The sequence below is a fragment of the Rhinopithecus roxellana genome, chromosome 15 (genome assembly GCF_007565055.1).
Source record: "Rhinopithecus roxellana isolate Shanxi Qingling chromosome 15, ASM756505v1, whole genome shotgun sequence".
In the NCBI taxonomy this organism is placed as follows: Eukaryota; Metazoa; Chordata; class Mammalia; order Primates; family Cercopithecidae; genus Rhinopithecus; species Rhinopithecus roxellana.
The window spans coordinates 35190071-35334249 of NC_044563.1; positions in this window are offsets into that span (position 1 = coordinate 35190071).

Below are 144179 nucleotides of genomic sequence, written 5' to 3' on the forward strand. Positions count from 1 at the left end.
TTGGTGGTGTCTCTTATATACCCAGGTGGAGATGTTTAATAGGCAGATGTGTGAATCTGCATTCAGGCAAGTAGACTGAGCTGGAAATAAAGCTTTAGGAATTTTTAGCTTCAGATGACATTTAAAGTCAGAAGATTGAATGAGATCCTCTCAAGAGCAAGTGCAGATAGATAGGAAAAGAGGTGTAAGAACTAACTCCAGCTTCAAGAGGTGAGGAACGGGATCAGACAATACGAGAAAGACTAACTGTGAATGAAGCAGATGAAGTATGGAAACCAAACCAGTGTTTCAAAGTGGAGGGAGTAGCCAGCTGTGTCAAGTGTGAGGTCAATCAAGAGAAAAATCTAAATTTGACATTAACAATAGTGAACGTCTTTATAATACCTTCTTTTGGGGTTGTACTGTCAAAGCAATAACAGAGCTGGATAGTAGTTAAAATGGTAAAAACAGATTTTATTTAGGACTATTGCAGTAGAGAAAAGTGACCTCAGCATAGAACTGGACTCAATTCTGATACAGGATGGGCAAGTGAGAATTTACAACCAAGGAACAGAGTGGGTATCAGTGCATGGAAAATTACTAGGAGGAAACATTGGGATTCTGGCTAATCCTGACCTAGCGGGATTGTTACTGAAAACAGAACAGGATGATCAGACATTACTTAGGAGATTGTGGAGAATAAGGAACCTGATCAAATATCCAGGGTGGGGAATTCTTGCTAACCTAACTTAGCAGGATTCTCTGTGAAACAGGATTTTACAACGAAGTATGCAGATGGTCCTAGGAGAAAATTCAGGAGCCTGACTGAAGTTTGGTCAAGCAAAGAATCTTAGTACATTACCTTACAGTTCATTACAATAGTGTTCTTCTCACTTTGAGCACACTGGGCTGTTCAAGTCTTGAGGTAGTTATAACTGCTCATATATCCATCACACATTTTATGTGTGCACCAGTTCATTACAGTACATTACAGTTCACAAATCATTTTAAAACAACTTTTCCCTGTTTTATTTTCACAGTAATCCTACACAAAATATATTCTGAACTTTTTATGCTTTAGCTGAAGAAACTGACAGGAAAGTAAAATTCTTTTTCAAACATTTTTCTGCTCTCAAATGGCATAGTCTAGGCTTAAACAATTTTAAATGATTTTAAATATAGTGAGATAACATCTTTTCTAAGATATTTTATGCCACTTAGTTGGTACTCAATAAATTATTCTTTTTTTCTATTTCTTTTTCTTTTAAAGATTATCATCCTTCTATAAATATCTATACCAAATGGTGTTAATACAGAAACTATTTAATTGTTATGTTCATTTTGTATTAGTCAACTTTTATATGATAGTCATTAGGCTTGGTACAAGGAAAACAAAACTAGGTAAGATATAATCCAACCCTTTGAAGAGATCACACTGTAGCAAGTGAGACAGACATTCATAACATACTGTGCTAAGGATTTTAATAGGAGTAGCTGAAAAGGGCTAAGGGAACACCAAGAATAACTAATTCAGCTTGAGTGGTTAGACTAAAGTGACACTTTGTAGGAGAAAGTCAAGATGATTGAAAGCAGAAGGAGAAAATATACTGTTCTTCTCACTTGGAGTACACTGGGCTGTTCAAGCCTTGAGGTAGTTATAACTGCTCACATATCCATCAAAGGTTTTATCTGTGCACCAGACACACACCAAGGTCAGGACAACAAGAAAACATCACAATCCATGCAAGCATTAACTTTGATGGATGACTTAATTATCTTGGTTCCCTGATGAATAAATAGTGTAACCATTCCCAGAAGATATTTTTTAGTCTCCTGGTTGACAATGACTTAGTTAAGTGGGATATTAAAACCATGATCTGATAAGATAAAAACATTTCAAAAACTACAGAGCTTTTGTGGTTTGCCTATAGCTAGTTATACTGTGGACTTGACAATGTACTCGTGACATAACAAGATACCCAGCTTATGAATGGATGCCACTGGTATCTGTTTTGGTGTACTTTGAAAGAAAGACATATTTATCATCTGCTACAGCACTGTTTTGTTAGACAAATTCAGCCGAGAGGACTAAATACTTCCTTTAAAATATACACACATAAATATACACATCATATTCAAATACACATGATTGTAATTAATAGGCAGAGGAAAGCAAAGAAAAACTTCTGTCAGACTGGTTTATGTAAAAATATTAAAAATAGAGAAATGTCAATAACCTTTCAATAACAGAGCAAATACATTGTATAGAGATTGATAAATGCTTCTGCAGTGACTCAGGGAAGAATATGTGTTTGGGATCTCTAGGAAATATTTTCATATTCAGTTTAAATCACAACTTGTGAGATATTTCCATGGCTGCAATAACTAGCCCTGGATTGTCTTTACTTTTTGTATGGAGCATAAATGGAGATAGAGCTGTGAAATTTCCAGACAAGTATATTTATTTCCAAGAAAAGGCTTAGAAAGAATTATTCTGTTGTGAACCTGGAGCTTATAATGAATATTCAGAATTGGTATGGTCAACAAATTTAGAAAAGCCATTTTAAAAATGTACTTAACTCCAAATAGTCTCCTTCAACTTCACTCTAACCTTTCATGAAGTTGGGAAGCCTCACTTCAACTGAGCCCTGGCCATCAGCCCAAATGTCAATAGCTGAATTGAACTCACTAATTTAGCTTCATATTGTCTCCCCTGATTGCATGTAAATTTTGGCTTTACTATAAATCCTAATCCCATTTTACCTTCGCTTGCTTTTCTTTTTCTTATTCTTTTTCTTTTCTTTGTAAGCATCCTAATCCTGTAGACAAACTGGCCAAGTTCAAATCTTTGCTAAGAAATCTATTAGCTCCAATTTTTAGTACCCTGTTTAAATCCCAGGGCCTCAGTTTTATTATCTGAAAAATAGGTTTAATAATATTGTCTTTCTTACAAACTTCTTGAAAATATTAAGTAAGACAAAATAAAAATTAATCCGTGTAAACTGTTTAGCAAAGTGAGTTGTACATAGCCACCAACAGGTATTTTAGTACAGTTTATCTTTACTCAATACTATTGTCTTCATGAAGTTTTTTTCTCTCCTACAATATATTCTGCCATATAATATACAGTGTTCTCTAGGCTCATGGTTTAAGAAACTAGACATGATTTCACTAAATAATCATTTCAAAGTACAGATTTGCAAAAAGTAGTAAGAAATAACATAGACCAAAATCTCATTACCCAGAGATAATCACAATTAAAAAGACTGGTATGTTTTTGCAGATTTTTCCCAATGCAATTTTAAAAATAAAAGTACAAATAAAATATAAAATACATATATTAATAATAATGAAAAATAAAAACTGTATGAGTCTCAATAGATGCAGGAAAAGTATCTGACAAAATTCAAATTGTTGACAAACTTTTTATCCATTTATGATAAAACTTTTCAACAAATTAGATACATAAGAAATTTATTGCAATAAAAGCCTGTATTTCATACTAACATCATACTCAATAACAAAAAATTGAAAGCTTTTCCTTTAGAATGAGACTCAACAGGAAGATACCTATTCTTATCACTTCTATTTAACATAGTACTCGAAGTCCTAGACAGAGCAGTAGCAAGAAAAATAAAAGAAAGGCATAGAAATCGGAAGAGAAAGGAAGTTAAATGGTCTCTATTTCTATTTTGCGTATATTTATTTTTCATGCTCTGTGTGTGTGTGTGTGTGTGTGTGTGTGTGTGTGTATGTGTAAGGCACTCTGCTTGCCTGACACTACAAGGCATATAAAGACATTTGCAACATAATTCCTGCTTCTTCAAGGCACTTGCATTCTAGCATAAGGATGAAACAAACATGGCAATAACTATAATCAAAAGTAAAAAGATAATTTGTGTCTTAGAAGTATACAAATCATGTGGTAATTTAAGGGAGGAAAAATTCACCTGTGTTTGGAAGGAAGTTAGACAGGGAGGGTTTGAAGAAGGTAGCATTTGAGATGGTTTATGAGAGGTCAAGACTGGAAATGGCAGTAGCTTCCAGGAAAAAGGAATACCAGGGAAAATCCTTTTCAAAGGTGAGATGAATGATCTACAACAGTGAGTAGTTCAATTTGATCAGAGTGTAAACATCCTGTAGGGAAGGGAGAAAACAGGAAAATTGAAAGGGAACCTGGGACCAGGTACCTTAGGGCCTGGGGCTGAAGAGTTTGCAGGTAGTACAGAATTATTAACATTGTTCCTGGAAATAATAACTGGCTCTTATAAACAATGCTTCAGCAGACATTCTCTTCTGCATCACTCTACTTTTGCCTAATTAAACCCTTAGGATAACATTCTAAATGTTTAATTCCTGGAACTTTGTGAGGCCTTTGATACATGTTGCCAAGCTGCATGAAAATGCCTATTTTTCAAGGGGCTCACCAGCAGTAGATGTTATTCTTTTAATCTTTGTCTATCTTATGAAGGGTAACCAATATGTTATTTTGTTTTTATTTTCATTCCCTTAAATACTAGTACAATTTAATAAATTAGCTCAGATTTAATCTCTTCTTTCTAAAATTCCTAATCATGTTCTTAACCCCTGTATTATTTTCTTTTGCTGCTATAACCAATTACCATGGACTTAGTGGTTTAAAAACTAACATTTGTTTTATAATTCAGTATGTCAAAAGACCCACACAGATCTCAATGGGCTGATATCAAGACGTTGGCAAGGCTTCCTTCCTTTCTGAAAGCTTCAAGGGAGAATCCATTTTACCATTTCGAACTTCTATTGGCTGCCAGTATTTTTTAACTTGAGTCTTTCTCCCTCTTCAAAACCAGCAGCAGTGGGTCACGTCCTAATGTCATATCTCTCTGAAGACCCACTCTTCTGCCTGCCTCGTTCAGTTTTAAGGGCTCATATGGTTATGTTGGACCCACCTAGATAACTGGGATTATCTAGGTTGATACCCTTAATTGCATCTGTGAAGTCCTTTTTGGCATGTAAGATATTATGCCATTAGCATAGCCACAGATTCTGGGGTTATGGCAAGCACATCTTTGGGGGGCCACTATTCTGCCAATGATAACCCAGTTTTGTTTTAATGGGAGTTTCATTTTTCTAAGTATACATGTATTAACTTTCTATATCAATGTTTTTCATGTGAGCAAATCTCTTTCTTTCTTCTCTACCACTGACCAAAAATCACTGCTTTATTACCTGAGGAACGTTGTGGCATGGAGTCTAAGCATGATGATCACATAGCCAGGTATCCTAAACTCAACTCCCAGCTCCAAGTCTCATGAACTGGGATGCGCTGGATGACTGTCATAGTTCACAAAACTGAAATTTTCTCAACTTTAAAATGAAGATATTAATTATAGTACCTACACCATATAATTTTTAACAATCCACGCCAAATACTTGGCATGTTCTAAGTAGTCAATAAATCTTTGATACCATTAAGAATATTTTTTCAATGTATGGAAATATATTTGTGTGGCCATGAAGTGTCATGGATCATTCAAAATAACTAAGATACACCATTGAACAAAATATGGAAAAGTACTATTTCTATTTCTAAGCTTACATTTCTAGTTATTGGTGTGGGAGAGAGAATAATTAATGAACATTTTTTAAATGAGTTATATAATATTACGGGCTGAATTGTGTCTTCCCCAAAACTCCTATGTTGAAGTACTTACCCCAGACCCTCATGTTGTAACCACATTTGGATACAGTGTCTTAAAAGAGGTAATCAAATTAGAATGATGTTATCAGGGTGGAACCTAATCCAATATGATTGGTGTCTTTCTGAGAAAAGAACTTTTGGACACAGACACACACACACACAAAGGCAAGATGAAGTGAAAGCACGTGGTAAAGACAATCATTTACAAGTCAAAGAGAGGCCTGGAACAGAAAAAAGCCCTCAGGGGAAAAAAGCAAATCTGCGGACACTTTGATATTGGGATTTTAGCCTCTGGAACTGTGAGAAAATAGGTTTCTGTTATTGAAGCCATCCAGGCTGCAGTACTTTGTTACAGCAGCTGTAGTATATTGATACATGTGGTACATTAGAAATTGATAAATGCTATGGAAAAAATAAAACTACGTAAGGAGGTTGTAATGCTGCTACAGAGGACTTTGAACAGCACATCACTAGTGGGCGTGGCCAATAACTGTTCCTACTATTTTCCTTCCTTAATTAGTAGTAGGTATTTATTATACACACAGTTTCTAACTCATGATGTCTGTTTTTAAACATTTGTTTGTAAGCGGACAGTTTGGAATATGGAATCAATGGACACTTCATATTTCAATGACTTAACATTCCCTCAACAATCAACAGCATAATTGACAAAATTTGTTTTCCTAATTTCATATCAACCCCTGTGGAGCTCCTAATGGCTGTTTTTTTAATAATAAATACCACCCTGTGGTTAAGATAAAACCTCTGGCTCTTTATCCCATATTTATCAATAATTTTTGTCAGTGTTGTGATGAATACAAATGATCCTGAGTTCCAGTTTTCTTCTGTGGTAATTTATATTAGGTGTCCATGACAAGAATTTTTCCAATTTTTCCCAATTTACAAATGCCTGTTTTACTTTTTGTTCGCTTATAAGGTGACTGTTTGAAATAAAAATATAGATTTTCACTTGGAAACAAAATTCTGTATATTAGATTTTCACTTGGAAACAAAATTCTATATGTTAGATTTTCACTTGGAAACAAAAATCTGTATATTAGATTTTCAGGATAGTTTGAGAAAATATTTACTCATTTGAAGGCTGATTTTTTTTTTTTTTTTTTTTGGAGAAAAGGTCTTGCTTTGTCAGCTAGACTGGAGTGCAGGGGTGTGATCATGGCTCACTGCAGCCTTGAACTCCTGGGCTCAAACTATCCTCTTGCCTCAGCCTCCCAAGTAGGTAGGACTACAGGCATGTACCACCACACCTGGCTAAATTTTTATTTTTTGTAGAGACAGAGTCTTGTTACATTGCCCAGGCTGGTGGTGAACTCCTGGCCTCAAGTGATCCTCCCATCTTGACTTCCCAAAGTGCTGGGATTATAGGCATGAACCAATGAGCCCGACCTCTAATTTTTACCAATAATATTAACTATAAACACACGTATTCTGAATCTTTTTGAGGCTTAATTGGAACCTGTTTGCGAACAAACTTTGTAAAAAGAAATACGCATTTGGTTTTCCTAAATTCTATCTGCAAGACGTCTGTTCTATGTGCTATAGAAGACAGTGTTTTCCTACTTTTCCTTTTTGGGTAGCTCAAAATGGAGGAAGGAAAGTCCTAGAATCTTTGGGTTGGATGGGATCAATTACCACAAAAACGTTTTAATTCTCTTCCTAACAGTTATATGAGTGTTCATCTGTGATGACCAATTGCTGAAGAATCCTAATACATCTTTCAACCCCTTATTGAGAAAATTTAATAACAAGAAGAAATGCTGTTTAATCTAAGGTAGCTCATTCCATTTATAGACAGCTCTTTTTTTCCCTTGTAAAGTTTTTTATTGTTTGTTTTTCTGTTGAACTTAAACTTTTAGAAAAGTTTTAGATTTACAGAAAAGTTGAGATAATACATAGGGCTCTTATAAATCCCTAGCAAATACTCTCTTTGACCAAACTTTAGTTAGATCCATCTAAGCCCTCTTCTTGACCAAACCTTGACCTTCAACCTCTGTGCCCATCTTTGCTGAGTCCAGTTTTGCTGAACATTTATATAAACATTTGTTTTAATACATTTGCTTATATCAGCATGGACTAATGAATGTGGTTTTTTTTTTTCTATTTTGGGTTATGATCCAGTAATACTTTATTAGATTGTTCACATTGCTTCAGCTTTGACTACTGGGAGCTCTTTCATCAATGTTCTTTATTTCCTTCCTCCTTCCCTTCTTTCCTTCTCTCCCTGCTTTCTTCCCCTCCCCTCTCCTCTCGTTTCCTTTCTTTTCACACTCCCTTGCTTTCTGGCACTATGAGTTTCCCCAAGCTCATCTTGTATATAAGCTTTCTCAGTATGAGAATCAACCATTTCTCCAGAATGCACTGGTTCCTTTGATTGGAGAATGGCATTACAAACCAGAATTTTAGTACTAGTTTTGCTTGTTGCTACTGATGTGTCATTTATTTGAGATTATCTTAGCTAACAGAGCCCAGAAATATATGTGTGTATACTAAACACTTGTATATACATACACAAATATTCTGTATGTAACCATTTACCTTTACTAAACTAAACAGCATTAAACTGATTAGTGTTAAACTAATCAGTGTTTATATATTGATTACTGCAACTCCAATCCACCACTACTTAGATCTCCTTGCTTATCTGTAAATTCCCACTCTAACAGTAAGAAAACTGGCCTCCATCATGCAAAACCATTTACTTAATTGTTCAAATCCAGTATACATGCAGAGTAGTATCCAAATTGTTAACTTGTAACCCTAGGAAACAACTTTATCAAATAGATTACAGTGCTTATATGCAGCTGCTTTTGTCTTTAGTCTTACAGATTCCACTCATTTCCAAACTTACCTAGGTCAGTGCTTTTTCCCTGCTCCACCTTCAGTAAAATTGTTTCAGAAATAATGCAATACAAGTAGATTATTCCATCACGTTCTGCATTACATATCTGGATACCCTTAACTTTCTAAATAATTTCTTTTAAAAAATTCATAAAGTCTTCTCTTTGTGCTGTAAAGTTCTATGGGTTTTGACAAATGTGTGATATTATGTACTTACTAGTATATAGGTTTACTGCACTAAAAATTTTCTGTGCTTTACCTATTCCTCTTTCCTACAATTGACCCCAGCAATCATTGATCATTTTATAGTCTCTGTAGTTTGCCTTTTCTAGAAAGTCAAATAATTGGAATAATAGAGAATGTAGCCTTTTAAGACTGGCTTCTTTTACTTAACAATACTAATTTAATATTTATTCATATTTTTGCCTGGCTTGATGGCTCATTCATTTTATTGTTGAATAGTATTTTATTGTATGAATGAACCTCACTTTATCCATTAATCTATTAAAGTCTAATGACAATAATCTCCAGTTTTTGACTACTATGAATAAAGTTTCAGTAAAAATCTGTGTAGAGGTTTTTGTGTGGACAGAAGTTTACAAACCATTTGATAAATACCTAGAAGAGCAATTAGTAGATAGTAAGACTACTTTTGTAAGAAACTGCCAAACCATCTTCAAAGTGGCTGTACCATTTTGTACTCCTAACAAGAAAAAGGAGAATTCTTGTTCCTCTGTATTCTCAACATCATTTGCTACTGTCAGCTATTTGGAAACTAGTCATTTTAATAGACGTGTGAAGTTATTTCAGTGTTGACTACATTTGCAATTCTCATGATCAAAGATGTTGACCGGCATCTTTACATATGCTTATTGACATCTGTTTATATTTTTTGGTGAGACATCTGATCAAATCTTTTGACTATTTCTTAAGTGGATTTTCGTTTCCTTATTTTTCAGTGTTCTTTGTATATTTTGGGTGCAAGTCTTTTATTAGACGTGCAACTTGTAAATATTTTCTCCAGCATGTAGCTTTTCTTTTGATTTTCTAATGTCTCCACTACAGCAGAAGTTTTAAATTTTAATAGTCTAATTTATACTTCTTTTCTTTCATAGGTTGTGATTTTGCTATTGTATATAGTGTCGATAAATATGTAATCAAGTAAATTTTCTCCTACATTTTCTTCTGGAAATTTTACCCTATTGCCTTTATATTTAGGTCATTGATGAATTTTGATATAATTTTTGTGAAAGGTGTTAGGTCTGTTTTGTCATTTTTTGGTACATGTACAACTAAATTTTCTAGCACTATTTAGACTGATTTAACAAATTTTTGATCATAGACTTGCTCATATTATATCTATATTATTTTCTTAATATTGATGATATCAGTAGCATTGACACATCTTTCCTTTCTGCTGTTGATGATTTCTGCCTTCTATTCATCTGAAGTTGGATAGTTAGAGGTTTACAATTTTTATTAACCTTTTTAAAGAACCAGCTCTTGGTTTTGTGAGCCTTCTCTGTCGTTTCTCTGTTTTCAATTTAACTTTTCTGCTTTAAGTTTTATTTTTTTAAATTTTATTTGTTTTAATTTAAAATTTTTCTGTATAGATTATTGATTTCAGTTTAGATTGTTGATTTTAGATCTTTCTTCTCTTTTAGTATGTGCACTCAATGCTATGAAATTCCCTGTAGACACTGTTTTCACTGCATCTCACAAATTTTAAGTTGCATTTTCATTTAGTTGAAATATAATACATGCATATATATGCACATATTTATATATGAACTTATTGAGATGTCTTTGACTCGCAGAATTTTTAGAAATGTGTTGTTTAATTCCTCAAGTATTCATAGACTTCCCAGCTCTCTGTACTGTGTTTCCAAATTAATTGTATTATGACAAATTCTATTATGATCTGTTATGATCATACATACTTTGCATGATTTCTATTCTTTAAATGTGATCATATGTGTGTTATGACCTATAGTGGTCTATCTTAGTAAATGTTCCATGAGAGTGTGAGAAGAATTTTTATTATGCTGTTGCTGAACGAAATATGTTTATAAATGTGAAGTAGATCAGGCTGACTGATGCTGCTATTTACTTAGTTATATCCTTACTGATTTTCTGCCTGCATGAACTATCAATGGCTGAGAAACGGTGGTAAAGTTTCCAACTATATTTGTCTTCTTCTCTCTGTTCCTCTATCAGTTTCATCCTCACATTTTCTATTTTGTTTTTAATTGATAGAGAATAATCATATACATTTATAGGGCAGGGGGTAACATTTTGATACACAGATACATTGGGTAAAAACAAAAGCAGAGTATTTAATATATCCAACACCTCATATATTTATCATTTCTTTATGGTGAGAATATTAAAAACCCTCTCCTCTAGCTATTTTGAAATATACAATATAATATTGTTAACCATAGTCATCCTACTCTGCAATAGAATACTAGAACTTATTTCATCTATCCAACTGTGATTGTGTACCCACTGATCAATGTCTCCCAATAACCCACTTCCTGCACCCCTCCCCAGCCTCTGCTAACCACTATTGTGCTCTCTAAATCTATGAGATCAATTTATTTAGATTCTACATATAATTTAGATGATGCAGTGTTTGTCTTTCTGTGCCTGGCTTATTTTACTTAAACAATGTCCTCTAACAATGTTAGAGGTTTACAATTTTTATTAACCTTTTTAAAGAACCAGCTCTTGGTTTTGTGAGCCTTCTCTGTCGTTTCTCTGTTTTCAATTTAACTTTTCTGCTTTAAGTTTTATTTTTTTAAATTTTATTTGTTTTAATTTAAAATTTTTCTGTATAGATTATTGATTTCAGTTTAGATTGTTGATTTTAGATCTTTCTTCTCTTTTAGTATGTGCACTCAATCCATACATGTTGCTGCACATGCCAGGATTTCATTCTTTTTTATGGCTGAATAGTATTCTGTTAGGTATATATACCACATTTTCTTTATCCATTCATCTGTTGATGGATGCTTAGGTTGATTTCATATCTTGGCCATTGTAAATACTGCTGCAATAAATGTGAGTGTGCAGATATCTCTTTGATATACTGATTTCCTATATTTTGGATATATATATATGTCGCAATAGGATTGCTGGATCATACGTAGTTCTGTTTTTAGATTTTTGCAGAACCTCCATAATGAATATTAATTTACATTCCCACAAGTTATGTATAAGTGTTCTCCTTTCTTTATATCTGCATCAATACTTGTTATTTTTGTCTTTTTGATAATAGTCATTCTAAATTGGGGTTAGGAATTACCTCATTGAAGTTTTGATTTGCATTTCCCTGATAATTAGTGATATTGAGCATTTTTTCATATGCTTGAACATTCGTATTCTTCTTTTGAGAAATGTCTACTCACATCTTTTGCCCATTTTTTAAACTAAATTATTTATTTATTTTGCAATTGTTTGACTTCCTTATATATTCTGGATATTAAACCCTTGTCAGATGCATAGTTTCAAATACATTTTCCTATTTATAGGTTGTCTTTTCACTTTACTGATTGTTTCCTGTGCTGTGCAGGAGATTTTTAGTTTGATGTAATCTCATTTGTCTATTTTTGCTTTAGTTTCCTGTGCTTTGGGGGTCTTATGCAAAAGCTCCTTGTCCAGACTAATGTCATGAGCATTTCCCCTGTTTTTTTTTTTTTTTTTTTTTTTTTTTTTCCTAGTAGTTTTAGCATTTCGGGTCTTATATTTAAGTGTTTTGCCTATTTTGAGCTGATTTTTGTATATTCTGAGAGATAGGGATCTAGTTTCATTTTTCTGTATGTGGATATCCAGTTTTCTTAGCATCATTTATTGAAGAGACTGTCCTTTTTGTATTTTTAGTAGAGATGGGGTTTCAGTGTGTTACCGAGGATGGTCTCGATCTCCCGACCTCGTGATCCGCCCACCTTGGCCTCCTAAAGTGTTGGGATTACAGGCGTGAGCCACCATGCCCAGCTCATTTATATGTCTTCTTCTGAGAAACGTTTATTCAGATCTTTTGGCCATTTTAAAATCAGATTATTAGATTTTTCCTATTGAGTTATTTGAACTACTTATATATTCTGAATATTAATCCCTTGTCAGATTGATAGTTTGCAAAATTGTCTCCCATTCTGTGGTTTATCTCTTCATTTCGTTGATTGTTTCCCTTGCTATGCAGAAGCTTTTCAACTTGATGCAATCCTATTTGTCCATTTTTTGCTTTGGTTGCCTGTGCTTATGGGGTATTACTTAGGAAATCTTTCCCCAGTCCAATGTCCTGGAGAGTTTCCCCAGTGTTTCTTTTAATACTTTCAGAGTTTCAGGACTTCGATTTGTCTTTAATCTATTTTGATTCAGTGTCTTATGTGGTGATGATAGGTGTCCAGTTTCTTCTGCATATAGATATCCAGTTTTCCTAGCAGTATTTATTGAAGAAATTGCCCTTCCCCAATGTATGTTATTGGCAACTTTGTTGAAAATGAGTTCACTCTAGATGTATGGATGTATTTCTGGGTTCCCTTTTCCGTTTCATTGGTCTGTATGTCTGTTTTGTTGCCGGTATCATGCTGGTTTTTTGTTGTTTTGTTTTGTTTTGTTTTGTTTTGTTTTACTATAGCTCTGTAGTATAATTTGAAGTCAGGTAGTATGAGTCCTCCAGTTTTGTTCTTTCTTCTCAGGATAGCTTTGTTTATTCTAAGTCTATTGTGGTCCATATACATTTTAGGATTATTTCTTCTATTTCTGGGAAGAATGTCATTGGTATATTGATAGGGATTGCATTAAATCTGTGGATTGCTTTGAGTAGTATGGACATTTTAACAATATTGGTTCTTCCAATTTATCAACATAAAATATCTTTCCTTTTTTTCTGCCCTCTTCAATTTCTGTAATCAATTTTTTATAGTTTTCATTGTAGAGATCTTTCACTTCTCTGGGGAAGTTTATGCCTACGTGTTTTGTTTTATTTGTAGCTACTGGAAATACTACTTTCTTAATTTCTTTTTCAGATTATTTTGCTGCTGACACATAGAAAGGCTGCTGATTTTTGCACATTGATTTGGCATCCCACAACTTTGCCGAAGTTGTTTATTTGTTCTAGTAGTTTTGGGGTGCAGTCATTAGGTTTTTCTAAGTATAAGATCATATCATATACAAAGAAGGATAACTTGATTTTTCTCTTTATATTTGGATAATTTTTATTTATTTCTTTAGTCTAATTGCTGTAGCTAGACTTCCAGTACTATATAAACATCAATGAGAGTGGACATCCTCGTCTTGTTCCAAATCTTAGAGAAAAGGCTTTCAGTTTTTCCTCATTCGGTATATTGCTAGCTGTGGGTCAGTCATATATGGCTATTATCGTATAGAGGTGTGTTCCTTCTCTACCCAATTTTTAAGGCTTTTTTTAAATCATGGAGGGTTAATTAATATTATGAAATGCTTTTTCTGCATTAATTAATCATATGGTTTTTGTCATTCATTCTGTTGATATGATTTATCACATTGATTTGTGTATGTTGCATCATCCTTGCATCCCTGGAATAAATCCCATTTGGTCATGATGAAATATCTTTTTAATGTGTTGTTTAGTTCAGTTTGCTAGTAGTTTGTTGAGGATCTCTGCATAATGTCATCAGATACATTAGCCTGTAGTTTTCTTTTTTTGACGTGTCTTTGTCTGGTTTGTGTATCAGGGTAATACTCGCCTCGTAGAATGAATTTGAAACCATTCCCTCCTCCTCACTTCTTAAAATAATTTGAGTAGGATTAGTGTTATTTCTTCATGTAACGTTTGGTAAAATTCTGCAGTGAAGCCATAGGGTCCTGGGCTTTGCTTTGATTGAAAACGCTTTATTATACCTTTGATCCTGTTACTTGTTATTGGTTTATTTAGGTTTTGGATATTTGGTAGGTTGTATGGATCTAGAAATTTATTCATGTGTCTTGGTGTGCTAATTTATTGGTATATATTTGCTTATGGTAGTCTCTAATAGTCATTTAATTTCTATAATATCAATCGTAATACTTCTTTTTTCATCTGTGATTTTAACTATTTAACAGTCTTCTCTAATTTTTTCTTAGTCTGTATAAAAGTTTGTTAATTTTGCTTATCTTTAATTTTATTATTTCTGCTCTGATCTTTATCATCTCCCTTCTACTAATTTAGGGTTTGGTTTGCTCTTGCTTTTCTAGTATTGGTATTTTGATAGGGATTGCATTGAATCTGTAGACTGCTTTGAGTAGTGCGGACATTTTAACAACATTCTTCCAATCTATTAACATACTGTAGATTGCTTTGAGTAGTGCGGACATTTTAACAACATTCTTCCAATCTATAAACATAAAATATATTTCTTTTTTTCCTGCCCTCTTCAGTTTCTTTCATCAGTTTTTTATAGTTTTCCTTGTAGAGATCTTTCAGTTCTCTGGGTAAGTTTATGCCTAGGTGTTTTGTTTTATTTGTAGCTATTGCAAATGCTATTACTTTTTAAATTTCTTTTTCAGATTTTTTTTTTTGCTGCTGACATATAGAAATGATGATTTTTGCACATTGATTTGGCATCCCATGACTTTGTTAAAGTTGTTTATTTTTTCTAGTAGCTTTTGAGTGGAGTCATTCCATTTTTCTAAATATAAGATCGTATCATCTACATATCATTTCTTAATATCAGATCATATCATCTACAAAGAAGGATATTTTAAACTTAGGATTATTTTAAACTTATGACAACTCATTGCTAGTTCTTTCAGATGCATCATTAGGTTGATTATTTTAATTTTCTACTGTTTGATATAGGCACTTATTGCTATAAACTTTTTGGACTGCTTTTGTTATATCTCATAAGTTTTAGTATGTTGTATTTCTATTTTTTTGTTTCAAGAAAATTTTTACATTTTTGTCTTAATTTATTCATTGACCCACTAGTAATTCAGAACCATATTGTTTAATTTCCATGCGTCTGTATCGTTTTCAAAGTTCCTCTTGTCGTAGATTTCTAGTTTTATTACATCATGGTCAGAGAAGATACTTGATATTCTTTCAAATTTTTTGAATGTTGTAAGACTTGTTTGGTGGACTAACATATGGTCTATCCTTGAGAATGACCCATCTGCTGTGAAGAGTGTATATTTTGCAGCTCTTGGATGAAACGTTTTGTAAATATCTACTAGGTCTGTTTGGTCTACAGTGAAGACTAAGTTCAAATTTTCTTTGTTGATTTTCTGTCTGGATCTCTAATGCTGAAAGTGGGATATTGGTTGTATATATATTTATAATGTTGTTGGATGTATACATATTTATAATTGTTAGTGTTGGGTGTATACATATTTATAATTATCATATCATCTTACTGATTTGACTACATTATCATTATATAATGACCTCCTTTGTCTCTTTTCATGATTTCTGTCTTAAAAATATTTTATCTAATACAAGAATGGCTACTACTGGTAATTTTGGGTTTTCATTTGCATCGAATATTCTTTTCTATCCCTTTGTTTTCAGTCTACATATGTCTGCATAGTTGAAATATGTTACTTGGCAGTAGACAGCTAAGTCATAAAAAAAAAAAAAAAAAACTATTCAGCTACTCTATGTCTTTTATTTGAAAAGTTTAGTACATTTGCACTCAATGGTATTGTTGATAAGTAAGGCCTTACTCCTGCCATTTGGTTTTATGTTTTCTGGTTGTTTTATGGTCTTATCCTTCTACCTTCCTTCTTGTATTCCTTGTGTAAAAGTTAATTTCTCTGGCAATATGTTTTAATTTCTTGCTTTTTATTTTTTCTGTATCTGTTGTAGAATTTTTGACTTGAGGTAAAAAGAGATCGCAAATAATATCTTATAGCCCATTATTTTAAACTTATGACAACTTAACTCTGATTGCAAAAACCAACAAGGAAAGATAAAACTCATAAAAACTACACAAATCTACAACCATATGATCTTTGACAAACCTGACCAAAAAAAAAGCAATGAGGAAAGGATTCCCTATTTAATAAATGATATTGGGAAAACTGGCTAGCCATATGCAGAAAACTGAAACTGGACCACTTCCTTACACCTTGTACAAAAATTAACTCAACATGGATTAAAGACTTAAATGTAAGACCTAAAACCATAGGCAATACCATTCAGGACATAGGCATGGGCAAAGACTTCATGAATAAAACACCAAAAGCAATGGCAACAAAAGCCAAAATTGACAAATGGGATCTAATGAAACCAAACAGCTTCTGCATAACAAAATAAACTATCCTCAGAGTGAACGGGCATCCTACAGAATGGGAGAAAATTTTTGCAATCTATCCAACAAATGGCTAATATCCAGAATCTACAAAAAACATAAACAAATTCACAAGAAAAAAACAAACAACCCCATCAAAAAGTGGGTGAAGGATGTGAACTGACGCTTTTCAAAAGAAGATATTGATGCAGCCAACAAACATGAAAAAAAGCTCATAATCACTGGTGATTAGAGAAATGCAAATCAAAACCACAATAAGACACCATCTCACACCAATTAGAATGGCAATCATTAAAAAGTCAAGAAACAACAGATGCTGGAGAGGATGTGGAGAAATAGGAACGCATTTACATTGTTGGTGGGAGTGTAAGTTAGTTCAACCATTGTGGAAGACAGTGTGGTGATTCGTCAAGGATCTAGAACCAAAATACCATTTGACCCAGCAATCCCATGACTGGATATATACCCGAAGAATTATAAATCATTATACTATAAAGACACATGCATGCGTATGTTTATTGCAGCACTGTTTACAATAGCAAAGACTTGGAACCAACCCAAATGCCCATCAGTGATAGACTGGATAAAGAAAATGTGACACATATACACCATGGAATACTATGCAGCCATAAAGAAGGATGAGTCCATGTCCTTTGCAGGGACATGGATGAAGCTGGAAACCACAATTCTCAGCAAACTAACACAGAAACAGAAAATCAAATACTGCATGTTCTCACTCATAAGTGGGAGTTGAACAGTGAGAACACATGGACACAATGAGGGGGACATCATACACCGGGACTTGACAGGGATTGGGGGCTAGGGGAAGGATAGCATTAGGAGAATTACCTAATGTAGATGACGGATTGATGGGTGCAGCAAACCGCTATGGCACATGTATACCTATGTAAAAAACCTGCATGTTCTGCACATGTATCCCAGAACTTAAAGTATAATAATAAAAAATAAAGAAAACTCTGCATTTTAAACTTCATACCCTCTGCTTTTTAACTTTTTTTGTTGTTTCTATTGATGTCTTACACTGTCCATCTTATAAAATTGCACTTATTCTTTTGATAGGTTTATCCTTTAGTCTTTCTACTCAAGATATGGGTGGCTGATACACAACAATTACAGTGTTAAGATATTCTGTATTTGTCCATGTAATTACTGTTACTAGTGAGCTTTATACCTTCAGATAATTTTTATTACAAAATCTCTTCAGCATTTCTTGTAGGACAGGTCCCTTAGCTTATGTTTGTCTGGGAAAATGATTATCCTTGATTTGTGAATGATATTTTTGCTGGATATACTATTCTAAAATAAAAGGTTCTTTCCTTCAACACATTGATTACATCATGCCACTAGCCATCCAGAAGCTAAAGCTTAGAGTCAGGGGCTTTGGGAGTCTCTTTGGTGCTTTATTTTACTGAGGTTGAACTGGTATTCAAGTTGCAAGACAAAGTCCTTTATAGTCTTCCCTCTCCTTTCTTCAAGCAGAAGCAGTCTCTCTCCATGGCCATCACAACTGGGAAAGCGCTGGGTCACAACTGAAGGCAGAATGGTACTGAGTCTTATCCAAGGCCTATTTGTGACTATGTCCTGGCTACAACCAATATTTATTATTCAAGATTCAAAGGCTCTTAAGTCAGTAGGTAGTAAATTCTACCAGAGCTGTGTCCTTCCCTTCATGGCAGTGGGTTCTCTTCTCACCCTGAGTGAATCTAGAAATGTTACCATGGAGGTAGGGCCTAAAGACTGTAATTGATGCTTTATTTCACTGTAGCTGAGCTGATACTCAATTTGCAAGATGAAATATTCTTTACTCCTCCCTCCCCTTTCTGCAAGCAGAAGGAGCCACTGTGAGCTGCACTGCCTGCACTGCAGGTGGGGATCCAAGGTTAGATGGAGTTGTTGCTCTGGTGGGATTTGCTTCCCAGAAATGTGTGATTGTGGATTGCTTCCATGTCTAGGTGGAGATGTAGAGTGAGTCTTTTATGAATTGATTGGCTGTTTGACCTCCTGCATCAAGCAGGACTATCCTCTGTGTTTCTCCAAAATACAAAGAAGTGGGAGTCTCTTTGGATGGCTGGATCACTGGACAGGCATTTTGGCTATGTGGAGCTGCTGCTTACCTTTCTGGGTCAAGCCAGCATAGCTCTTCGTCTTCTCTGACATGAGAAGGTAGGAGTCTCCCTGCCTTCGTAGGGGCATTGGGCAAGCTTTGGGTCTGCAAGGAGTTGTTGCTTGCCTTCTTGGGTCAATCCAGTGTAGCCATGTTGCTGCATTAAGTTCTACAGAGGTGGGAGTCGCCTTGCCTAATTTCCTCTTATATTGTTATAGACCGCTGCTAGTTGCATATATAATCAAGATTTTTTTTCTGCATGGAGAATTGCTCTTTTATCATTATATTATGCCCTCTTTATCCCTAATAATTTTCCTTGTTCTAAAGTGATATTTGTCTGATTAATATACCCAGTTCTACTTTCTTTTTATTAGTTTTAGCATGGTCTATCAATTTCCATCCCTTTAGTTTTAACCTATCAAATCCATTATTTCCATTATGGATATTTTAATTTCCAGTATTTTCTTTTGATTATTTCTTAGGGTATCATCTCTGTGTTTACATTACCCATTTATTCTTTTATATTGTCTACTATTTTCAATGGAGCCCTTAACGTAGTAACAATTGTTACTTTTTATATCCTGTCTGGTAATTTAAAAAAAAAAAAAAAAAAAAAAAAAACTGCCATATATGAGTCTGGTTCTGATACCTGCTTTGTCTCTTTATACTGTGTTTTTTCTTGTCTTTTGATATGTCTTGTAATTTCTTGTTGGATGCAGGTTGTAATGTGGTGAGTAGAAGTGAGGTAAAATAGGTTTTCAGCATATGGTTGTATAATCTGACAAGTAGACGGTCTGTGCTTAATGTTTGCTGTAGTTGTAGATATCAAAGTGTCTTTCTTTTGTTTCTCATGATGTCTTTGAGTTTTCCTAAAATCTTTTCCTTAATTAAAGCCTACCCTCTCCAGATCTTTTGGCTGTAATCCAATGTTATATAACAGCAGATTTTTTGATATCATGGTAAGAGGTAGTGTAATGAGAAGCATTCTAAATCTGATGATTTACACTTAGTCTTTTAGTGTCCTGTCTCCCTAGGATGTGACCATTGCAAGGGTTTCTCCACTTCTTTTTTCCTGCTTAGGTGACACAGGAAGATGAGGGAGCGATAGTTGAGCACTTTCCCTTCTTTCAGGTCAGATAAGGCTCTGGTAAAGTCTTTCTCTGTGCTGAGCAGGTTTTAGGTATGGAGAGAATATTCTAGCCATATGCCCTCCAAATATGCATATTATGGCTGTATTTCAAAATGTTTACTATCCATCTACTCCTGCCAGAAACAGGAGAAGTTTTCCTTAGCTTTTTACTCTGAAAACCTGGTGAGATTCCTGGATATAAAACCCATGAAATTGTGCTTTGCCTCCAACCAAGGACTGCATTCTCCAAAAGCTTCTCACTTTTGTGTTAGTCCACATTTCACTTCTAGCAATTAATCAAAGCTACCATTTGTTTTCCTGCTAACATATTGCTCTAGCATCTTTTGCTCCAGGTAAGCTGATCTCAACTGTAATTCTCTATATTTCCCTGTCTCTTCAGGTTCTGAGGTGATGGTTTGGCCTGTGACCTAAATTCTCTGATGACTCTAAAAAACCTCATTGAGTTTTAGCTTTTTTCAGCTTTTGTCCTATACTATGGAGTCACTGCTTCCATGTTCTGTACATGTTATAGCTGAAATCAGAAGCTGCTCTTTTTTTATACTGAGCCAAAATCAATCTTGTAGCTTCTAGATATTGGCCTAACATTGACTTAAAGATCTTCACAAATCAATACCTAATGTATTTTTATTCATAACTTTTTAATTGAAGCCTAAAAGAAAAATAATTCAGAGTTGCAGTGTACTTACTAGATCCCCAATACTCTGTTAGAAATTATGTTATTTCTTCATATCAACTTTTCAAGGTAGATAACTTTTATAGATATGGAAACAGATATTTGAAGAAGTTGAATAACTTACTCAACATAACAGCTAGAAAGTGGCAGAAATAGAATTAGACCCTTGGCTACATTCTTCCCAAATCCTAGGCTCTTCTTATAGCAGCATGCTGCCCCCATCTCCAGCAGTTACCTTACTGTTGGGAGGAGAGGGGGCAGAAGATAAGACATAGGATTGCTTCCCTGCTATTTCTAAGAGATATGAGAAAGGCACCTTGTTTTAAATGTATCTAGGATTTTGCTTTTATTAGTCAGGAATGGTAAGCAAACAGATCGGGAGACTGTTGCCATTGAAAAGACAATTTGTTACTCAGTTCCCAGAAGAAGAGGGTATACCATGTGATGCCAGGCAGAGCCACCTGGGAAGCAACCAGAGTTGGTCATGAGGTAAGAGGAGTGAGAGGATGGGTCAGAGCTTTTATTGTATTTTTTTGTGGGAAGAAATAGATGAGGCAGGGTAGGTATGCTGAGCCAGTTTAGGAGATATCTTGAATTATTATGGATGATTCTGGGCTTTGGAGGTAGTCCTTAGGTGTCTGGTACCTGATCCTGTGGTAATGCAAGAAAGGGGCATAGTGTCCCTGACTGCAAAAGCTTGATAAAAGGAAAAAAGGGAGTATGGACTCAGGATTGGTCAGTTTGCATACCAAAATGATGCTCATGGACGCCATGTTTGCCATCTCTAGGAACTGGCAAATTCTGGGAGGGGCAGTCCTTGCCTGGATCTGTAAGACCTCAAGATGTCAAAGTATCATAAAATATTAAAAAAAAAAAAAAAAAAAGAAGAAGAACCATGATTAATGCATCCCTCCAGCTAGCTCCAAGAAAACAAATATATTTCATATTTTTACTGTTATTCTGATTTTAATTTAAATGGTTTATGCTTTATTTCCTCTGATTTAGTCTCCCTAATTCAGCTACATTTTTACTCGTGGGATTCACCTAATTGCTTGTCTAACCTTTTCCTAGATTGGGAGTCGATACAGGCATACCTTCTTTTCCTGTGCTTCACTTTATGCAGATATTGCTTTAAAAAAATTGTTGAATCTGAGGATGCAATAAGGAGTGTCAACTATACAGTATTTGAATTTGGCTTGATAGAAGGTTGGGTTTGGCTGTAGAAAAATATGAAAATAGGAAAAGAGCAGAGTAAACAAGGCAAGAAATGATAATTATAGAGAAATATACATATTTTGTATGTTTAGAGAAATCTCTATATAAAATTGGAAAATTAGCATGAAGTCAGGATGTCAAGGGTACTCTGTATTTGTAGCTATTTATATACATGGTTTATCCCCAGTGTTTTGGATATAAGCATTCCTAGCCCATTCATATCTGTAAACCAAAGCACCTAGAAATGACTGACATGTTCTAGACAGACACTTAGAGCTGGAAGTCTTTTAAAATTTGGAAAACATTGTGACATTGTATAAAGTAATATAATTCTGAGGTCAGAGGAACTCACAGCATTCTAATTATTTTACTTGCTCATCTATAAAACCAGTATAGTAAGTCCACCAAGTTTTAGAATTATTTTGGAATTGAAATGGATTAGCTGAGTCACTATTGGTACCTATTTCTATTTGTGGGGGATATCAAAATTGAAATAGAGAGAAGTGAGACCAGCAAAACTCATACCTAGTTTTTACTATTGTCCTCTTTCATCTTTTTTTTTTTTTTTTGACAGAGTCTTGCTCTGTTACCAGGCTGGAGTGCAGTGGTGTGATCTCGGCTCACTGCAACCTCCACCTCCTGGGTTCAAGCCATTCTCCTTCCTAAGCCTCCCCAGTAGCTGGGACTACAGGCATGTGCCACCGTTCCCAGCTAATTTTTGTATTTTTAGTGGAGACAGGGTTTGACCATGTTGGCTGGATGGTCTTGATCTCTTGACCTTGTAATCCACCCACCTCGGCCTCCCAAAGTGCTGGAATTACAAGTGTGAGCCACCGCGCCTGACCTCATCTTCACATCTTTTATTCTCACTTATGGAATTTTAAAATCTGTGTTTTATTATAGCTGCCTATATTTACTTAATACCTGCCTTGATTTGAGACTGTGGAGTGAGGAGTGGTGTTAATGTCATGAGTATGAGATTAAAATCTTTGCCACTTTTTAGCTGTTTAAAATTAGGAAAACAAATTAAAATCTCTATAAAAAACTCTGAACTTTCGTTTGCTTGTCTGTTAGTATGGGGACTGCCTAGATAATTGTTTTGCAGATATGATATATGCAGACATGCCAAGCATAATTTTTTGGTACATGGTAACTTCTTATTAAATTTTTCTGGTAACTTCTGATTATATTTTTCTGTATTAAACAACACACGTGTATTCATGTTCACAATGTTTAAAGCAGCATAAACTGGCTAAAGGAAATCTGATAGGCAAGTAAGCTTTTCAGTGCCCCTTAAGTGACACCAAAGCAGCTTCCACTAACTCCTCTGGAGAGTAGGGTGGGCACTATTGCTCTTCCACGTGTTGCTGCTCACAGTTCTCTTCCAGACTGGAGAATAGTAGAAGCACATGCAAGAGAAGCAAGAGATAGTGAATTACCCTTTGCATGATTGCTTTTGTCCTTTTGTAATTTCAGTTGCTATCACTCTATAATTAAAAGGCAAACAAAAACTACTCTTTTCTTTGAAGTACTAATGGCAAAATTGGATCACCCAATACCTTTGATAGGGTTTATTATCTCATTATTTGATGCTTGTTAAAAATGTATAAAAGGTTGTGTTTGTATTAAAAATTAATATAGCAAATATATGTGATCATAATGGATTAAGTACTAGGAAAGATTGGAGGACTGAAATAAGTTAACTTTATATAACTTGTGTAAGGGAAATTTTGCTTATAAACTGGAGAAGCTTGCAAGGGAATTCATTATTTTGATTTTCAAAGGGACATGTAGAAAAATGGTTAAAATTTTCAATACCATGTGTGAATTACAGACTCACTGACTGTTAATGACAGCTGTAAACACTAAAGTTGTGACTGGACTGTATACATCACTGTGTATATAGAAAATGACATGAGTCAGCTGTCAGACCAGATTTGGACCCCTGCATGGTGAGATTCGAAGTGTCTTAATAAATCCCAGTTTTTGTAATACTATTCTATTCAAAGTGCATTTATTTGAAATAAAGTCTTTCTCCTTCTTGCCTTGTTAATATCTCATTTATCCTTCAAAATTTTGTTCTTACCTCCTGAAATACTAGTAAAATGACAGCAAAGATACAAACCCATATGATCAAATTAAACTGCAGAGTGGACAAAAGATTTCTAGGAAGATTTGGAGTGCTGATGTGGAAGGAAAAAATGTTTATTAACTTAGGAAAGTCAGAGAAGTTACAGCCTATAGTGTCCATGGCTACAGAATGAAAGCTGGTTGGAAAGAAAGATGAGTCACCCAAAGATATATGGAAAGCTCACTCCTTGGAGGCACCAGTTGCTGTGAAAGATGAGTATGAGGCATGGTGTTTCCAAGAGGGAAGTACTCAGAAATCACCTTAAAATAGGTAATTAAAAAGACAATAACATTGGAGTATTAATACTGATGAACCAATATCCTACCATTAGTAGTTATAGAATAAGGTAATAAAAAAGAAGAAAAAATTATCAACATTCTTGCATTATCAAACAATGTAAAAACGTTTCTCAGACTGAAAGGTAAGAATCTCAGAATTATTCAGGGAACTATGTGGGCCCATTCAATCTGGAGAAAATACACATAATCATAAACATATAGATGTATGTGTACATATACATGTGGATACACATACACACACCCCACACACATATGACACTGAGGTCCCTAATTATAAAATTTCTTAACATGGAAGATAAATTGATAAAGAGAGGCCCATAAAAACTCAAGAAAGAACAAAACATCTTATAAAAAATAAGATTGAAAATGTCACAGACTTCCCAACAGCAACAGTAGGAGCAAGAGAAAAATAGTTTGAAATTCTGAGAGACAATTATTAACATACCAGTATTCTTTGCCTACTGAAACTACCCATAGAATTTGAAGAAAGTATAAAAATGTTTTTCAGCATTTGAAGACTCAAAATAGATCAACCTTTCACCCTATCCTACAAAGCTACTCGAGATGGACTCCATTGAAAAATAAATATACCAGGAAGAAAGAATGAAGAGAATCTGGCAGACCCTGTAAAGCCACATGTGGTTAATTCTACTCCAGCCTGGGCATCTCAGTAAGACTGTAAAAAAAAAAAAAAAAAAAAAAAAAAAAAAAAAAAAAAAAAAAAAAAAAAAAGATAGCTTTAGGGACATATATGACTAGATTCATTTTCTATGTTGGCCACTTACGTGCAGCATTGCTGTTGGTCAGTGTACCTTTCTTCATCTAGGAGCAGATAGAATTAACTTTGTTACTGTTAGAGTTAAGTGAAATTGTAACACCATGCAAACATTACATGGTATATAATAAGTTCTAAATAAACAATATTTTTTAATCTTTGCAATTGCTTGGTCAAATTATTCTAGGACTGAAGTGGTTCCTAGAGATCATGTATTCTACCTTCCAGTCTCGTTAGACACTTTATTCCCTTGGTAATTTACTTAGTAGCAGAGTCTACTGGGGAAGACACATTATTTTGATGACTTTTAACAGAGTAATTTAGGTTTACACTCATACTACTACTGTATTTAGAAGTACTGCTGTAAAATTTTTTTTCCACAAAATTTCTTGTTTATATAGATACATAAATATAAGCATATATCTTTCCCAAATACTACTGTTCTTTCTTTTTAAAACGTTAAGTTCAGGTGTGTAAGGTTGTTATATAGGTAAATTGCATGTCATGGGAGGTTTGGTGTACAGATTATATTGTCACCCAGGTGATAAGCATAGTACCCGATAGGTAGTTTTTTTATCCTCACCCTCCTCCCTCCCTCTACCGTCAAGTAGGCCCTGGTATTTGTTGTTCCCTGCTTTGTGTCTGTTATTCCCTACTTTGTGTCTATGTGTACTCAATGTTTAGCTCTCACTTGTTAAGTGGGAACATGTGGTATTAAGTTTTCTGTTTTAGTGGTAGTTTGCTTAGGATAACGGCCTCCAGCTGCATCCGTGTTGCTACAAAGGACATGACCTTGTTCTATTTTAGGAATGAATAGTATTTCATGTTGTGTACGTACCACATTTTCTTTATCCAGTCTACTGCAGATGGACATTTAGGTTGATTTTACATCTTTACTATTGTGAAAAGTGATGCAGTGAACATATGCATGCATATATCTTTACTGTTCTTCATCTTACCTCATATTCAGGAAAAATGACAATTTTTTTTTTTTTTTTTTTCCTGAGACAGCGTCTCACTCTGTCTCCAGGCTGGGTGCAGTGGTGTGATCTTGGTTCACTGCAACCTCCGACCCCCTGATTCAAGTGATTCTTCTGCCTCAGCCTCCCGAGTAGCTGGAATTACAAGCATGTGCCACCACACCCAGCTAATTTTTGTATTTTTAGTAGAGATGGGGTTTCACCATGTTGGCCAGGATGGTCTCGATCTCCTAACCTCATGATCCACCCACCTCAGCCTCCCAAAGTGCTGGGATTACAGGAGTGAGTCACTGTGCCCAGCCAACAATTTTTAAAAATACCATGTATAGAAAGAAAGGTGAAGAGTTAGAGGCTGAAGTCATCTCTTGTCAAATAACTTCATACATGAAACTAGCCAACATAAGAAACAGATACTCTCAAAAGACATTATAATCAAGCCTATAAAATGTTCATTATTTTAAAAAATATTAGACAAAAAAAGGACAAAAATGTGATCTATTTAGTAAAATAAGGGAAATTCTTTTTAATATCTTGATAAAATCGTGTTTATATAGAAGTATATATTTATCCAAGCACATCAAATTTTGTAATTAATATCTATAAAGTTTACTGCAGAAGAATTTTAGGCTTTTTTAAAAAAATTAAAGGACCTAAGTTAATGCATGCTTTATGCCTTGAATAAAAGACAGATATCTGGCTTAAGCTGGTATTCAAAAGAAAAATAGTAACTAATTTTTATGTAGGATAAGCAGGGTTAAAAGTGGATAAATAAAGTGTTTAGGGTAGGGAAGAATAAAACTGAAAATGCTTTGTTCTAGAGTTACAGAAATGATTCACTGGCATTGCATCTTGGTCTCTTCAAGAAGAAAACAATGCCTTCTTCAATGTCCATTTCAACCTCTGTTTTTTCAGTATCTTTTTTGGTAGTTGTGGAAAATTATTAAACACACTCTTGCTTATGGTTTCGAAAACTTTTGGATGTTTATACTACAGGAAATCCTGTAATGTTGACAATCCCTTAGAATTCAGTTCGGTGGTTAGATGCTATAGTGCATATTCTTATCCATTTCACCATCTTCTATTTTCATGCTTATATAAGGTGAAATGTTAAAATCTGGACTTGACAAGAAGACTCTAAATTTTGCTTTTCACCTCTATTTTATATTATTATTCTGTGGTCTCTTTTCTAGAGATTTATGTAAGGTTCCAACTAATGACTTGGCCTAGGGATGGATTGAACATTCTGTGAACACAGACAGCCCAGGAATAACTGAGTCCTGGACCGATGAAGAATGCTATATTGGAGTGAAAGCAAGAATTAGTGGATTGAAAAACTAGGAGAAAAACTTATTTGTTCAATATAAAGGCCGAGGGCAAATCCTGGGATCAAAAAGGATTTGGTTCACATGGAGGACATAAAATGAAACTGTGAATTCAATACAAGAGCCAAATTAAAATTATGAATTGGATGACTTCTGGATATTAGTTTTGGGAATGAGGTCCTATTCTATTAAAATGTATTAAAGATTAGAGAAACATGTTGCTTCAGAAAAATGGATGGATTTCTCAAAGTGTATTTGGACTATATCAGAGAGTAAGGCTTATTCTCATTGGCTAGCTTATACTGATTATGTTTGATCCCTGTGAGATTCATTTCCCTTCTTTCCAGGGATGTACTCTGTGCATAGCACTGAAGTTCATGAGTGAGGGGAAGGAAACAGTAATTTCCCTTTTTCATTAATGCAAGAATCTAGAGAAGGACACTTATACTCCTAATCAAGGATAGGTGGCAGATGTGAGAATATAAACAAAATGAATTTGAGCTCAGAATTATCTTCATGCAGATCGTCACACACCATCTAAATTAAATATCAGAGCAATTGGGATAAATCTAAGTGTCACTTTTAGCTAAATAAGGTATCATTTTAAAGTTATCTAAACACCAGGCTTTGCATCCATTGTGTCTTTTCAAAACGTGTTCATTTAAATTATAAAATTCTGCACAGAATTTGATAATTGTGTTACACAAAACATTTTATAATATTATATGCAAATATAAATGTCATATCGACTCATTAGCCATGTGTGAATCTTTATTACAATAAAACTCTAATTTAATTTGGAGTTTTTACATAATATATTTTAATTCATGGATGAAAGATCTACATTGTAATTACAAAACTTAATTTAATTAAGTCATCCATCTGATAAGAACACTTATGCAGATTTAAACATATCCAACTAACATCAAAAATGATGGGACGTTTAAGCTAAATTGTATCCTGTTTTTCAATATTTGAGCGTTTAAAATATAATTTTGATTTTTAATAGTGGAGATCAATATTGATGCTCTGGTACATGCATTACATAGTTGAGAAAATTCTTCAATATTTTGCTTCTCAAAGTTGTTTAATTTCACATGTTTCCCGACTTCCTAATGACAGTAGTATTAGGTTGCATTGTAACTCTCCAGTGGAAGACATGTTCGTCTCATTAATACCATAAGGAAGTTTCAGATAAATGCACTCAATTTAAAAGTGAGGAACTTGGAAAACTCACACTGATATCTCCTGAAAGCACTTAACCGCTATACTGAGAAGCTAGAATCAAATTGTAGTTTGCACTGATCTTTTTCCTTAAATGCCTAGAGCATATTCTGTACCCACTTACTTTGATTTCTGATGAGATGTTGCCTTAGATTTTCTAAAATAATATCCTAACAGCTAAACCACATATACCTCATAGCACAAAAAAGAAATACTGGAAAAATCACCTCTCCATTATCTATTACACTTTGACTCAAATTTAATTGAGCATTTACTATCTATGATAAAAAAAATTGTAAGCCTTTTATGTACATTTTTACATAAAATCTTTGTAACAACAGTGTGAAACAGAAATTATGTTTTTATCCTGTTTTTCTTCCAAAAAAAAAGAACAAACTAACAAAGACACAAAGAAATTAAGAAAATTTCCTAAGGTTATACAGGCGGTAGAGTCAGGATTCAAGTTACATGATGTGGGGTTGGAATCTGGGATTTAACCACTATAGTAATGGTGTCTCCATGTAGACTAATTTGCTCAATTTAGGAATTTTTAAAAGAGGGCAAAGTTTAAAATCCATCAAGATTTACCTGTGATATTCAGTATAGTTGAGGGAAAATAAAAACAGGACTTGTAACTTAAAGAGTTTACTAAACATCATAGTGCTTGGTTTCCATGTTGATGTCATAATAACGTCCTTCCTTTCCCATATTGCAGCTTTTGAATAGGATATGCTTTTTTAAAAGTGTTGTTTGTTGATTAAAATGATTTAATAAGAGAAGTGCAAACACATGAATGTTTCCATCCCAAATCTGATCTTATATAATAGGCTAAAAATAAATTGACAGCAAAAACTGTACTTGACAGTTAATCTGTGTTCTCATTTTTGAGAACTGTATGGAGGTGGGAATTCAATAGAAATAACTGGACAAAATTCCAAAAAAGCACTCCGTTATATATCAGAGGCATGAAAGTCAGACATAAGTGTTTCAAATTTCAAGCCAATTGCTCGAAACCTTGAAAAACGTCAATGTGTGAAAGCAGGTCATTTGCACTGAACCGCTGCCAACATATCAAAGTAAAACATATTTCTTGCTGAAATGTAAATGATTGGACCCTGAACTCTTTCATTATATGTTTGACATTAAAGGGGCTTTGAGGTTACTGTTTGACCTATGCTAAAAATAAAAACCATGGACACTGGTTGACCTCGGTTTATTGCCTGAAAACCACACTTCTGTGGGAAAGAAAAGGCCTTAGAGTTGGAGTCTGAATTTCTAGTTCTAGTCTGCATAGAGTAGAACTAGCCTTGTAAATGTTAAACTGAATATATATATATATATATTATACACCTCCATGACAAGGGCATTTTATAGAAAAGGAAACTTTGTAATATAAAGGAAATTTGTATCAAATCACATATTTTATATTGAATCCCAGCAGATAAATCACTCTAGGTGAATGTTAAATATTTCTGCTAAGACCTAGATATTGAAGATTAGGACTATGATTTATATCTTCAAGAAATAAACATATACTTGTAGACATTTAGAAGGGGTTAGTTCTTTCTCTTCTTTCTGAATGTCTTCAACTCCACTTCCATAATTTCCATGAAGAAGTCTATTCTGATTGGTTTGAGTCTATATGCTGACTTGCTCATGTAAACTATTGCACAGAGTTACTGCATGCTAATACAGCATACATATATACTCTCTCTTCCTTCTTTCATACAGTCAGGGTCAAGCCTTTGGTCTGTATAGTAAGAGACACTGTCATCTTTTTGTTTCTGTCTTACTAAGGAGTAAAACTGTATGGCTTCTGCAGAAAAGGTAAGCTGATTTGTTCTATTCTCTCTTTCCATTAAGCCAGTCAGGGAGTGGTTAAATCTGTAAATTCAAGTTTAGAAATAAGGGTTAAAAAGAAATCTCATAGGCCTATGTAACCTCTCCAATCTTAAAAACCAAATAAAAAGTTGGAATATAAACCTAGATAACATAATGAATTTTTTTTCTCCTTTGATGATGTCTCATGCATTTATTTATTAATGAAACAAAAGGAAAAAGGGTAGCTGGGTCAAGGTAGGGCTTGCAGATTTTGAAGCTTGATATTATCTAAAATCTTTACTCCCCTGATTGTTTATAATCTTGTCTACTATCTTGTCTGCTATTAATAGCACACTGCTGAACACTGTGGAAGATGGAAATGTACTCAATTCAGTAGTTTCTGAACTTTATTTTACCTCACTTATGCTCGTGTGTGTGATAATGCAATGGTGTGGACCAGATTTTGATATCTGGCTTAGCTTTCTGCAGGGTACATTAACTACAATTTACTGGTTCTTACAAGTAAAGACAACCAACCGTTTTGGGACTTCGTGGTAGAAAATTGGTGAATTACAAGACTGGCTCATACAAGAATAGAACATCTGATCAGGAAAAGCAGTGCAATCAAAATTGGAATTGTTTTATTCATGTAAATATTAATAAAATATTGACATGACCCAACTCTGCAATAAGTAGCCATTTGAACTGTCATCAACCACTTAACCTCTCCAGAGGTTGTTCATCTGTATTAACATATTTTTTAGATTAAAAGATAAATAGCAGTCTTTGTAGCCCTAATATATGAAAAGCCTAATTTTAAACTCCTTAAGCTGAATAACTTTCATTTCTTCTTCTGAATTATGGGTATCCTAGAATAAGAAGTTAGTGGAAACTCAGAGAAGAGAAAATGAATAAAAAAAAAAAAAATTCTCCAAAGAATCTTTAGATCATGGCTGGATAAGAATTCATCTACCTTGCCACCGGCTCATGCCTGTAATCCCAGCACTTTGGGAGGCCAAGGCGGGGAGATCACAAGGTCAGGAGATCAAGACCATCCTAGCTAACACGGTGAAACCCCGTCTCTACTAAAAATACAGAAAACTTAGCCGGGCGCAGTGGCGGGCGCCTGTAGTTCCAGCTACTTGGGAGGCTGAGGCAGGAGAATGGCGTGAACCTGGGGTTTGGAGCTTGCAGTGGGCCAAGATCACACCACTGCACTCCAGCCTGGGCAACAAAGCAAGACTTCGTCTCAAAAAAAAAAAAAAAAAAAAAAGAGTTCATCTACCTCAAGTGTTTGGCAAAACCTGGTGTGGGATGCAGTTAAAGAATTAACAGACATGAAGTCCTTGCCCATGCCTATGTCCTGAATGGTACTACCTAGGTTTTCTTCTAGGGTTTTTATGGCATTAGGTCTAACATTTAAGTCTCTAATCCATCTTGAATTAATTTTCGTATAAGGAGTAAGGAAAGGATCCAGTTTCAGCTTTCTACTTATGGCTAGCCAATTTTCCCAGCACCATTTATTAAATAGGGAATCCTTTCCCCATTTCTTGTTTCTCTCAGGTTTGTCAAAGATCAGATGGCTGTAGATGTGTGGTATTATTTCTGAGGACTCTGTTCTGTTCCATTGGTCTATAGCTCTGTTTTGGTACCAGTACCATGCTGTTTTGGTTACTGTAGCCTTGTAGTATAGTTTGAAGTCAGGTAGCATGATGCCTCCAGCTTTGTTCTTATGACTTAGGATTGTCTTGGCAATGTGGGCTCTTTTTTGGTTCCATATGAACTTTAAAGCCGTTTTTTCCAATTCTGTGAAGAAACTCATTGGTAGCTTGATGGGGATGGCATTGAATCTATAAATAACCTTGGGCAGTATGGCCATTTTCACGATATTGATTCTTCCTATCCACGAGCATGGTATGTTCTCACTCCTAGGTGGGAACTGAACAATGACATCACTTGGACCCGGGAAGGGGAACATCACACATCAGGGCCTATCATGGGGAGGGGGGAGGGGGGAGGGATTGCATTGGGAGTTATACCTGATATAAATGACGAATTGATGGGTGCTGATGAGTTGATGGGTGCAGCACACCAACATGGCACAAGTATACATATGTAACAAACCTGCACGTTATGCACATGTATCCTAGAACTTAAAGTATAATTTAAAAAAAAGAAAGAATTGACAGAGCAGACAAAGAATCTCTAGGTAGAACCAAAAAAAAAAAAAGTGCAAAAAAGATATCTGAAAACCCCAAGTTGCTATTGTCCATTTCTGCACTATTTCTTTTAATAGCTAAGGTCAGTCTATGCCCTGCATACTACATTAGAAGGTCTTAGCCTTAAGAAATTCAAAGTCTTAATCTTACTGTTTCTATTCTCTCTTACTTTATTCCAGGGCATAAGTAAAAAAAAAAAAAAACAAAACAAAACAAAAAAAACAAACAAACAAAAAAAAAATTCTTTAACAAAACTCCTTTAAGAGGCTAATTTAACATTTAACATTTAACATGCTTGAAATTCTACCTAGGTAGTTGATTGCTTTAGCTTAAGATGTTGATTCCTGTAAAGTTGTAATCTCTGGTGGGAGAAGTATGGCTTTAGTTAGAGCATTTTTGATAATAGGTTTTCATATGGTGTCACCATGAAGATCAGGAGCCCTGAAAGAGAAATTAAGAGTAAAAGAAGAAACAAAGGAGAGCTATGGTGAGATTTCCCTGCCAGAAGTCTCTTGTCAGTTACCCACTAAACAAGGGATGCTGCTGGATGTAAGCATCAGTTTTCCTTATCAAATTCCCTAAAAAGCTTTTAATTTGTTTTCCCCCAAAGAAAAAATATAACCACAGTGTCAGGTCAATAAATGGTATACATAGCTATAAAGCCATCTTATATGACAAGAATAAATCTTTCAAGTCAAACCTGTTTCCCGTTTAGGATAGGGTTACAGCTGCAATAACATTTATAGGATTTAAGAGTTGAACTGTGGAAGAAAAAGACTTCTCAAGGGATACATTTTGGTCTACATTAGCCCAACCTAAATATATAAAACCCAATGAGGATTGTGACTTTACCTGTTAGTTGCAGTAAGGTTCAGAGAGTAAAATGGGACAAGTGGGTTTGAGTTATTAATGTGAAAACCTGTGTGGTAGGTGTGAAGGGGAAAATTACTAAAATCTAAACTATTTAAAAAATATATTTTAGGCATAATAGATCCTCCAGTGTATTTATTAGGAACACCCAAAGTCAATAGCACAATTTTTCCCAGCCTTAATTATGCTATAATCAGATTATATACTGCCTTAAAGAAAAGGCTTATGTTCTATGCAAAATTGAGCATGACACAATCTGTATCTTGACCTCATATGATAAAGTTTCAACACTGTGTTTGGAGAAGCAGTGGTTGAGTACCACTCTCATGGCATATAGTAGAGACTTAATGAATATTCACTGCATCAAAGAGTAAATGTATGTCAAGCTTGATACAAGCTGTATCAAAATAGCAATAACCTTGTCATAAATTTGGTTAATATAGTTGCTGCCTTGGCATCCATTTCTAGCCCAGACAGGTCTTTGGAAACCTCGTTGTATCCCATTACCTTTGGCCTACTTAAAACTTCTCCCTGTGTTAATGTTTATGATTGGGCTCACTTGTTTCTCATCCTACCCATAGGAAACCCAACACACCCCATAGCTGCTGCTAGTGAGAAAATGGTCAACACCTGAGTCCTATAAATAAGTGCCCCCATTCACACGTGTTTCCTTTAGACTAGTCAATCCACAACCCCTGTGGAAAAGACTAAGGGATAAAAGCTCACTAACCTTAAGAGAGGCACAATCCAACAGGTTCTGTCTCCGCTCCTTACTCACCGGCTGGGCTTCCTGTTGCCTACATCCTTCCTGTCAGCTGCCCATTTGCACGACACCCCTACATTCTTTGGATTTGTAAGTATTAAATTTCCTTTGTTTTATGCATTTTGGTTTCATCTCCTCATTCTGTCTCATCTGACTCACACATGGAACCTAATTTCTTCCCCCAGTCACTACCCACCCTCTGCCGCCCGGGCCAACTCTGAATCAGGGCTTTTCTAAAGAGTGTCTACCTAGGCTTATGGCCACTCTACAGAAAGACTTCAAGGCCAAAGAAACAGGAAAAACATAACAATAAAAACCTAACAACAGCTCTCAATGTGTATGCCTTTGTGAGGCAAGCTGATGCAAAAGGAATAATAAAGAAGAGGTTTTCAGTGTCGCTGTGTATTTCAAGGAAGAAAGACTCCTATATGTTTGGACCCTCTGTGTTCAAGGTTGTTTTGATTCATTCTTTCAAAAAAAAAAAAAATACCTAAAATAAACTACAAGATATACTAGGAATCAGCAATACAAAGATGAATATGGCCTAGCTCTGTCTTTAAAAGTTCTCATTGTGCCAGGTGCGGTGGCTCACTCCTGTAATCCCAGCACTTTGGGAGTCCGAGACGGGTGGATCATGAGGTCAGGAGATTGAGACCATCCTGGCTAACACGGTGAAACCCTGTCTGTACTAAAAATACAAAAAAATTAGCTGGGCATGGTGATGGGCACTTGTAGTCCTAGCTACTCGGGAGGCTGAGGTGGAGCTTGCAGTGAGCTGAGATCCTGCCACTGCACTCCAGCCTGGGAGACAGAGCGAGATTCTCTTTAAAAAAAAGAAAAAAAGAAAAAAAAAAATCTTGGGATCTTTTCTTCACAGAAAGATGACTCCCAAGACAAGTCTGTGGAAAAGACTAAGGGATAAAAGCTCACTAACCACTCCTTGTCTTGGGAGTAATTGCTATGTAAACAAAGAGTTTAGCACATCAACTCCTTTTCTGTAAAGACATGTACTCTGCATATAGCAGAGTAATTTTAAAATTAGAATATCAGCTCTCTATTATTAACACCTAAGTGAATAGGGACACTGTTACTTCTAAGTTTCTTCCTAATGCTGTAATCCTATAATCCATAATAAATATGTGCCAAAGACAAATTGATTTTGAGATTTAAACGCATGTATAAATTGATTATATGCAAATATTTTCCAAATGTTTTTCTTCACAATGCTTGAAAAACAAAATACAACATAATTTTTACCACAGAATATGCTGCATTCCTTGTTCTTTGCCAGGTATTTGAAAATGCTGCTGAGAACCAGCTTTCATGCCCTCACTCAGTAGATGATGTGCTTTTCTGAACTCTTAAGTGGCACAACTCTTTTTTTTTTTTCTTGTGTGGGACCCAAGATGAATTCTTGAATGTCAGTATGGCATTTAACATTTGAAAACCGTATCTGACGAGTCTATTAGACCTTTGCAATCCTGTAGGCCTTTCTCAAAGAAGAGCCATAGATATTTTGCACTAGGCAAGGAAGAAGCATGAATTCTTGAAAAAGAGGGAGTGGTTAAATTAAAAGCATTAAATTGGATGGGATAAGAGAAGTAATACAGTGAAAATGCCTTATCATGTTAGTAACCTTGTGCAAAGAAGGGCAAGCTCTGTTGGAGTTCATGGTAGACTCTCCATACAAATCACCAAAATGGAAGAAATCAATACATGTGAGATTTGATCTGAAAGCTTATTTTTTTTATTGTGTTTCTTCACACTCAATTTCCCAAAGTGTAAGGGGTTAGAAAAGAGAACACAGCATTCATTCAGTGTGTCTTTTAAGCACCTTTGTAGTATGAGTGTTTATTTACAGAAAAATAACAAAAGACTCTCCAAACTCCATTCTTCCTAAATAACCACGTTTTCCCCACCATTATTTAAAAAAATAGTGAAGAGTTTTTTCTTAGAAGACTCCTTTATTCCTTCCCATAGAAACCATCACTTACACCTGTCACATGTGGGGGACTCCGAAGATATAAATAAAGCAATTAAGGAGGGAGTAGAACCTGAATAAGATGCATCCAACAGGTGGAAAATATGTGGGTGCTGACCTAGCTACAGGTGTGGAGAGTGGTATTTTAGTCTACTTGATAAGCACCATGCTTCAGGATTATTGTATTCTCTGGATATTGTCCAGACAAAATGCTATCAACTGGGAGTTCGATATGAAATTCTGCTTTATTCTGTAGAGATTGGGAACCCAGGAAGCATATTAAATGTTCAGGAAGATGACAGGGGTGGTCTAAGTGATAATAGGACTCTAGCTCTAATCTGTATCTAGAAACGATGTTCAAGGACATATTTCAACATCTCCAACCAGAATTGTCAAATTCAGGGTAGAGTCTATGCTTAAGTAGAAATTCAAACTGATAAACAGAATAGGAATTTAGAAGCAGGGACAAAGATCCTCTTAAAGCAGCAATAGATACACATAAAATGTTTTAAATAATAACAAGGTCCCTAAAATATTGAAGAGATGTCACAGCAAAAACATATGGCTAATTTCTAAAAAAGGTACATAGATACTGGCTGTAATTGTCTAGGGATCCAGAGAGGTTTGTTTTTACCCAATGTTATAGGCAAAGCTATTTGAACTCTAATTTCCCCTTAATCTTTAATTGAAACATAGCAGGTGGTATTGTAGAAGCCCAAAGAGGGTCTGTGAAAGGGTAGAGGAATTGTCCAAGTCTATCTGCAATTCAGAGGAGGTAATATCTGTATCTTGAAAAAGAAGAGGTTTCTAAAATAAGGAAATATATTCAGGAGAAGACAATAAGGTGTTTAGATATGCATTTGAGTACGGGAAGTGGTGTTTGGAGCTGTATCTTCAGTTGACTTCGGTAGGATAGAAAGGAAGAAGTAAATGGAATGGTTAAAGCCTATACTGAAGAGCATAGCCAGGATTCTATAAGTACCAGAAACCCAGAAAGATCTTTCAACTGGTAGCAGTCATGATCAGATCGCATTAAAGAACATATTTTTAGTCAGAGTTTGAGAGCTCCAAATATGAGTACGCTACTGGAAAAGGTTTATTGAATTAAAACATAGATGAAATGTAGAAATGTTTTTAGATAAGTTTATTGATAAATGAAGGTGGGGACAATGGATGAGAATAGCTTGTTAAGCAGGACAGATCATGTTATGGAAGAGTGGGCAATAAGGAAAATGCTGTGAGACTCAAAGTGAAAATGACTGGAATTTATTTTTAACTTCTATTTATTATTTCCTTCATGCCAGGCACTATGTTATGCTCTCTGAATTTGTTTTCTCATATCATTCACACAGCTACCTTGTTGGGTAAAAAGTATTATCTCCAATTTTAAAATAAGGAAGCCAATTCAAAGAACACAGGTAAATCTGAAGTAGTAATCAGTCAAAATATATATTTGATTTTCCAATTCAGTGTTAGTAATGATTAAATTATTATTACACTCATAGGAGTATACTCTTGTTGCAGGGATACTATACCTTGTTCTTCTAAGAATGTTCTAAGTGAAAGGACAAAAGACGCAGGTTATAAGTACTTTTTCTTTGTTTAGACAGAAGTAATGACAAATGTTATCTTTGAGCCAATTATAAAGTTGTGGAATAGATGAATTTAAGGGAAAGAAAAAGTGGTGGAAACTTGCCCCACTCTTAATTAAGATCATGTGATCAAACTCATCCTTTGTGAGATTTATGGGGATGAGACATAAGTTTGTGAGGGTAGTAAAAAATGGTAAATAAAAGCAGTGTTTTTCTGGATGGTGTTTCTGAACAGAATATTAAATGGGGCTGGGGGTAGCAGTAGCCTGGGACTGGTCCTTCTGCAATCCAGTTTTCTATTTCAGGCTTGTATCTATAGAGAATTAGTCATGTTTCCTCCACCTGGTAGGTTCTTGACAAACATTTGCTTAAATTTTCTGAAATGTGTATATCTAAACCTGATTTCACTGTCTTCTACCAAAAATGGTTTCTATTGTAATATGTAACTTTAAATGGCACCATCTCAAGCCTGAAATCCAGGAGTCAATTTCCATATCTATTGAGTATATTCCCAAAGAATACTTAATGAACAACCACCTTTCCTCTTACCCTCTTCATTACCATCCCGTATCATCACAGTATTGTCTTTAAGGTAGTAAATTATAGTGGTTCAGAATACAGATTTAGCAGCCGAAATGCCTAGGTTTACGTCCTACCCTACTGTGGTACTTAACCTTGCTACCTCAGTTTTCTTTTCCATAACATGGAGATGACAATATTAATGACAAGCATTTTAGGCTTACTTTATTGAATAAAGGAGTTGTTTTAACACACGCAAAATAGCACTAAAAAATATTCTTACTCATTTGCCCCTTGGCACCTAACATTTGGATCTTTGTAATACTGTCCTCTCTGGTTTCTCTAAGCTTTGAATCTCGTTATCTTCTAACATATTTCCCAGTATATCATAGAAATTATCAGTTTGAAAATCTAACCTTGTAATCTCATTCAATTCTCAGACTTCTATTGTTTAAATAAATTATAAGAACTCTAAATATATTAGAAGATAAATTAGTCCCTTACGTCCTTCCTTCCTTGTGCAGCATTGCTTTCCGATGCTCCTAATTCATCCTCTCACACTCACTGGAAGTTTCCCAGATAAAACAAGACTTTTGATGCCTCCAGTGTGTTTTGCGCATCTTGTCTTTCTAAAATTTAGAATCTTTTTTCCTTTCCTTCCTTCACTTGTCCTTTCGTATTTCTCTCCCTTAGTTCCTTTTCTGCCCATTTTCTCTCCCTTTCTTCTTTCCTTTAATTTTTCTGCTTGCTTGGCAAAGCAATAATCCCCAATCATACTGAAATACTTTACTCACCACCCCCCACCTTTGTTCCTATAGGTCCTTTTAACTTGCAAGGCTTATAGCCATCATCTTACCATATTAAATGATTTTGTTTTCATGTCTGTGTTTTGCAGTAGATTCTAAACTCCAATATCATCTCAGCAACTAGCCCATTGTCAGACACAAAACAGCCATTAAACGTTTGTTGACTGAATTATTCTGCTCAATATTGATCAATGTGTGAATGAGAACACTGAAGTCCAGAGATTGTGTAACAGTGATATAGTGTAGATATTGGGGCTTCTACTGCAACCTCCAATTGTAGAATATCTTATCTATTCATTGATGTCAAGAGCTCACAAATAATAGAGCAATTCTCTAATGCTGTGAAGCCATCCATGACATTTGCACTTTTTTTATTTTATTTTATTTTTTACTGCCTGTACTACTTTAAAGTCTTATGGGTTAACCCTAAGTACCAGATTATATGTTCAGACTATTTATTATGAAAGTTTAAAGTAGCACAGTGTAACTAGTGACTTAATCATTAAGATGCATCAAATAGAAATGTTTACATTAACCAAATCGTTAAGAATCATGTCAATTCTATGAAATCCCTTTCCTCAAGAGTGCCAGAGAGCAGGATTTATTTGGCTGTATTTTATTTTAATATCCTAGGAGATCTTGGACAAACATTGAACAACTGAGCTCACATTTACATATCTTCAGCACTTGAAAAATTATCTTTAAAATTTCAGTGGGAAAACATTTGAAGTTATTTCTACATTTGTATCTGGAAATCTACTTAATAAGATGAAACACCCTGGCCTCTATCCTATATGGCCAGAATTCAGCAGTCACAGCATCAGTGGAGCTAACAGTTACAGAATGCTTTCTATTCTCCAGGCTCTCTGTTAAGTGCTTGATATGTACGAATTCCATACTTCTCAGCACTCAGCCAGTCGCCACCCCCAAATCATCACTATCCGTAACATATATTCTTCTGACAACCACATGTTCACTTACCTCTAAATGATACTCTTTGCTGCTATAAAAATGTATTCAGGAAGAAAATAAATGCTTTAAATAAAAATACTTGAATAAGTGGCTTCACACAAATAAAACTAGAAATACAAAACTATTTATGTTGTAAAGGTAATGTAGGAAAAAAATTAAAGAATCGTGGATACTAAAGAGCCTAAAGATTTAATACTTGGCTATAAATTAAATTTGGAGCAAAATTGTAAATATATCACAGATATTCGAATACTGAACTTTACCCCAGATGTTTTTGTCATCAACCAGCCATAGCTTTGTTGCAGAGAGACGAAAGTAATATAGAAGACAAATTAGATTTCCACAGGTGCAGAAAACTAAATTTATAGCTAAAGCTTGTATATATAGGGATATACATTTTCTGATGTAACATAAGTCTTATACTTCCATGATGTGAACTCAAATTATCAGAGAAAATATATTTTACCATTTGGAATCTCTGCTAGCTTATAGTTTTAGAAATTATATAACCATTAAAAGCCATTCCAAATATTTTTTCAAGCATGTTGTCAATATATTTTGAATACTCATTCTAGAAATTGACACTGGTAACATTAAAATTAAGCTTCAAGTATTTTCATTTACAAGGCATGAAATCTGTGAGGAGGGATGCAACATCAAAAGTAAAAACACCGGTAAGAGCTATTAAGCCTTGTCTGTTCTGTATTTTTTTTCTCTCTCATTGCTGACTACAGCTGCATTTTTTGAAAGTGAAATAAATGTAGTAATTCAAACTCTAGATGTATCCTATTTTCCTGATATTTGGAATCTTATATAAAGTCACATAATGTGTGACCATATGAGGTAAAGGAACTAAATTCTTAGTAACTCATCGAACTGGGGTATTTGTGGAGCACAAATACTTATAAAGGAAATCAGGATGAGATTCCACTTTTATCCCAAAGGACATGATACTCGTTTATTCCTTTCTCCCTCTCACAGCCGTAAGAGCAAAAATCTGGCTATTATGACCCATATTATGCTAAGTCCTTACTTAAACACTATTTCTTTAATCCATTTTGAAATTCATTTTCTCTGATTCCTTACTTGAACATCATTCCTTTAATCCACAAAATTCTTTTCTCCTGGTATTAAGGATCATCTGAAAGAACTACCACATGAAGACTGGTTTTTATCTGACTTTTTTTTTCTTGCATTTTCTATGGACATGCTATTCAAATTAGCTGCTACTTTTACCAGGTGAAAGTCTGAATTCTATGATACAACACAAAACAAATCAGAATATCATCCTTGTTTTCACTGAGCTTACATTATAGTAAGAATGACAATGATTCTAATAACGAGCAACAATCAAGAAGTGAAATATATTGTAAGTCAAATGGTGATAACCATTGTAGAAGGAAGGGCTGCCTTGGAAGATGTGTATTTGATAGTGTGGTCAGCAATGGCTTCACTTTGTATTTGATGTGTGGTCAGCAATGGCTTCACTAAAAAGGAATATCTGAGTAAAGATTAGAGAAAGGTGAGAGAACAAGACATGAATATTAGGAAGAAATTTTCAGGCAGCAGGAAAAAACAACAAAAAACAAGTGCAGAGTTCCTGGGTGGACAGGGCTGAAGTCCGTGAAACAATGTAGCTGGAGTGGAGTAAGGGATGAGGAGTAGGAGATGAGGTCAAGGAGACAGCAGGAGCCAAGTTCTATAGGGGCAGACAGATTACTCTAAGGCCATTGGCTTTTATTTTAAATAAAATGAGAAGGCTTCAGAGATCTGAGCAGAAAGAATAACATGACATTTACTTCCCTTGAGCACAATAACTGTGATTACCGTATTGAGAATAATATGCAGGAGGGCAACCATGTCCAGTTAGAAAGATGCTAAAACATATTAGATGAGAAATGTCAGGGGCCAGCATGGTGGTAACAATACAGGTGGTAGTTGTTAGATTTTGGATATAGTTTAAAAATAAAGACAGATGAACTGATGAATTCCATGTGGAATGTGAAAAAAAATCTAATGTTTTTAGACTAAACAACTGGAAGATTAGAATTAGCTTTTAGCAAGTTGGGAATAACAGGGGAAGAGCAGATTTGAAGCAATAATGGGAGTTGGGGGGCAGGGGAGATTAAGTGTTCAGTTTGTATACATGTTCAGTTTGAGATAGATGCTTGTTAAAATCTAAAGGTCTTGACAGTGAAGTTGGATATAGGTTCTGGAGTTCAGGGGAGTAGAAGAGATTGGGGGGAAAGATCGCAAGGAAACTTTGGGAGGGATGGCTGTCTATTACTTTGATTGTGGTGATGGTATCATGAGTGTTTGCGTATGTCCACACTCATTAAATTGTGCACATAAATTTATGTGCAGTTCTTTGTATATTACACCTCAATAAAGCTGTTAAAACAAATAGACCTTTGCGAATGGGTGTTTTTGTAAGCCTCCACTGTCTTCTATATAGCTTAGTCTTTTTTATCTCTCCTCAGATGTTAGAAATCTTTTATACCTTGTTTGAAAAATGTTAGGTGTTTTCATAATGCTCATTTTCAAATTATCTTCATTTTGCTTCTTATTTTAATTGAAGAAACAAAATCAAGTCTAATTTAGGCAGGCCTAGGACAAGACGTACACAATAATTTAGGAAAAACCATTTTGGTACTTAAAATGGTACTGCAGGCCACATTAAGAAATCTGTCCAGCCAGGTACGGTGGCTCACGCCTGTAATCCCAGCACTTTGGGAGGCCGAGGTGGGGTGGCGGGGGTAGGGGGTGTGGGGATCACGAAGTAAAGAGATCTAAACCATCCTGGCCAACATGGTGAAACCCCGTTTCTACTAAAAATACAAAAACTGAGCTGGGTGTGGTGGCATGAGCCTGCAGTCCCAGCTACTCGGGAAACTGAGGCAGGAGAATCGCTTGAACCTGAGAGGCGGAGGTTGCAGTAAGCTGAGATCATGCCTCTGCACTCCAGCCTGGACTCAGTCTCCCCCCCGCCAAAAAAAAAAAAATCCATCTATGAAAAGGGCGATGCCTGACTTAATTTTTCTTCAATCAATGCCATTGTCCTCAGTTGTTTGCAAATATAAACATGGATAAAAAGTGACTAATCTTTCGCTTGACTTTTTTTTTTTTTTTTTTGAAACGGAGTCTTGCTCTGTTGCCCAGGCTAGAGTGCAGTGGCCGGATCTCTGCTCACTGCAAGCTCCGCCTCCCGGGTTCACACCATTCTCCTGCCTCAGCCTCCCCAGTAGCTGGGACTACAGGCGTCCGCCACCTCGCCCAGCTAGTTTTTTGTACTTTTTAGTAGAGACGGGGTTTCACTGTGTTAGCCAGGGTGGTCTCGATCTCCTGACCTCGTGATCCGCCCGTCTTGGCCTCCCAAAGTGCTGGGATTACAGGCTTGAGCCACCGCTCCTGGCCCTGACTTTTTAATTTTGTTTTATTTTACTTATTTTTGAGACAGTCTCTCTCTGTCACCCAGACTGGAGTGAAGTGGCGTGATCTCGGCTCACTCCCACCTCTGTCTCACAAGTTCAAGTGATTCTCCTGCCTCAGCCTCCTGAATATCTGAGACTACAGGCACACACCACCACTCCCGGCTAATTTTTGTATTTTTTTTAGTAGAGACAGGGTTTTGCCATCTTGGCCAGGCTGGTCTCAAACTTGTGACCTCAGGTGATTAACCCGCCTTGGCCTCCCAAAGTGCTGGGATTACAGGCATGAGCCACCATGCCCAGCCGACATTTTTTTTTCCCCAAGTAGAAATTTAATAACTTGCCAGTTTCAGTTGATCTTTTCCAAAAGTGAACATTCCAAAAGGTATTTGGCAGCACACCCTGCTGCCTCTAGTTTGTGGGTCTCCAGCAAGATGCATGTATTGCAGGCTCTGTTGTATCACTGTTTCTACCAGACTGTTACTTCCTATTTTCAGCTTTAAATAAAATTATTTTTTTCTGTCCAGTTTACTAGGTTTTACAATTTTGTACACACCTATATACTCAGCAATGTGCATGCAGTAGACACCCATGAATATATTATGGGAACACTGTCTTCTATGACCAGGAAAATCATCAAGATTCCAATGGAAACATGAACTGCTCTACAAATCTACCATGTCCTTCAGGTAGCACTTTCGGGAAAAGGTGAAGAGAAACTTAACTTTGGAGGTAGGGGTTTAGACTATTATCAAAGATGCTTCAGCTATTGATAGAAAATAACTTTCTAAAAAGTGATAGTCCCATCTAAAGGAAAGATAAGGGAATAAAAGGAAGTACGTTTTTTGTGAATAGGCAAACAAAAAGACTACTGTGTGGGAAGTAAAGAGGGAAATGCAATTTGAGATGATTTTTTTTTTTTTTTAGTTAGAGAAAGCAGATGTTTAGGAGTAAACTGAACAAAATGCAGGTCAAAATTTGGATGTTTCATGGAGATGACAGCAAAAAATATGTATTAATAAAAGTAGCTAACATTTGCATAGTATCTTGCGCTTTGCACAAAAATCACATAACTTAATTCATTTAATCCTATTATATAATTCTATTAAATAGACATAATTAGGGTCTTTTTATTAAGCTGGAAAGCTGCTATCTAGAGTAGGTGGTTAAATGACCCAATATGCTACCATCAACAAGAAGCATAGTAAGACTGGTTCATAAACCTGAGGCAGTATATACATTGCTACTATTGCCTTTGGTTTTTGCACTGAATTGTTTTCTATAAGCACATTCTGTTACCAAGTATTTCTAACAGCTTACATGTTTACATAATTTCTTCAGCTAGTTTTCATTCGACAAAATCTCAGTCAAAACAAGAAAAAGCTTTGTAAAACAGTGTCACTTTAGCAAAAGGATTTAGTGAAAAACTAATTTGATTATTATTATTATTCAATGAATTGTCCTTGAAATCATTTCCAGAAATTTTTAAAAATTAAATCTGAGTCTACGCAAGACTGAGGGAAGAGACTTGTGATGCTAACTCTTATCGGAATACTACTAATTTACTGGAACTGGTACTTATTTAAAGGATTACCCCAAACAGCTAAATATTCAGTTTGAAAGACCAGAGGCAAGGTTCCAAGTCAAATATCTGGTTCAAAGCTCAGAAAATCCTGTACTTGAATTACTTCTAAAATATGTCCAAGGTCATTTTATCTTTTATGGATAAGATAATGCTTCTTAGAAAACAAAAAGGTTAGATAAAGCTGAGCATATCTTGAGGCACACATTGATGCTGTGACTCTAACATGCTTTTGAGAAACTTACAAAGACTCAGAAGACGTCTTCTCTTTTAAAGTACCAGTAACAATTGATGCCTAGCTTTCATACCCATGATAAACGTACAATTATATAATATTAGACATATGATTCTTATGGTAGACTTCGGTATATTTACGAAGAAAAGCTATACACATGGATTGGATGGCATTTAATGATCTAATCAATTGTGTACATTCCTCTAAAGTGAGGGGAGTAAGCTCATTGCATAAATTCCGATGTAAAGGTAAAAGAATGTTGAAGTGCTGATTTAATGAAGTTTTCTACTTAATGCATAACCATGACTAACCACAGCATGGGGGAGCTTTCTGTTAATGAGGCAAACTTTCCTTGACACAAGTGAGCAACTAATAATGTCTACCTTGAGGGCAGATGAATCTATTATTTTAGTCCTGGTGAACAACAAACAGGAGGGCTAGAATAGGAAATGTAATATAATTGTCTCTCTCAAAGGAAAATTCACTCTCCTTCGAGATACAGAATTTCTTCGCTGGATTCACAGCAATGCCTTTTTTTTTCTTTTTTCTTTTTTTTTAAATGCAGCTTAAAACCAGGTGTGCCATAAAGAAAAATCAGCTTGTTCTTTTTAGGTTATATTAACTGAATTAACAAGTCAAGTGAGTCCTCTAATGACATCTCATTCTTAATACTAATTATTTCAATTTATAAAAAAACATGCCCATTACCTCGACTTCCTTTTTGTGTGTATGTGACAAAATCTGAATACAGCAAGGACGTCAAATTAAATTCTATTTTCACTGAATTTTGAAAAACAAAACTCAAAAAGATGTAACAAAGTGATGGTTCAATGGGTGGGGTGGTGGAATATTTGGAAGAGATACTCACCCTAAAACATAAAGCACTGTGGGACAGTGGAAATGAATTGGTCATAAAGTAGAAAGACCTAGGTTTGAACTCAGCACTCTGCTACTTAATATGTAAATGTTAGTCAAGTTTCTTAACCTCCGCGAGCCTGAATTCCCATTTATATAACAGAGATAATAATACCTTAGAGCATCGTTTTAAAGATGAATAGATAATTTCTCTAATGAGCTACCTTTCCCCGTCCCAGTTCTCCACTCTCCACTTTTACTTCATTGTGTGTGCCTGGCAATTCTCATCTTGTGTCCTTGGGAAGATAATGCAATCTCATATTTTTAAAGTTGTTCTCCCCACTAATATTGTTGAGCCCTGTAACAGCCTGCCATTGCTGTACAAAGCATTCATAAGCACAAGAGAAAATAAACCCAGTTTTCAAGCTATTTAAATTTCTGTGGACTTACTTATATTCACTTGAGCTAAGGGAAAGCTAAGATTCACCTAAATCCTGGTACCAGCACCCTCTCCTTGTTAATTACTATTTTAACCTTGCATATATCTAGCACTCAATTTGTTTCAAGAGCAAATGGAAATTGGGTAGTCTCTGATCTCCACTTAATCCTTGTTCCCACTGAGTAGGACCAGATGATGAGTCCTTACTTAGCCGACCTGATTCCAATACAGAATAGTACCATGTTGGTTTTATTTCGTTATTTTCTCACACTAAATTTTTTAATTAAAAATAAATGAAACATCGATAGATATAGGAAGGCTTGGCTGCTACAGTCAAAGCCCAGTGTAATTCAAATTATAAAGTATTGCAAATTAAAATAAGTTGAAAATATTATGAATATTAATAGGCCATAAAACAAGTTAGAAGAGATAAGACTAGGAGTACATGATAACTACTTCTGTGTTAAATCTTGGTACTCTCAAACTTAGGCTCCAAAGATGGCAGACCAAACATTTTGGCCTCTTTATTAAGTCATTATACTCAAAAAGTGATCACTGTATCAGCCTTAGATTATTAATTGATAAGAACTGTGACATGAATTAGTTCAAGATGCAGAATGAAATTTCAGTAATGACTGCTTCAAATTTCAACCTGTGGCAACCCTGGTACCATTTATGCTTCAAGGCAAGGAAACTTTGAACCTGGATCTTGTGCTATATGGTTGTGTTGAATTATGGACTGGGATATAATACATCCAGCTGGTGATGCCAGAATAAAGTATAACAAATTCTTAAGGTGCAAGTCCCATAATTGGCTATAAGAAATTACTGTTTTATTGAGTCTCTTCTTTAGGTCTCTAGGAATCCATGAGGAGTCTTTGTTTATTTCATAAAATAGGGCTCTAGACCATTGATTTCTCTGTTCTTTCTGTGACCTCCTCCTGCTAACCATACTCTAGGTGAGTCCTGCTTATATGCCTTGTTACTTTACAACTTGCAAGGTGTAGAATTTTTCTATATTTTTCCCAGAGCAATGGCTCGTACCAGGCTTGGCCATTTAACAAAATTTACCTGAAAACTTGAACAAACTGCAGACAATGGAAATAGCAAATGTTAAATCATGTGATACCAGTCCAAGATGTTTCAGAGGGCTTTGCTCCTGGCCTGTCTTTCTCCTTCTTCCATCGTGTTGCTAACTTGCAGGGGCCAGTCTGTAACCTTACTGCCTCAAGGAAATGGGACTGAACTTCTCTTTTCCTCCCATAGAATCTAAACCTCAACTTCTGGTCAGTGGTGGTCGTAGAAAGGAAAAAGGGTATTTAGAGATTTGTTTTCCGCAAAATAGGAAAAGCCACTCTACCTATAATGAGGCCAAATTTCATTGTTATGCCGAGTTTGGCTCTTTATTGGCTTAAAATCCCGTTTCAGAATATAATTTTTCTTTATCAGTATCTAACAATTTTATGCAAACAAAAGGCAGATTGCATTTACAGAGAGATTGAAAAATGTTTGACAAAAGTAAGCAGTTTCCTGCCCTTTCTAACCATCAAGACTTGACAAAAATAACCGCTCTAGCATCATCTTGCTCACCCAATCATTTACTGGAAAATTATTCCACATCTGTTTTCATAATATCCGCTTGGCATTTCGATGATGTTGTCTTTCCTTATCTCTAATAATCGATGAAGTGCCTGGTAAACCTTCGATATCTTGCCGTTACATGGATGAACTAATCAGCTTTAAAAATATATATAAACAGTTTACAGAATCAGCTTCCTCTTCTGTAAAGTAGAAATAATAATACCTGCTCTTTCTAATGTACTTATTGATTGCTTAATCCTAATACCCTCTTAATCCATTTGTGTTGGTGTGGAGTCTTCTGGGTTTGAATTAGGAAGCCCTGGGTTTGATCTGTGGTGCCATTGTTTTAACTTGTATTTCTTCTCTGCATCTCACCCCTCCGCACATGTCCCACCACTACCACTCCCATCTCCTGTGGAACTGGCAGATTAAGACTGTTCAGTCAGTCTTAATCTGACCAGATCAGTCTTAGATCAGTCTGTTCTCACACTGCTGGTAAAGACATACCTGAGACTGGATAACTTATAAAGGAAAGAGGTTTAATTGACAGCTCCACATGGCTGGGGAGGCCTCACAATCATGGCAGAAGGCAAATGAGGAACAAAATCACATCTTACATGGCAGCAGGCAAGAGAACTTGTGCAGGGGAACGTCTACTTATAAAACCATCAGATCTCATGAGACTTATTCATTACTATGAGAACAGTAGGAACGAAACAGCTCCCATGATTCAATTTTCTCCACCCGGTCCCACCCTTAACATGTGTGGATTATTACAATTCAGGATGAGATTTGGCTAGGGACACAGCCAAACCATATCAAAGACTATCTGAAATATCTTACTTTAAATGATAATTTAGTCCATGCTTCACTAAAAGATTCTTCCATTTATCTGAGTGATATGATGAGGTCATGTTTCTTTATAAAAGTAAAATAATCATAGAAATGAGATAGAACTTAAAATTAGATGTGAAAGCCACTGCCAGTTATATTGAATCAACAGGTTTCAGAGCAAAACAAAAATAATTTTTTCTTGGCATTTCTTATTTATAATCGATAACGTTCTCTTTACTTTTGTTAAGTTTGAAAAGGGAAGAAAGTAAAAATGATGAGTGTTCACAAATGGCATATTTGCATATGCATATATAGCATATGTAATATGTATATATAGCATATGTAATATGTAAATATACAAAGTACAAAAAACTCACCAAAAGTAAATCTGATAGACTGTTTATGGTATAGTGATATAATTCACATTGATAATGATTCTGTTTACAGTAGTTTAATAGCTACATTGATTACATTTGGAATAACAAATTGCTTATGTTAATAGTAATTGGAATTTGCTTCTTTAAACACCTATCATTGCTAATTTCAGTTATGCGATAATGGGAAGTTAAGACTGTATAATTAAATGGATTTTATCAAACTTTGAGGAAAAACACACATTTATTTCTGATATAAAAACTATTTTAATGCAGACTTTGTTTTAAGCTAGCAGGTTTATTTTAAAAGACAGAGTTGTGATTATGAAAAAACGCTTTTAAAGCAGATGTGCCTAGTTCAAGTATGGACCCAGTACTACAGGGACTATGTGTGTTTTTCCCCCTAGTAGTTTATGCTTTTTCTAAACTGCTTTTGTTTTCATAAACTATTTTTCACAATTATATGAGATGACTAAGATGTTTCCTATCTCACAGATGAATATATAGGATTATTATTAAGGCAGTTCTTCAAAGTAATAAATGCACACATGCATGATAGCTCTTTCTATAAACAGGTTAGTACAGTATCTGGTACAGAGAAGTTGACCTCAGAACATCTTTATAGTGAATGCATTTTTGAAATAATGAAATTTGAAGTTGAAGGCTAGTCTTCTGGCATTTTAATGACTAATATCGGTCCTTGTACATAACTGATTTGCATTGTGATAGATAAAATCTGTATACCGGCCTAAGCCACTAGTCCTCACATGACTGTACCAGGGACCATATACAGGTCTATTAAATTGTACTGTGTGATTAGCATATTGTTCTAGCCCTCAGTTTCTTCATCTATAAGATGGAAATTATTAACTTTTGTTGGAGGGTTGTGAAAATAATAACATAAAATACCTAGAACATTGTCTAGTATACCTGGAATGGACTTAATAAATTAGAAGTACTATTAGTCTCAGATTAAATACATGATTTGTGGAGATGAATATTTTTTCACATCCAAAAAACACTAGTTATGATTCTGTAGAGTTATATATTTTATCATTTTTATCACACTATTTTAAGGCCATGTTTATATACATTTTCTGCTTTTTCCCCTCCATATCTACATTGTAAGAGTTCTGCTTCTCACTATTCTTAAAAATTCCACTACTCAGTAGTTCTCTAACATATAAATCCAATAATTTATTGTGAACCCAGTGTATGTAAAACATCTTGTTATTTTGGAAAAAATATTTCACACAAATATGAAGGCTGATTTCAAGAAACATTAATATCTAGAGGAAACATTAAGTAGATAATTACGATGCAAGACAGAATTTGATATGCATAAAAAAGGTTACATAAGTGCTATGGGATTTCAGAGACATACTCTATCAGTAGGAAATTTGGCCAGGTAAAGAATAATGCAAAATATGCGCGGAATTTCAGAAATTGGCCAACAGCATTTTACAAATTTAGGAATGTTTAATTTTTATTGTTTAAAATGCCCCCCCGCCCACCACCCCGCCCTGACCTGCCAGGGACTTTGAATGATAAGTCAAGTTTGGAAACCACTGCTGCTAGAATTTCTGGCTTCCTGTCCCTGGGCAGAGGCATTCCAAGGTGATAGATGAACTAGAGAGAAGAAAAGAAGACAAGGTAGAGAGAGGAGTCTTATAAAGGAAGAAAGGTTGGTACAGATGTTGCTCAAGAAAAGGTAGCTTGTTACAGTGGTGTCTAATGGCTGCAGCTTGTTTATGTGAACTATCCCTCAGACATAGTATCCCACATACGTATAATATTAGTCTAGGTTCTTCAGATAATTCAGATTCATTGGTTCATGAAGTTATGGAGGCTAAGTGAGCAGTTAGCAAGCTGGGAGACCCAATAAGAGATGATGGCATACACAGTTCCAGTGTAAGCCCAAATCTAAAAGCAGGAAAAGACTTGCCTCCAGTTCAGTCAGGCAGAGAGCAAATCCTGTTACTCAGTGTTTGTTGTTGTTGCTGCTGCTCAATTTAGGCCTTCAAAAGATTGAATGAGGCCCACCTACATTGGAGAGGGGAATTTAGTCGACTCATTTTACTGTGTCAAATGTGAATCTCAATCAGAAAAATAATTCAAGATGGACTAAAGAGTTAAATGTAAAACCCTGAACTATAAAAACCCCGGAAGACAACCTGGGCAATACCATTCTGGATGTAAGAACTGGCAAAGATTTCATGATGAAGATGCCAAAAGTAATCACAACAGGAACAGAAATTGAAAAATGGAATCTAAACTAAAGATCATCTGCACAGGAAAAGAAACTATCAACAGAGTGAACAGACAACCTACAGAATAGGAGAAAATATTTGCAAACCATACATCTGACAAAAGTCTAATATCTAGCATCTATAAGGAACTTATATTTACAAGAAAGAAATGCCTCCATTAAAAGCTAGGCAAAGGACATGAACAGACACGTCCAAAAGAAGACATATATGAGGCCAACAACCATATGAAAAAAAGCTTTATCACTGATTATTAGAGGAAATGCAAACACAATCCCACTGTTGGTGGGAGTGTAAATTAGTTCAAGCATTGTGGAAAGCAGTGTGGTGATTCCTTAAAGAGCTAAAAACAGTGTTACCATTTGACACAGCAATCCCATTACTGGGTATACTTACAGGAATATAATTCTACCATAAAGACACTTGCACGCATATGTTCATTGCAGCACTATTTGCAATAGCAAAGACATAGAATCAACCTAAATAACCATAAATGATAGACTAAAGAAAATGTGGTACATATACGCCATGGAATACCATGCAGCCATAAAAATGAGATCATGTCCTTTGAGGTGACATTGATGGAACTGGAGGCCATAGTCCTTAGCAAACTAACACAGGAACAGAAAACCAAATACTGCATGTTTTCACTTAGTGGGAGCTAAATGGACACAAAGAAGGGAACAAGAGACACTGGGGCCTACTTGACAGGGGGAGAAGAGAAAGGGTTAGAAAAAATAACAATTGGGTACTATACTTAGTACCTGGGTATCAAAATAATCTGTACAACAAACCCTGTGACATGAGGTTACCTGTATAACAAACCTGCATGTGTACCCCTGAACCTCAAATAATAAAAAAACACACCAGGAATGTTTAACCAAATATATGGGCACTTCATTGATCATAAAATCATCACATTTCTCATCTAAACATTTTATATTTTTCAACTTCTATCAAATATGGAATAGTTATAAAACTATAGATAATATAAGAATAAGATATAAAGAATAATATGAAAATGAACATCATTTACCTATTGCATTTGTTTGCTAGGGCTGTCATAGTTGTTCAAGCCGTATTATTTGGATGGCTTAAACAATATAAATTTATCATCTCAGTTTTGGAGGCTAAAAGTGTGAGATTAAGGTGTTGGTAGGGTGGGATTTTTTTTTCTGAGGGCTGTGAGTAAGAATGTGTTCCAGGCCTTTCTCTTTGGATTAGAAATGGCCATCTTCTTTCTGTCTTCACATTGTTTTCCCTGTGTGTATGTCACCATGTCCAAATGTCCTCTTTTTCTAAAGAGGTCAGTCATCGTGGATTAGGGCAACTCCTAATGGTCTCACTTTAACTTGGTTATGTTGGTAAAGACTCTATCTCCAAATAAGGTTGCATTCTGAGATACAGGGGGTTAGGATTTCAACCTATGAATTTGGCAGGTGATACAATTCAAATTATAACATCTGTCTTTTAGCCTTTCCCAGTTTTCATTTCAATCTTTCTCTCCAGAGGGAACAATGATCCTGAATTTAATGATCATCATTACACTTATTTTTCTTACCATTTTACTATGTAGATGCAGTCAAAAAAGGTATTGTTTACATTTTAAAGACAATTAACTTTTTATAAATTGAATCACTAAATTGTCTTTTATCAATGTTTCCTAGGATTTTACCATATTGATGTGGCAGCTATGTTAATTTTCTTTGTTAAAAGCTATATCATCATTTATTTGTTTTGTATTTGATAGGTATTTGGGTTGAATTCAGTCTTATTACAAGTGTGCTGCAATGAAATTCCAAAATGCAAATAGATGCTTTGTGTTTCCCGGTTTACAGGGACAGGAAATACTCCTAAATAGACACTTAAAAATTAATTTACAAAATAAAATATATGTATGTCAGTTTGTATTCAATCAGTATATCAGAACTATATAATGGAATATGGAATTTATCATAGGAATTAATTTTAAAATATAGGAAGTTCCAGAGAAAGAAAACCTAGAAAACATTCAGAGAAGTTACTAACTATTCCTAATGTGGCTGAAAAAGCTGAAGCTTGCAGGAAGCTAGGCACATCCAGATTTTGGAGTGGAATAGCAAAGGGATTTGGCATAACAATCTATGGAAGTATTAGAGGAAAAGGTTTTTTTTTTTGTTTGTTTGTTTATATTTCCCCCTCACGATGTTACTCAACACAATTCTCACACCGTGTGTGTGTGTGTGTGTGTGTGTGTGTGTGTGTGTGTGTGTGTGTTCTAAACACCAAGCAACTGGTTTTCATAGACATTAGCTGGGTGCCCTACAATTTTAACTTAATTCTGATACTATCTGCTTGGAGATAACAAAGCATTACATCCCACCGGATAAGAGCTGTATTGGTCCGTTTTCACATGGCTATAAAGGACTACTTGAGACTGGGTAATGTTTAATTGACTTATAGTTCCACATGGCTGGGGAGGCAGCAAGAAACTTACAATCATGGCAGAAGGCAAAGGGGAAGCAAGAACCTTCTTCACATGGCAGGAAGAGAGCAAGGGAGAACTACCACTTTTAAACCATCAGATCTTGTGAGAACACTTTCACTTACATGAGAAAAGCATGGGGGAAACTTCCCCTATGATCCTGTCACCTCCCACCAGGTCCCTCCCTCAATATTTAGGGATTACAATTTGAGATGATATTTGGGTGGGGACACAGAGTCAAACCATATCAAGAGCTAGCCCCCCAAGACTGCTCCGGACTTTAGATGCCAATTATGAGCACCAGGTTGTGATCTGTGCTTCTGACAAACCAGCTATAAATTGGGGTTCTCATCATGCGCACCTTGGATTTGATTGATTTTGCTAGAGCAGCTCACAGATTTCAGGGTAATATTTATGTTTGCAAACTCACTGTAAAGGGTATCACAAAGGACCCAGATGGAAGACATGCATAGAACAAGGCACACTGGATGGGCGCCAAGCTTTTGTGCATTCTCTGAGTGTACCACACTTCAGGAACTTCCACATGTTCAGGAATCTGGAGGTTCTCCTGATTTGGTTTTGCTGTTTTTGTTTTTTATGTGGGCTTCATTAAGTAGACATGCTCGATTAAATTATTGGTCGTTGGTGACTAACTTAACTTTCAGTCACTCTCCCCTCCCGGAAGGTCAGGGGATGGGACTGAAAGTTCTAACCTTCTAATTACATGGTTGTTTCCCCTGGCAACTAGCCCCCATCCCATAACTACCCAAAGGACCCTTAGCCATCAAACATTTCATATTAAAAAATAGTTATTACTTTGTAGATTCCAAGGATTTTGTGTGCCAGGAACCAAGGGCAGAGACCAAATACATATTTATTCTCATCACTGTGATATTCGATTTCACAGGAATTTGGTTGAGTTTTCATGGATATTGTCTCCGTAAGTTTGCAGAAAAACATTCGCTATGGGTAACAGAGCTGGGGTAGATGAAGAGTGAAGTAAAAAGAAGAGAAAACCGGAACCCACTAGGCACAATTGATTTTGCTCTTCAAGGACTCTAACCAAATGACATGTAAATTTCTGAAGTTGCAAACTGGAACATGAAACCAGATAAGTGAATTTGGAGATTCACATTTCCACAATGCTTATAATAAAATAATATGATACTACTACATCAATTTAACTAGATAATTCCACATAGTTCTCCAAAGTTGCATCAATATACCTCCTACCAGCAGTATATACATTTATATATTTATCTTGTTCTGCATTCGTAATAGCACTTGATTTGTCAGGCTTTTCTTTTGCCTATCCAGTATATGTAAAATAGCATTTCATTTATTAATTTGTATATCCCTCCTCATCACAGGAGTTAAGCATCTTTCAAATATTTTATACTCATATTTTCTGCAAAATGCCTTTTAATGGCATTTCCCCATTTTTTTCTATTTAGCTGATTCTGTTTCCCTGTAAACTTACGGTAGTTCTTTTTATATTAAGTTATGTTTTAGAAAGATAATTTCTTATTTTAAAAACAGAGTCATATTTATTTCTTTTCTGATTTGTAATTTTTATGCCTTTAAAATTTTCTCAGTTATTCTGATACTTAAAAGACTTAGTCACTTCAAATCACAAAATAGTCTTGCCTTTAGAAATTTAATGTTTTTTCTCAAGCAACAGTAAAAACGTAAAATTTCTTCTCCTGCTTTGAACTTGCTTTATGCTTGAGAAGACTATAGTTGGAAAAGGGATTGGCTGGCTTTTCTTCTTTTTGTATTTCTTTACCTGCTGGGAGCCATGGTTTCTGACTGCTCTATTATTTGAGTGTACTGAAGTTGGAGCTAAATAAGGATATTTAAGAACAATAATTACTTGTCAGATTTTGTCCTGATTTAATATCAGGACTTTCTGGAGTTCGTAGATATTTAACGCTCATTCTCTGGTGTTTTTGTGGCCTTAAACAGTCCTAAGATTCAGGTGATATTTTTGTTTTTGCTTTTTTCCATCTGGTCACTTATGTTTCTTCTCTCAGTCCTTGGACATCTGGCAGTCCGTCTTCTCTGCCAAGGTCACATCACCGTTACATCGCTGCCTTAAGCAGAACTTGAGGGCTTCAGCTTAATCTATTGAATGCCCACTCTGACCCATAAGTAATATAATGCATTTTTGTCCCCACTATTGGTAGAAATACGGCTCGCTCATCTTGTTATCCTCTCTCCCTTCCTTTCATGCCTTGGACTGTAATAGGTTTTGGCTGTCTCCCCACGCAAATCTCATCTTGAATTGTAGTTCCCATAATTCCCACATATTGTGGGAGGGAACAGGTGGGAGATAATTGAATCATGGGGGCGGTTTCCCCCATACTGTTCTCATGGTGAATAAGCCTCACAAGATCTGATGGTTTAATAAGGGGTTTCCGATTTTACTTGGCTCTCACTCCTCTCTCGTCTATGGCCATGTAAGATGTGGCTTTCACCTTCCGCCATGATTGTGAGGCCTCCCCAGCCACTTGGAACTGAGTCCATTAAACCTCTTTTTCTTTGTAAATTACCCAGTCTCGTGTATGTCTTTACCAGCAGTTGTGAGAACAGACTAATGCAGGCTGATAGACCCATCCTTTCAACATTAAGTCTCTTAAGACGCATCTCTTGATTAATATCATTAGCAGATCTCCCTTACCCCAAATGCCAAGAAATTTACAGGAAATTCTCAGCAGAGCTCCCTTAAAATGCCTCTAACCTAGATTGAGGTGAGAGGAAAGCCCTTTCTGCAAAGGAGATGTAAATTTACAACACTTTAAAAAAGTAATCTGTCTCAAGTTCTCAAACTCAACTCATGTGTACTCCTGGTTAGGAACTAGAATGAGGGTCTAAAAGCAAAATTTAAGACACTTAAAAAAATCTCGTAAATCTTTCATTTGCAACTTGAGAGGACATGTCACAAATTGGTTTCTTCATGGCATTTTGCATCTTCAATCAAATCTGAGACAGAGAAAGTCCCATATTAACCTCTCAATATATATTACAAATATAAGTGCCTAATATCTAATGACTTTCAATGAAAATACTTTAATTTGTGATTATTATTTCATAGAAAAAAATTATATTTTGAAGCCAGATTATTCAACTACATCCACTCAAGTTTAAGAAGATCTGTAGAACTTAATTAAAACTTCTACCATTTGGATGATTCAAAAAGCCTTGTCAAGGAAGTAGCTTGTAAAATACTGAGTTTTTTTTGTTGGTCTCTGAACAAATTTTTAGAAGTAGAACAGCAATCCTTTCTTCTATCACTGGATTTTACTGAAACATTTCTTAACTGCCCCTCTCCATTTTAAAAAGTCAAAAATCAAAAAGCTGAGTTTCTAAGCCTAACATGTATTTTCCCTTTGCAAACCTATCCAGAAGCTAAACTTCGAACTAAATTACTTTTCTCTCTGAATCTTAGCTTTATTCAGATTGGATCAAAAGATTTTTCTTATGAAATTGGTGGCTACATATATAATAGAACTATATTTTCTTAGTTAGACATTAAAGAGGTAGATGAGTGTAGGAGAGAAACTTTCATTTGTATTTGCATTAGCTTTGAGTCCTAGCTGGATCAAATATGGAAAAATTTTGGGCAAGTCATGGAGCCTGTCAATTATGTAGTTACCTTGTTTGATAACTACCACACCCCCCTTCATTGCATTCTCCACCAGTCTTTGTCTTCCTCTAAATCTGCTGCATAATGCATCCTCTGGACTTCTTGGAGGCTGGCTTTTGTTTACACCTAACCAGTGGGTGCTGTAGCCAACTCACTAGCTTGCAGCAGTCAATTTTGTGCATCTCTTCTCACATCTTGTTCCGTGCTAAGACATTGGTAGGCTGAAGTTAGCCATAGTGAGAGTGATTACCCCACAGGTACTGATAAACTCTAAAATCAAGCTTTTGTTCGTGTTTTTGTTTTGAAAGTTATTTGTAAAACATTTTATTTATAAGCCTAGTCCTAGTTTGGCCAACGGGAGATATAGGCAGGAGATCACAGTGCAGGAAAAAGTTTGAGATTCTTCCTCCTTGTTCCCTCCTTGATTCAGTGCCCCATATATTTGAAAGTACTCCTCAGTTGTTCTCTATAACTCCTATCAAGCCCATCATCTTCCTAGATCCAGCTCTCACAGAAGATGTGGTAATGCTATTTCTTCACTCCTTTTTTATCCCCAGAGTTTTCTCTGTTGCTTGTCACTGGTTGCCTCTATACCCTTTAGAGATTCCCCGGGCCTCCCTTGAACCTCCGAGGCTGCACCATTGCACTCTAGCCTGGGCAACAGAAACCGAGTCTCTCTGTCTCTCTCTCTCTCTCTCTCTCTCTCTCTCTCTCTCTCTCTCTCTCTCTCTCTCTCTCTCACACACACACACACACACACACACACACACACACACACACACAAATCCCTTAATACTGCCCATACCTCTCTAAGTAGTACCTTCATTAAATCTCATTTGGACCATCCAGAATGAATTCTGTTGCCTTCCAGAGCACAAATGATAGATGCATCAATAATGACTTTTTTTTTTTTTTCCTGAAATGACCCAAATTCAGCATCAGAATTTTGTTAAATGTAAAGCCCCTAGCAGCTCCTACAATTGTATGAACTTTGGTATGCAGAATAAATTGCCTTTAGAATCCATACTCTGGAGTATGGGACAGTGGCCGTTAGACTAATCACTAAGCATAAAACCCTTTTAAAAAGTTATACATTTTCTTTTTCACTCTAACTGAAAATTAAAAAGCCAAATATTTAGCTTTGGGCTACTGGTGATCTTCTTAGGCCAAGTGCATGTAATATTTTCTTCTTTTTTTTTTTTTCTTCAAATCAGTGTTTTTCACTTTACTTGAGAAACTTTGTAGTTACTACTCTGCTTAATGTGCTGCTAAATAGCTCACCTCCTGATATTTCATTAAGGGCAGGAAAAAGGGGGGGAGGGTTATTTTATTTTTTTTAGAGTAATCCAGCTCTAATAAGAAACACATGGAAAGTTACTGCTAGCTCTCCATTCTACACCAAATTAGTCATTAAAATCACTTTAGGCAAATAAAATGCAAAGATGCAATTCAATTCTCCCCTTTCAGGTTTTACCAGGGCAAAGTTTTAAACAGTAGAAATGTCATCCTTTAGTGTCAGCCTTGTTAAAGGCTGGTTGACTTGGCAGATGTTTAACTGTACATAATTTATTTCTGAGATTTTTTAAAAAATACTTTTTTTTTTTAACCCAAAGACCATATGTCAAGGGGAAATATTTTATACACTGATTTTCTTAGGAAACTCATCTTATTTCCATTTTTGCTGCCAGTTTTGATTCTCAGGTCAACATTTATCTATCTGACATGTGAGCCTTTAAAATAGCTCTATGTCTGTTATCTTTTAAATACTACATGAAATCGTGGCAATAATTACTTACTTCTGGATATGCAGATGTAAAAGGTCCCATTTTTTAACCCAGGGACTCTGATCACATACATAACATCTACCTAGTTCCCACTACTTCACAGTTAGCTGCATTAAGAGAGAGAAATAGAAAATGGGTCTAGGAAATTTAAAGACCCCAAGTCAAGACTGTACCTCTGACTTCAGTATACTACATTGCAAATATATATTCTACTAGTTGTCTTGCTCTGCAGATCCCTAACTAATACTTACCAAGCTAAATAGCCTCTATGCAGTGTAGCTAAATTACTTTTCAGAAGTATTGGATAGAATGTGTAGTAGAGATACAACTGCCGTCCATAAGTTTCAAAGGTGGGGATTTTTAGTAACTATAAATAATGTAGAGTTTTGTTTTATAATATTAACGCCTAACAATGACAATGGGCAACCTTCTTATGACCATTGATAGGCATTTACAAAGTGCTTCTTTAAACAGAAAAGTTAAAGTAATAAGTATTAAATCCTAAAATAATATTGTCATAGGAGTAGCTATTTCTGTAAACCTACTTATAAAAGGTAAACCCCACAATTTCAATAACATTTTTCTCATCAAAAACATTTTTATCACTGTTAAAATGATCATATACACAAGGCTATGTCACCAACTAAAATGTCTTATATTTATTTGCAGTATCATATTCTGTACACTCAAAAAAATATAAGTTCTATAAGGGCAGGGAGTATTGCTTGTTTTGTGACTCATGCATTTCTCAGTCTAGCAAAATGCGTGGCATCTTGCAGATTGTCCATGATTATTTGTTGAATGAATGAATGAATAAAGGAAAGATTCTCCATCAATCTGTAACTTCATTTCTATAGTTCTCCCCATCTGTTTAAATAGAAATTGTGTTTCTTTTCCTACTTCTAAACAAATAACCAGAATTTAGATTTTGAAAGTATTAATTTAGTCTCATACTTATTTGTCAGATTTTTAAAAAGAAAAACAGATTGAAGATTCTATGAAATCTGTAAGATATGGATTTTTAATGTTAATTCTATAATAGAATTTACATAATTCCATTTTATTTTAGATTTACTTTATATAGAGAATTTAATAATAATTTAATGATCAGTTATTTTTATTTCAAAAGCTTTAGGAGTACAAGTGATTGTTGGTTACATGGATGAATTGTATAGTAGTGATGTCTGAGATTTTAGTGCACTCATCACCAGAGTGGTATACATTGTACCCAGTATGTAATTTTTTTATATCTCACCCACCTCCCACCCACCCTTTTCAGAGTGTACAATGTTTGTTTTACCACTCCGTATGCCTTTGCATACTCATAACTTAGCTCCCAATTATAAGTGAGAACAGACGGTATTTGCTTTTCCAATCCTGTGTTACTTCATTTAGAATAGTGGCCTCCAGCTCCATCCATAGTTGCTGTAAAAGACATCATCTTTTTCTTGTTTGTGGCTGAGTAGTATTTCATGGTATGTATATATGCACATTTTCTTTATTTACTCATCACATGATAGGCAATAAGGTTGGTTCCATATCTTTGCAATTGTGAATTGTGCTGCAATAAACATACATGTGCAGAGGTCTTTTTGATATAATGACTTATTTTCTTTGGGTAGATACCCAGTAGTGATATTGCTAGATCAAATGATAGATCTACTTTTAGTTCTGTGAGAAATCTTCACACTATTTTCCACAGATTGTACTAATTTTCATTCCCACCAACAGTGTATAAGCATTCCATTTTCACCACATCCATACCAACATCTTTTTTAAAAAATTATTTTATTAGTTTTAAATTCCAGGGTACATGTACAGGAGGTGCAGGTTTGTTACACAGGTTAACATGTGCCATGGTGATTTGCTATATCTAATAACCCATCACCTAGTTATTAAGCCCAGCATGCATCAGCTTTTTCCCTAATGCTCTCCCCTCTCCTGCCCTTCCTGACAGGCCCCAATAAATGTTGTTCCCCTCCATGCATCCATGTGTTCTCATTGTTCAGCTCCCAATTATAAGTAACAACATGTGGTGTTTGATTTTCTGTTTCTGCATTAGTTTGCTAAGGATAATGGCTTCCAGCTTCATCCATGTCCCTGCAAAGGACATGACCTCATTCGTTTTCATGGCTGCATAGTATTCTATGGTGTATATGTACCACATTTTCTTTACCTAGTCTAACATTGATGGGCATTTGGGTTGGTTCCAAGTCGTTACTATTGTGAATAGTGCTGCAATGAACATACACGTACATGTAACTTTATAATACAATGATATATATTCCTTTGGGTATATACCCAGTAATGGAATTGCTGGGTCAAATAGTATTTCCTGTTCTAAGTCTTTGAGGAATCACCAGACTATCTTCCACAATGGTTGAACTCATTTACATTCCCACTAACAGTGTAAAAGCAGTCCTATTTCTCCATAACCTTGCCAGCATCTGTTGTTTCTTGACTTTTTAATAATTGCCATTCTGACTGATGTGAGATGGTATCTCATTGTGGTTTTGATTTGCATTTCTCTAATGATCAGTGATGTTAAGCTTTTTTCATGTTTGTTGGCTGCATGTATGCCTTTTTTTTGAGAAATGCCTGTTCATATAGTTTGCCCACTTTTTAATGTTTTTTTTTTTCTTGTAAATTTAAGTTCCTTGTAGATTCTAGATATTAGACCTTTGTCAGATGGATAGATTGCAAAAATTTTCTCCCATTCAATAGGTTGTCTGTTCACTCTGATGATAGTTTTGTTTGTTTTGCAGAAGGTCTTTAGTTTAATTAGATCACATTTATCAATTTTTGCTTTTGCTGCAGTTGTTTTTTGTGATTTCATGATAAAATATTTGCCCATGCCTATGTCCTGAATGATATTGCCTAGATTTTCTTCTAGGATGTTGAGATTTGTTGGTTTTATATTTAAGTTGTTGCCATTGCTTTTGGTGTCCTTGCCCATGCCTATGTCCTGAATGGTATTGCCTAGGTTTTCTTCTAGGGTTTTTATAGTGTTAGGTTTTACATTTAAGTCTTTAATCCATCTTGAGTTAATTTTTGTATAAGGTATAAGGAAGGGTTCCACTTTCAATTTTCTGCATATGGCTAGCCAGTTCTTCCAGCACCATTTATTAAACAGGTAGTCCTTTCCCCATTGCCTGTTTTTTGTCAGGTTCATCAAAGATCAGATGGTTGTAGATATGTGGTTTGATTTCTGAGTATTTTATTCTGTTCCATCATTTATGTGACTGTTTTTGTACCAGTACCATGCTGTTTTGGTTACTGTAGCCTTGTAGTATAGTTTGAAGTAGGATAGTGTGATGTCTCCAGCTTTGTCATTTTTGCTTAGGGTTGTCTTGACTATGCGAGCTCTTTTTTGGCTCCATATGAATTTTAAAATAGTTTTTCCTAATTTTATGAAGAATATCTGTGGGAGTTTAATGGGAACAGCATTGAATTTATAAATTGCTTTGGGCAGTATGGTAATTTCTACAATATTGATTCTTCCTACCCATGAGCATGGAATGTTGTTCTATCTGCTTGTGTCCTCTCTGATTTCCTTGAACAGTGGTTTGTAGTTCTCCTTGAAGAGGTCCTTCACTTTCCTTGTTAGCTGTATTCCTAGGTATTTTATTTCATTGTGGCAATTGTGAATGGGAGTCCATTCATGATTTGGATCTCTGCTTGTCTGCTTGTCTGTTGTTGACGCACAGGAATTCTTGTGATTTCTGCATGTTGATTTTGTATCCTGAGACTTTAAAGAAGTTGCTTTTATCAGCTTAAGATTTGGGGCTGAGTTGATGGGGTTTTCTAGATAACAGGATTATGTCATCTGCAAACAAAGACAGTCTGACTTCTCTTCCTACTTGGATACGCTTTATTTCTTTCTCTTGCATGATTGCGCTGGCCAGAAATTCCAACACTGTGTTGACTAAGAATGGTAAGACAGGGCATTCTTGTCTTGTGGAAGTTTTCAAAGGGAATGTTTCCAGCTTTTGCTCATTCAGTAGGGTTTTGGCTGTGGGTTTGTCATGAACGGCTCTTATTATTTTGAGGTATGTTTTTTTCAGTACCTAGTTTACTGAGGGTTTTTAACATGAAGGGATGTTGAATTTTATTGAAGTCCTTTTTTGGATTATATATTGAGGTAATCATGTGTTTTTGTCTTTAGTTCTGTTTATGTGATGAATTACATTTATTGATTTGAGTATGTTGAAACAACCTTGCATCCCAAGGATGAAGCCAATGTCTCCATTTTGATATAAAATTGAGATAATTTGAATATTCCCTCTTCTTGGAGAATCTAGCTAATGGTATATTGATTTATCTTTTCAAAGAATCAACTTTTTGTTTAATTGATGTTTGATTGTTTTTTGTTTCAATTTCATTGAGTTGTGCTCTAATTTTTGTTATTTCTTTTCTTCTGCTAGCTTGGGCTTTGGTTCTTGTTTCTCTAGTTCTTTGAGGTGTGACATTTGATTTTCAATTTTTGAACTTTTACACTTTTTTTTTCTTTTTTTGAGACAGAGTCTTGCTCTCTTGCCCAGGCTGAAGTGCAGTGGCATGATCTGCGCTTGCTGAAACCTCTGCCTCCCAGTTTCAGTGATTCCCCTGCCTCAGCTTCCCAAGTAGCTGTGATTACAAATGTGCACCACCATGCCAGGGAAATTTTTGTATTTTTAGTAGAGACAGGGTTTCACCATGTTGGCCAGGCTGGTCTTGAACTCCTGACCTCAGGTGATCCGGTACCCTCTGCTTCCCAAAGTGCTGGGATTACAGGCGTGAGCCACTGTGGCCGGCCTTGATCTTTCACACTTTTTAATGTAGGCATGTAGTCTTATAAAAGTTTCTCTTAGCACTGTTTTTGCTGTATCCAAGAGGTTTTGTTTGTTTAAGTTCTAGGGTACATGTGCAAAATGTGCAAGTTTTTTACATAGGTATACACATGCCATGTTGGTTTGCTGCACCCATCAACTCACATTTACATTAGGCATTTCTCCTAGTGCTATCCCTCCCCCAGACCCCCACCCCTCAACAGGCCCTGGTGTGTGATGTTCCCCACCCTGTGTCCATGTGTTCTCATTGTTCAACTCCCACCTAACTCAACCAAACTCCACATGCAGTGTTTGGCTCTCTGTCCTTGTGATAGTTTGATTAGAATCATGGTTTACAGCTCCATCCATGTCCCTGCAAAGGACATGAACTCACCCTTTTTTATGGCTGCATAATATTCCACGATGTATATGTGCCGCACTTTCTTTTTTCAGTCTATCATTGATGGGCATTTGGGTTGGTTCCAAGTCTTTGCTATTGTGTATAGTGCCACAATAAACATACGTGTGCATGTGTCTTTATAGTAGCATGATTTATAATCCTTTGGATATATTCCCAATAACAGGATCACTGGGTCAAAGGGTATTTCTAGTTCTAGATCCTTGAGGAATTGCCACACTGTCTTTCACAATGGTTGAACTAATTTGCACTCCCAAAAACAGTGTAAAAGTGTTACTTTTCCACATCCTCTCCAGCATCTGTTCTTTCCTGACTTTTAATGATCATTATTCTAACTGTCATGAGATGCTATTGATTTGCATTTCTCTGCTGATCAGTGATGATGGACATTTTTTCATGTGTCTGTTGGCTGCATAAATGTCTTCTTTTGAGAAGTATCTGTTCATATCCTCCTCCCACTTTTTGATGGGTTTTTTTTTCTTATAAATGTAAGTTCTTTGTAGATTCTGGATATTAGCCCTTTGTTAGATGGGTAGATTGCAAAGATTTTCTCCCATTTTGTAGGTTGCCTGTTAAATGTGATGATAGTTACTTTTGCTGTGTAAAGCTCTTTAGTTTAATTAGATGTCATTTGTCTATTCTGTTTTTTTTTTTTTTTTGCCATTGCTTTTGGTGTTTTAGTCATGAAGTCCTCGACCATGTCTATGTCCTGAGTGGTATCGCCTAGGTTTTCTTCTAGGGTTTTTATGGTGTTAGGTCTTACATTTAAGTCTTTAATCCATCTTGAGTTAATTTTTGTATACACTGTAAGGAAGGGATCTGGTTTCAGCTTTCTACATATGGCTAGCCAGTTTTCCCAGCACCATTTGTTAAACGGGGAAACCTTTTCCCATTGCTTGTTCTTGTCAGGTTTGTCAAAGGTCAGATGGTTATAGATGTGTGGTGGTATTCCTGAGGCCTCTGTTCTGTTCCATTCGTCTATATATCTGTTTTGGTATCAGTACCATGTTGTTTTGGTTACTGTAGCCTTGTAGAATAGTTTGAAGTCACTAACGTGATGCCTCCAACTTTGTTCTTTTGACTTAGGATTGTCTTGGCAATGCAGGCTCTTGTTTTGGTTCCATATGAAATTTAAAGTAGTTTTTTCCAATTCTGTAAATAAAGTCATTGGTAGCTTGATGGGGATAGCATTGAATCTATAAATTACCTTGGGTGGTATGGCCATTTTCATGATATTTATTCCTATCTATGAGCATGGAATGTTCTTTCGTTTGTTTGTGTCCTCTTTTATTTCCTTGAGCAGAGGTTTGTAGTTCTCTTTGAAGAGGTCTTTCACATCCCTTGTAAGTTGGATTCCTAAGTCTTTTATTCTCTTTGTAGTAATTGTGAATAGGAGTTCACTAATGATTTGGCGCTCTATTATTGGTGTATAGGAATGCTTGTGATTTTTGCACATTGATTTTGTATCCTGAGACTTTGCTGAAGTTGCTTATCTGAAGGAGATTTTGGACTGAGATGATGGATTTTTCTAAATATACAATCATGTCATCTGCAAACAGAGACAATTTGACTTCGTCTCTTCCTAATTAAATACGCTTTATTCCTTTATCTTGCCTGATTGCCCTAGCCAGAACTTCCAACATTATGTTGAATAAGAGTGATGAGAGAGAGCATCCTTGACTTGTGCTGGTTTTCAAAGGGAATGCTTCCAGCTTTTGCCCATTCAGTATGATATTGGCTGTGGGTTTGTCATAAATAGCTCTTATTATTTTGAAATACGTTCTATCAATACCTAGTTTATTGAGAGTTTTTAGCATGAAGGGTGGAGAGTTCTGTAGATGTCTATTAGGTCCACTTGGTCCAGAACTGAGTTCAAGTCCTGGATATCCTTGTTAACCTTCTGTCTCATTGATCTGTCTAATATTGACAGTGGGGTGTTAAAGTCTCCCATTATTATTGTGTAGGAGTCTAAGTCTCTTTGTAGGTCTTTAAGGACCTGCTTTATGAATCTGGGTGCTCTTGTATTGGGTGCGCATATTTTTAGGATAGTTAGCTCTTCTTGTTGAATTGATCCCTTTACCATTATGTAATAGCCTCTTTGTCTCTTTTGATCTTTGTTGCTTTAAAGTCTGTTTTATCAGAGACTAGTATTGCAACCCCTGCTTTTTTTGCTTTCCATTTGCTTGGTAAATCTTCCTCCATCCCTTTATTTTGAGCCTATGTGTGTCTTTGCACATGAGATGGGTCTCCTGAATACAGCACACTAATGGGTCTTGACTCTTTATCCAATTTGCCAGTCTGTGTCTTTTAATTGGGGCATTTAGTCTATTTACATTTAAGGTTAATATTGTTATGTGTGAATTTGATCCTGTTATTATGTTAGCTGGTTATTTTGCCCATTAATTGAGGCAGTTTCTTCACAGCATTGATGGTCTTTAAAATTTGGCATGTGTTTGCAGTGGCTGGTACCAGTTGTTCCTATCAATGTTTATTGCTTCCTTCATGAGCTGTTGTAAGGCGGACCTGATGGTGATAAAATCTCTCAGCATTTGCTTGTCTGTAAAGGATTTTATTTCTCCTTCACTTATGAAACTTAAGTTGGCTAGATATGAGATTCTGGATTGAAAATTCTTTCCTTTAAGAATGTTGAATATTGGCCCCCACTCTATTCTGGCTTGTAGGGTTTCTGCAGAGAGATCTGTTAGTCTGATGGACTTCCCTTCATTGGTAACCTGACTTTTCTCTCTGGCTGCCCTTAACATTTTTTCCTTCATCTCATCTTTGGTGAATCTGACAATTATGTGTCTTGGGGTTGCTTTCTTGAGGCGTATCTTTGTGGTGTTCTCTGTATTTCCTGAGTTTGAATGTTGGCCTGCCTCGCTAGGTTGGGGAAGTTCTCCTGGATAATATCTCCAAGAGTGTTTTCTAACTTTCTTCTATTTTCCCCATCACTTTCCAGTACACCAATTAAACATATATTTGGTCTTTTCACATAGTCCTATATTTTTTGAAGGCTTTGTTCATTTCTTTTCACTCTTTTTCTTTCTCTCATCTTGACTTCTCTCTTTATTTCATTAATTTGATCTTTAATCACTGATATCCTTTCTTCCACTTGATCGAATCAGCTATTGAAGCTTATGCGTGTGTCACGAAGATTTTTTGCTGTGGTTTTCAGTTCCATCAGATCATTTAAGGTCTTCTCTATACTATTTACTCTAGTTAGCCATTCCTCTAACATTTTTTCAAGGTTTTAAGCTTCCTTGCAATGGGTTAGAACATGCTCCTTTAGTTTGGAGAAGTTTGTTATTACCAACGTTCTGAAGCCTACTTCTGTCGACTCCTCAAACTTATTCTCCATCCAGTTTTGTTGCCTTGCTAGTGAGGAGCTGTGATCCTTTGAAGGAGAAGAGAGGCACTCTGTTTTTTGGAATTTTCAGCTTTTCTGCTCTGGTTTCTCCCCATCTTTGTGGTTTTATCTACCTTTGGTCTTTGATGTTGGTGAACTACAGATGGTATTTTGGTGTGGATGTCCTTTTTGTTGATGTTGATGCTATTCCTTTCTGTTTTAGTTTTCCTTCTAACAGACCTCTCAGCTGCATGTCTGGAGGTCCACTCCAGACCCTGTTTGTGTAAGTATCGCCAGTGGAGGCTGCAGAACAGCAAATATTGCTGCCTGATCCTTCCTATGCAAGCTTCATCCCAGAGTGGCATCCGCCTGTTTGAGGTGTCTGTCAGCCCCTACTGGGAGGCGTTTCCCAGTCAGGCTACACGGGGGTCAGAGACCTGCTTGAGGAAGCACTCTGTCTGTGCTCAGAGCTGGAACACCATGCTGAGAGAACCACTGCTCTCTACAGAGCTGTCAGACAGGGACATTGGGACATTTAATTCTGCAGAAGCCATCTGCTGCCTTTTGTTCTACTATGCCCTGCCCCTAGAGGTGGAATCTATAGAGGCAGTAGGCCTTGCTGAGCTGCGGTGGGCTCTGCCCAGTTCGTGCTTCCTGGCTTCTTTGTTTACACTTTCAGCTATGCAATCCTCATCAGTGGCAGAGGACCCTCCCACCACCAAGCTCCAGCATCCCAGGTTGACATCAGACTGCTGCGTTAGCAGTGATCAAGGCTCCATTGGCGTGGGACCCACTGAGCCAGGCACGGGAGGGTATCTCCTGGTCTGCCAGTTGCTAAGACTGGGAAAAGCGCAGTATTTGGTCAGGAGTGTGTCATTTCTCCAGGTACAGTCTGTCACAGCTTCTCTTGGCTAGGAAAGGGAAATCCACTGACCCCTTATGCTTCCTGGGTAAGGTGACGCCCTGCCCTGCTTCAGCCCGCCCTCTGTGGGCTGCACCCACTGTCCATCCAGTCGCAGTGAGATGAACCAGGCATCTGAGTTGGAAATGCAGAAATCACCCGTCTTCGTCGTCGATATTCCTGGGAGCTGCCGAACAAAGTTGTTCCTATTCGGCCATCTTGGAAGCAACCCAGTATTCCAGAGGTTTTGATAACTTCTTTTACTCTTAACATTCATTTCAAAGAAGTTTTAAATTTCCATCATGATTTCATTGTTACCCAAAAATCACTCTGGAGCAGATTGTTTAATTTTCATGTATTCGTGTACTTTTGGGGTTCCTTTAGGACTTGATTCCTCATTTTATTCCACTGTGGTCTGAGAAGATACTTGATTCGATTTCAGTTTTTAAAAATTTATTGAGACTTGTTTTGTGGCCTATTATATGGTGAATCTTGGAGAATGTTCCCTGTGCTGACGAGAAGAATGTGTATTCTACAATTCTCTAAGAATGTTCTGTAAATATTTGTTAGGTCCATTTATTCTAGAGTGTAGTTTAATTTCATTTTCTTTTTGTTGACTTTGTCTTAATCTGTCTAGTGTAGTCAGTAGAGATTAGAAGTCTTCCACTATTATGGGTTTTGCTGTCTATCTCTTTTATTAGGTCTAATAGTAATTGTTTAATGAATCCAGAGTTACTTGCATATATATTTAGGATTGTAATATCTTCTTGCTGGATTGATCATTTTATCATTATATAATGACCTTATTTGTCTTTACTGTTTTTGCTCTAAAGTCTGTTTTATCTGATACAAGAATAGCTACTTCTGCTTGTTTTGGTTTTCATTATTTTCTACTTCTTAACATTGAGTCTGTAAGAACCCTTACATGTTAGGTGTGTCTCTTGAAGGTGCAGATATTTGATTTTTGATTTTAAAAAATTAATTCTGCCAATCTGTGTCTTTTAAGTGGAGCATTTAGACCAATTACATTCAAAATTAACATTGAGACGTGAGATATTGTTTCAGTCATTATGTTGATAACTATTTTGTTTAACTCACTATCTTACTGTTTTATAGAACCGGTGAGTTTTATACTTCCAAGTGGTTCTACTCTGGAGCATATTGATCTTTTTTTTCAAGATTTAGAACTACTTTAAGCATTTCATGGTCTGGTATTGACAAATTCCCTCAGCATTTGCTTGTCTGAAAAATAATTTATTTCTCCTTCATATATGAAATTTAGTTTTGACAGATACAAAATTCTTGGCTGACTTTTTTTCTCTGCATAAGGATGCTAAAGATAAAGATAGGAACCCAATCCTTTCTGGATTGGAAGGCTTCTGCTGAGAAATCTGCTGCTAGTCTGAAAGGTTTTCCTTTGTAGGTTATCTGATGCTTTTGTCTCACTTGTCTTAGAATTCTTTCCTTCATGTTAACTTTAGATGTGATGAAAATATACCTTAGTGATATCTTTTTGCAATGAATCCCCTAGGAGTTCTTTGAACTTCTTGTATTTTAATATCTAGATTTCTAGCAAGGCCAGGGAAGTTTCCCTCAAATAAATTTTCCAAACATTTGCTGTTTCTTTTCCCTCAGTAATAGCAGTTATTCTTAGGTTTGGCCATTTTACCTAACTGCATATTTTTGGAGACGTTGTATATTTTAATTCTTTTTAAAAATTTTGTTTGGGTTAATTTGAATGCCTTGTCTTTAAGCTCTGAAATTATTTATTCTACTTGGCCTAATCTATTGTTAAAACTTTCTACTGCATCTCGTAATTACCCAAATGTGTCTTTCATTTCTGAAAGTTCTGATTTTCCTTTTTAATATCTGTCTCTCTAGAAAGTCTTTCATTCAGGTACCAAATTGTTTTTTTAAATTTCTTTGTTTTCACTTGTGAGTAACTTAAAAATCAACCTTTTGAATTCTTTATCTGGTACTTCAAAGATTTCCTCTTGGTTTGGATTCCTTGTTGGAGAGCTAGTGTGATATTTTGAGGGGTGTTATAGAACATTGTTTCTTTGATATTTCCAGAAATATTTTTCTGATTTCTTCTCATTTGGGTAGACTGTTCTAATTATTTTTAATTTTATATTTGATTCAACTGTATTTTAAATTTTTAAATTCCTCTTGATATGACTTCAATGTTCATAGTTAATTGCAACCTAATTCAGCAATGGGTGCTTTCAGGGGTGAAGACTTAGTATGTGTGTTTTGGTTATAGAGAGTCTCTTTATAATGGCTTTCTTAGATGCTGTTTATACTCACAATGTACTTAGTGTGGATGCTGTTTCAACTGTGTGTCCTGTGGGGTTGGAATGGCAAAAGTCTCATTAAGCTTATCTCTTTCTCCAATGATGTGAACTTTTTTCTTTATTTATTTTCTCTTCAGTATTTTCTTCACTAGGTTTAACAGTTTAGACTTCAGGCCAGTAGGATTGTCCATGGGTAAAAACCAGCTGTAACTAAAGCAGATTGGTAAATGTAATATCCAAAGTGGGCAGATGTCCCAGCCTTGACAGAGGTAGATGGAGGAATATCAGTGGAAGTGAGGAAGCCGCCTCAGCTCACCCTGCCAGATCAGCAGGAAAGCAATTCACCTCCCAGTCACACTCCTGACTCAGTGTTCTGGCTATTTAGATCAGACAGAAACCTCTTTTCATCTGGAGGAATGCTATTATTTCATTATAGAGGGATTGTGACTCTACCCTTCAAGCAAGCCAGAACCTTGAGGATGCCCTTTCTATGGGAATACAGTCACCCTGAAGTGTTCCAGAAAGGCTGTCTATAGGTGTATCCATGCCAAGCTCTCATGCAAGAAGCCCCAGCTCTTTCTGCAGTGGTGGTCAGGGGAGGAAGTCCCCTTCTGCAAGGCCCTTCACAGAGTGAGGCTGCCTGACTCTTGGTGTAGAGCCACACACTTTCCCCACTGAGCTCAGCACTGCACCTGTGCCTCTCAAAGAAAAACTTCCTACAAGTGAAACTTTCTGAGACACTGGTTTCACAGGATGTTTCCTTGATATGATACACCTCCCTATCCCCTAGGAGTAGGAGTACCTGAGGACCAGACTACTGTTATTCATGCTGCTTTTCTGGGTCTAGCTGCCCAGTAAGGCTGCCACACTCCAGGCTGGTGATGGGGAAATGTCTGTAAGGGATCCAATAATGTGACCTGTCTTCAAGTCTCCCAGCAGAGGATACCAAGCTTGATATGCCAAGAGGATATCAGAACTCTAATAGGGGTGGCAGGGAAGTGACGCAGACTCTGAGATTTACTTTGTTATAAATAGCCTTATTGTGTTGGCTTTCTCAAATGTCATTTGTAGTAGTAATGAACTAGTAACATGGACAGACTCAGGGCCTGCTGTTTAGTCTGGGTGATGCAGACAATGGTGATAGCTGAGGTCATACACAAGTTTTCTCCTTTCTGGGTGTTATGTTATTCTGTCTACGGATGCTGTAAAGGACTGTATAGCTTGGTCTCCAGTCAGGAGGTGGTACTTGAAAAAGTTCACTAGCTGCAGTAGTAGCAGTGGGATGTGTGCTTGCGTTGTGTTGCCCAGGGGAGGTACTCTGGTGTCTTACACAATAGGCAGGGCCATAGAGCTCCCAAAAGTTTATGTCCTTTTGTTGAGCTGCCAGTGCAGGTGGAGGGGCAAAGCCAGGTTGGGACTGGGTCAGGCAAGTCGGTGCTCTGGCTCTCCAAATGGTGAGCAAGCAGCAGTTCCAGTGCTAATCAAAGGGAAGTTCTCTGGTTACTGGAGTAATGTTCCAGGGAGGAGCACAACTGCTTCTCTTGCATGGAAGAGGTCACAGAGGGCATGGGAAGTAGCAGGTGGCAGTAAGACCCACTCAGCTGCCACACATTTAGGGAGTCAGATTTCACATCTGCAGTGTTCTACTAGCAGCAGTTAGCTAGGTTCTAGGCAGTCTGCACTCAGAACTTGAAACTGCCCGAGGCCATAAGCCTTTCCTGCTAAGATGGAAACCGCAGCTTTCAGGACACGCCACTCCCTGTCCTAGTGGGAAGTGGACTGTAGGGGTTATCTGTGCCCGTGTCTATAGTGCACTTCTCATTTGCCCCTCAGTTGTGGCTGAGGGGGTTCATCCTCACTCAAGATTATATTACGAATCTCAGTTGGGAGCTTCTCTCAACCAGTGACCTCCTGTTTTAGCTGGCAAACTCCAGTAAGGTCACCTGGGAGCTAGATTCAAGAATGGCTTCTGGCTATCGCTGCTGTAGTCTGGGAGTGCACACAAATCATGACCCAATGCTATTCCTTCTCATATACTCCCCACTGCTCACCAAATAGGCTCCAGTGCTGGGTGTATGTATAAGACCTTCCCCCAAGGTTTAGATCACCAGGTTCCCCAGTGAGAGTGTATATCCCAGAGGCAGTTGCCCCATCCCCACAGTCTGGGAGTTAGTTTTCCAACTGGCTCACAGTATAGGCTGGGGCTCACTGCTTCTATCAGAGGGTGTGTGGTTTCTTTCAGTTTTCCTGTTAAGTCTGTGGGGTGTTTCTTGGAAAAAAGTTGACAGCATGAGTATCTACACACTATTTTGTTTTTTCACGTGCAAGAAGTATGTTAAAAATGCCTCTGATCTATCATGTTGTTAAAAAAGAAATCTGATAATCAGTTCTTGATTTGTTTTTGAAATGAATGTTTGTGTTTTCTGAATAATAGTTCTTAAATTCCTGAATTTTAAATATTCTTTAAGAATATTTTTTCTGAAATTATTTAAATATGAATTACAAATATAAGCATCTGCACATGCCCTGAAAATACTTTATTTAATATTTTCCAGAAATATTTAATATTATTAAATAATAAAATTTATTAAAATTTATTTAATAAATATTATTAAATATAGTGAAATACTTTATTTAAATATTTCCCAGAAACTACTACTGATTTTACTTGATCACATTAAGCATTTTTAAACAACTATTGTTTAAATCTTCTATTTTATATTTTTTTGCTGGAATAAAGTTAAGTATTAAGAGTTATCACAAATGAAAAATAGGAAAATAGGATGGTTCGTAAAATATCTTTGAAATATATTAAAATTATATCCTTATTTCTCCAATGGATTCTGTGCAAGTCATTCTTCCAACATAAAACTTCTGTAACACTTGAAAATTTAGTACAGAAATGTCAATATTCAAACAAAGTAGGAGCTTCTGCTGTAACTTCCATTAAATAAATTTAAATGAATTTTTCATAGACTGGTAACACATGAATCAGAGGCAGCTGTTGTTAAAGATCCTCCCAGATCCCTTTATTGCCCCCAGCCACAGACGTTGGCTGCTAACTTTTTACACCTGCACCATCTTCTCAGACTTGATGGGGCTGCTGAGGGCCAGCTTGCCTGGAATGACATAGGGATATAATGGCTCTTTCATATTACCTGTAAGAGATACAACCTTTGTGCCACAATGCACACTCCTAAGCTCTACCCAGTATCAGGCGGACACTAGATTTCTCCCAGTGGCACATCTTTGCCTGGCTTTTCCCACAGCCTAACTCACTTTTCTTATTTCCTCAACAAATAGCTTATAAAATTATCCCATCTCAGGGTCTGCTTTCCAGAGGGTCAGACATAAGACAAAATATAATATGCTTAGATACTCTTGTTGTTAACTCCATGTTTCAAACACACTCAGACTCATTGCTTTTATTCTTGTTTTATCATTTTTCCTATGTCTGATACTTTAAACACATGTGTGATAAAGCAGGATACTTTTTGTACCTAAAGAGTATTTAAAATGAAGTTTATGATTGTTTTCTGATCCTATTTCATGATACTAGATCTACCTGAGGAATTCTTAATCTAAATTGGAAATATATCTCATGGAGCCAAAAGACCAATTATATGTATATTCTTTTACATCCCAAAGTTTTTCTGGTTATCTGTAGCATGTTACATATCCTCTTTAGATCTCTGGTTCTTAAACTATAAAGTGAGACTGCCTATGCCATTTCTATGTAATTTTTCATAGTTGTTGCAAAGATTATATGAAATAATGAATGTAAAAACTCTTTCAAATATAGAGTTAAATTATATAGAGAATTTTGCCTACTGTCATCCCAAATTTTTTCTGGTTATCTGTAGCATGTTACATATCCTCTTTAGATCTCTGGTTCTTAAACTATAAAGTGAGACTGCCTATGCCATTTCTATGTAATTTTTCATAGTTGATGCAAAGATTATATGAAATAATGAATGTAAAAACTCTTTCAAATATAGAGTTAAATTATATAGAGAATTTTGCCTACTGTCAGTATAAAAGATAGTATTTTTTATTTGAGTAGTTTGATTCAAATTGAAATAAAAAATATCACTATTGGCAACATTACCGCTACCAATTCCAAAGCTTTAAGGAAATAGCACAGTTCACTGTTGTAGAAACAAGTAGGTCTCCAGTATTTAATTAGCTGCTATTCTGTGCAAGACTATTAGATGCTTTGTGGAATTGTCAGTCAATAAATGGTGAATTCCATTCAGGCTTAATTGCTGAAATTAATTCTCCTCAATCTGACCCCCCAGATGTAATTTTAAGAGGATCCTATCTAATTACTTTAAAGTATTCAGGAACTGACCCTCACATACTGGTGCAAAATTGTTCTCACATTGTTTGGGCATGGTGATGGTTGTCACTAACCTACTGTGAGACCACTGAGGCATAAACTGCTGCTTTTTTTTTTTTTTTTCAATTTAAGTTCTAGGGTACATGTGAACAACGTGCAGTTTTGTTACGTATGTATATATGTGCCATGTTGGTTTGCTGCACCCGTCAACTCGTTGTTTACATTAGGTATTTCTCCCAATGCTATCCCTTCCCCTGTGCCCCATGACAGGCCCCGGTGTGTGATGTTCCCCACCCTGTGTCCTAGTGTTCTCGTTGTTCAGTTCCCACCTATGAGTGAGAACATGCGGTGTTTGGTTTTCTGTCCTTGTGATAGTTTGCTTAGAATGATGGTTTCCAGCTTCATCCATGTCCCTGCAAAGGACACGAACTCATCACTTTTTATGGCTGTATGGTATTCCATATACTGCTTCTACTAGCAACCAATCTGGGCTCGGGAAGGTTACTGGATATTACCCAACATCCAAGCATGAGTTCCAGACCTTACAACACATGCTTAATGAAAAGCCAAACCTTCTAAAACTGACAGAAAAGAAGTGATAGGGTACTGCCATGCAGTGTTGGACAAATGATTTCTCTGGGGTCTTATACCTGAAAAAATTTGGTCAAAGAGCATTTCAAACTGGAGCCAATTGTATTAACACACTCTTCTTTCTGGAGTAAAATAAAAGAAAAGGGGTGGAGGGATTAAGGACTTTCTCTGGAGGTGAAACAACCCCTGCTACTTTTGGTAAAATATTTTCTGCAACAATAATCAAGACTGTGTTATCTAAGTTTTCTGCATCAACAATAGTATGTTCATCAAATGTGTCATTCAGTGGCAAAATAATTATCTCTTTGCTATATACCAAATAAATTATTTTTTGAATAAGAACAAATGAAACTGGAATTGTCTTCTAATAGGGTCTCATGTCCGGATATAAATAGTGATTAAATATAAATTCAGTATATATATATATATATATATATATATATATATATATATATATATAAATGCAAATGGAAACTTGGAGCTTGAAATCCTAGCCAAAACAATTGACCAGCAATCACTGATAAGTAATACTGTAGTTCACCCCTTATCCTCAGTTTAATTTTCAACAGTTTCAGTTACTTTAAGTAAACTGCAGTCCAAAAGTATTAAATGGAAAATTCCAGAAATAAACATTTCATAAGTTGTAAGTTGCCTGCTGTTCTGAGTAGCATAATAAAATCTAGTGCCATTCTGCTTCATTCTGCCCAGGACATGAATCACCCCCCTTGTCCAGTGGTGTTTTCATGCTGTCTAGTCTTGCCACCCTTTAATCACTTAGTAGCCTTGTGGGTTATCAGATTGACTGTCACATTATTGCAGTGCTTGCGTTCAAGTAACACTTACTTTACTTAATGATGGCCCCAAAGCACAAGAATAGTGATGCTGCCAATTCGGATATGTCAAAGATAAGCCATAAAGTGCTTGCTTTATGTGAAAAGGTAAAATTTCTTGACTTAATCAGGAAAGTAAAAACACCATATGTTGAGGTTAAGATCTGTAGTAAGAATGAATCTACTGTGTGTAAAACTATGAAGAAGAAGAAGAAAAGAAATCTGTGCTTGTTTTGCTGTCATACCTCAAACTGCAAAAATTATGACCATAGTGCATGATAAATGCTTAGCTGAGATGGAAGAGTCAGTACATTTACTGGTGAAAGACATGAACAGAAACGTGTTTCAATTGATGGGTCTCTTGGAAGGTATCCCCGTGGATAAGAGGGGACAACTGTATAGGTTTGGCCCTCTAATGATGTAATAACTGAAAAATAACAAAAATAAAGTAGGATTTGTACATCAAAGAAGGGAATGTTAACATTTGGGAACATTTGTTAAAGGTTATCTGTATTGAAATAGAAGGATTTTTTTTCTTTTTATTCATGGGCTACAATACCTACGGTGTTACTTACCTCTTCATTGTAACTAGAACAAATACATTATCCTGGTTTATACAAATCACTTGATTCCTATTTACCCTGAAATCCATTTTTAAATTGCCTTCTTGATTTTTTTAAAATTCCAAGTGTATTGATCTGTATTTTCTGCCTTACTATAATTTATCTTTTGAGTGCTTGCATTCTTGACATGTATATACAAAGAATCCCATTTCTTATGTCCTCAAGACCATTTTAATACTCGATTGTCTTCTTAGATCAATGGCCTTAACTATCTTCAAATCTGCCCTGAAAGCCCATTTTATTTCTAGTAAGTTTGTAACTCTTTAGTGTATTAAAGAATCTTGTAAATAGCTGATAAAACAAAATTTCAGGAGAGCTGTATTCTGAATTTATTAATGAACAACTCTGAAGGAAAATACTTTCATCAATTTAGAGTAGAGTGTTATTAATATAATTGAGTAGTGTGTCACTTAAATTACAGGTGTGATATCAAAATAAGTATTTCAGGATATTAGCAGATTTAATTTTCTTTTTTGCACCACACTGAAGATCCGTATGTCAACTGATGGTTGGAAGGATTTTCCGGCTTCCTATTATGCTATTAAAATATGAGGTAATAGAGCTGACTGTAAGATCTTAGCATTTGCTTTATATTGCCTTGGCTCTACCCTACAGGTATGGTATGATTTCATGTGATACAACTTACATTGTTGAGTCTCCAATGCTTCACTTACAGAATAATGACATATACTTTACTTTTAGTTTTCTTTTTGAAGGGTTGACATTTAGCACCCCCATACTTATTGAATTGAATTTGGTCAGTTGAAATAGAAAAATAAGTTGTGTTCCTAATATAGAACTGTTCAAGTAGCCACTTCTTAAAAATATACTTTATAGGGATATAATTTACATACAATAAGACATATCCATTTTTAGAGCTTGATAAATTTACCAAATGTATACATCCATGTAATCATGGTATCATTCATGATTTTGAATATTTCACCACTCCCAAAAGTTCTCTGCTGACCCATTGTAATGAATTCCCCTGCAATTCCTGCTGTAAGCAATCACTGATCCAACATCTACTGCTATAGATCAGTTTTGTATATTCTAGAACTTCATGTAAATGGAATTATAGAATGCAATTTCTCATTTCCCTGGCTACATTCACCCAGTGTAAGTGTTGATATTCATCCATATTCTTGCACTGTAGTTTGCCCCAATTTATTTCTGAGTAATATTTCATTGTAAGGATATGACCTAATGTGTTTAACTATTCATCTGCTGATAGACACTTGAATTGCTTGCTGCTTCAGGTTATGAATAAAACTTCCATGAACATTTGTCTGCAATTCTGTTGGTAGCTATGTTATTTTCATTGCCATGCAGTTGTACAGTCCAGATCTCCTTTCAGGACAGAATGCCCCAGGGAGCACAGGTGACTGACAACTTCCTGATGTCCTACCTTTATATTTCCTGCAGTGGCATTCATGTTGATATCAATCCCCCATCTATTCCTGGCTGTTCCCCGCCAATGACTAGGAGTGGAACCATTGGCTGTTTTCACCCATTGTAGGACTGTCCTAGCACGCAACATTTGCTTAGGTGTCCTCTCAAAATGCCAGTCTTTGGTTATTTCTACCAAATCCTTGCTTCACTTTCTTTTTTCACGGCGTCAGACCTATGTTATGGCCTGAAACTTCTCACCATATAACTCCCCCTTTACCTTTCAGTGTTTCTTCTCGTCTCTTGCACATATCCCATCTTGATGTTTGCTTCTCAGATAATTCAGTTGTTTATTTTCCTTGGTAAAAACCTAGGAGTGGAAATACTTAATCATATGATGCTATGAGTTGAATTCTCTGCAATAACATTTTTGGTGTTAAAGTCATTAATCTCTCTTTACCAGGCGTAGCTTGTAGCTGGATAGGTTATACTCTAACCTAACACTAGTCATAAGGTTATACAGGCAGCCAGGAGAGGAGGTGGGGGCGGATTCTGAAGTGCTTGCATTTGCCTTTTGGGTGAAATAATTAGATATTTTCTTCATAGACAGCATACTAGTTTAAATGGGCAGGAATAGGCCACTATCGTAGGCCTAGAAACTGGAGTAAGTCTGGGGAGTAAACATTTTTGGGGTCTTTTATTCAGATATTCCCAATTTCTGTGTCAGCATCCATTGTTTTACATATTGCAGCTCTGACTTCTGAATAACACTTCCAGCTTGTCAGAGCAAAGAAGTAATAGGAGGGCCTAGCCATCTCTGTACAACCTGGGATTCCTTAATTGAGGATCATCGATATGGAGCTCCCTGTTGGGCTGGCAGAAATCTTTTCAGATCTGTATTCCTGTCTGCCTTCCCCTACATTCAATTGTCTGGCTCTTTAGATTTTTTATGTTCAGTCACTACATGAAATAAAGGCTGGTTTCTAAGCCACTAAAGGAACTATCTGACTCTCATATTCAGTTATCAATTGCAGTTATCAGTTTTAATTTATTTGCCTATAAGGCATTAAGACAACTTGGTAATAATTATCCAGTTCCATTTCCTTTATATTTAGTATCACAGTCACTAAGGCGGCATGATCCTTCACCACCATCAGCCCAGCTCACAACAGGTGAAAGTTAACAACTGAACTATTAACTTCTGCCAGGAGCTCTCTTTACACCATGTGCCATGAGGAATGGGGTCTTCATTCCCAGCTAGTTGATGGTTAATCTAGCTCCCACTGGGATAGGTTAGGTTTTCTGGGACTCGCACACTGGGAGGGTGTTAGGAGTACAAAGTTTTACTGGAGAGTAACACCTATGAAAATAAATGAAGCAGGATTGGATAGGGGAATATATCGGACAGCAATATAAACCTGAAAGGATCCCTGCCACCCCAATAGAGAGCTCTAGATTAAAAATCCTCAAAGGAATCCTATGTAATGCAGAAATGGCCAGGCTCTCCTATTAATTACATCCTTATTCAGTCTTTGGTTAGGTTCTACACTGAGAAGAGCATGACCTCATCTTGAAAGTTGAGCCAGATTGTTACAGAGCTACAGCTAGAAAATGTCAGCTAAACACACTCCTTGCAACTGGATAATGTGTCTTGTCTTGAAGGCAAATCTCAGATACACATTTGTCTGCTACATATAATATGCATCATTAATTATATAAGAGATTGCCAAACATTTTTCCAAAGTGGTTGTAACATTTTTATAATCCCAATAGCAATATATGAGAAATACACTTGCTACATAAAGTTGCCAAAACTCGGTATGGTCAGTCTTCTAATATTAGATGTTTTAATGAGAACTAGAGGAATCTCATTTTAGTTTTAATTTTTTATGATGAATATCATTTTATATGTTTACTGGACATTCATGTATCTTTTGTAGTGTCAGTTCAGATCTTCTATTTCCTTTTGAATTGAGTCAATGATGTTATTATTTAATCGTAAGAATTGTTTATATATTCTTGATACAAATCCATTTGCCAGATTGCAAATATTTGTACCTGGTCTGAGGCTTGCATTCCTTTTGTTTAATGGTGACTTTTGAAGAGTTGGAAAATTTTAAGTTTGATAAATTCAACTTGTCATTTTTTCTCTTATGTCCTTTCCAAGTAATCCTGTTTACAATTGTTTCTTTTAGTTTTATAACTTTAGGTTTATATTTAGGTACATAATCCATTTCTATAATTTTTTTGTGTATGATAGGAGAGATTAAGAGTCATTTTTATTTCGATCACATATCCAGCATTTGTTGTTCACAAATAAAATCTACCATTTGTTGAAGGTTTATAATCATTTGTTGAAAAACCTACCTGTTCTCATTGAGTTACTTTTACACTTTGTTGAAAATTCAATTGACCATACATATGTGGGTCTCCTTCTGGATTATCTGTTCTTTTACACTAATTAATATTTTGTTCTTACGGCAACACCATACTGTCTTGATTATTATAGCTTTATAATAAGTCTTGAAAATAGTGTAAATCCTCTAACCATTTTCTTTTTCAAAGTTATTTTGCCTTTTCTTTGTTTTTTGCTTGCCTCTATAAATTTACTGACAGCTTATCAATTTTTACAATTGGCTTTGAGTAGAATTTATATGAACTTCTATGATCTAACCTAGAACTGTCTTCTTAGTAATATTAAGTCTCCCAATCTTTGACTATAGTACATTTCTTCATTTATTTTAGTTGTCTTTAATTTATCTCAGGCATCTTCTGTAGATTTTAGTGTAAAGATATCTTGCACATAATGAAGTTCATGCCTGAGTCATCGTGATTTTTAATGCTGCTAATGCATTTTTAACTTAATTCCAATTATTGGTTGTGAGTATATTTAAATACAATTTAAATTTTATATTGACCTTGTATCCTGTGATCATGCTAAATTCACTTCTTAATTTTAGCAGGCTTTTTATTACTTTTAAAAATCCATATGAATTACTATTATACTTTTAACATTGATACTGGCAAAGAGATTTTATTTTTTCCTTTTTAGTCTGTATTTAAGATTGCACTACTTAGTGAATTGACATCGTTTGTCTAGGGTAATACTGGAGGTTCGTTTTCTCATGGCCACAGAAAACTAGAACGTGACAAACAAGAGTAAGGTTCAGAGTGGAAGTTTAATAGGTGAAAGAGAAAAAGCTCTCTTGCTACAGAGAAGGGTCGTGTAGAAAATGGGTTGCCACTTTTATAGTGAAATGTAGAAGGTTTTATAGATGAGCTTGAGGCAGTGTCTGATTTTCATAGGGCACGAAAGATTGGTCAGACCGGGTGTGCTATTTGCATAACGCTTGAAGAAGCTCACCTCCCCATCCCAATCTTTTATTATGTAGATGGCTTCTCTACCTGGCTGGTGCCATGTTGCCTGCTTCTTTACTGCACATATGGTGGCAAAGAAAAGGGAAAATGAAGCCTCCATGTTGAACATGCCTTGCCCTTAGGTTACCACACATGGTGGCAAAGAAAAGGGAAATGAAGCCTCCATGTTGAACATGCCTTGCCCTTAGGTAACCTTTTTCTGTTGGCACAGATGCTGGCATTCACCTGTGCAAGCTTCAAGCTTGCTTATGTATGCTTGGAGCTCAATTTTTCAGGCTGCTCTTTGTTATAAAAGAAATAATGGCCGGGCGCGGTGGCTCAAGCCTGTAATCCCAGCACTTTGGGAGGCTGAGACGGGCGGATCACGAGGTCAGGAGAGCGAGACCATCCTGGCTAACACGGTGAAACCCTGTCTCTACTAAAAAATACAAAAAACTAGCCGGGCGAGTTGGCGGGCGCCTGTAGTCCCAGCTACTCGGGAGGCTGAGGCAGGAGAATGGCATAAACCCGGGAGGCGGAGCTTGCAGTGAGCTGAGATCCGGCCACTGCACTCCAGCCTGGGCGACAGAGCGAGACTCCGTCTCAAAAAAAAAAAAAAAAAAAAAAAAAAAAAATGATTTGGGGTCTGCTTTTTGTTAAAGGGAAGCCTTGCCAAGCACTTATTTTACCCTCACTATCTGCCTAAGTATTCTCTATCTGCTGTATCACTAGGACATCATTACAGTATTGACTTGAGCTAACAGTAAATATCCATGACGAAACCAGATCTTACGGGGAAAGTGCTTAGTCTTATAAGTATGATTGTGTATGAAAACTTATGAGATGACTGTGTCCTACTCGGATTCTCTCTTTGTATTTAGAGTGGAAAGTGCTTCCAGGTGTAAAACTTGTAGGTTAAAGGGCTTACCCTGCTATTTTTTATTTTCTCAGCTCACACTTGAGCATTTCCTGTTGCCCATTGTCTTAAAGCTGTTGTTCCTCCGTCATGTCCATGTTCTTTTTGTTAACAGTGGGATGGCAGATATAGTACTAGCTATTTATTCATGCCCAAGTGCAGAAAGCATTATTTACTTTTAGCACAAATTATAGAGAGGTGTACGGGAGATGATCTGGAGGAAAAAAAAATCACTCTGGCTATTATTAATGGAGGATTTGGCAGCAAACCCGTTTGTGAAATATCTAGCAACTAAGAAGTTGTTTTGCCTAAAAGTAGTCAGATTTTACTGTTTTGAACTAATGCAGAATTAAATGATTGCTTTTTCTCCCAACTTAGTCTCATACCATTATCCTGATCCTTGATATTTTGCCTTCTCAGTGGTAAGAAGCAGCAAGTGAGGATAAACCTAATGGAATGGGAGTAGAATGGGGGGAAACAGTGTTTCTTCTAAAGTCTTGAACAGAGTAGTTGCAACTCAACATTAGGCCATTTTATGGTAGAAGGATAGAGAATAGACCACTTCAGGTACATTTTATTATTTCAACAACATGAAGGTAATTGATTGCAAAGAGAGTTAACTGACCGGAGGCAAGAAAAGAGGCATTATGTAACATGGAATTTAATCTTTTAACCTGTTTACTCATCACAACAGTAGTTTTACTTGCTGGACCATGACCTCAAATCACCCTGTCCTCTGCACTTAGTAAGTTGTCATTCTTTTGGGGAAGAAGGAGAGGAAAACTGAAATGTTGTAAGAAAACAGACTGTTTTCATTTATATTTTTATTATTATGGTTCATTTTTATACTTGTTTAAACTTTAGTTACCAAGACCCATGAATTATAAATCCAAAATATTTTCAGATGCATTCTCCTCTCCCCATCCTTACCATCACTATTCTAGTTCACACCACACTCATTCTTCTCCTGCATTACTCCCACAGCCTTGATTCTGTTCCTGGGATCATGTATCAGAATGCTCAATATATCCAGTTGCTTTCAAAATGTAAAGTGCCTACAGATTACCTACAAATCCTATTAGCTGAAGGCTCTGCAACAGTAGGTTTGGAGTGGTCCTATCTTGTGCTAATGCTGTTGCTACTGGCTCATAGGCCACCACAGTCTGAGAAGCCGCCCCTCTCATTGGGCAGCAACAATCTTCAGTTTCTGTCAGCACTACTAGAACTCAGCAGTTTTACTGTTTCCTCTTCTGTAAAAGTACTGTATCTATGTGAAGTGAAGGATATGTTAATTAGATTGATTGTGGGTATAATTACAGGAGGTATACATATATCAAAATGCTACATTGTGTACCTTAATTATATAATTTTTGATTTTTCAATTATAATTCAATAAAGCTTGGGTGGGGGTGGAACCTAATACATAAAAACCCAAGGTGGACAATGGGCTTATATATTGTTGCTAAAATCTTGGAATTAGCTATTTAATTAATAACCCACCAAATGAAATAAATCATTTAGAAATTGGTAGCAATAACATTTCTTTACCACATGGTATGATTAGAAAGTTCAGATTGGTGTATTTAAAAGTGCATTAAAAGTGTAGCATAATGTGTAAATACAAAATATTGATATTAAAAATAAGTATTGCCACTGGGGCCTGTTGTGAGGTGGGGGGAGGAGGGAAGGATAGCATTAGGAGATATACCTAATGTAAATGATGAGTTAATGGGTGCAGCACACTAACATGGCACATGTATACATATGTAACAAACCTGCACGTTGTGCATATGTACCCTAGAACTTAAAGTATAAAAAAAAATAAATAAATAAAATGAGTATTGCCAAGCAGTTTAAATGGTGCTACTGAAACACATCAGAATATATGGAGGGAAAAAGAGAAAAAGCACTCTCATATAATGCTAATGGAAGTGTAAAATAGAATAAGCTTTCTGGAAATCAAATTGACATGTATCAAGAGATATCACTTCTAAGAACCTAAACTACAGAAATAATCCCAAGTCAGACACATATTTATGTACAAAGATATTTCAACATTAGAACAATTAAGTAAATCATGGTATACATATCCTGCAGACGGTTTTAATAATTTATGAACAAATTTATTGTAAAGTTGTGCTTACAAATGTAGTCTCAGCCTTCTAAATGAAATACCTGGAAGGATGAGATGGAGATAAATTTGGGTATTTGTGAAGCTTGACATTTGGTGGTAGAACTGTGAGGAAATTTTCCCCAAGGTTTAAAATGTTTCACTGAACCTTTGAGATAATTACAATAATTAAGTATTGCTTTTATAAATTGGGAAAATAATAAAGCAATGTTAAACATTAAAAGTTTGTATTAAGATATACATATTTTTAGATTCTCAAGGAAAGCATGTATTTGTTTTAATTATTGGCCAGATAACTGGGAGACAATAACAACTAAAATCTTTTTGCAGCAAGTCTCATGTTTAGTGAATTTGCCCATGGGTGTGGATGAGGCAATGTCACTTTTTTTTTTTTTTTTTTTTTTTTTTTTTTTTTAAGAAAACAACACATTCTTACCACGTGATCCAGCAGTTATGCTCCTTGGTATTTACCCAAAGGAACTGAAAACGAAACACACAAAACCTGAACATGTCACACAAAAACCTGAACATGGTTGTTTATAGAATGATTGTTATACTCATTTTTGACATAACTTGGAAGCAACCAAAATGTTGTTGAGTTGGGTGAATGGATAAATTGCGGTTCATGCAGACAAAAGAGCAGTATTCAGTGCTGAAGTGAAATGAACCATCAAGTCATGAAAAGCATGGAGGAACCTTAAATTCACATTAGTAAGTGAAAGATCAATCTGAAAAGCTACATACTATATAATTCCAGCTATATGACATTCTGGGAAAAGGTAACACTATGGTAAAATAGTAAAAAGATTAGTAGTTGCCAAGATTTGGGAATAGGGAGGAATACATAGAACACAGAGGGGTGTTTTAGTAGGGGGAGGCGGGAACGGAGTCTCAGGTTGTCACTCAGGCTGGAGTGCAGTGGCACGATCTCGGCTCACTGCAAGCTCCACCTTCCAGGTTCACGCCATTCTCCTGTTCCAGCCTCCCGAATAGCTGGGACTACAGATACCTGCCACCACGCCTGGCTTTGTTGTAGTTGTTATTGTTGTATTTTTAGTAGGCACAGGGTTTCACCTTGTTAGCCAGGATGATCTTGATCTCCTGACCTTTTGATCCGCCCGCCTTGGCTTCCCAAAGTGCTAGGATTACAGGCCTGAGCCACCTCGCCTGGCCTCACAGATGGTTTTTAGAGCAGTTGAAATACCCTGTATAATACTATAATAGTGGATACAAGGATACATCTCATTATAGAACACCAAGAGTGAGCCCTAATGTAAACTATGGGGCTCTGGGTGGTAATGATGTGTTAATGTAGGTTCATCATTTGTAACCTGTACCACTCTGGTGAGGGATGTTGATAATGGGAGGCTATGCTTATGTGGGAGTAGTGCATGTATGGGAACTCTGTACTTTCTGCTCAATTGTTCTGTGAACCTAAAACTGCTTTAAAAAATTTAAAAAGTGCATCTATTAAGTGATTTAACACATTTTATTATAATATGAATTAGAATTTATGAGACATTTTACTTATATATTCTGTTTATTGTAATCTTGATTCCCTTTTTATTTCATCAGTAATACTTCTTTGGCTGATTTAGGAATTGGTAATTTTATTTTTATTTCTTAGGTTGTTGCTGTTAAAGACCTATATTCATGTTTATTTTTTGCAATTATCTTCTTAAATACATCATTTTCTATATACTTCCCCAACAAGACAAGTACTTTGGTCCTTCCTTATGTCCCCCATTTCACCCTTCCACTTCCAGTCACCAAAAGTTATTTGTATTTAGTTTTTTGTGTATATATTATTTCTGTTTCTTTGGTTTTTACCTTTATGAACAATAATAAATTTTACCAAAACACTTGAATACCCTTAAGTCTCATATCTTCCACATTTCCTCCTAAAAGTGTTTCATTTTATGCAGCAAATTATTTGTGACTTTCTGTGTGTGCAAATGTTTTTATTGCAGCGCACACTTGATTGAAAATTTGGTTGAAAGTTATTTTTCTTCAGTACAAAAGGGTTTCATTTTTTTCTTATCAAGGGTCACTAATGAAAGCTTTGATGTCATTGATTTTTTAAAACATTTTATTGAGGTATAATGTATGTAAAGTGCTACACATATGTAATGTCTACAACTTGATGAGTTTGAGAATAAGTGTACCACCAAGAAACTCTCACCACTAAGGCCACAGACATTTCCATTGCTTCGGAAAGTTTCTTCCTTCCCCCAACTATTATTATTAGTCTCCTTTCACATTGATTCTTGTTCTATTACAAGTAACCTGCTTTTTCTCTTAGGATTTATAATTTTCTCATTTTCTTTATTCTTAAAATGTTCCATAATCTAAATTTGAATTTTTCTTTTTTCTCCCCTTAACAGTTCAATCTCGAGTCTTTTTTAATTTTAATACTGGCTTTGTCTCCATTCTTTCAGCTCTTTTCTTATATTTTTAAATTTTTCTCTCCTTTTATTATGCCTACCTAGTGTATATACTAACGATTTTCATTCTACCACATCTTAGTTGCCATTATATATATCCATATCTCTATCTGTATAGATAGAAATATACCTTTCCCTTCATTCTTTTCTGATGTCTTCTAGCATAGAGATTCAATCTAGTCTTTTAATTCACTGTTCCCCGCCCCACTCTAAGCTGGATTTCTCTGCATACTTACCTATGTATTCCTTATTTCAATATATTTTACACCTAATTTGTAGTTTATGATTTGTTTTTCTTGCATCATGCCAATATCCTATCTTTTTTAATATTTATTATAAAAATTCTATACGATTCCTCTGTTACATTAGTTCTGTTTTAAATAGTGTATGTTATCTAGTTTCCTTTTGAAGTATGGTAGTCTTCAAATGTATAGGGTGGTGTTATTTAAGCTTTTAAATTCATGTTCCTCTAGTATATCGGCTGCTCTGTTTGGTTATGTGCATTGAGGAAAGAGCTATGTAAGGGGTCTAGGGTGGGAAGCCTGACGATCTCTGCTCCAGGTTCTTTCTTATTACTGTGGACTCAGAAAATAGTTGAGCAACTAACAAAGTCCTGGAGAATACTGGCACACAGAAATATTAAGAAGGATCTGGTATCTTTTTCCTGTGAGGATTTGTGGATAGAGAGAATAGTTTGCCTGAGTATTGGACTGTTAAATCCCCATCAGTTCCTGTGTGCACACAAAAAAGAGTAACAATTGGCAAATATCTAGCACAGCTGCATTATTGCCTATAAAAAATGGGAATGAAACAAACTCATATCTGGGGTAAATGAGATAGTGAAGCCCTTATACTGCTGCCTCCAAAACTGATTTTTACTCATCATCAGTAATGAGAAAAACATCTAAATGGCTATAAGGGACATTTGAAATTTATGTGGTTTGACACTCAAAAATTTCAGAAACATCTAAAGCAGCATACAAATAACCAAACTGTGAGGTTAAAATATACTACACTCAAGCCTATAAATCCATGTCAGGAGTTATTTATTTTTGAGCAACATCTCAAATACAGTTATACACTCTATAGTCATTCTTTAAAAAAAATTAAAAATATCAAGGAAAGAAACAATCGGCACCATCAAAGTTGGAAATTTACTCAGGAATACATCAGAATCTGCTGTTGGGTATGTGAATGTGTTAGTTCCTAACCACAAACATGCTTGCATATGGCAACAAGATTTATCTCAAGTGTTACTTTTAATTATGGTTGTGTGTTCATAATTAAGTAATAATGACAGTATCTATTTGTGATTCAATTTCAAGATGAGCTCCCTTTTGTTAAGTATTTTACCATCTGTTGCCCAATTTAATAGTGCACCAATAGGTATACGGAATTGTTTTTAAAATGAAAGTTCTGAATCAGTTGACATTGACATTGAAATAGTTTTAAAGGTGCCAATAATAAAAAAAAATTTGCAAAAGCTAGTTTTTGTTTATATCTTGTCTGGAATTTTTAACAAGTGAGGGCATTTTATATTACTGAAAATCCAGATAAAAGGATTTTTTTTTTTTTTTTTCCAAAACACATACTTACAAAAGCAAGGGAAAAACATGTATAACTGAGTTTTGGTTTTCCAGAAAACAGTCTTGCAGTTCTACACTGTTTACTGACTGCTGTATTACAACTGGCTTGCCCTTAATTTATTGATGCATTGAGCCTGTTTCTTTAAAATTCAAGACATTGTTTAGACATCTTTTGAGCTAGAAATAGACTCTTTCCTTGTATTCTAACAACTGTCATAACCAGTTTCTCTTCTGCTCAGTAGAGATGCACATTTTGAGGAATATGCAAGTTAAGCCCTGCTTTCTTCACCCTCAGAATTGTGATGAAAGCTACTATAGGGAAAGGGTCATGTGTATGTGTGTTGGGGATATGGAGGTTGAATATCTGTAGACTTCTGTTTATGTAAACATGTTGCTAGCACAAATTCAGAGACTCAAGTTTAAAGGTAAGCCTGCCAATAATGATGCTGACATTTTGTCTGAGTAAAAGCCAATGTAAATAGAATTATGGTTAACTCACTTATTTAACACCCATGTATAGAATACCTACTCTATCAATACCTACTGTAAAGATCATGGTCCCTATCTTCAAGGAGTTCCTGGTAAAGTATAAGGCAGATGAAGCAACAGAATATTGGTAGTCAAGTACAAATAGAAAATCACTGAGATGTTTGCATTGACTCCCCTGTTTGGTTTCTTGAGGATAATATAAAAAAGTGCTTATCCAGATACCAGTGATCGCTTTACCTATAATTTATATGCCAGCATTTCATATTCTTACTAGAGATGTCACATCAATTTTCACCCATATGCTAATTCTTAGCAATTGATAATAGTTGCCTGGAACTGGGCATTGAGAGGAATTCTGAGACTCAGGAAAAAAGGTTTACATATATACTACTGATTTCTACCTCAGCCACGGGAGAATGAATAAGAGCACATTTTCCATCCTTGATGTACTGAATTCACTTCCTTTTTATTTTACACAATATAAATTATTATAGCTTTAAGACTTCCACAATTAAACATGCAATTGATTATTAAATGCTTTGCTAGAAAAAAAATAGGCAATGCAGGAGATGGTATGTGCAGGAAGAAGAGCGTTTGGAGTATAATAACTAGTGTTCATATCTGCCTCAGTTTAGAAAGGTCTTGTAACACAAACTGGCAAACTCTAAGTCATGTGTCCTTATTAGAGGATTTTAGCAAATCATAAATTTAAGAGAAAAGAGAGTCAACCTAGAACTACCTTGTTAATTTGTCAAGTTCTACAATGTTAACACCCAAGGAGTGCAGTGATTATTAAATAACCATTAAGTTGAAAATAAAAAATGTCATTGTAGTCCCATTTGCTTAATTTATGATCAAAGAGTAAAGTTTTATTTAAATCCGCATTAAGCTTTGAAGTAATTCAGATATGCTATGTAAAATTTTATTGTGTGAAATGCTATGTAATTGTTAGGGGTTGGAAAGTAAAAGTATGCACCCTGAAAGCATAGTGAGTGTATATATGTAGGGATGTTACTTTTGTTGTCTTTTGTTTCTTTACCCATAACTTTTACCATAACTATGTTAAATTGTAAATATGAAAACATTTTTATGTTTGTAACTTATTGTATATTGTGGCCTCTTAGAAATTATATATTTTAAAAAGTCTCTTCAATATTTCTATAGCCATGATGTTTTGAGCTCTTACTTTGCAGTAATCATATTATAGTTTCTTTATTGATATTTACTTTGTGGGTTCTTCCCTTTTCAGATTTTTTTTTTTTTTTTTTTTTTTTGAGACAGATTCTCGCTCTGTCGCCCAGGCTGGAGTGCAGTGGCCGGATCTCAGCTCACTGCAAGCTCCGCCTCCCGGGTTTAAGCCATTCTCCTGCCTCAGCCTCCCGAGTAGCTGGGGCTACAGGCGCCCGTCACCTCGCCCGGCTAGTTTTTTTTTTGTATTTTTTAGTAGAGACGAGGTTTCACCGTGTTAGCCAGGAGGGTCTCGATCTCCTGACCTCGTGATCCGCCCGTCTCGGCCTCCCAAAGTGCTGGGATTACAGGCTTGAGCCACCGCGCCCGGCCCCCTTTTCAGATTTTATTAAACTTTTTTGATTTCCTGATTTCTTGTTTACCTTTTACTCATTTGAATTTTGCTTGTTTCTTCAGTGGCATCATATATACCTCTTCATTCTTATTTTTAATATTCCTAACCATCTATTTCCAGATATGTTTCTACTGAGTACCAGTCATTCTTACTTGTGATACTTCATTCTTTTATTTTTCTCCTTATGCCAGTCTCTATTTCTGGTATCAACCAGACAGTGGCTAGTTTATTTTCTCAAGACTCTTGTGGTTTTCTTCCGTATCTTCACCATGGATTAATTTTAATAAAGTGGTTTTAAATCTAGTATCTGTTATTTCTTCAGGCTTTATTTGCTAGCATGATCATATTGACTATAAAGAATAGGCATTGCCTTTTAGGGATAAGCCTTGAATCTTTATTACTGCAAATGGATGCCTTGATACAGAATGTAAAACTTACGGGGTTATCTCAAAAGAAATACAACAGTCTCCTTAAATTGTAGTTCATTTATTAAAATCTCTACTAAACGGAAAAGTATGTTAGTATTCTTTTGAGGATTTTGATTATTGCATGTCATTCAAGACATTTGTGTGTAATTTTTTGGCAATATATTTATTTACAAATAAAAACATGGACTTTATCTGCTTCATTCATTTTTTTTCAACTATTCACTCAGAGGTTAATGAAATCCTCTGGAAATATTTACATAAGTACATGTTTAGTTGATAGACCACTTGTGAAAAGTCATTGGAATTCCATTTTGTAAATGATAATATCCTTTTAAAATATCATGAAAGACCAGAGAAAAGGCTTCCAATACATTTCATGCAGGGCAAGATGATATGAAGGTTCTTTTTTTTTTTTTTTTTTAATTATACTTTAAGTTCTAGGGTACATGTGCATAACGTGCAGGTTTGTTACATATGTATACTTATGCCATGTTGGTGTGCTGCACCCATCAACTCTTCAGCACCCATCAATTCATCATTTATATCATGTATAACTCCCCAATGCAATTCCTCCCTCCTCCCCCCTCCCCCCTCCCCATGATAGGCCCCAGTGCATGATGTTCCCCTTCCCGAGTCCAAGTGATCTCATTGTTCAGTTCCCACCTATGAGTGAGAACATGTGGTGTTTGGTTTTCTGTTCTTGTGATAGTTTGCTAAGAATGATGGTTTCCAGCTGCATCCATGTCCCTACAAAGGACGCAAACTCATCCTTTTTTATGGCTGCATAGTATTCCATGGTGTATATGTGCCACATTTTCTTAATCCAGTCTGTCACAGATGGACATTTGGGTTGATTCCAAGTCTTTGCTATTGTGAATAGTGCCGCAATAAACGTACGTGTACATGTGTCTTTGTAGTAGAATAATTTATAATCCTTTGGGTATATACCCAGTAGTGGGATGGCTGGGTCATATGGTACATCTAGTTCTAGATCCTTGAGGAATCGCCATACTGTTTTCCATAATGGTTGAACTAGTTTACAATCCCACCAACAGTGTAAAAGTGTTCCTATTTCTCCACATCCTCTCCAACACCTGTTGTTTCCTGACTTCTTAATGATTGCCATTCTAACTGGTGTGAGATGGTATCTCATTGTGGTTTTGATTTGCATTTCTCTGATGGCGAGTGATGATGAGCATTTTTTCATGTGTCTGTTGGCTGTATGAATATCTTCTTTTGAGAAATGTCTGTTCATATCCTTTCCCCACTTTTTGATGGGGTTGTTTGTTTTTTTCTCGTATATTTGTTTGAGTTCTTTGTAGGTTCTGGATATTAGCCCTTTGTCAGATGAGTAGGTTGCAAAAATTTTCTCCCATTCTGTAGGTTGCCTGTTCACTCTGATGGTAGTTTCTTTTGCTGTGCAAAAGCTCTTTAGTTTAATTAGATCCCATTTATCAATTTTGGCTTTTGCTGCCATTGCTTTTGGTGTTTTAGACATGAAGTCCTTGCCCATGCCTATGTCCTGAATGGTACTACCTAGATTTTCTTCTAGGGTTTTTATGGTATTAGGTCTAACATTTAAGTCTCTAATCCATCTTGAATTAATCTTCGTATAAGGGGTAAGGAAAGGATCCAGTTTCAGCTTTCTACTTATGGCTAGCCAATTTTCCCAGCACCATTTATTAAATAGGGAATCCTTTCCCCATTTCTTGTTTCTCTCAGGTTTGTCAAAGATCAGATGGCTGTAGATGTGTGGTATTATTTCTGAGGACTCTGTTCTGTTCCATTGGTCTATAGCTCTGTTTTGGTACCAGTACCATGCTGTTTTGGTGACTGTAGCCTTGTAGTCTAGTTTGAAGTCAGGTAGCGTGACGCCTCCAGCTTTGTCCTTTTGACTTAGGATTGTCTTGGCAATGCGGGTTCTTTTTTGGTTCCATATGAACTTTAAAGCAGTTTTTTCCAATTCTGTGAAGAAACTCATTGGTAGCTTGATGGGGATGGCATTGAATCTATAAATAACCTTTGGGAGTATGGCCATTTTCACGATATTGATTCTTCCTATCCATGAGCATGGTATGTTCTTCCATTTGTTTGTGTCCTCTTTGATTTCACTGAGCAGTGGTTTGTAGTTCTCCTTGAAGAGGTCCTTTACATCCCTTGTAAGCTGGATTCCTAGGTATTTTATTCTCTTTGAAGCAATTGTGAATGGAAGTTCATTCCTGATTTGGCTCTCTGCTTGTCTGTTACTGGTGTATAAGAATGCTTGTGATTTTTGCACATTAATTTTGTATCCTGAGACTTTGCTGAAGTTGCTTATCAGCTTAAGGAGATTTTGGGCTGAGACGATGGGGTTTTCTAAATATACAATCATGTCATCTGCAAACAGGGACAATTTGACTTCTTCTTTTCCTAACTGGATACCCTTGATTTCTTTCTCTTGCCTGATTGCCCTAGCCAGAACTTCCAACACTATGTTGAACAGGAGTGGTGAGAGAGGGCATCCCTGTCTTGTGCCAGTTTTCAAAGGGAATTTTTCCAGTTTTTGCCCATTCAGTATGATATTAGCTGTGGGTTTGTCATAAATAGCTCTTATTATTTTGAGGTACGTTCCATCAATACCGAATTTATTGAGCGTTTTTAGCATGAAGGGCTGTTGAATTTTGTCAAAAGCCTTTTCTGCATCTATTGAGACAATCATGTGGTTCTTGTCTTTGGTTCTGTTTATATGCTGGATTACGTTTATTGATTTGCGAATGTTGAACCAGCCTTGCATCCCAGGGATTAAGCCCACTTGATCATGGTGGATAAGCTTTTTGATGTGCTGCTGAATCCGGTTTGCCAGTATTTTACTGAGAATTTTTGCATCGATGTTCATCAGGGATATTGGTCTAAAATTCTCTTTTTTTGTTGTGTCTCTGCCAGGCTCTGGTATCAGGATGATGTTGGCCTCATAAAATGAGTTAGGGAGGATTCCCTCTTTTTCTATTGACTGGAATAGTTTCAGAAGGAATGGTACCAGCTCCTCCTTGTACCTCTGGTAGAATTCAGCTGTGAATCCATCTGGTCCTGGACTTTTTTTGGTGGGTAGGCTATTAATTGTTGCCTCAATTTCAGAGCCTGCTATTGGTCTATTCAGGGATTCAACTTCTTCCTGGTTTAGCCTCGGGAGAGTGTAAGTGTCCAGGAAATTATCCATTTCTTCTAGATTTTCTAGTTGATTTGCATAGAGGTGTTTATAGTATTCTCTGATGGTAGTTTGTATTTCTGTGGGGTCAGTGGTGATATCCCCTTTATCATTTTTTATTGCATCTATTTGATTCCTCTCTCTTTTCTTCTTTATTAGCCTTGCTAGCGGTCTGTCAATTTTGTTGATCTTTTCAAGAAACCAACTCCTGGATTCATTGATTTTTTGGAGGGTTTTTTGTGTCTCTATCTCCTTCAGTTCGGCTCTGATCTTAGTTATTTCTTGCCTTCTGCTAGCTGTTGAATGTGTTTGCCCTTGCCTCTCTAGTTCTTTTAATTGTGATGTTACAGTGTCCATTTTAGATCTTTCCTGCTTTCTCTTGTGGGCATTTAGTGCTATAAATTTCCCTCTACACACTTCTTTAAATGTGTCCCAGAGATTCTGGTATGTTGTATCTTTGTTCTCATTGGTTTCAAAGAACATCTTTATTTCCGCTTTCATTTCGTTATGTACCCAGTAGTCATTCAGGAGCAGGTTGTTCAGTTTCCATGTAGTTGAGCGGTTTTGATTGAGTTTCTTAGTCCTGAGTTCTAGTTTGATTGCACTGTGGTCTGAGAGACAGTTTGTTATAATTTCTGTTCTTTTACATTTGCTGAGGAGTGCTTTACTTCCAATTATGTGGTCAATTTTGGAATAAGTGCGTTGTGGTGCTGAGAAGAATGTATATTCTGTTGATTTGGGGTGGAGAGTTCTATAGATGTCTATTAGGTCCACTTGGTGCAGAGATGAGTTCAATTCCTGGATATCCTTGTTAACTTTCTGTCTCGTTGATCTGTCTAATGTTGACAGTGGAGTGTTGAAGTCTCCCATTATTATTGTATGGGAGTCTAAGTCTCTTTGTAAGTCTCTAAGGACTTGCTTTATGAATCTGGGTCCTCCTGTATTGGGTGCATATATATTTAGGAGAGTTAGCTCTTCCTGTTGAATTGATCCCTTTGCCATTATGTAATGTCCTTCTTTGTCTCTTTTGATCTTTGATGGTTTAAAGTCTGTTTTATCAGAGACAAGGATTGCAACCCCTGCTTTTTTTTTTCTCCGTTTGCTTGGTAGATCTTCCTCCATCCCTTTATTTTGAGCCTATGTATGTCTCTGCATGTGAGATGGGTCTCCTGAATACAGCAGACTGATGGGTCTTGACTCTTTATCCAGTTTGCCAGTTTGTGTCTTTTAATTGGATCATTTAGTCCATTAACATTTAAGGTTAATATTGTTATGTGTGAACTTGATCCTGCCATTATGATATTAACTGGTTATTTTGCTCGTTAGTTGATGCAGTTTCTTCCTAGCCTCGATGGTCTTTACATTTTGGCATGTTTTTGCGATGGCTGGTACCGGTTGTTCCTTTCCATGTTTAGGGCTTCCTTCAGGGTCTCTTGTAAGGCAGGCCTGGTGGTGACAAATTCTCTAAGCATTTGCTTATCTGTAAAGGATTTTATTTCTCCTTCACTTATGAAACTTAGTTTGGCTGGATATGAAATTCTGGGTTTAAAATTCTTTTCTTTAAGAACGTTGAATATTGGCCCCCACTCTCTTCTGGCTTGTAGAGTTTCTGCCGAGAGATCTGCTGTTAGTCTGATGGGCTTCCCTTTGTGGGTAACCCGACCTTTCTCTCTGGCTGCCCTTAAGATTTTTTCCTTCATTTCAACTTTGGTGAATCTGGCAATTATGTGTCTTGGAGTTGCTCTTCTGGAGGAGTATCTTTGTGGCGTTCTCTGTATTTCCTGAATTTGAATGTTGGCCTGCCCTACTAGGTTGGGGAAGTTCTCCTGGATGATTTCCTGAAGAGTGTTTTCCAACTTGGTTCCATTTTCCCCCTCACTTTCAGGCACCCCAATCAGACGTAGATTTGGTCTTTTTACATAATCCCATACTTCTTGCAGGCTTTGCTCATTTCTTTTTCTTCTTTTTTCTTTTGGTTTCTCTTCTCGCTTCATTTCATTCATTTGATCTTCAATCGCTGATACTCTTTCTTCCAGTTGTTTGAGTCGGTTACTGAAGCTTGTGCATTTGTCACGTATTTCTCATGTCATGGTTTTCATCTCTGTCATTTCGTTTATGATCTTCTCTGCATTAATTAGTCTAGCTGTCAATTCTTCCACTCTTTTTTCAAGATTTTTAGTTTCTTTGCGCTGGGTACGTAATTCCTCCTTTAGCTCTGATAAGTTTGATGGACTGAAGCCTTCTTCTCTCATCTCATCAAAGTCATTCTCTGACCAGCTTTGATCCGTTGCTGGCGATGGGCTGCGCCCCTTTGCAGGGGGAGATGCGCTCTTATTTTTTGAATTTCCAGCTTTTCTGCCCTGCTTCTTCCCCATCTTTGTGGTTTTATCTGTCTCTGGTCTTTGATGGTGGTGACGTACTGATGGGGTTTTGGTATAGGTGTCCTTCCTGTTTGATAGTTTTCCTTCTGACAGTCAGAAGGACTGTCTGTTGGTCTGTTCGAGATTGCTTGATGTCCACTCCAGACCCTGTTTGCCTGGGTATCAGCAGCAGAGGTTGCCGAAGATAGAATATTGCTGAACAGCGAGTGTACCTGTCTGATTCTTCCTTTGGAAGTTTCCTCTCAGGGGTGTACTCCACCCTGTGAGGTGTGGGGTGTCAGACTGCCCCTAGTGGGGGATTTCTCCCAGCTAGGCTACTCAGGGGTCAGGGACACACCTGATCAGGCAGTCTGTCCGTTCTCAGATCTCAACCTCCACGTTGGGAGATCCACGGCTCTCCCCAAAGCTGTCAGACAGAGTCGTTCGCGTCTGCACCGGCTCCTGCTACTTCCCCTGTTGGTCTTCAGCTGTGCGCTGTCCCCAGAGGTGGAGACTACAGAGACAGGCAGGCTTCCTTGAGCTGCTGTGAGCTCCACCCAGTTCGAGCTTCCCAGAGGCTTTGTTTACCTACTTAAGCCTCAGCAATGGTGGGCGCCCCTCCCCCAGCCTCGCTGCTGCCTTGCGGATAGATCGCAGCAGACTGCTGTGTTAGCAGTGAGGGAGGCTTCGTGGGCTTGGGACCCTCCCGGCCAGGTGTGGGATATATTCTCCTGGTGTGCCTGTATGCTTACAGCGCAGTATTGGGGTGGGAGTTACCCGATTTTCCAGGTGTTGTGTGTCTCAGTTCCCCTGGCTAGGAAAACGGATCCCCTTCCCCCTTGCGCTTCCAGGTGAGGCAATGCCTCGCCCTGCTTCAGCTCTCGCTGGTCAGGCTGCAGCAGCTGACCAGCACCGATTGTCCGGCACTCCTTAGTGAGATGACCCCAGTACCTCAGTTGAAAATGCAGAAATCACCGGTCTTCTGTGTCGCTCGCGCTGGGAGTTGGAGACTGGAGCTGTTCGATATGAATGTTCTTTAATGGAGGTCATACCTAAGGTAAATCACAGAGAATAGTAGGAATTAGCCAGCTGAATAATGAGTAAGGCGAGGAAAGTATTTCAGAGAGACACATAAGCAAAGGTACCTGGTGGTACCTATGGTGTGGTGGTGGTGGTGATGGTTTGGTGACGAAGACTGAGTGGATAAGTAACTTACAAATGTTGGATTCATTGAATTTGGTGTATTTGTATGTATTGAGAGGTGGGCAGGGGAGGAAAATTTGTATCTGTATTAAGGTTTTCAGAAGAAGAGAAATGAAAAGTTTAATTCTAACATTACACTTTCCATTAGTGTATCTTATTTAACAATAATTAATATTAATCATGTATGTTACTCTTTGCCAGTGATCCCACTTTCATGAACCTATTTATTACTGAGGAGAATCCTATGAGGCTGGGTCTAATATAGTTCCATTTTACCACGAGGGCATTTATCAAGGTCAGTTAACTGAAGTCACAGAATTTGTAGGAAACAAAAGAGGGACTCATAAGGAGAAAATCTACTTCAAAGCCATCTCTGCCTCTGCCTACATCAACAGCTGAACCTATATCAATGTCTATACTTATATTCTTAGAATTACACTAAAATAGCGCTTCTTACACTGAGCAAGTATATTCCTTCCATAATATAATCTATAAGAGAAAATTGAATCTGCTTTTTTGAGTATGCTAGTTACTTAACAGCGATCTTGAGCCCTTGGGTGGGAATACCAAGACAGGGAATTGATGGAATCATGCAGTTCTAAACATATCGATTGGTGATGGAAACCAGATGCACATTTCCTACTGGATCAGTGGCCACATCTTTTATTAAAGCAGCACATTAATAAGATGAGGGATTGGAGAGAAAGTCAGTACTTGCTGATTACATATCCCTGAAAAACATAACATCCTCAAGAATGTTTCAGTAAGCTAGCCTGGAAATGCCCTGTTCAGAGTATTTTTAAAAATAATTTCACAATATATGCATCTTCCTCTGTATTTGCATGCAGTTTTATTTAAAATCCATCCACTCATGGTGAATTGTATTTTGAAGCCAGGTGATTTATTCCTGAAGCCAGTTGCCATGTAAAGAATAACTAATTTTAAAAAATAAACTCAGTAAAGTCCCTCACTGCACATGTATAGATTGTAAACTCTACATACAAAATTCTAGATATTAATACCACCTACACTCCACTAGTCAGAAGTATACTTGTATGAGTGTATTTATTCTTTCCTTGTTTCTTTAAATCTTTTCCTTTTATCTAAAATCACATGTCTGGCAAGTCTCCAGTGTTGATTCAGAGAAGACAGCATCAGGGTATGTTTTGCCTAGAGCTCTGCTTATTCAAGATTATAAACATTCACAAGACAGTATCTTGAATTTCAAACAACAGGAGAAGCAGAAGATTGTGTATAAATTATACATATAAACTGCTTGATTTCTGTCTCTGGAATACTCACCTAGATAAATATGCAGCAATGAGTGATGCTAGAAATGTACCTGTCATAAAATGGGAGACAAATGCTTTCACATCTGTCATGGAAAGAGACATTTTATCAAGTATCTCAATAACAATCTGGAGGAGCACCAGAAAGTGATTTTGGCAGGGCTGAAATCCTATATCAACAGAGGCAGCCAGTGACATGAAACAGAAGTTCAAGCAAGACAGAAAAGTGGAACATATCTTGGGAGGCTTTTTTTGAAGTGATGTTGATAGTTAGACAAATTAGGGGTAATGATGGAAAGCTCTTCCCATGCCTGAAGGATAACTGAATTAAATAGTCACAGACATTAGATGGAAAAGAGCTCCATTAAGGTCATCTCATTCATTGCCTGCCAGTAGAGGATTGTTCCCTATAGCATATTCTATAGTACAATGGAATAATGTTTGAAAAAGAGACTAAAAAGTTTTGTTTTAGCCTAGATAATCACTGCAAATCAGAAGCCCTCAAACCACTTATCCTGTACTCTACCCTAGTTAGCAAATTAAAGTGATTAATAGTTCTGGAGACTTCAGGTGTAGATAACGAGACACTGTCTGTATCAAAGTCATAGGGAAAAGGCATTGATTTAATAAAAAAGTCTCAACGGGAATGGCATGAATAACAGAAGAGTTAGACACAAAGGAGCCCTTTCCCTAGGTGGAACCAAGGGTTCAGATGCCTGTAAGAGCTTACCCTTAGTATTATTTAAGCCACAGTTTGCAGGTCTCTGAAGTTTTGAAACCTTTAGCACAGCATTTTATACAGAAGAAATTCTTTATTCTCTTGCTTCGATACTGTGTGCCTGTAATGAAAAGATCTCCTAAAGGTGTCCAGAACATTAAGACTTGAATAACTGAATGTGGGTCTCATAGAGGGTAATTGCTATGTCCCGATTGAATGCAGACTATCTTGAGATCAGTGGTTAGGACTGAAATGAAAAGGGCAAAGTACAACGAAATGGACCAGGGAGTGACATTCAGGAGTACAAGACCTGGCTCTAGCCTCAGTTTGCTTCTCCCAGGCTTTGTTTCCATATTGTCTCATTTTCATAACCTTCCCTTCATAGCTATTAGCATTGGAAGCCACAGAATTGAGAAAGCAAGATTCTTTCTCTAAAACTAAAAAAGGCACGTGATAAGGGGAGGGAACAGTAGAAAGTCTTTTCTTACTGAGATTTTCAGGTCTCCCTAGTTATGAATGTGTTTTGTACTTCAGATTGTGTGTGAGAATGTGAGCCAGCACAATGTACATTAACTAGGTAATTTCACATCTCTCATCCTCAGTGAGCCAACTGGTTTTCAAGTTGTTAGAAAAGAGCAAAAGGCATGATCTGGAATGTTTCAGGATGTGACCTGGTAAACCTGTATTCCAAAGGATCAGTTTACGATAGACAGTTTTGTGTGGGGCACGGTTCTCCCTAGGCCCTTGCAGAGCACGAACTGGCTGTAAGGAAATGATGAGTGCATATCCCTCAGTGAGAGATAGTAATCTCCACACATATTATGGTATTACTGTTACACTTCTCTTTGCATCAAATGACCAGATCTCACATCCCAGACTGTCACTGATTCACTGGGGGAAGTCACTCTCAGCTTTAGTTTCTCCTCTAGAAATGGAGATAATTACTAAAATGGCTCTGTATTTCCTCACTGTTTATAAATTTTTTAAGCCATAAAATGCTGTATTTAAATGTATTTTATTTGGAATTATTGTAAATTATGTGACCCAGCTCATTTCCAATATTTTTGCAAGCAAAAGAGCTACTTTTTCTCTTTGTCAATCTGTTAATCTGGTCATGAATCAACCGTCCTTCATTTTCCCTGTGTTTATGTTGTGCTCAAAATAGTGCTTAACATAGTATGTTGAACTTCAATTTAAAACGTTCCTTACTTTTATATTCTCTGTGAAAACAATGGACTACATATTTTCCTTTTGTAGGAATGTTTTATTATTTATTTTAAGGTTCTGGGATACATGTGCAGAGCGTGCAGGTTTGTTACACAGGTATACATGTGCCATGGTGGTTTGCTGCACCTATCAACCCATCATCTAGGTTTTAAGCCCCACATGCATTAGGTATTTGTCCAAATGCTCTCCCTGCCCTTGTCCCCAACCCGCTGACAGGCCCCAGTATGTGATGTTCCCCTCCCTGTGTCCATGTGTTCTCATTGTTCCTTCATCTCTATATTTTTTTAGCCTTTATATTTTGTGGAATTGAGCTAATTTTTTTTGTTGTTTATTAGTTTCAGGGGGTACATATTCAGGTTTGTTACATGGGTATATTGAGTAAATGGTAGGGTTTGGGCTTCTAGTAAATACAATGCCCAAATAGTGAACTTAGTACCCAATACATAGTTTTTCTTCTTCTTTTTTTTTTTTTAAGAGCAACATTTTATTTGACAATTATTAAATTTTTATACCAGTGAAAACTGTTTAATTTTATAAAGACCTGTAAAAGAATCTCCTGTTGGTACACTAGCCCAGTTCTTCAAAAATATATGCCTAAGGATATTTACTGGAACATTTAATATTAAGACCTCTGAAGTAATCTACAAGTCAATCTGTGGAATATTGGTTAAACAAATGATGGTACACTCCTACAGTAGAACCAAATCCTTAATTAATTAATTTGTTATTTATAATTGACAAAATGCAAATGTTGAAAAGGGTGATAGACCTCCTTGACAACTGCTGTGAAATCATGTCTAGCATAAATTAAGTATGAAAAAGCAAGTAACAGAGCATTAAACATCATTATTCAGCCATCTTTGCATAAATCAGTCTATCAATCTATGTTTCTCTGATTGTCTATGCAGGGAAAGTTCTAGAAAGAAGCCGTTGGACTTTCTGCATTTTCAGAGGTTTTCTGTATTTTCATAGGACTCCCATTTCCTTTGAAGAACCAGATTGCCAATGCCCCATTAGTTAGCTTTGCACTCCAGCAGGCTGCTCATTCTTTTGCCTTTCCCTCCCCTTCTATTTTAAACCAATTAATTAAAAAACTTTACAAAAACAATACATGCTAATGTGAAAAACTAAAGCAGTATAGAAAACTACAACACAAAAAGGAAAAGCTCCTCTGCCCTCAGCTCCTACACTCCTCAGAGGTGACCACCATGAACCAATACATAGTTTTTCAATCCTTGGTCCTCTCCCTGCTTCCCTCCCTCTACCTTTTTGAGTGTACATTGTCTATTGTTTCTATTTTTATAGCTATGGGTACTCATTGTTGAGCTCCCACTTGAAAGTGAGAATATGCGGTACTTGATTTTCTGTTTGTATTATTTCACTTAAGATAATGATCTCTAGCTGCATTCATATGGTTGTAAAAATGTGATTTCATTTCTTTTAATGGTTGCATACTATTCCATTTATGTGTGTGTGTATAGACACACCACACTTTCTTTAATCCGCTGTTGGAGGCTTAGATTGTTTCCATGATTTTGGTATTATAAATAGTGCTATGATAAACATCATAGGTGCAGATGACTTTTGGAAGAATGCTTTTTTTTTCCTTTGGGTGGATACCCTGTAGTAGGATTGCTTGGTCAAATGGTAGTTACATTTTTAGTTTTGTGAGAAATCTCTGTGCTGATTTCCATAGGTGTTAAACTAATTTACATTCGCACTAACAGTGTATAAGCATTCCCTCTTACCATTTTTGCCATCAGTTGGTATTTCCCTTTGATTTTTTTAAAAATAGCCATTCTGAAAGGTGTGAAATATATCTGATTGTGATTTCAATTTGTATTTCTTTGATTAATGATATTGAGCATTTTTCCCATATGTTTCTTGGCTGCTCATATGTCGTCTTTTGAGAAGTATCCATTCATGTCTGTTGGCCACTTTTTAATTGTCCGTTGATCACTTTTACTCTTGTTGAATTAAGTTCCTTATAGATTCTGAGTGTTAGACCTTTGTCAGATGCAAAGTTTGCAATTATTTTCTCCCATTCTGTGTGGTTGCCTGTTTACTCTGTTTCTTTCACTATGTACAAGCTCTGTAGTTTAGTTAATGCTCATTTGTCTAATTTTGTTTCTGTTGGATTTGCTTTTGAAGTTTTAATCATAAACTTTTCTTCTAGGCCAATGCCCAGAAGAGTTTTTCCTAGGTTTTCTTCTATGATTTGTAAAGTTTCGGGTCTTAATTTGAAGTCTTGAATCTGTCTTGAGTCAATTTTTGTATAAGGTGAGAGGTTGGAGTCCAGTTTCATTTTTCTTCCTATGGCTATCCAGTTTTCTCAATGCCCTTTATTAAATATTATGTCCTTTCCCCATTGTTTGTTTTTGTCGAGAATTGTACTTTCTGAAAAATGTAACAAACCTTCTCTTTGAAGTCTGGTGATGCATATCTTTGGACTCTCCCTTTTCCTTTAAAGAGACACTCATTTTGTTCCTAATTTAAAAGGACATTTGACTATCTCTGTGTCATAATTCTATTAATCCAAGTTAAAATTACCTCATGAAGCTTTATTAGATGAATTTGCAATAAGAACTTAGAATATAAAGTCAGAAGACATAAGTTTGAATGTCAAGCTGGGTCTTATATTAGCAGTACAAATTTGGGTAACCTGCTTCAACTTTCAAAATCTTTTTCTTTTAGGAAAATGAGAGTGACAGTAGTAACTATATCATGGACAACATGAGATAATGTATTTTAAAGTGTTGTGCAATGAGTGGGTTGCCAAATGACTGCCCAATAATATTATAGTTGTATGAATGTTTTTTCCTCTATAAAGTCAGGCTTTTATATCCATGGGTTCCGCATCTGTGGAGTCAACCAACAATACCTCGAAAATATTCAGAAAAAAATTCCACAAAGTTCTAAAAAGCAAAACTTGGATTTGCTGCACATGGAGTAATATGTTGAATCCACATGAATAAAGTTATGTACAGGCATTGCATTAGATTTTGTAAGTAATCTGGAGATGATTTAGAGGACACAGGAAGATTACCTAGGTTATATGGAACTACTGTGGACTTTGAATATAGTACTTGACTATAAGACTTGAGCCTCTATAATTTGGGTATCTGTGGGGCCCGAGGGATAGGAAGGAAGGACCTGAATCCAATCCCTCACAGATATGAGGAATAACTATAATATATTTCACCATGATTTAAAACACATATGCCTTCTGTCTTATAAATTGAAAAGATGTAAGTATCAACACAGTATTAAATTCCAGGGAATTATAATATTATCCTGCATTTGCCATATGCTGAACTATGGTCTTGGCAATGAATATACTTTAATGCTTAATGCTGCCTAATGTGAAATCTCAGCTATGCTAACCATGTCATAGATACAGAAATTAAAGATAGAGAGATAGCCTTTTTATATAACAAAGTTCTTAAAGATTTGTGCATGTCAAATATTTCCAAACCAAGTAGTAACAATTCCATTTGAAATAATCTTTTGGAGCCAGTCTAACATGGAGACAGACAATATTTACCACTTTGAGCTATGATGCATCTGTTACTAGTCTTTTGAGATTCACATTAAATGACGGTTTTCATTGGATTGATGATATTTACCTCTGTAATTGTATAAAAGTGAAGGAGAGACTGAGAAAATAAAAGCCAGACATTAGAAAAATATTCTGCTTTCAGTTGAGCTTGGAAACAGAGAGCTAATGAGATGGAGAATAATAAGAAAGACTATTCCAGACAATAGGAGTTACAGGGGAGACATTCCATTTACCAATATCAGAGTAATTAGTGGAGGGCTGGGATTGAATGAGAGGCAATTATAGATTACAGATTTGCATCAGGAAAACAACAAGAAGTCCCTCTCAAGTTTAAAAGCAAGAAAATATATGTTAGGATCAAATGCTTTAGTGAAGAGATAGTGAATAAAATTGCTGGAGGAATACTGAATGGCAGTTGTGTGTACAGCTGTGGGCGTGCTAGCTTCTAAGATCAGCTTCATGTGGTACATCATGGAATGTAAAAAATATCAACCCTGAGAAGCTATTACAAAAGTGAACTGAGTAGTTTAATAGAGAAGCAATAAAGGTATGGATAAAAAGCTAAGCAGAAATGCAACTGCGACACAGTGGTATATATGGACAGATTTGCGGAAGGGGTTTTAATGTGTTTTTAATGTGTTTGTAAAAGCTGTGAAAATCTTGGCATGTTGCCCAAAATCATCAAGGATCCATGCAAGTAGGTCGGAGGGAAGCTTAAGACCGACAGTTAGATGAACAGCATGGAGCATGCCATCAGCAGCTGAAGGGAAAATAAAGTTTATTAATTAGGGGAATTAATTGGATAGCTGTGATTTTTGCCTTATGTGGTCAAAATAGATTGGGAAAACAGACTGTAAAGTGTATACAATTTAGTAGCTGAGCTTAAAATGTAATCTTGTAACTGAACCAAAGTAATGAGATGGAAAATGGCAAAGAACAGGAGGTATGGATCTCATTCTACACTATCTGTAACTGTCACATTTATAAGGTATTATTAAGAATTCTTGTTTCTTAGAGACTTTAGTTCAAATCAGTCCAATAAAAGGATTGGCCAGTTACTTGGTGGCTGATGTAAATTAAATGCTATTCAATGTAAAATGGCAGCTGTTAAACAGATCTTATTAAATGTATCTATGATATGAATTTCTTGTGACCAAATTTAGCCGCCTTTCTTCTCTTCAACTTTTAAAATCTCATAGTAGTCTAGACAAATATGTTTTTTTTTTACTGTGATTTGCTTCTTGAGTTTTCCTAAGAGTTCTCTGAAACTTTATTTTTTCCAATGTAAGTTTTCTGAAACAAAATCACTTTGAGATCTCTATTTTTGTTTTCCTATCTACTTTCATTTTAAGAGTTTATTATTTTACTTAATTTCTAACTTAGGATGTCCATTCCCTTTCTGTTGTACAAAGCATCCATTCAAATAATCTGTTCATCAGATTTGAAGTTAAATTAATAATAATTAAAATACCCTGTTATTTTACAGTTAGCAAAGCACTTTCTCATATGTTATATAACACTATAAATCTGTACACTAGATGTGATTCTTACAGATTTGGACTGGGTATGTGACCTGCCTGTCTTAAGATTACTTGTGGAGCTTAGGCTTGTGCATTTTGACTGTCAATTCCATATTTTTTTTCCAAATTCAACATATTAAAGCATTTAAGCTTATATTCCACGCCAGAAACTATGCTAGCAGCTGAACTATGAAATATTTTGGTCCCAAACTCATTTGAGTTTGTGGTCTAATGGGAAGGAATAACAGTTTTGAGTCTGTATGACAAGAGTTTTGCTAGAGTTAAATAGGGGAAGCAACGGAGTTAAGACAGAGGAGCAACTACAGTGAAGAGAAGGATAATGGGAGGGTTTCTATAGGGAGAATTACTCTGCCTGGGTTAGAAAGTGTGAATAAAAGATAAATTATTTATAGTCATAAGCATATGCAGTGTTGTGGAAGTGTGAGAGGGCATATGTGATGGTTAATCTATAGTATTAACTGAATTGGATTGAAGGATGCAAAGTATTGTTCCTGGGTGTCTATAAGGGTATTGTCGAAGGAGATTAATATTTGAGTCAGTGGACTGGGAGAGGAAGACCCACCCTCAACTTTGTCAGTTGATAACCATTCCCAAGTATCCATTATGCAAAAAGTCTCCTGTATATGCTATGAAAATTTTCAAATTAGCAAACAAGTCACAGGAGGACACTGTGCAATGGAAGCGAAATGGCAAAGGCACAAATGCTAATAGAAAATGGCTGAAAGCTCTAAACACATGATCTATTCCCATGTTTATGTCTCGCCACTCCTCTCTTGCAATCTACTTTCATTCATGCTGTAATATGTAAAACTTCCTCTTTATATACTGTATTGGTCAGGGTTGTCTAGAGGGATAGGACTCATAGGATAGAGGTACATATGAAAGGGCATTTATTAAGGAGTACTGGCTGTCACAAGCACAAGGTTGAAGTCCCACAATAGGCCATCTGTAAGCTGAGGAGCAAGGAAGCCAGTCCGAATACCAAAACCTCAAAGACAGAGAAGCTTACATTGCAGCCTTCAGTCTGTGGCCAAAGGCTCGAGAGCCCCTGGGAAACCACTGCTTTAAGTCCAAGAGTCCAAAAGCTGAAGTACTTGGAGTCCAACGTTCCAGTGTGGGAAGCATCCAGCGTGAGAGAAAGATGAAGGCTGGAGGACTCAGCCAGTCTTGTCCTTCCACATTCCTCTACCTATTTTTATCCTAGCCAGGCCCTGATCATTTTTGTACTTTTTGTAGAGACAGGGTTTTGTCATGTTGCCAAGGCTGGTCTCAAACTCCTGCTCTCAAGCAATTCGCCTGCCTTGGTCTCCCAAAGTGCTTGGATGACAGATGTGAGCCGCTGCACCTGGCAGCACTTTTTTGGATTATGTCCTAAAGTTCCAATTTTTCAGCTTTATATTCAAGACTCATGATGTTCTTTCCAAACAGAATTATTGAGAACTAGTCTACTCAGAATACTTTAGGCATATGATCACTCTTCATTTAAAAATGAAGATATTAATGCATACTTTCCATATGTCAAATGCTAGTCATACACTGTAACCTCTAAAGAGAGCTCTAGTTATGCCATCCCCCACCCCAATTTCAACCCCATAACTGAGGAAAAATGAATCACTCAAGTACACCCATTTTTCTACCATCATGCAAAGCGAATCTTTAATTAGCAATACGTGACTTATAAGTAGAATCAAACCAGGGTAAGTGATTATATTGATTCATCTTTTCTCTGTTTCTGTATCGCTTGAGAATTGTCCTAGCCATTAGAAGGACAGGTAAAACCAGAGTGCAGCCCAGAGGAAAGAAAATATTGAGTGGATAAATCAGTGCAGGTATATAATAGTTAAGAACACTGGCTGTAGGTTGGATACATCTGGTTTTAAATGGAATTTCTGCTTTTAGTAGTTGTTTTGGCTGCGAGCAAGACTTTCTAAGTTTCTAACCTCTCTAAGCATCAGTTTTACATTATAAAATAATTTAAAAACTTTGACCAATATTATAGAAGAAAAGTTATAGGGTTTTTTTTTATGTTGGCTGTGTGCCAGGAACTGTAATATGGACTTCATAGTATCCACTTCAGTGCTTGCAATAACCGATGGAGGTGGGCATCAGAGTTGTGTTTGTTTAACATGCATCACAAACTAGCGGGATGAGCCAGTGATGTCCATTCATATGAAATATCAAAATACTCTCCTTTTTGAGGGAAGTAGAAACCAGTCATCATGAGATTTTACTTCAAAAAGGTTTAGTAACATACAAGAACAGAAATAGAAACCTAAATGTTTAGAGAATTTGTATTCATTTACCATTGATTGAAATACTCATATGAAACCATACTATTAATGGAAAAATGAATTGTAGAAACTTGATCCCATGTAATTATTATAATTTCACCTCTAAAGGGCTTTTACCTAAGTATCTTTACCCAGTTTTATGGGTAAACATTCGAGTTAGAAAATGTGACATTTTGGCATATTAGGAATTAGGAAAGACACAGGTATACTCATGTATGGTAGAAAGAACAGGATAGAAAAGAGAAAGAAGAATGAGGTTTATGAGAGTAGATGAAGGCGAATAAGGTCAAGAGGGGAAAAAGGGAGAAAAGTGGAATTAGCGTTAGTTAGATCTGGAGTCCAACAAGTAGTATGAGGAGTTAAGCAGCAGTGAAAAAGTGTTTAATTTCAGAGAAAGAACAGAGTGAAAGCGAAATGGCAGAATGAGGGCAAGAGAAGGTAAAGACTCTTATCAAAGACACTGATGAGAATTCCTAAAATAAAAAATGTGACCTAGAATCAATTGGTATTTTTAGTTTAATGGTTACCTGAGAAAAATCCTGCTGACAATTGTTGAATAAAGGTCACTCAATATTTAATTCTGGAATCTCTTTTAAAATTTATTTTGAATCTGGAATTTTTTAGAAATCTAACATTGATTAAAGTATGACTTGTAATTAGCATCAAGTATTTTGTGAGTCTTCAGTATGCCAATCAATGGTACACATTTTAGCATGCTACTCTCAACTTCTCTTATTTGAAAACATGCCCATTCACAAAAAAATTCACAATGCCTTGTTTCCTGGATATTTAAAATTCTAATAATTTTAGAGGTCATGTAAAGTAGTCATGGGTAAAAATGAAGCTACAGTAACTATAAAAATGCAAATCCCACTGGTTATTTCCCTATGTGGCTCTTGTAGAATGTCAAATATTTATAAAGGCCTTGGAGGGTGTCTTCCATGTACATGGAAGCTTCTTACGTCTTGCAGGTTGCAGCTGCAGATTCCCTGTCTTCCTCTTGGGACCCACTGGAAATCTCCATGTCCTCCTGTCACCTTCCTCTTTTGCTACACCATAGGCCATGAAGCTTTCAAAATGTTAAAGTTGAACTGTGTTCCAGTATGAGGTAGGCAGAAATTCCTCTCTCATAATTTCTTTCACTTCAGTTAGGGAGCTAATCAATAAGTACTGCTTGTTCCACAATAAATATTCAAGTTTTGGAAAACCTCAGTTTGATTTTTGTTTTCACTTCATTTCTGTGTCTGCATTCCTACTTCTCTGCATTTTGTCAGATAACTCTCTTGAGAATCATCAGGCTGTTTTTAGCTTCACCTGGAGGATAGACCTTTATTCTCTGGTCAAACTTTCTTTTCTCTGATTGATTTTATTCTCAGAAAACCCACTGATATTGCATGAAAATAAACTTCTGGCCAGTTCACTCAGCCAGCTTGCCAGCCAGCCCAGCAAAGGTTCAAACTGAGATTTCTGCTATAGTTTAAAGAAAATGATGATGGTAATGATGATAAATTTTAGCCAAGAGCTTTGCCTGTGTCAAAAATACATATGAGTGCAACAATTTTAAAGGGAGAAAGAGTATTTTTTTTGATTTTTATGTTTTAAGCAGAAAATAATCTTTATTTTTTATCTCAAGCCATTTACTTTTGGCTAGTTTATTTATACACTATGTAAAGGCCAAGTATACAACCCCTGTTTAGAAAATTGCCCTGGGCCATTCTCTATTTTCACTCAACGCATTTCAATGATTCTGACCTCCCTCCCTTTCAAATTTTGGATCCGATTCTTGCTTCGAAATCTGCTTTAAATTTTAGCAACAATTTCAGTCTTCTACATTTGACTTAATAGTTTTTACCTTCCTACCTGGATTTTGGCTTGCTCTGCTGATTTTATTATTCCTACATTTTTATGGAAGAAAAAGCAAATATTAATAACTCCTTCCTCTTCCAACCTTGGTTCCTCAACTTCACTGCCAGTGGCCTGGAGTAAAAAGGTGAGATAGCAGTTTGCAAAATAATTAAACCACCTAAATTAGTAGGTAATAAAGTCAGATTCTAGGATGGTTATAGGATTTTTCCAGAGTATTTAGATGCCAAACTCCATGAAGGTAAAAACTATTGTCACTAATTTTTTGTATCTTCTAATGAGTCAACAGTTTATTTGCAGATAAGGTAACCTTATTCAACTTGAAATTGACAGAAATTATTAGTGGTAAAACAAAGACATGAGATTTGGGTGGGGACACAGCCAAACCATATCAGTGGGTAAGGAAGATGTAGGGTTAACTGGCCTCATTTGAGCATGAATCAATTAAAAATTTTGATAGAGCAGGGACAAGCACATCTGGCATCCCATGGCATGTAGGAATGAAATATCTAATTGAGCTGTCACCTCTACTCAGCTGGAATAAAATGCCTGATGAAGGTATCACTTTCAGGGGTTAAGTTACTTTTGACCTTAGAAGAGAATGAGGGCATGAAGAGTACAAAAACTAGGCAGTAGAATCCTTTTTAAAATAGCATTAAACAAGTTAGATAAAATGACGAATACAAGAGCCTAAATTCTCAATTTACAGCAGAGACTAAAACTGAAGGATTTTCTATGACTATACAAGAAAAATATAAGAAAAAAACCTCTTACCTGGTTATTACATTGAAAATACAGATTAATTCTGTGAAATTTCAAATTTTAATGTCTGATTAATAAACTCACAGATATTTAAAGTGAAAATAATACACTGATTATAAATGAGTACATCATTGAGAATTATGACAGAAATAAAGATTTCAAGGACTTTCAGTTCCCATTCTAACCAGTATGAGCATCCATTATTGAATGAAGCAGTACCTTCTCTCCTATCACATCAGATCCTTATCTCCTTTCTGGCAGATGCTATAATTTCTTTATTTTAGCAAGTTTCTTACAAAAGAGAGTAGATTTTTTCTCATGTTACAGACCTCAAGTCCTCATTTCTCCTAAATTACTTGGGACTCAACACACCTTATATTTCCAGTTACAAAGTCAAACTCTTGCAGAGAATTCTTATACATTAAAATAATTGCAGGACCTTTCCAATTTATATCAGCAGATGTCAGAGAAATATCTAGAAATGGATACTGAGTGATTTATTTTTCTTGCAAAATAAGAATTTAATTTTAAGATAATTTGCTATTATGTTCAAGGAGTAATTCTATTCATTTAACTGCATTGTAGTTTAGAGGTAAAGAGGCTATGCTAACTAAAGATAAATGCCGGAATATTTCAGTAAAGTTAGCAGTGATTTCACAAATTTTAGTGTTCCTCAGAATATCTTTGTTAATAGATACTCTCAGAATCTATTAGGGAAAATCTAATTTATTAAGAATAGACTGAGGTTTAGAAATGGCATTTTAATGAGCATTTCAGAGAATTATGCAGTTAGAGGATCAAACTTTGAGATCAATCAAATGCTTGGTAATAGGAATGTTTACAGAACGTGTTTTACGGGTGATCAACCTGTAGATATCCCATATTTGTTTTCCCTGAGAGTAGCTAGAAGACACTTTTTTTTTTTTTCTTTTTTAGAAATACAGTGGTGAAAGAGTCTTGAGATGCTTTGAAAATGTCTTGGTCGCTTTTCTCTGTACGCTGTAAATTCTGGCTAGAGATGCTTCAGATCTGATTTCATTAGCAATGGGAGGATTCTGTTGTTTCAGACATAAGGGAAACCCATTCAGTTAGCAAATGTAAAGTGGCATAATTATCTGCATGTATGGCAGGTCCCATACAGACACCAGACTAGTTTCATCCATAGAGAACATTACTTGTGGCCAATTGATAGGATCTCAAGGACCATAGTAGTTAAGAAGTTGACTGAGGCCGGGCGCGGTGGCTCACGCCTGTAATCCCAGCACTTTGGGAGGCCAAGGTGGGCGGATCATAAGGTCAGGAGATCGAGACCATCCTGTCTAACACAGTGAAACCCTGTCTCTACCAAAAATACAAAAAATTAGCCGGGCCTGGTGGTGGGTGCCTGTAGTCCCAGCTACTCGGGAGGCTGAGGCAGGAGAATGGCGTGAACCCGGGAGGCGGAGCTTGCAGTGAGCCGAGATCGGCCACTGCACTCCAGCCTGGGTGACAGAGCGAGACTCCGTCTCAAAAAAAAAAAAAAAAAAAAAAAAAGTTGACTGAAATTTTACCTCATTTGTATGACACATGTCCTCTAAACAAAACTGGACTGCTTTGACTCACCGTAATACAAAAGTTGCATTGCACCAAAATCCCATGATCTGATTCTCTACAAAAAGGAATATTGAATATTATAGAACCAATAATAACATCATAAATATATTCAATGAATCTTCCTTGCAGCTCACTTCAGAGGGCATTATCACTACTCACCAAGGTAAATGTGCTCTAAAGTAGGCTCAATTTAGGAATTTTTCTAATTTATTTTCTACAACTTGGAACCCAGAATGCTATTGCAGAATTTTAGTATTATGGATGTTTATGGAGTCAGCCAAAACAACAGTGTTTCCAAATACTTGTATGGTTTTTGAAGTGTGTGCTCAAATCAGCACCATATTTATTATCCCAATATCTTGGTGTATGTTTGGAATTGATATCTCAACATCATGCAGAATCTCCATTGTTCTGCCTCCACTACCTATGGGGTAATAATACCTGTTGTAGTAGGAAGAGCCAAGAGGAAGCCCCTGGAGCTCTCTGTACCTAGAAAACAATAAAGAACACCACTCTATATTGGTTGAGTGGCAGATACTAATGTTACCACCAAATTGAAAGTTGTAGGCAGATGATGCTTATTCTACTTAAATTTCTGGTTTGACCTTAGAGACAGCAGGTAGTCACAAGGACCTTTATTTATAGTATGAACTGGAGAAGCTAGAATACTACAGAAAACATTGTTACAGAAAACATCACTAACTCTTGAAATTGAGAATAGCCGTCAGATCTACTTTTCTAACATACATAATGGTGTTCCTTATTACAATGCACAGCTGCTTTACTCTGGTCCTTCCTAATAGCCACTTTGTATATCTCTTGGGTGATTATTATCATTGCTATGTTTTTCTGAGGTAAGATTGTCTTGGAGAATCTTCAATCCAGAGCTGGGTATTTCATGTACCGTTAATTGAGGAAAGATGTAGGGTCTCAGACAAAATCCTGAAACTGAGAAGAAATTCCTGTCTTTCACTGTACTTTGGGGTTGGTTGTTGAAGAACAAAGTGGCATAGAAAGTACTGGAAATCAGGGGAAAGAAGGACTTGTTCACAGGAGAGGACAAATTGGTAACTCTGAAGGGTGTCTGCCTTACAAAGAACCACATGTTCTAGATGAATAAACTAGATAAATGAACTATACCTGTACACTAGATGACACGGTATATTAAATTTCTTTCTGCAAGCTTTTTCATTGTCATTTCTGATTCTTTCAAAGCTATTTTCATTTTCCATCTGAGTTCTCCCCCACTTTCCACCCACGAGGATAATGCAGTAGCTACCAAATTGTCTACCTAAAAATATCTGGAGGATAACTTAATAATCCAGTAGTAGCGGAAAACAACATTAGAAATTGATAACCTCAAAATGTGGAGGAAGGGGAGGTAGGGCAGATATCAGAATCTAGGATTCCATCTTAGTTTAGTAACTTTTAAAGTAATTTTTATATTCTTTCCACCATCCCCATGTCCCAGAAACTTGCCTCATTGGAGTGGTACAGAAAAGGGAGGCTAATGCTTTCCTACATGGGTCAGAGTGTTAAGCGGCTTGCAAACCTCCTTAAACCAGCAGGATAGTCGTTGATACTTACAAAGTAACCTTATATCAGCTAGGGTTCAACCACTGAAACAGAACCAGTAAAAAAAATACATGTTAAGAGATTTATTACAAAAAACTGGCTTACATTTGTGAAGGCTGGCAAGGCAACTTGTATTTATTTGTAGGCCAACTGAAATTTGTAGAGAAGACTGTCAGGGCAGGCTAGAACTCTAAAGCAAGGGCTTGACCTGCTACCTATCCTCAGAATCTAATCCTCATAAAAGCCTTGTTTCTGCTCTTAGTGTATCTCAATTGATTGAATTAGGCCTACCACGATTATTTAGTATAATATTCTTAGAGTCAACTAACTATGGATTTGAATCATATCCACAAATACCTTTACATCTACACCTAGATTAGTGTTTGCTTGAATAATAGGACTACGTCTTAGACAAATTGACACATAATCTTGACCCTCACAATCCCCAAACTGAAGTTTGGCAAGAAGTATTATTCCACATTTCCTTATGTGGAGATTTTCATTGCCAACATTAGCTGAAGGGTTTTGATTGATGAAGATTTAGAGTAAGGGTTTTTTCCTCCACCCCCATACTGTATTGTGCTTATAGGAAAGTATCTATAGTTTGTAATATTTGATTTAGTGCACATAATTACATTTTGAAGGAAAAGGAAATCTGGCATAAGAGGTCCAGAAGGTTTAAATAACAGACCCAGAGCAATTTCCCAGGTAGATGAACCAGATCATTTAATAGCACTGGTTTATATTACTTCCTATAATTTAGTGTATAAAAAAATGCCCATTATAGAAATTCATTAGGGTTGTTTGAACGTATAAAGTGGTTGACTCAACGTTTCTGAGTTTTGCTTCCCTGTTGTTCTCAGCATAAAGGGGACCAAGTACTTAAATAAAAAATTCATGGCTTTCTGTATTACAGGTTTTATGTTGTGTGACTCTGCCGCATAATGATGTTCTATTAATGCCTAAAAATCTCTTACCACTAATTTCTTTATAAATTAAGTAATAATCATTTAAATTGAAACTAACTTCTTATACTTTTTCCTTACCTAACTCTTAAAGATGTTACACTGGAATATGGTAATACCAAGGTGTTCAATTTACACCATGCTAATGAAACTTAGAGGTTTTGTTAGAAAGTTGATGTTCTCAATGCTGCCAGCCGTAGTTCCAAGAACAGTGAAGTGGTTCCTGGGCTATGTTCTGTTAAAGGTATAATAATAATTACCATGTGAACATTAATGTCTACATATTCTATCTGTAGAAAGTTGATGATCATAGTGCAGGGTGAAAGAAACCTTAAAAATATTTTTGGAATCCATCGACATTACTTTGTCTCCACAGCCTTCACCTTTATCAAATCCACATTCATCTCTCAGCTGAACTACTGCCTTCTCACTCTTCCCTTTGCATCCCCTAAAATTTATATACCATCATGCCAATTCTTTCCAGGGTTGTTCGAATAATGGCCAATATCTTCAACATAAATTTAAAACACTTGCTTGATTGGGCTCCCTTCTCCTTCTGAAGCTTTACCTTGCCAATGCCCATTTAAGATAAGTTGGCCTCTTCTTAGTGCAATACTTTATAGTAGAAGTTTACATACAAAAACTACTAGATAATAAATACCTTGAGGAAAATCATCCAAAATTACAAATATATATCACATGTATGTCACATTCAGATACATCCTATTGAGTATGAAATTTTCAATTTCATCCTGTGTGGAGGACTGTGCAAAGATTGAATTAATCATACCCTTCAGTTCATGACATACATCTTCATTACTTCTTAAATGTCTTCTTTTTGTTTTTCTCTTCCATTTTTATGCCCCAATAGAAGACTATTCAGTATGTTATGTATTTTTTAATCTATCAGTCTATCTAGATCTATCTAGTATCATTGAATCTATAGTAATATGTAGGGCTATTTTTTGTGTCTGTATTTTTAAATTTTTAATGATATCATGATTTAATACTCTTTTACCTTTTAAGATTTTTCTATTTTTTGATTTTTAAAATTTGTCTGCATTTAGGGGGTATGAGTGCAGATTTCTCATTAGTGTATAAATGGGTAGTGGTGAAGTCTGGGCTTTTAATGTACTCATCACCCAAATAGTGAACATTGTACTGAACAGGTAATCTTTCAATAGTTATCCCTCTCCTCCAATCCTGCCTTTTATGGAGTCAGATGTATATTATTCTGTTCTGTATGTTCATGTGTACCCATTACCATCTCCAACTTATAAGTAAGAACAAATGGTATTTCACTTTGTTATTTCACTTAAGATAATGGCCTCCACTTTCATCATGTTGCTACAAAATACATAATTTTATGTTTTATGGCACAATATATTCCATGGTGCGTGTGTTGGAGGTATGTGTGTATATATGAGAAAATGTGATATATCCAATTATCTGTCAATGGACATAGGTTGATTCTATATCTTTGCTATTGGGAATAGAGGTGTGATAAACATGTAAGTACAGGTATCTTTTTGGTATAATTATATTTTCCCCTTCGAGTATATACCCAGTAGTGGGATTGCTGGGTCAAATTATAGTTCTATTTTAAGTTTTTTGAGAAATCTTCATATGGTTTTTCACAATGCTGTACTAATTTACATTGCTACCCACAGTATATAATCCTTCCCTTTTCCCTTCAACCTCACCAACTGTGATTTTCTGACTTTTAAAATAATAGTTATTCTGACTTGTGCGAGACAGTTTATCTTTGTGGTCTTAATTTGCATTTTTTCAATAATTAGTGATGTTGAGTATTTTTTTCATGTTGACCACTTTTATGTCTGAAGTGGGGGACAGTGCCTACTTTTTACTGGGATTATTTTGTATTTATTTATTTATGTATTTATTTATTTTTGCTTGTTGAGTTCCTTGTAGAATCTAGTTATTAGACCTCTTATAGATATATAATTTGCAAATACTTTTTCCAATTCTGTGAGTTGTCTGTTTAACTCTGTTGATTCTTTTTTACTGTGCTTAATCTCTTTAAGCTTCATTCACCTATTTTTATTTTTGTTACATTTGCATTTGAGGATTTGGTAATACTCTTTGCCTAGGCTAATGTCCAGGACATTTTCCTAGATTTTCTTCTAGAAATTTTATAGTTTTGGCCGGGCGCGGTGGCTCAAGCCTGTAATCCCAGCACTTTGGGAGGCCGAGACGGGTGGATTACGAGGTCAGGAGATCGAGACCATCCTGGCTAATACGGTGAAACCCTGTCTCAACTAAAAAATACAAAAAACTAGCCAGACGAGGTGGCAGGTGCCTATAGTCCCAGCTACTTGGGAGGCTGAGGCAGGAGAATGGTGTAAACCCGGGGGGTGGAGCTTGCAGTGAGCTGAGATCTGGCCACTGCACTCCAGCCTGGGCAACAGAGCGAGACTCCATCTCAAAAAAAAAAAAAAAAAAAAAAAAAAAGAAATTTTATAGATTCAGGTCTTACATTTAGGTTCTTTTTGGTTAATTTTTGCATATAATGAAAGGTATAGGTCTAATTTTATTATTCTGCATATAGCATATGACTTCCCAATTTTTACAGTGCCATTTGTTGAACAAGGTGTCCTTTTCCCAGTGCATATTTTTTATGACTTTGTCAAAGGTCACTTGGTTGTAGGTATGTGGATTTTGTTCCTGGGATCTCTGTTCTGTTTCATTGATCTATGTATGTTTCTTGTACAAGTGCCATACTGTTTTGATTACTATAACCTTGTAGTATAATTTGAAGTCAGGTAACGTAAAGACTCCAACTTTGTTCTTTTTGCTTAGGATTTCTTTTGCTATTCAGGAGCAATAAATCATATTTGGTTCCATATGAATGTTAGGATTTTTTTTTTCTAATTCTGTGAAATGTGACATTAGTAATTTTATAGGGATTGCATTGAATCTATAGACTGCATTAGGCAATGTGGTCATTTTACCAATATTGATTCTTCCAATCTACAATCATGGGATATTTTTCCATTTGTTTGTGCCATCTATGGTTTTCTTTATTAGTGATTTGTGGTTCTCCTTATAGGGATCTTTGACTTCCTTGGTTAAACTTATTCCTAGGTATTTTGCCTTTTTGTAGCTATTGCAAATGAGACTGCCTTCTTGATTTGGTCTTCAGCTGGATCATTATTTGTGTATATACATGTTACTGATTTCTGTTCCTTAATTTTTTTATCCTGAAACTTCACTGAACTTAAGTGGTTTTTCTAGATATAAGATCATATATTCAGTGAACAGGGGTAATTTGACTTCTTCTTTTCCAATTTGGATGCATTTTATTTTCTTCTCTTGCCTGATTGCTCTGGCAAGGTCTTCCAGTAATAAGAGTAGTGAAAGTCGACATACTTCTCTTGTTCCAGTTCTCATTCAACTTTTTTCCAATAGGTACGATGTTGGCTGACAGTTGGTCATATATTGATCCTCTACTATGTTAACGTATGTTCCTGCTATGCCTAGTTTGTTGAGGATTTTTATCAGGAGGGATGCCACATTTTATATAATATTTTTTCTGCATCTATTTAAATGATTATACGATTTTTATCTTTATGTGATGTATTACATTTATTCACATATATCAAAACATGCTGGCATCCCTGGGATCCTGGGATAATTCCCACCTGATCATGGTATATTATTTTATATGCTGATGGATTTGATTTGCTAGTATTTCATTGAGAATTTTTGCATTTATGTTTATCAGGGATATTGGTCTATAGTTGTATGTCCTTCCTTCCTCCCTCCCTTCTTTCCTTCTTTCCCTCCCTCCCTCCTTCCCTCCCTCCCTCCCTCCCTCCCTCCCTCCCTCCTTCCTTCCTTCCTTCCTTCCTTCCTTCCTTCCTTCCTTCCTTCCTTCTTTCTTTCTTTCTTTCCTTCTTTCTTTCTTCTTTCTTTTGTGGGGTGTGTCCTTCTCTGGTTTTAGTATCAGTGTAATACTGGCCTCAGATTCAGCTGGGAGAATTTCCTCTTCCCTTGATTTAAAATGTATAGTTTTGAGAATATTAGTGTTCTTTGCATGGTTGGTGGAATAAGCTGTGAATTCATCTGGTCCTAGATTTGTGTGTGTGTGTTGGGAGATGCTTTTATTATTAATTCAATCTTGCTAATCATTATTGTCTCTTCAGGAACTTATATTTCTTCCTGGTTTATTCTCAGGAGGTTGTGTGTTTGCAGGAATGTATTCATTTCTTCCAGGTTTTCTTGTTTGTGAGAATATAGTTGTTCATAATCATCAATCTTTTGTGTTTCTGTAATAGCTATTGTAATGTCTCCTTTTACATTGCTGACTGTATTTGTTTGATCTTCTCTCTTCATTAGTGTAACTAGTGGTTTATCAATTTTGTTTGTCTTTTTGAAGAACCAACTTTTGGTTTCAATGATCATTTGTATTATCTTTTATTTATTTATTTATTTTGATCTGTATTTCATTCAGTGCTGTTCTGATTTTTACTTCTTTTCTTCTGCTAATTTTAGGTTTGGTTTGTTCTTGTTTTCCAGTTCCTTGAGTTGTAACTCTAGGTTAATTTGTGATCTTTATAATGTTTTGATGTAGGCATTTAATGCTGTAGACTTTTCTGTTAACACTGCTCTTGTTGTCTCTCACGGGTTTTCATATGTTTTCATTTTTATTTGTTTAATTTTTTAAAATTTCCATATAAATCTACTGAGTGATAGTTCAGGAGCATGCTGTTTAATTTCCAAGTATTTGTATAATTGTGAAAATTTCCCTTAGTATTGATTTCTAGTTTTATTCCACTGTAGTCTGATAAAATACTTGATATAATTTCGATTTTTAAGAAAAATTTTTTAAGACTTTTTTTGTGGCCTAATATGTGGTCTATCTTGGAGAATGTTCCATGTGCTGATAAAAAGATGGCATGTTGGCCAGCGGTGGTGGCTCACACTTGTAATCCCAGCACTTTGGGAGGCTGAGGTGGGTGGATCACAAGGTCAAGAGATCGAGACCACCCTGACAACATGGTGAAACCCCTTGCCTACTAAAAATAAAAAATTAGCTGGGCATGGTGGTGCATGCCTGTAGTCCCAACTACTTGGGAGGCTGAGACAGGAGAATCGGTTGAACCTGGGAGTGGGAAGTTGCAGTGAGCTGAGATCACTTCACTACACTCCAGCATGGTGACAGAGCAAGAGTGTCTCAAAAATAAATAAATAAATAAATAAATAAATAAATAAATAAAAATAAAAAAAAAGACTGTATTCTGTATTTGTTTGGCAGAATGTTTTGTAAATATCTGTTAAGTCCATTTGATCTAAAGTCCAATTGAAGTCCCATATTTCTCTCTCTTTAGGTCTAGTAATATTTACCTGGTGAACTTGGGTGCTCCAACATTGGGTGTATATATATTTAGGACTATTATATCCTTTTGCTGAAATGATCCCCTTATTTAATAATTATCTTTTTATATTATATTAATGTTTTTGATTTAAAGTCTGTTTTATGTGATATAAGTACTATTCCTGCTTGATTTTGCTTACCATTTGCATGGAATATCTTTTTTATCCCTTTACTTTCAATCTATGTCTTTACATGTAAGGTGATTTTCTTGTGTGAAGCATATAGTTGGATGATTTTTTAAAAATCCATTCTGCCAATCTGTATCTTTTAATGGCACATTTAATCAATTTACATTCATAATATTGATATTAATAGTTAATTGTTTTCCAGTTGTTTTATAAATTATTAGTTTTAAAGTTGTTTTACATTGCTGTTTTCCAGTTGTTTTATAACTTTTTTCCTTTTTTCCCCTCTTTTTGTCTTTGTGGATGGATGAAATTCTGACATATTGCCATTTAATTACTTTCTCCTCTTCTTTTGTGCAGTTGTTTTATACATACTGTGAGTTTTATATTTCTGTGTATTTTTCTGATAGTGAATATTGGTCGTTTGTTTCCTTGTTTAAGATCTCTGACCATTTTCTTTACTGTAATGGTGACAAATTATTTCTGTGTTTGCCTGTGTGGATAATATTTCTCCTTTATTTATGACAATTATTCTTGCAGGATGTATAATTTTTGATTGACAGGTTTTTTTCTTTCAGGACTTTGAAAATTTCATTTCATTCTCTTCTGGGGTATAAGAGTTCTGCTGAAAGGTCTGCTTAGTATGATGGGGTTTCCTTTCTAGATGACTAGATGCTTTTCTCTTGCTAATTTCATTCTTTTTTATACTTTAGCCATTATGATTATAATATGCCATGATGAAGTCCTTTCTGCAATATATGTCCCTGGGGATTCCTGAGCCTCCAGTATCTTCATATCTGATACTCTTGCTAGATTTGGTATGTTTTCGTTGATTATTTCCTTAAATATGTTTTCTAAACATTTTGATTGCTCTTCCTGGAAATATCAATAACTCATAAGTTCTGAGGTTTTATGTAGCCCTATGTGTCTCAAAACCTTTGTTTGTTCATTTTTATTCTATTTTTAAAATAATTTTCTGACTAGATTATTTCAAAATACTTCGTTTTGAGATTTTTTTTCTTCTGCTTGGTCTAGTTTATTACTGAAGCTTCCAAATGTAGGGCTTTCAAATAATTTTTTAGTTCCAGAATTTCTGCTTTTTAAAAAAATTATAAGATATCTGTGTCCTGGGTAAGTTTCTCATACATATTCTGAATTGATTTTCTAATTTCTTTACATTGGTTTTGAAATTTCTCTTGCATCTCATTGCAAGAGTAATTTGAAAACGAAGGCAAAGCTTCTTTGAAATCAATATTTTAAATTCCTTATCTGGCATTTTGAGGAATTCTTTTTGATTGGGGTCTGTTGCTGGGCAATTGTTGTGGTGTGGTTCTTGGGTAGTGTCATATTTCCCTGTTTTTTCTTCAATATCAATGTGTCTTTTCATTGATATGTGCATATCTAGTGTAACAGTTGCTTTTTCCAATTTTTAAATAGCTCTTGTAGGGGAGAATTTTTTTTCTGAAAATGTGTGCATGTTGTTGATTGAGTAGGATACTTTGGCTTTGATTTTGGCTTCCTTTGGTAGTGTGATCTTTGTGTGATGTCTTCAGCAGTACACAGCAGCACACATTGCAAAAAGGGTCAGTGGTATCTGTGATTTCCTCAGTGGCTCAGAGCATAGTTATTTCTTAAGGTTGCATTGAAGTTTTGCTCAGCAGCTGGATACAAACTGAGCCAGTCTTTAGGCCCCAGTGGTAGCAGCAGTGGGACAAATGTGACTGATTTTAGGTCTCAGAGCAGTTTACATTGCTCTGATGTTAGTGAGTCCTGGAAAGTTGATTCTTGAACCTCCAGGTAACCTGCTTCAAATACAGCAGTGGGAGTTGCAGGGCAGGGGTTTGGGCAGGTTCTCAGTATCTGGGCAGCTCATATGACGTGGGTGATGGCAGTAGTGGTGGCGGAGCAGCCCACTGGGACTGAAGTGGTTCATGTTCCTGTTCCTGGGAGCTGAAATGGATTGGGCAGGCTAGCCCTAGTCCCACAGTTCCCTGTAGAAGAGCAGTGGATATTGTCCTAAGTGTTCTCAGCTCCCCTGTGCCTCCCCTGTACGTGTGGTACCTGTAGCCACACTACCTAGAGCTTGGCTCAAGAGTAAGCACATAACAGGATTAAAGTCTCAAAACAGTAACAGTTGTAAGCTTGTGACCAGAGAGGGCAGAGCCCCCCTCAGATGAGCAGCATGGGCAAGCATGTGGGGAGTGTGGCTCACTCAAGTCTTGGTCTCACAACAGTCAGTAGCAGAGCAGTGAATTTTGTCCTAGGTATGCATAGGAAAGCCTGGTTTTCTGTCCCTCTTTGGCCTGGCAGTGGCTGCAGCCATATCAACTCGAACTTGACCCAAGGACAGGGTGCAGCTCAGGATTAAAGTCTCAAAATGGTGCCTTGATCTTGTGACCAGGGAAGCCAGGGCCCTTCCCAGGCAGGCAGTGTGAGCAGGAAGCTGTGGGGAGTGCAGTCTGTCTCACAGAAGCCCATTGCAGGGAAATGGGTATTGTTCTAAATGTGTGTAGGACAACCTGGTTTCCTGTCTCTCCTTGGGCAGGTGCTGTGGCTGCAGCTACATCATTCTGAACTCCGCCTGAGGGCAGGGGGTAACCCAGCCATAAACTCTCAAAATGGTGCCTTGAGACCGGGACCACAGAGGACAGGGTCCCTCCCATGTGGCAAGCAGCATGGGCAAGAAGCTGTGAATAGTGTGATGTATTCAGTTCTCAGTCTTAACAGCAGCCTGCAGCAGGGTGGTAGGGACCCTCCCGGGGTTGTGTGGGAGCACCCAGTCTCCTCTCTCCTTCCTTGGAGCAGTTTAGCAACAGCAGCCATGTCTGTAGATCTCTGGTATTTAGGCTCCCAAAAGGGCACCCAGATGAGGCTGCTCTAGGCTTGGATGCCTGTGGGATTCCTTGTTGGTTCCCTTTCTGCAGCAGCACCTCTGTGCAATCTTTAGGCAGTTCTGTATGTCAGGGACAAGGCCCTAATGAGTGGAAGGTTTCTCTTGTAGCCAAGATTGTAGAAGACCGTTTTGGATTGTGGGGCCCTGGGGATTTCTCTCTCACTATTTGCCTGTATTCAAGAATCTCTCCTGGCCCTCAGTCAGTCCCTGTCCCAGGGAAGCTGCCTCAAGCCCTTTCCTTACTTCTAGTTCTTCCTGTCTCTTCTCTGGTGATCCTGTTGTTCTCGCCTCTCAAGTGTACTTTGTATACAGGGAAGGGTTGAAGAGGGTACCTTGAAATTAACTCCAGCTCTTCGGATTACAGGAAACGTAATTCACTTTAAATACTGAAATCTAGATCTGCCAACACCGGGCAAATACGGGAGCTGCTTACTCCAGGTTTCAGTTTTATTTTCCTGCTACCATGTAAAATATGTTTTGGTATGTATACATTTATTCATTTTAAACTAAACTTTTGTTTGATAACCTGAAACTTGTATGAGTCTGATCATTGATGTATAACTTCTAGAATCCTCCATTACATCTGCTTTCCTTAAGATTGTCAGTCTGGCTGGGCGCGGTGGCTCAAGCCTGTAATCCCAGCACTTTGGGAGGCCGAGACGGGCGGATCACGAGGTCAGGAGATGGAGACCATCCTGGCTAACATGGTGAAACCCCGTCTCTACTAAAAAAAAAAAAAAAAAAAAAATACAAAAAAAACTAGCCGGGCAAGGTGGCGGGCGCCTGTAGTCCCAGCTACTATGGAGGCTGAGGCAGGAGAATGGCGTAAACCTGGGAGGCGGAGCTTGCAGTGAGCTGCGATCTGGCCACTGCACTCCAGCCTGGGTGACAGAGCAAGACTCAGTCTCAAAAAAAAAAAAAAAAAAAAAAAAAAAAAAAAAAAAAAAAAAAAGATTGTCATAGTCTTCTATCTGCCTGGAATTTTGGAATTGATCCCCCAGCCTCACAGACCTTTCTTCTCTCTCACATTTCTAAACTTGATTTAATATCTTACGTATCTTTCAGCTTTTAACTCACAAATCTGCTTCCCAGGAAGTCTGTGGTGCCTCTCAGATCAAATAATGTCTCCCTTACAAGTGTTATCGCTGCTCTACTTTTCCTTGGTCTTTATTTTCACACCATAACTAAGTATTTATGTACGTTTATCTTCAACTCACAATGGAAACTTCATTGGCGCGAGGCACATGTCTTGTTTTTATCCTTAAGGCCTAGTTGTTTTTTTGAGCTCTTAGTATGGGCTCAGTAAATATTTGTTGAACAAATTAATGAGAAAGGCACAATTTTATAGAACGCAAGAGTCATTGTTCAGTTATTTTAAGAAAATATTTGCCTGAAGGTAAGAAAGTAGACATACCACTAGGGCAGTATTTTCTTCTGAAGTGCTTGATTATGTAAAGTGATGAAAAATAGAAATTTGAAAGGATTGGGTTAAAACTTTCCAGAGACGTATACACAAACACAGAGTTAGTCTTAAATTGATTTTCATATATATAAAGTTGCTGGGAGTTGTCTAATCACCTCTATGATCATGGTAATTAGGTGATAGAGTCTTGGTCTACATAAATCTCAAGATAAGTCCAATGGATCCAGGGACCTATCCTGTGGTTATTTTCTATGCCGCAGAATGTAGCGTAGGAATACATATAAAATTGCAGAATCTCCAGTTGATTTCTTAGTGTATCAGTGGGGTACCATGGTAGGAAGGATATCTGGAATTGTCACCTGCCATACCTTACCTGTCATCTTAGCCATATAGTAACCAAAGGCAATAATGCATCCCTGGGGGAATTTCAGAGAATATTCTTCCACCAGCAGTGTCAAAACAGCATGGGTAGTGATATTTTTGCAACTATTATCATTGTTTCAGTTCTTCATTTTGTTTCATTTTGCTTCTTTTTATTATTTTACACCTTTTTAAATAATTTCAACTTTTATTTTACATATGTGGGTACCTGTGCAAATTTGTTACATGGGTATACTGAATGATGCTGAGGTTTGGGGTACAGATCACATCACCCAGGTAGTGAGTACAGTATCTAGCGGGTAGTTTAGAACCCATGCCCACCTCTCTCCTTCAGCCCTCTAGTAGTCCATAGTGTATTGCTCCAGTGAAACTTACAATATCCGCTGTTCCCTTCTGGGGCTAGTGAGAAAGTCAAATAACTCTTGGAAAATGACTAGCTAATTTTAAATTCATTCAATCAATTATACTAGTCATAGCTACTATTCCATACTGATATCAACAAAATACTGGTATGTAGCTATTGATCTAATAAATGATTTATACTCTGTGCAGTCGGTAAAGACATCAGAAACAGTTTGCTTTTATCTCTTCAAGAATAATAGTATACTAATACTATCTTAGCTCAGGGTTATATCAACTGTCATGCTTTCTGTCATAACTTAGTTTGAAGAAGTTTGATCACCTTGTTATCCTTCAGAATGTCAGCTTTGTCTAACATATTGATGCTCTTATGCAAACTGAACCTGGCGAGCAGGAAACTGAAAACATCCTTGAGACCCTAGAAAACAGAGTACTATAGTTTGTGAGAAATGTCAGGGGTATGCCATATATTTGGAAATTCTAGGGATCCAGTTTTCTGGGCACATCATAAGATCTCCTTTAAAGTGAAAGACGAGTTGCTGTTTTTTGAGCCACTTACTAGGTTGAAAAGATAAATGTTTAGATTTTTGAGGGAAAACGGGTGCAGTCCTTTAATTCATTTACCAGATAGTCTGTAATACTGCCAGTTTCAGCAGTGCCAGAGCAATAAAAAAAAAAAAAAAAAAAAAAAGATTTGTATCACATCTAGGCTGTGATGAAAGCACCTATGCCACTTGGATCATGTGTTCCAACAGCCTAAATTGTGCCTCAGCAGTCTGTACCATAAAGAGATATAGTCTGAAGCCTTCAGCAACTCCCAATAGGAGAACCACAGTGAAGACCCAAAAATGTTGAAATAAGGTCATGGTATGTTGTGTATTCTGCTGACAAAAATTTTGCATTTAGCAAAATAGTTTCTATCTTACCATTGGACCAAGAGAGAGCTATAGTGCCTGATCATAGAAAATTAAATGAATGTGAAACCCAAGATGCCCAATATTAAACTGTGAATTTGATTCACTCAATAAGAACATTGGACATAGAAAGGTAAACTTTCTATGAAATCAAAGTCATATATTATGAATGTACCGAAGGACGTCTTGAAGGCACAAGAAAGTTGGATATAAATATTGCTCATACTCATATGTTACCTGCTCCCTGCTCTAAACACTTCACTACTTCTCTTTACACCTAAATAAATGGCCTCATGTGGAGTTTCCTATGTTAACAGGGGGCTAGTTAACCATGTCTAGGCTAGACATATAAATAAGTCTGCATGGCATTTAGCACTGCTGGAAGTATATAGTGCTGCACTACAACCTCACTTACAGAGAGCCCTAATAAACTGTATGAAAAGGAAACTTGCCAGTGAGAAGAACTTTGGGCAAAATATCTGGGTTTCTACTGTCTAGAATGAGAGATGGCTTGGAGTATAGGGATCCTCACAGACCCATGAAAAGTGATTAATGGATTGCCCAATTTCCCAAGGACTTAGAAAGGACAGACTAAAGTCTGGTTACAAGGGAGTTTTCCAGAGAGGCATGGAGAGAATAGGTATACTATGACTATATCTGATTTCATGTAAATTCCCACTGAAGAGTTTCCAGGGCAGAGAAGCTTATCAACGATCAGGTTAAAAAGCTAACCCCTTCTTTAAACATAAGCAAGCCTCTTTTGGCAGTCTGCAATGGGCTTCCACTGATGATATTCTCAGGTGGTTTCATGGGCTGCATTACTCAAAAGCATATGGACTGTTAGAACCATAGAAAGGTTTGTTGAAGTCTCAATTACAGAGCAAGCTGCAGAATAACAACTAATTATATTGGTGTGCCTTCTCAAAGGGCACAATGTAAGCCTTAAAGCCAATTTAGGGTGACCTTTTGCAAATTTCCCAGTTTTCAAGCGCCAGAAACCTAAAGGTTAAGGTGTGGTGGCTCTTCTCATAATTATACTCAATAATCTACTAAAATTACTTTTCTTCCTATTCCCACAGTCTTGGACTTGGTGGGTTTGGACATAAAAGTGCTTCAGACAATACTAATTCCTCTAGAAACATAGCTTTGATTATTATCAGTTAGAAGCTGAGAGTGCACCCTGACAATTTTATACTACTAAACTGGCATGCTTCTGAATCAGTATACTGGGAAAGATGCTTGATACCTATAACCTAGAGTAAACTAGATTATGGCTGCATGATATGGCATGTAGGACTATGTGTGGAACCTGGAGAATCACTTGGGTGTAGCTCAGTGTTCCCATTTCAATAGTAGTAATTAATAATAACGAAAAACAGAAGTAGTCTCATGAAGAAAGGTCCTATAGGGACTTAGAAGTTGTAACGATAGAAGTTTGAGTCATTCCTCCAGGAAAGAAAAACACGAACAAAAACTTAACAACTATTGGCAGTGTTGGTAGAAGGCAGGAGAAGATAGAATGTGTAGGATATAAAGGAAGCTATGATTATTCATGGGGCTTATTACCAGCTACAAAGTGGGGACTGTAGCAGCTCTGCTTGGTGTTCATTTTTTTCTTCCTTCCTTTTATTCTAAAAATGTATAAATAAATAACAGTTGTGGCTAATTGTTATTGATACAATCATGCCCTGCTAATATATGTTGGCTGATGAGACATTACATTTTCTTCCTGGGGAAGTGGGAATTTCTTTACATGAATGAATTCCAGGAATGTTGATAGTGATGAACGTTGAGTGGCCAAAGTAGTGGTGTACCCATAAGTTTCAGATGGTATTATTTTTAGCTTCGTGCCTAGAAAGATTAATCCCTGCAGATTGCAACATGTAATGCTATAGTCCATTGATTTCTGGAAAAAGACAAACAACAGTTGAAAATATATAAAAGTAAAGATCAAGGTATGACTCTTCTTTGCTATTTCATGCCTCTCTGTAGTTGGCCATAGTTTGGGCAACTGCTATATTTACCCTACAGTTATGACTCATATGGGTCAGTCTCTCTTCCCTGGCTCCTAACATTGACAATTCTTCTTTAGTGCCTTGTTCCATCAGGTCAGTGGTGATAATGGTAGTAATGGCTTCCCATTATTGATAGTCCTTGGGTGCTTCACAATTTATTGTAGATTTCAAACCCTGTGAGGTGCCCCTTTATTAACTTCTGTTCATGGAGATCTTTAAGTGTGCAATTGATTTATGTCAGTACTGTGACTGATATAACAGGATTTGTAATTTCTTCCAACTCTTATATTTTAAGTTTCTATAGGTCAGAGATAATTCTCATACAGTGTAGATATAAGATATAATGAGGTTTTAGAAATTTATATGGCACAATTTAATTCTATGCCCTACACTGTTGATTTTAAAATGCCATTCTTTATAATGCTGCAGATATTTAACTGTTTTACACATACATAGTATTTCGATTTATTTTATACTGAGAAATGCAAAGCAATAACCTTAAGAAAGACTTTTTTTTTTTAGATGGAGTCTCACTCTGTCACCAGGCTGGTGTGGCACAATCTCGGCTCACTGCAAACTCCGCCTCCAGGATTCGAGCGGTTCTCTTGCCTCAGCCTCCTGAGTACCTGGGACTACAGGTGCATGCCACCATGCCCAGTTAATTTTTGTGTTTTTAGTAGAGACAGGTTTCACAGTGTTATCCAGGATGGTCTCGATCTCTTGACCTCATGATCCGCCTGCCTTGGTCTCCCAGAGTTCTGGGATTACAGATGTGAGCCACCGTGCCCAGCCAAATAATACATTTTTAAAGGAGGAATAATTATAGGAAAATGTTGCTGAGGAGAATTTATCATTAGTTAAAAAATAACACCCCAAAACATCTAGAAAGTACAAATGTGACTTTCATATGCATGAAGTCATGAATACATTATTCTTTTTCCTTTTTATAGTATCACATCACAGAAACTTATTCAGTCTCCCTTGTGACCTTGAGAAGGAGAGCAAACATGTCCCTTTGTCACCTAAAACATTTTATTCATTTCAAAATGGCCATGACACTGTGGCTATTTTAAGCTTCCCATTGTTTGTCTAAAATAGATTGTTCTGGCAGAGTGTATGTTCTGAAAATCATTTGCTTGGTGTGCTCATTACTTCATGTCAACTTTCAGAATGGCAATTTCTAACAATTTCTAAACATTCTTTTCCCAAACAGGTCAAGTGAATGATGCTATTTAAGTGTGTGGGTTTGTGGACTATGCTGTGAAGGGAGTAAGGCATTAGAATGGGTAATGTATAGGCAGACCACACTCACAAAACCATACCAGCATCATAGGATGAACCAAGTTTTATAGAAGTATAGAGAATGGTAATCAGGTGTAAGGCCAACCAGATTGCAGTTCTTGTTAAGGTGTGGGCAAATCTGAAATACACATTATAGGGGGTTAATTGATAGACTGTAAAACAGACTCAGTAAGGTCAAAGCACTGGTTTCTGTTTTCCAACTCTTTCCTCAGTCTACTTCATCTCCCATTTTGACAGTAGAAATACCATGCTAAGGAGAAAATGTAATTATGCTACTAAGTTGCTTAATAGCATCAGCTTTAAATATGCCTTTTTCAGGGCTTTTTATAGCCAGTGCTATCAAACTCAAGCCTCATTTGATCTCTCCCATCTTACTTTCCAGTAGTCCTTTCCTCATATCTTCTAGATCTGTAGTTTTTCCATCACTACTCTGATAAATCATAAATACTTCATCATTTTGACAAACATTAAAATTTTTGTTTCAAACTGCAGGTTGAGCTGAACTGTTTATGCAACATGTAGAAATCAGTATTTGGTTTCTAGCATGAAAAATGTAAGTCAACAAGCCAAAGTAAGATCAGAATTCACTGGATTATGTGAGAGTTGGACTGAAGAAGTTATAAAACCCTGCTCTAACTGCAGTGAACATACTTTGTGAACAGCACTGCATATACCTTCACAACGTTTTTGCTTCTTCCTCCAATTACCTTTGCCTGAAATACGAGTCTAATGCCTACTCCTTACTGTCCATACAAACTCATTTCACATCATTATAGAGAAGTCTGATTCTCCAGGTAAAGTGGTAATTACTTTGTCTGATCTCTGAATTAGTTTTTCATGAACCATTAGCTCAGTTATCTGATTCTGTTATAATTCATCTGTTTAAGCTCTAATAAGTGAACCTTCTTCAAAATAGGACTACAATTAATATCTATATCCTTAGTCCCTTAAAAAATGGCTTACCTCCTTGTGGGTACTTAAAAATATTTAAAAAGTCATCATTTCAAACTAGAATCAAGAGTCTAAAGAGATGTGCACTTCCAGACAAAAAGAACAACTTGCAAATAAACTCAAAATAACCTTTTATTTCAGGTTAAAACCTGGAATAAGTCATCTACATACTGATATCGTTCATAGATTCTGCCTTGAATTCAGGAGTTTCTATAGGAGACAGTTTTAATCAGAGAAGATCAGAGGTTTTGAAGAATGCCTTATTTCTGAAATGAATGAAGAAGGGAAGCTGAAAAGCTAAGGTTTGACTGGAAAGCTAAGGTTTGCATTCCACTTCTGCTATTCTCTAACTTGGTGACCATGAAAATAACAATAGCAAGAGCAACAACAAAACTTCCAGTAACAATAATTGAATTCACAACATTAGCAATAATATCACAGATGGAATGGAATGTGTACCATATGCCTCAAACTCTGTCAAGCACCTAAAGTTATTCAGTTATAAAATGTTAAAATCATGTTTATTAAACATCGTAGGAAGAATACCCTCAGTTTTTGCATGCTTTATCCAAAATCTCTGAGTATAATGAGTTTTTTAAAGTTATAGACAACTAAAGGAAAAGCTGAAGAGATACAATGAGAGATGGCATTAAAATTTGGGGAAATTAACAGTAGTGGCTACCCAGCACAGTAGACAAAGCTAAAATCCCTCAGTTGGATGAGAGGGAAGACAGTGATAAGTAACCTTATTTATGCTGCAAAACCAGTCTCAAGAAGAGGAGACACCAGTTCACTTTAAAGTGGGGATAAGAAATGGGAATGAAAGCAGGGAAGAGTATTTTGAACTGTTTCAAAAACGCTTAAATTGTTCTTTGGCCAACATACCCATGTTAAACCCACACAGCAAGATGACTATCCCTCCTCTAGTTTATCAGGAAAAGAATCTACTCTGAAAAATTAAAACTAATAAGCTCTAGGTTTTTACACATTGAGCAAAGTTAAGGGGCCTTGACGGTAGATGAGCATATTAAAACAGGAGGATTAGGTAAATGTCTTCTCACTAAATGCTGAGACATCCTTCTGCTTCTCTCACTCAGCTTCTAGAATCCTGAAAGCCAGGCTTATACTACCAACTAGGAGGGACATTATGAACCAAAAAATGTATAAATGCTCATATTAATAAAACAGTTGTGTCCACCAAACAAGTCAAACCCATTCATATTTTGGGACTTCTCACAGTACAGATATTCTGATTAATTGTAAAATGAGTGAATCTTACATAGGAATGGCTAGCTTATACATTTGAGGAAACCTACGGAATTTAAAGACTGATGCCAAGCTCTGTGTGTGTGTATGTGTGTGTGTGTGACAAAACAAAAAGCACTCTGAGGGAATATGGACAATTTAGAGGGAAGAAAACTTCAAAAACAACAAATACAACATTAACAGCAACTATATTATCAAGACAAGATAGTGCATCATAATATCAGAATAAATGCTATTTGGCCAGATGTGGTGGCTTACACCTGTAATCTTAGCACTTTGGGAGGCAGAGGCGGGTGGATCACCTGAGAGTAGGAGTTGGAGGGCAGCCTGGCCAAAATGGTGAAACCCTGTCTCTACTAAAAATACAAAAATTAGCTGGGCATGGTGACGCATGCCTGTAATCCTAGCTACTCGGGAAGCTGAGGCAGGAGAATCACTCGAACCCAAAAGGGGGGGAAATTGCAGTGAGCTGAGCTCACGCCACTGCACTCCAGCCTAGGCAATAGAGCAAGACTCCATCTGCAAAAAATAAAAAAAATAAAAAAAATAAAAGAATAAATGTTGTTAAAACAGAAAATTTAGGGAATTAAGTAGATATTGAAAATTTGAAAACTGCATTTTAGTAGAAACATTTTTTGAAGGCTTATTGGAGAAAGTTGAGGATCTGACTCAAAAGTGTAGGTAAAATATAGAAAGAAGAAATGAGGAGTAAAGCCATGTAAATAAGGTTTAAACTGGGAGTTTCAAAATATGAGAAAAGGTAAAATAGACTGGAAGATATTATCAAGTATATTATCAAAAATTTAAAATAAACTTTCTCTGAGAAAAAGTGACATGTGATTCCAGATTGAAAGAACTAGTCACTGAGGAGTCTGAAATTAATAACAAGTCACATGAAACAAGTCAAATTACTGTGCAATTTTAGTACTCTTAAAGACCTTAAACATTCTGAGGCGGACAATATCTACTATAGATCTCTACATGCAGATATGTATATATGTATGTGTCCATCCATCTGAGAGAGAAGCACAAAATTTCATCAAAGGATTAGGAATCAGAATAATAGTATTTTTCAGCTTCAAATTCCACACTCAAATTATTCCAGTGCAGTATAAAATGAAGATAGCTTTAGATGGGTAAAACATACAAGTTTTGCATAAAATGCACATTAATGCAGTTTACTGATATATATTCCTTCCACAAAAATGAGAGTAAGTTAAGATAAAGTTAGGTAATTCAACAAATGGACTAATACTCATGAGGTTTGAAGAAAAAAATCAGGATAATACTGTGCAGTAGTCTAGAAAGTCCCCAGGTCTCTTCTTGCTGTTTCTCTATTTGATAATATCTTCCAGTAAACAGATATACAATTTTAACAGAGTTACAGTCAAAGGAGAAAAAAACCACTGTAACTGTTTGATCGCAGGACCATGTTAAGAGGAGATTTTCAACTTTTTCCAAAGGTTTGGAAAAAGAATAAATGCTAAGTAAACTAAGCATTTACAGTAGAAAGCATTTCTGGAGTGCTAAATTGTACCAGGTAACTGCCCTGAGTTTTTAAATATATTTTATATATAACCTTAGCAACCTTATAACCTTGGTAATTTGTTATCCTCAGTAACTTGTTATCCTCATTTTACAGATGAACAAATTCTAGGAAAAACAAAATAAACATAAAAATTCAAACTGAAATATTAAACAAAAATGTGAAAATGCTAGGATAGAGGTAGAGCACAAAGGTGGCAAAATACAAGATTATTTCTGATCTTCTACAGCAGGAACTTAATAGATAATGTCTGAAGTTATGAAATCAAGAAATAGCATCACTTTGTTAAACAGGACCTCCCCTAGGCTATGTGGGACTCAGGATAATACCGGGGTGGGGCTTCTGTTTCATAAACAATTTGAATTAAGATTTGTAACAAAATTCATGGGCCCATGTCAAATATAGGGATTTGATTTATTGAAGATGTAGAGAAGAGAGATACTCATATGTTTAGAAGCATCATACTTTGTCTTGAATTCTGCAGACTGTAATCTCTGAATTCCCAGGACATAGTCTTGTTTGATGTTGGCCACATCTCTTCCTTCTATCTACCACCACCAACAGAAAGATAAGTGAGAGGAGATGTGTGAAAAAAGAAGAGTCCATTCAAGGAAGGGAAAAAAAAAAAAGAAGGGTCCATTCAAGGAAGGATTGTCTGTCTTTTGTCTAGTATAATGAAAACTGACCTTGGAACATGATGTTTTTGCATCCATTGCAGGTGAAAGAGAACAATGATTAGAAAGGCTCATTGTCCTGTGGAACAAGTCTTCAGAACCTTGGAGGAAATGGCACAGCCACTTCTGGAGACTGCTCGACAAGTGGCATGGAGCTAGTGAATGGTACTAGTGGCAGGCAGGATAAAGAATACCTGTTATCAGCACCACCACACCCCACCATTGTGTGCTGTAGGCATGTGGTGATGGGGTAATCAGAACACAGATGGGTGAAATCCAGTGCATAGGCCTGGATATGTGGCTTTAGGCCAAGGGTCAGCCATGGTCCATGGATAGCCCAGGGTCTGAACTCATTCTGGGTCTGACACAAATGAGAGAGAGTCACCTTAAATCAGCAAGATGGCATCATTTTGACACTTTAATCTTGTACAATCTTCAGAGAGAAATACCTGTATCATCCAGCAGGAGTTAACTTGTAATTATGCCAGTTTCTTGGAACTAGATTCTTGCTTACCTGGTCTAAGAGTGGTTCTATAATTGAAATCTGGAAGCAAATATAAAAACAGCAAAAACTTTGAAATGTTGGGCTGATTTATTTCAGTAGGAGGGCTAGGGAGGAGGAAGGATAGAGTTGAGAAATTGTTTTTCATAATAAGCCTTGTAATACTATAGTACATTTAAGTCCTGTAGATATATTACTTCAAACAATTAAAGAAATAAATATATGAAAGCAGTTTATTTTTAAGTTATTTTCCTGGCTCCAAACTGTTAGGGGCATGTGTGTGTGTATATATATACACATGTATATATACATATATAAACACATGTGTATATAGTATATACACGTGTACACATATGTGTATATACACATACGCACATGTGTATACATATTTACACATATATACATGTGTACGTGTATATACACATATATACACATTCACATGTGTATATATACGTATATGTATATATACATATACATATATATGTGAATGTGTATATATACACATGCGTATATATACATATATAGATACATGCATGTATATATGTATATACACACATACATACCCACACTTAGAGCTTACAGGGAGCTTAATACTCTATAAAATATTAGAAAAAGTTATTTTCCATTTATTTTTAAATTGGTACATTTAAATATATCACGGTTGGTCTCACAGAAACCTCAAGGTCAATGACCAACAAAGTGGAACTTGTAACCTAAACCAGTCAAAGAAGATAACAAGGATAAAACTAAGTATTATTAGAGGTATAGAGCTAGTTCAGGCCAGTATTGGGCCCAAACTGTGAATCCAAGGTTGCTCATCTGTGGTACCCTGACTTCCAGCCCCCATCTTCCCTCGGGCACCTCTGCTAGCTGTCAATTAAATACCACTAATGAGGACACTGATAACAGCTTAAGAAATGCTTCTGTCCCTTGAGTATTTCATTCCAATAAGGAGTGTCTTACTAGACCAAACTATTTTAAACCCCAAAGAAATAGCCTAGAAAAGAACTATTTTTAGTCAGTGTCATTTGCAATAATGGTGAGACTTTGAGGCCTTATAAACTCTCCACTACTCTTAAGTTTTGATTTGTAGTTGGCTGCATATTGTGAAGCTGACCCAGATTATACGTAACTAGGAAAATAGGACCTGTGTTTTAAGGTAAAAAAAAAAAAAAAAACCCTGCGGAGTGAAACAAGATCTTTTTATTTGTATTTACTTCTATATAGGCTATAGTGCAAGTATAGATGTGAGAAGTATTTTTATTACACATATATTATCATTTATTTGAAGGAAGCATACAAGCCCCCACTGTTTGCAGACACACTTGATAATAAACCTCACTGAACAAATGTGGAAGAATTGAATGTAATTTCTTGTCTGTGTCTACGTGAACTTAACTGTATAAATGTGGGCATGCACATTCACAGAGATACAAACACAGTAACATCTCACTATCTTTGTAGTGGTAGATAAAGAATCATTATTTGTATATGAATTTCAAAAAAATTAAAGTTTACCTCATCAGAAATAATTAAAATGTTCTTAAAAACTGCAATCCAAACTTCATCACCATTCTTTTATCTCCTAAAACACTAAATTGAAGTTATGAAATATTTGATTGATACGTAATTATTGTAGTACATAAATTGACATAATGTGTTATAGTTCATGCCTTCTGGTTTTGTCGATTTGGAAATATTCCAAACAGTCCCAGAGAACTCTGCTACTTACTTTTGTTTGTGTTTGTAACTTTCTGCCTTTTTCTCACTGGTATGCTATCCCATCTCACTCTTCACTGTTAGTATGTTCTTCTAGCTGCTATTTTTTTACATTAATTTTTGCATCATTGAATACATAATAAGTGCTCAATAACTGCTGTGTTGACTTAAACTACATAGTTCTCTCTCTTTGACAGTGTTATTGTAAAGAAGTAATGAACTGTTTTTACCGATCAGAAACCCTGCATTTTTCCTCTACTTATATCATACCATCTGTTTAACATTACCTGATCTACTTTCAAAGTAACTCAAGCACTGAAGGTTAAAATACTGGCAATAAAAATTCAGTTAGTTTCTGGTCGTAAGTCCAGCTAATTATTGATATTTGGTTCTTCTTTCTGTGAATAGGTAAGTGTTGTGCCAAGGGCTGAATGTTGAGGAGACTGACAGTATTTCTAAGAGGATTTGAAGCCATCTCTTCATAATCAGGATGAGCTCCTACTTTATAACTGCTGTAATCCAAAGAACTTCTGGCTCATAAGGAGCATATGTCTAAAGCCATACGAGTTGGTAGTTAACACTGATCTTTTCAGTTTCTTCTGTCATCACAGACCCTCCCTGCAAAGTAAATTTTCTTTTGAATGTCTATTTTAATGCTTATTCCCCACCCCCTTGAGGTGGTAAGCAATTTCATGTAGAAATTAGAAAACTGGAAGGCAGAAGACCATTTTAAAGATTGTTTATTTCATGGCCTCATATTTTAAAGGGGCCTGAAAGTCTCATCTCCAAGCAATCAAGGCAGTCAAGTTTGACTTTATGGTTACCCTAGGCATAGCTCTTTGATGGATTAAAAAGTGCTTTTAGCCAATTGACATCTGCTGCTTCAGTGATACAATGTGGACATTTTAGGCTTGCATTTAAAATGGAAATTGGACTTCACTACATTGAAAACAAGGTTCAGAAGCACTAATGGCCACATAAATGACTTTGAATAATTTCTAGTTATAGTTCTTGAGTAACTGGAAATATTTGCTATGAAACAAATTACTGATTTACTAGTAGGAATGATGGCATTGACTTTAACTCGAATGACTATTTTGAAAGGCTGGTGATATAGAAGGCTTTATGGAAGGGTGAGTTTCATGTGGAAGATCATGTTTCCACATGACTACACATGTCAACTAGGGGAATTCTACATACACATTTACAATGGATATTTCTTTGTCTTAAACTCTGACTAGAGAGACTATATTCATATTTTGTCTCCAGAATCCAAGTATTCCCTGATGATTCTGCCCTTCAGTATTTGTTTAACAGAACAGTCATGTTCTTATGAATGCTAGGATATTAGTAAAGAAAAATCCAAGTGATTTACTGGAAGTACTATTTTAATGTGTCTGTTCTGCTATAAAAATTTACCTGAGACTAGATAGTATAAAAACAAGATAAATTAATTTTCTTACAGTTCTGGTGACTAGGAAGTCCAAGATCAAGGTGCCAGCATTTTCATTTGTTTAATGAGGACTGCACACTCCAGCGGGGAGAAAAGCTGTGTTCTCAGATGGCAAAAGGTGGAAGGGCAAGCTAGCTGAACAATGTGCAAAGCCTCTTCATTAGTGCCTTACTTCCATTCCTGCTAGAAGAGCCCTCATGGCCTAATTACTTCTTGAAGGCCCCACCTCTTAGCATTATCACAATTGGTAACACCTGAATTTTGGAGGGAACACATTCAAACCATAGCAATGAGTTTTTTCAGCTTGTTTTCTTATGCAGTTTTCATTCAGTTGACCCATACTTTGTTACTTGGTTATGCTATAAACATATCTGGTTCGTGAGAGAGAGACAGAGCTTTATGCAGACTCATAAAAATCACATGTCAAGCATTAGACCAGCAAAAAATGCTGGTGACTAAACTGAAGTTCAATCAGAATATTTTCTGTCTGAAATTTGAAAAGTAGGTTGAGAGAATGAAGAATAATTAATTTCAATAAGAAGCAAAAAGATACACGTGGAAAATAAACAAGAATGCTGTGTCCTCAAATGAATGTTATCACCAAAAGCATAAGCTAACCTGTATTGTCAGGCTACTTAGTATTCTGAACAGACTTTCAAAAGGCTGACAGCATTTATAAGTCTCTGGTAAGCTTTTAAAACTTTGGAAAGGTCAATTTGGTTACTGTTTCTGAGTCCCCTATGACATATAAATGTTTGGCTTCCCCAATTTCTGATGAGGACAGGAAAAATGACCAAAATTTCTGCCTAAATTTATATCAAACTTCCCCTAATTTGGAAAGATTTTATTCTATACCAAAGATTTTATTCCTTGGTTCCAAAAGATTCAAACATGATGCCTGAAGGAAATAATTCACCTTTTTTTAAGTAATAATTTCATTGGGATGTAATTTATATACAATTAAATTCATATTTAAAATGTACAGTTCCATGGTTTTTAGTCTATTCAAAGTTGTGCAACCATCACCACAATTTTAGAACATTTTCATCATCCTACCCAAATCCCACCATTGTACCCTTTAATAGTCGCATACTATTAACCTCATTCCCTCTATCTCTAGTCAACCACTAATTAACTTTCTCTATTGATTTTCACATCCTGGACATTTCGTATAAATCGCATTATATAATGATTGCCATTCTAACTGGTGTGAGATGGTATCTCATTGTGGTTTTGATTTGCATTTCTCTGATGGCTAGTGATGCTGAACATTTTTTCATGTGTCTGTTGGCTGCATAAATGTCTTCTTTTGAGTACTATGCAGCCATGAAAAAGGATGAGTTTGTGTCCTTTGTAGGGACATGGATGCATCTGGAAACCATCATTCTCAGCAAACTATCACAAGAACAGAAAACTAAATACCGCATGTTCTCACTCATAGGCGGGGATTGAACAGTGAGATCACTTGGACACGGAAAGGGGAACATCACACACCGGGACCTGTTGGGGAGGGGGAGGGGGGAAGGATAGCATTAGGAGATATACCTAATGTAAGTGACGAGTTAATGGGTGGAGCACACCAACATGGCACATGTATACATATGTAACAAACCTGCACATTGTGCACATATACCTTAGAACATAAAGTATAATAAAAAAATTAAATTGCATTATATAATATATGATCCTATTTACTGGCTTCTTTTACTTAGAAAAATGTTTTCAAGGGTCATCTGTAGTGTGGCTTGCATCAGCACTTTATTTACTGTCAAATAATTTCCCTTGTGTGGATATTACCATATCTTGTTTATCCATTCATCAATCCATAGACATTTAGGTTGTTTTCACTTTTTGACTTTTCTGAATGAGGCTGCTAAAAATATTCATGAACAAATTTTTATGTGGATATATGGTTTCATTTATCTCTGGAGAAGGGGTAGCAACTGTACATTTAAACTTGTGAGGAACTGGCAGACTGTCAACGTGTATGCCTCATTTTACATTTTCACTAGTAGTGTATGAGGGTTTCAGGTTTTCCACATCCTTGTTATTTGTCATTACCTGCATGTTAATTATAGTTACCTTAGTGACTATAATTCTCACTGAGTGTGAAGTTGTTTCTCATTGTGACTTTTATTTTCATTTCCCTAACAGCTAATAATTTTGAGCATTTTCTCATATGTTGATTGGCCATTTAAACCTTCTTTCTAAAAACATGTATTAATTTCATTGGTTACTTTTTATTTGGATAATTTGTGATATTATTGAGTTGTCAATGCTATTTATGTTGTCTAGATACAAGTTATTAAAAGATATGAGATTTGTAAATATTTTCCTTCACTCTGTAGACTATTGTCTTTCTTGATAGCATCCTTTGAAGCATACAAGTTTTGAATTTTGGTGAAGTACAATTTACATATTTTTTCTTTGTTGCTCGTGATTTTGATGTCCTAACTAATAAATGATTGCCTGGTCCAAGGTGGTAATGATTTACATTTTATTCTAAGACTTTTATTTCTTTACCACTTGTATTTAGGGCTTTGATTCACTGAGGTAATTTTTGTAAATTATGTAAAATAGGGGTCCATTTTAATCTTTTGCATGTAGATATCCAGTGGGACCAGCACCATTTGTTGCAAAGATTTTAGTTGTCACCCTTCTCAAAAATAGACTACTAATGTAAATGTTTAGTTTTAAACTACCAATTCTATTACATTCATAAATATGTGTCTATGTGTTTCTTTGTGAGTAGTTTAGTGTGTGTATGTGTCTGTCTGTTTTACATTGCAGTACAGGAATAACTGACACTGGGTAATTTATGAAGAAATAAGTCTATCTGGCTCTTGATTCTGCTATGGAAAGTTGAAGATATGGGCATCTGCAATCTGGTGAGGGTTTCAGGGGGTTTCTACTTATGGCAGAAGGTGAAGGGTAGCCAGCATGTGCAGAGATCACATGGCAGGAGAGGAAGCACATGAGAGAGAAGGGAGAGGTGCCAAGAGCTTTATACCAACTACCTTTTGTGGGATCTAATAGAGTTAAAACTCATTTATCCTCAAGAAAGGATATTATTCATGAGGGATCCACCTTGATGACTCAAATACCTCCCATTAGGCCCCATCCCCAACATAGGGAATCAAATTTCAACATGAGGTTTGGAGGGAGACAAACATCCAAACCATAGCATATGTATACATATATAGTCTTTGGCCAATACCACACTATCATGGTTTCTGTAACTGTGTAGTGAGTTTTGAGTTTCAAAAGTGTGAATACTATAGTCTTGTTCTTTATCAGGATTCTTTTGGCAATCTGGATATTTTGAATGTCCATTTGAGTGTTTGGGTCAACTTACTGATATCTACAAATACACAGCTGAAATTTTGACAGAATGCACTGAATCTAGATTTATATAGGCTTGTTACTATCTTAGTGTTAATTATTAATTAAGTCATCTGATACAGAGTATTAGTTTTGACTTTTGTCACATTTCTAAGCATTTTTTGCTGCTATTAGAAATATAATTGTTTTCTTAACTACATGTTTGGATTTTTCGTTGAACGTGTATAGAAATACAAATGATACTGGTATAGCAATCTTATATGCTGCAAACTTGCAGAATTTGTTTTGTGGTGAATGTCTTAGAAGAGTGTTACATACAAAATCTACAAAGATACATAGTTTTACTTCTTTTTCAACCTGGGTGTCTTTTATTTCACTTTTTTGCTATTTTACCCTTGCTAGAAACTTCAGTATAACACTGAATAGAAGTGGTAAGAGAAAACATTATTGCCTTGTTCCTGATTTTACAAAGAAAATACAGTTTTCCCACTGAGCATGTTGCTGTCCACTGATTTTTGGTAGATTCCTTAAACCAAATTGAAGAAGTTTGCTTATATTCATAGTTTGTTGAGTACTTTAATAATGCAGAGGTGTTGGATTTTGTTAAATGCTACTTGTAGTTCTATTGCAAAAATTTTATTTGTCCTTTATTGCATGATCATGTTGCAGACATTAACAGATTTTTACATATTAAATCAGTGTTGCATTTGTGGGATAAAGTTTACTTTGTTATGATGTCTAACCTTTTATATATGGATGGATCTGGTGAGCTAGGTTTTTAAGAAATTTTGCCTCTCTCTGTAGATAGAGATATAGATATAGTTCTGCGTTTTTTTTCCCTGTTATTTCTTTTTTTGGTTTTGTATCAGTGTAATACTGGACTCAGAGAATTGGGAGTATACACTTCTCCTGCTCTATTTTTTTTGTAAGAGTCTGCAAAAACATGGTATTAATTCTTTAAATGTTAAAATTCACCATTGGAGTAATCGGGCCTGAGCTTTTGTATTTTCTCTGTGAGTAGTTTATTTTTCTCTAAATATCAATTCAATTACTTTAAACATTGTTAAGTCTATATGAAACATCTATTTCCTTATCAGTCAGTGTTGGCAATTTGTTTTTCTAGGATTTTGTTCTTTGATCTAAATTTTCTAATTTATTAGCACACAATTTTCATAGTATTCCCTGACAATACTTTATTTATTTAGGTCTAGTACTGTTCTTTCATTCCTGATTTTAGTAATTTGAGCATTCTCGCTTCTCTTTTTTCAGTCTAGCTAAATATTTATAATTATTTTAAGCTATTCAAGAAAACTTTTGGATTTGTTGATATTTGTTATTGTTTTTCTAGTCTGTATTTTATTAATTTCAAAACTATTTGCTTTTTTATCTTTCTTTGGGTCAAATTTGATCTTTTTTTCCTACTGTCTTAAGGTGAAATGTTACATTATTGATTTCAGATCTTTCCCTTTTTAAAATATAGGCACTTACAACTACAGATTTCTAAGTACTTGCTTTAACTGCATCCGATAAGCTTTGGTATGTTTTGTCTTCATTTAATTTATATCAAAGCACTTTCTAATTTCTCTTGTGATTTCTTTT